Raw genomic sequence first — 124,577 nt, 5'->3', positions numbered from 1 at the left:
AAATCCATGGGGCAATTGGTTTCTCTACATCAGAACTCTATACAATGTCTGTCTTAAAATTGACATTTAGCTGAATATAGTTCACTCAATAATCAGGTGGTGCTAGGAGAAACAAGTTCCAAAGCCTATAGAAAAATGAATCCCAATCTGGACTTTAGAAGATATCATGTGATTCTGGACCAAGTGAAATTTGCACAGTTCCTTAACTTTTTATGTAGATTTTACCTATATATACACTGGAAAATGAGTTCCAGAAAATAATGTGACATGCTATGTAAAGGCACATACTATATACATAAGCATAGGCATCCTATGGGATGACCACTATCAAGAATTTATTGCACAAAATCTTGACAATTTCTCATAATATAGGCTTACCTGAGTTTCAATAAAGTGTTGATAACAAAGCCCATTATTGATATGAGATTATAATACATAAGATCCCATATAGAATTGGTTGAAAAGAAGTAGTGTGAAGTAATAGCAAAAACTCAAACTCAAAAACTTTTGGTTCCAAACTTTCCACACCTAATGTAAAATAAAATAAAATAGAAAACTAATAAAAAACAGGGATGTTTTATATTTGTATATGTTTACCTCAAGCCTGGGGTTGGGCAAAATCTGTGTTTTACCTTTCACTCTGCAATAAAATTGGGATGTCTCAGCTTAACACCAACACATGAATCTGCCCAGAGGACCACAGGGACCTACACAGGACGGTGCTCCTCCATAAAGCACTACAGGACTTTCTTTACTGGAATGGTTTGTGTAAATAAGGGAGTGATAAACACAATGTACATAAAATATTTGTAAGATAAAAATATTTTAAATAAATAAATAAATAAGCATGATAAAATATGACTCCGGGTCTTCATGGGTAAGGGGAAAATACATGACGGGGGTCCAGCATGAACTGTAATATACCATTAAAGGGGTTCTTCACATTGGCAAATTGGCCTACTTGACCTGGCTGGGGCCCCCAGGGAACAGCAGTTAATCTGTGGGGAAACCTGGAAGGAAGTGTTCAAGTTTGCTGCAGTGCCACTCCAGGTAAAAGTCAATGTGTTGTCTGTGTAATGGAGAAGAACACTAGGGCCCCATAGAATGGCAATGGATGGTGTATTTTACACCAGTACAGTCTGGAGGATGTTCATAGCTGTAATATGCCTGTGTACAATAGGTCTGATAGACAGAACATACAGCACTGCTGTTCTGAGCTCAGTAACCATAACTATTCCCATATACAAACCACAATCCCTGTTGGACCCATAAACAATGGGTCCAACAGGGATTAAAGTCAAGGGGTAGAAAAATCAGCAGCAGAAAGTCTGCAGCAAAATATGCAACAAAATGGGCAATAACCTAAATCAGCTGTCTACAGATAGGCCATTTTCTGTTTTGGAGGGGATTCTGCAGTGGGTGACAATTCATAGTCCTCTTTCAAGACTCTTATGGATTGGATTTTTATGGATCGGACACTCAATGCACAATGCACTTAATTGAGGATTTCTCCCCTGCTAAGCACTATCTAGAGACAGAATTCCCCTTCCAACAGGCAGTGGGCAGCAATTTGCAGAAAACGAAAACATCTAGTGGCCAAAACCTTTTGGGTTTGCTCACATGGGAGCGCATACGCAGCGTATTTGACGCCGCAGATGCGCTGCTGGCACACACACGGCTAAAGCAAAGAGAGTTCCCTGCTGCCATAGCTCTGTGTGTCGGTTCATGACTGCGGATTTCCTGCCACCAGTCACGAGCGGATACTTGGTCTGTATCAGGTTTAGATATGTGGGATGTGTGACAGTATGAGCATGTGTTCCCAGAAGAGCACACACATATGGGCAGCGAGCCCGATGGAACGAAAGTAAGCCATCTGTAATGTAACTTTCGACCTTTTTCCCAATGATAGCAGCGATGTCTACACTAAACAGGTATAAATGTTATTTATATGTGTTACATTCTGACAAAGGGGGTGAGGTGTAAGACCCTTCGAAACGCGTTGATGTGCTAGTGGTTGACTAATAAAAGATCTCTACTATCCTATGTTGATATCATGGACAATGGCTTTGGATCACATACCTATCCCTGTGATCTAGAGGGATTGTGAAGTGAAGCAGGAAGAGGGTTAATGTGGGTATTTATCTACACTCCCCCCACCAGTGGAGTTACTAAACCCTGAGACCCTGAGTTTCCAGCTTTTTACTAAGCGCTCTCCTAGCAACTGTGATGTCTGGCTCTTGCAGATAGGTGCGCTTGCAGTATAGAGGCAAGGAAACAGTACTTTTCAAATCAAAGGTCAGTGTTTTATTCACACTTTGATATCAGCAAAAACAGTCTTAGTTGCAGTTCAAAGAAAAAGTAACAAAGTCCACCTGCGTTCTTTAGGTGTTAGTTCACATCTGAGTCCATGCCATACGGCAATAGGTAAGTCTTTTCCAGGCCTCCAGGCAGGCTGCTCCCCAGCTTCCAAACTTGGAGCAAACGAAGGGAAGATTCCACCTCACCACTCTGGCAGAGTGAGCTCCAACATGCAATCCCTCGCAGCTGGTGAAGCAAGCTGCCTTTAAGGCTAACAAAAGGGGGCCTGGATTGTGGGGTATGGCCCCCACTCAACACTTGACCATTCCCAGTAAGAGCGGTCCCTGGTTAGCTTTGCAGCTATACTATAGCTGCAGTGTCAGTCTGCACCATGCAGCACGGACACTGGAAAAATTACCGGCTCTCACTTCACCAATGCCAGGAACCTCTGTGACACATATTGACCGTCTACTATTATCCCCTTCACCTTCTCACACAACCCATTGGTTGTATTTTGCCCCATTTTTTCCCTTATACATAATTATGAAAGCAAAATATGTTCTTCATTTGCTCAATCGTCCAGTTATGACGCTCACATTTCCATTATAGTAATTTGTAGAAGTGGACAGGGGTCAGCATGGGCACTCTGACCAGCAATATATTTTTCAGCAATTTGTGCTCAAGTAGGGGATTGGATCAGAAGGGTTAACCTTCACTATACACATCCATATACAAATACGTAGAGATACACTCGCACCAATAAAATCTAAGCTCCCATAACTTGTTAACAGTTAACAGGTTGTCCTTTTCTGGACAAATTTTCCCTGGACTTTTTCTTGTCCTTTCCTGGACCACCAATCACTGGCGTACACAAGGACATGACTACTTTTTAAAAACAAATGAGCATGGTGTAAAAGGGAAAAGTCACACAATTTTGTGCAAACAAGGACTTTTGCACAAATGCGTGACTTTTCCACAACTAAAAAAAAAAAAAAAAAAAAAAAAGCGCAGAAACTCCATAAATCGCCCTGTGTGTTTGTGAACATCTAGCAGTATTAAGTGTAGGTGCTTCAGTGTTGTTGAAGTGTGTGTTGCTTTAGGGTTGATTTTTCCAGTTTGTCTTTTTGTTTTGCATTGAATTTCGTGGCATTAAGGGAAATTTGTTAATGGAGACTGAGATTAAAAACGTGTAAAAAAAACTTTTTCTAGAGCTCTGCTTGGGGTGGTGTAGATTTGCAAATTTTTGGACCATTTGCATTATATTTTTGTGAATTTTTTATTTCTGACTACTGCGTGCACATCCAGTGAAAAACATCTACCAAGTCAATGTACCAAAAATCACCTAAGATATAAAGATGTAAATAATTCACAAAATATTTGCGCAAAAAAATATACACCAAAATGAAGTAAAAAAATAATAATAATTCCCCATGTATGTGTGTGTATATATGTATAATGATATGGTGACTAGCAGTGGGTGCATATATAGTGTCACTTTAACAGTCCTGTAGTTACTGTGTGTGGTACATTAGGTTTGAGGTTATGTATATATGGTGTTAAACTAACAGTATATATGATCAGCGAATAAATTGGTGTGGCACACTAGCTTTAGGGTCTGTGTATATTGTGGTGTTACAGTATACTAGAAGAAGACACTGCGGGGGAGATTTATTGAAATCTGTGTAGAGGAAAAATGGTGCCGTTGCCCATAGCAACCAGATTGCATCTTTCATTTTTTTTAAAGGCCGCTAAAAATGAAAGAAGCAATCTGATTGGTTGCTAGGGGCAACTGCACCACCTTTCCTATACACAGGTTTTGATAAAGGGCTTTTGTGTACCCAAGCAGTAGCTGCTTTATACACAGTGTTATGGTGCATATACTGTAACATAAGAAGATAGTAGTGTTGTACACAATCTGCTGTATATATGTGGTGTGATGGCACTCTAGCTTTTGTATATACAGTCATTTTGTGGTATACTACAGTAGCTGCTCTGTATACAGTAGTACTGTGGTTACCTAGCTGCTGGTTATACAGAAGTGTGTATATAGTGGTATTGTGGTCACTGGCAGCTGTATATAGAGTGGTGTGTATATAGTACAATTGTAATGCACTAGATAATGTATATAGCTGTGCGGTATTTCTGTATATACAATGGTGTGCATATAGTAGTGCTATGCTACACAAGGTGCTGTATTTACAGTTGTGTATATAGCAGTGTTGTGTTGCACTAGCTGCTGTATACAGTGTTGATGTCTTTTATAGTGGCGTGTATATATAGAGTTGTGGTACATTAGCTTCTGTATGCGTGCGTATAGAGCAGTGCCGTGTTGCACAAGCTGCTGTAGTAAACTAGCTGCTATATCTACAGTTGTGTGTATATAGTGGTGCATCAGTTTCTGTATATTCACTTGTCTGTATACAGTGGTGCACTAGCTGTTGTATATGCAGTGGTTTGTGTATTTAATAGTACAGTAGTTGCTGTATATACAATTGTTTGTATATAGTGGTGCAGAAAAAAAAAAGTATTTAGTCAGCCATAAAAATATGAGAGAGGCCTGTAATATTCACCATAGGTATACCTCAACTATGAGAGACAGAATGAGGAAAAAAATCCATAAAGTCACATTATCTGATTTTTAAAGAATTTATAAATAAGTATTTGGTCACCTACAAACAAGCAAGATTTCTGGCTCTCACAGACCTGTAACTTCTTCTTTAAGAGTCTCCTCTGTCCTCCACCAGTTACCTGTATTAATGGCATCTGTTTGAAGTTGTGGACAGGTGTCTTTTATACTGATAAGTTCAAACAGTCACAATCCAAACTCCATTATGGCCAAGACCAAAGAGCTGCTGAAGGACACCAGAAACAAAATTGTAGACCTGCACCAGGCTGGGAAGACTAAATATGCAATAGGCAAGCAGTTTGGTGTGAAAAAATCAACTGTGGGAGCAATTATTAGAAAATAGAAGACATACAAGACAGTTAATCTCCCTCGATCTGGGGCTCCACGCAAGATCTCACCCCGTGGTGTCAAAATGATTACAAGAACGGTGAGCAAAAATCCCAGAACCACACGGGAGGGACCTAGTAAATGATCTGCAGAGAGCTGGGACCAAAGTAACAAAGGCTACCATCAGTAACACACTACGCTGCCAGAGACTCAAATCATGCAGTGCCAGATGTGTCCCCCTGCTTAACCCAGTACATGTCCGGGCCTGTCTGAAGTTTGCTAGAGAGCATTTGGATGATCCAGAAGAGGAATGGGAGAATGTCATATGGTCAGAAGAAACCAAAGTAGAACTTTTTGGTAAAAACTCAACTCGTGTTTGGAGGAGAAAAAATGCTGAGTTTCATTCAAAGAACACCATACCTACTATGAAGCATGGTGGTGGAAACATCATGCTTTGGAGCTGTTTTTCTGCTAAGGGACCAGGACGACTGATCCGTGTAAAGGAAAGAATTAACGGGGCCATGTATCGTGAGATTTTTATGAAAACCTCCTTCTATCAGCAAGGGCATTGAACATGAAATGGGGCTGGGTCTTTCAGCATGACAATGATCCCAAACACACCGCCCGGGCAACATAGGAGTGGCTTTGTAAGAAGCATTTCAAGGTCCTGGAGTGGCCTAGCCTGTCTCCAAATCTCAACCCTATAGAAAACCTTTGGAGGGAGTTGAAAGTCCGTGTTGCCTAGCGACAGCCCCAAAACATCACTGCTCTAGAGGAGATCTGAATGGAGGAATGGGCCAAAATACCAGCAACAGTGTGTGAAAACCTTGTGAAGACTTACAGAAAATGTTTGACCTCTGTCATTGCCAACAAAGGGTATATAACAAAGTATTGAGACAAACTTTTGTTATTAACCAAATACTTATTTTCCACCATAATTTGCCAACAAATTCATAAAAAATCAGACAATGCGAATTTATGGATTTTTTCCCTCATTATTGGGGGCATTTATCATTGTCTTTAGAGCTGTTTTTGTGTGTAGATTTGTCTCTATTTAGGCGCAGCTTTGCGCCTCAAGCTATTTTTTGCGCCTTTTCGATTTACACTTTTTTTTTTTTTTTAAAGAGTGTACAGGCCAGATGTTAAGGGTTAGTCTTATGCAGTGGTAATGAATTTATCAACTGCAACTGTCGCAAAAAAGTCGCAAAACCCCCCAACAAGGCCTCTGAGTGCCGTCCATCTCTGCAGCCCTTATCCCCGGTCAGCCCCGGTTGGAGGAGCATCGAGTCACTTATCGAGCGGTGAGTGCGGATATATTTTGGTACTGTATATACAGTTGTGTGTATATAGTGGTGCATTAGTTGCTGTATATACAGTTGTGTGTATATAGCGGTGCAGTAGTTGCTGAATATAGTGGTACAGTGGTTGCTGTATATGTATATATATATATATATATATATACAGTTGTGTGTGTATATAGTGGTGCAGAAGTTGTTATACAGTTATGTGTATATAGCACAGAGTGGTGCAGTAGATGCTGTATATACAGTTGTGTGTATATAGTGGTGCAGTAGTTGCTGTATATACAGTTGTGTGTATATAGTGGTGCAGTAGTTGCTGTATATACAGTTGTGTGTATATAGCAGTGCAGTAGTTGCAGTATATACAGCTGTGTGTATATAGCGGTGCAGTTGTTGCTGTATATACAGTTGTGTGTATATAGCAGTTCAGTAGTTGCTGTATATAGTTGTGTGTATATAGTGGTGCAGTAGTTGCTGTATATACAGTTGTGTGTATATAGCGGTGCAGTAGTTGCTGTATATACAGTTGAGTGTATATAGTGGTGCTGTAGTTGCTGTATATACAGTTGTGTGTATATAGCAGTTCAGTAGTTGCTGTATATACAGTTGTGTGTATATAGTGGTGCAGTAGTTGCTGTATATACAGTTGTGTATATAGCGGTGCAGTATTTGCTGTATATACAGTTGTGTGTATATAGCGGTGCAGTAGTTGCTGCATATACAGTTGTGTGTATATAGTGGTGCTGTAGTTGCTGTATATACAGTTTGTGTATATAGTGGTGCAGAATTTGTTACATATATACAGTTTTGTGTATATTGCGGTGCAGTGGCTGCTGTATATACAGTTGTGTGTGTATATATAGCAGTGCAGTGGTTGCTGTATATACAGTTGTGTGCATAGAGCGGTGCGGTAGTTGCTTTATATACAGTTGTGTGTGTATAACGGTGCGGTAGTTGCTGTATATACAGTTGAGTGTATATATTGGTGCAGTGGTTGCTGTATATACAGTTGTGTGTATATAGTGGTGCAGGAGTTGTTACAATTATATATACAGTTGTGTGTATATAACGTTGCATTGGTTGCTGTATATACAGTTGTGTGTATATAGTGGTGCGGTAGTTGCTGTATATACAGTTGTGTGTATAGCGGTGCAGTAGATGCTGTATATACAGTTGTGTGTATATAGCGGTGCAGTGGTTGCTGTATATACAGTTGTGTGTATATAGCGGTGCAGTAGATGCTGTATATACAGTTGTGTGTATACAGCGGTGCAGTAGATGCTGTATATACAGTTGTGTGTATATAGCGGTGCAGTAGATGCTGTATATACAGTTGTGTGTATATAGCGGTGCAGTAGTTGCTGTATATACAGTTGTGTGTATATAGTGGTGCAGTGGTTGCTGCATATACAGTTGTGTGTATATAGTGGTGCGGTAGTTGCTGTATATACAGTTGTGTGTATATAGCGGTGCAGTGGTTGCTGTATATACAGTTGTGTGTATATAGCGGTGCAGTGGTTGTTACATATATATACACAGTTGTGTGTATATAGCGGTGCAGTGGTTGCTGTATATACAGTTGTGTGTATATAGTGGTGCAGTAGTTGCTGTATATACAGTTGTGTGTATATAGTGGTGCGGTAGTTGCTGTATATACAGTTGTGTGTATATAGCGGTGCAGTGGTTGCTGTATATACAGTTGTGTGTGTATATAGTGGTGCGGTAGTTGCTGTATAAACAGTTGTGTGTATATAGCGGTGCAGTGGTTGCTGTATGTACAGTTGTGTGTTTGTATAGCGGTGCAGTAGTTGCTGTATATACAGTTGTGTATATAGTGGTGCGGTAGTTGCTGTATATACAGTTGTGTGTATATAGTGGTGCGGTAGTTGCTGTATATACAGTTGTGTGTATATAGCGGTGCAGTATTTGTTGTATATACAGTTGTGTGTATACAGTGGTGCAGTAGTTGCTGTATATACAGTTGTGTATAAAGCGGTGCAGTAGTTGCTGTATATACAGTTGTGTGTATATAGTGGTGCAGTAGTTGCTGTATATACAGTTGTGTGTATATAGTGGTGCGGTAGTTGCTGTATATACAGTTGTGTGTATATAGTGGTGCAGTGGTTGCTGTATATACAGTTGTGTGTGTATATAGTGGTGCGGTAGTTGCTGTATAAACAGTTGTGTGTATATAGCAGTGCAGTGGTTGCTGTATGTACAGTTGTGTGTGTATAGCGGTGCAGTAGTTGCTGTATATACAGTTGTGTGTATATAGCGGTGCAGTAGTTGCTGTATATACAGTTGTGTGTATATAGTGGTGCAGTAGTTGCTGTATATACAGTTGTGTGTATATAGTGGTGCGGTAGTTGCTGTATATACAGTTGTGTGTATATAGTGGTGCGGTAGTTGCTGTATATACAGTTGTGTGTATATAGTGGTGCAGTGGTTGCTGTATATACAGTTGTGTGTGTATATAGTGGTGCGGTAGTTGCTGTATAAACAGTTGTGTGTATATAGCAGTGCAGTGGTTGCTGTATGTACAGTTGTGTGTGTATAGCGGTGCAGTAGTTGCTGTATATACAGTTGTGTGTATATAGCGGTGCAGTAGTTGCTGTATATACAGTTGTGTGTATATAGTGGTGCAGTAGTTGCTGTATATACAGTTGTGTGTATATAGTGGTGCGGTAGTTGCTGTATATACAGTTGTGTGTATATAGTGGTGCGGTAGTTGCTGTATATACAGTTGTGTGTATATAGTGGTGCAGTGGTTGCTGTATATACAGTTGTGTGTGTATATAGTGGTGCGGTAGTTGCTGTATAAACAGTTGTGTGTATATAGCAGTGCAGTGGTTGCTGTAACAGTTGTGTGTATATAGCAGTGCAGTGGTTGCTGTATGTACAGTTGTGTGTGTATAGCGGTGCAGTAGTTGCTGTATATACAGTTGTGTGTATATAGTGGTGCAGTAGTTGCTGTATATACAGTTGTGTGTATATAGTGGTGCGGTAGTTGCTGTATATACAGTTGTGTGTATATAGTGGTGCAGTGGTTGCTGTATATACAGTTGTGTGTGTATATAGTGGTGCGGTAGTTGCTGTATAAACAGTTGTGTGTATATAGTGGTGCGGTAGTTGCTGTATATACAGTTGTGTGTATATAGTGGTGCAGTGGTTGCTGTATATACAGTTGTGTGTGTATATAGTGGTGCGGTAGTTGCTGTATAAACAGTTGTGTGTATATAGCAGTGCAGTGGTTGCTGTATGTACAGTTGTGTGTGTATAGCGGTGCAGTAGTTGCTGTATATACAGTTGTGTGTATATAGTGGTGCAGTAGTTGCTGTATATACAGTTGTGTGTATATAGTGGTGCAGTAGTTGCTGTATATACAGTTGTGTATATAGCGGTGCAGTGGTTGCTGTATATACAGTTGTGTGTGTATACAGTGGTGCAGTAGTTGTTACATATATATACAGTTGCGTGTATATAGCGGTATAGCAGTACATTCGGAGTTGTGTCTAGCTGCACTGTGCAGCTGGAGCTATATCCATCCTGCCAGCTTTAGGGAGGTGTCTGGGAGCCCCAGGATGCGGCATTATGGGGCAGGCTCCTCGGAGAGCTGTGATCATTCATGTGCTGAGAACTCATTAGGGATAAATCAAAGCAGTAACAGCAGGAAGCAGAAACATTACACCCACCATTCAGCCCCGGCGCCCCCACTCCTTATAAGATGCTGAATATTCTACCTCCTCCCAGATGATGAGGAGAAGGATGGATTCACACAGCCAAGACGCCACCGCTCACTGCCCCTCATCTGCTTAGGAAAAGTACCTTCAGGTTAACACTCTGCCTCCCAGCTTCCTACAACACAACGCTGCTTATTTGCTCCAGAAAAAAAAGGAATTAGCTGCAGCCCTTCATTTACAAAACCCAAATTACAGATTATCCTGGAGGAAGCGGACAATCCATCACAGAAAAGGGGTCTCAGGGGGGGTGGGGGGGGAGAGATAAGGAGGTTAAGATGGGGGGTGGGTGCAGAGGGTTAGGATTTGCAAATAAAAGTTCACGAAGCAGAAAATAAAAAGCAAATCATACAGATGTGCCAATTTTCAGGATCATTGCTCCGTCCGCCCTCTCTCTGTGGTAAAGGGTGGGCCCTCAGGGACCCTTCATCCTAGAAGAGGGAATATCCCACCCTACTTGTCAATGACAGACCTCCATAATGCTGCCACTCTACAATCAGGACGTTTATACAGGAACAATCCTAAATTATGGGGCAAGTCCCTGCACCATAATATAAAATTTCGTAACAGGTAATACCCCATGCCCCCCCCCCCCCCCCCCCCCCCCCTCCAGCCTCAGTAAGAGGGCAATATGCTACCTTATATAAATAAATCCGCATATATGGCCAATTGTTCCAAAGCTACACTGGCCCCCTGGACTCCTTTACATAGAAAAATCTATTTCAGACACAGTCACCTCCTGAAGAGCTCTGTAACCCGCTTCACTGCCCAAAAACAAAGACGTCTGTTGTCGCTCTTCAATATGTTCCCTTATAGTTACCTAGTACAGAGCTGGGAAGGACGTCTTTCATCTGGGAAGTTATAAAGGTCATTAGGTGCTGCTGTATGGAAGTGAGCTGCAATACCAGACACAGACAAAAGGACAAGAGTGGCGCTGTTTCTGGCAAATAAAAGACAATACTTTTTACATGACTCTGCAACACAAGAGCTAGGATAATGGATTTAATGCAGGCAGCAGTCTAAAAAGGCATATACACACATTATATAAGTCATAACATAAGACATGAAGGAAAGAAGAAACTAAAGGAGTAATGGACGGATACAGAGAGAGAGAGGACCCTGCCTGTAAGCTGCTGCATATACAAGTGAAGGGAGCGTAGTCAGCAGGTGACGGTAGAAGATGTTCATATGGTGGTGCAGTGGTAGTAGGGTTACTGTAGGCCAGTGGTCTTCAACCTGCAGACCTCCAGATGTTGCAAAACTACAACTCCCAGAGTTGGGAGTTGTAGTTTTGCAACATCTGGAGGTCCACAGGTTGGAGACCACTGCTGTTGGCTTTCGAAAAGAGATGAACAGTATGGACTTACGAAAACGAAACACAAAGCGTACCTTCACTTTAAATAATTTGTTACATTAACCATTACCATCACAGTGGTAACAAGGGGGGAGATTTATCAAAACCTGTGCAAAGGAAAAGTTGCCTAGTTGCCCATAGCAACCAATCAGATCGCTTCTTTCATTTTCCACAGGCCCTTTTGAAAATGAAAGAAGCGATCTGATTGGTTGCTATGGGCAACTGGGCAACTTTTACTCTGCACAGGTTTTGATAAATCTCCCCCAAGGTGATTAAAGGGTTATTACAGGATTTTTTTTAATTTGACTGTGCTACAGGGGCTGTAAAGTTAGTATAGTTCATAATATAGTGTCTGTACCTGTGTTTCATGGTGGTCTAGCAATAATTATTTTATTTTTGGCTCAATGTTTATTTTTAACAGCATACCAAATGAGTGTCGTCTCAGGTATTCCCAGGTTGCAGTGCGGCCTGAGACATTACATCACTAGTCAGGTGTTTAGAGGGAGCCTGTCTGCTTCAATGTGTGGAGCGACCGCTGGGTGGGAGATCATTCTACAGTGAATTGTAGGTTTGCAACAGCTGGAGGCACCCTGGTTAAAAAAAAAACAAAACACTGGTCTATTGCATTGAAGGGAGCACAGGTGGCTGATGTGTGGGAAGAAAAGTAAGCACACTTGCAAACAAGGAATTATGGGATATGTAGTTTGTGGGAGGGAAGTCCAACAAGAAATAACCAGTTCACAAAAAGATAGCCACAGCATTATGGCTGACTCAGAACATAGCTGATTCTTCCTAAGCATGTCCATTACTGTCTTGCAGGTAAGTACTAAAACCACCTTATGGTGGATAACCCCCTTTAAGCTCCCAAGAGTCCCCTGCATGGTGCACAGCTACGTTCTATTATTTCCATTTCAGGGGGCTGAAAGCTGGTCTGTTTCCCAGTAGTACACATACCGTTACTTCCAATCTTAGTTGCCTGGCCAATCACAGTCCACCATCTACTCCATACGGATTTACTTGAAATGGACAGAAATGAAAAATCAGCTGCAGAAACCATTATTCTTTTTCAACCAGAGCTTTGATCCTTTTTGAGGACAGCCCTTACTTATCTTTGCAAATACTATATAGTCTCTCTAGGGGTGTATTCAAATGCAACAGATTTGTTGGTGACATTTTTGCAATCGAAAATCAGTTCCTTTCACTTTAAAGCGCTTAAACTAAGACAAACTGTGTTCAATGCAAAATAAAAAAAGGAGCACTTGACTATCCCATAACTCCGTGCAGGGGAAAACTGGAAACATGAAGAACAGTTTGATCCCACAGCGGACAAGTGCTCCTCCACATGACACCGCAGCTCTTCTCTGTGCTTTTCAACTGCTTAAGAGCCGGAGGAAAAAGTCAGATCTACGTCACAGCAACAAGGTATTGTGCAAGGAGCACATTCCCGCTATCTTCTCAGGATATGACATCTTAACACAATCACTTCCCTTAAATCATCTTGGTGGTATAAACTTCTGTGTTTGTCACTTGCAAAATCTAACATGTTTCTTTCTCAATAAAAGAAGAAACTAAATGGTCAGGAAAAACCTCAAAATATCTGAACACTACCATCATTAATTTATTCAAATCATAAAACATAATGATAATTAAAATACTAATACATCTATATATATATATATGTATTAAAGCCCAATGGGCTGTATTTGTGGGAGGGGCTGGACACTACATAAACCCCGGGCTCCTGTACCTCGGGGCGGGTGCGGCGTTATTGCAGTTTCCCTTGTGTGGCTGCAAGTGAGCTCACTCGTCGCGTCACTTCCGGTTTCGGTTTCCTGTTTCCGGTTTCGGTTTCCTGCTCCGGCGTTCGGCTGCGGAGTGTCACGTCAGGTGTTTGGCGGCGCGTGGAGGGTAAGTGCCGGCTGGCCGGCATATTGGAGTTACTTTTACGGGCCTTCATTAGGTATGCACCGGGAGCCGTATCCCGCCCCACTACAAGTTTTCCCCGCTTCGTTCTCGGGGCCGTCCGTCCATAACGTGCGGGGTATTCCTGAGATCAGGGATTATTTCATTAAGACAGTTATAGGTAGATATTGTGTTATGTTCGGGTGGTGGTTAGTCATTTTGGTCACCGCATAACCGCGAGTCATTTGTACGTCCCATTGCAGGTGGGTCTATTGAAGGTTTCTCTTTTATTTTTGTGGGGGGGGGGGGGGGCACTACTGCCATGTGAGATGGTGTTGGCTCCCGCAGCCAGGCACTCATACTTAGAATATATCATGTCACTTCATAGTCAGCTTTTAAGACAGTTTACATGGGCTAACACAGGGGTTAATATACTATAGAACATCCACCAGGTCGGTTTTTCCAGATCTGCGTTGGATTTGGCAGATATAGTTAGTACACTGTTGTAGGGGTCTCTGGAGGTTTATAGATTACTTAAAATGGGGACAGCGTTTATTTTGCATCATATCTGTCACATTTCTGCAGAGTTAGGCGTGATTTTCTGTTGATTATTTAGTTTGTGTGTGTACATATAGATTCGGTGGGTCCTGGATTCAGGTGATTCATTGAGGGGTTCCTCCTGGTTGGTTCAGCTACAAGTTACCTCGGGTAGGTCACATGGTTTTAGGTTATTTTTGATTCTGTCGGGCGTACGTTTTGTTGTTGCTGACACGTCTTCAGAACAAACAATAGAATATATAAAAAAAAAAAAAAAAAAAAAAAAAAAGGGGGGGGGATATGGATAGATATATATATATATATATATATATATGTGTATATGCTCGTATGGGTAAATAAGCTGTGGGGATACATAAGTGTGCGTATGGGTATGGGTCAGGCAGGGATATATGTGTATGGTCTGGGTATAGGCACGTGGGTGTGCACATGTTTTCTTTACATATATGTGTGTGTATGTGTAGGTATCTGTGTGTATATATGCAGGCGGGTATATGCAGGTATGCACATATGTGTGTATGTATGTATATGCTTATGTTTATGTGTATAGTAGAGCACATTGTATGTGTATGGGATGTCTAGTTTTACGTAAAAATTGGTTATATCTTGACGATGACCCGGCACGTTGTTGGGTCTGGCAGAAATCTCGTTTCGGTAGTCATGCTTATACACCAGCAGTTATCCTAAGTAACTGCCACGAATGGTATGTCAGTCCTAACTACGCACGTCACGTAGTTATATAGTCAATTTCTCGGTACCCTGTTGCCTGACTCGTTCCTTCAGCTCGAGGGTTGTTATTACTTGTTTGTTGTTTCTGACTCTTCTTCAGAGCTACCTCATTGCGGCAGGTTCTGGTTGGCTTTCTGACACGTTTTCAGATCGATTTGCAATATCTTTATTTACGTTGTACTTAGTGTACGCATATTTCCATTTACGGTCAGGTTTTTCTCCTTCAGTAATTACAGGTCCAGTATCAGTGGTGGTTACTCGATTACATCAGCAGCACCTAGGTGGGTAAAAAAAAAAAAAAAAAAAAGTGAGAGAAGTCCATGACACATGCTGGTTTGGGTTTAATTGTTATATTTTATTTTCCACCGGCACCCGTTTGGCCCGGACAGGTACCTACTCAAGCATGTCTCATGGGTCAGACATCGAGGAGTCCTTGTCCGTCTTGGATACCCCATCCAGGGTGTCTGAGGGGGGCGACGCTCCTTCGTATCGCACATGGACCATCCCAAAACTGATGGAGGAACTTAAGAAGCGTGGGGTTCCTTTTCCGGCTTCCGCACGAAAAGCCGAATTATATAAGATACTGATGGCTGACCCATTGCCAGGGACCAGTCTGCAGCAGGATCCCATTACAGCTTCCCTGGGACAGTTGCATGCCTTAATGGCGACTATGGTGGACTCCCTATCAACTGTGCAGGCTAGGTTGGACAGTCTCGAGAGCAACAATGCCCAGAGGCCTGCAGCAGGTGTCCTGGTGCCTGCCGTTGTCCCAGTTCCAGCTGCTAACAGTATGCAGGTGGCAGTGCCGGTACCAGGGTGCAGTACGGATTCAGGTAGGGGGTTGGTACCTCCTAGGGTGGCACCAGCGTATTTTGTTCCTTCCAATGTGCGTAAGGACATTTTGGAGGGAAGGGACGTAAATTTGGCGTCTTTGCTCATTGCCACCCAGGACATGATAGATACTAGAACCATTGCCTGCGGGGAGTTGTCTGTGGTGCTGAGGAGCAAAGACGCCAGGTTGAATAGGAAATTATCTTTTCCTGAATTCATTGTGGCATTTAGCATGTTCAGGGATGTAGTCTGCTCGGCAAAACCTCTTAGGAGGGAGGAATTGGATATTTACCTATTTAATATGGCAGACCTATGTAATAAATATGGAGGGACCTACTTTTACGATTATCATAAGTCGTTTTCAGCAAAAGCAGCAGCGGCATTTGCGCAACATGGTTACTCTTATGACTGGTCCAAACTGGACACGGAGCTGTTTTGCCGGCATTTTGCGGGGCTTAGGGCCCCGTCATGCGCGTTATGTCAATCTATATCACATGCCACGGCATGGTGCAATTTAGCGCAGGAGGAGGCGTCAGCAAGTAAACCAGGTACCTCATATGCTGGTAACAGGGCCACAGAATCGGTTGATAAATTGGGCAGACCAGTTAGGTTTTTGGGTAAAAACCAAATTTGTAATAATTATAATTTAGCTACATGCAATTACAATCAGTGTAGACTGTTACATGTTTGTCTTAAGTGTTTTCGGGCTCACCCCCGTTCACTGTGCTCAATAAAAGGTGGTTCATCATATTTAGGTGTCATACAGATGCATGTCTTGAAGGGGTATCTTGAATTTCATCCCAACTTAGAATGGGTAAATTGGCTTTTGGATGGTTTCAGCAGCGGTTTCCATACAGGACTAGTAGCTCTTCCACAATCCACATATGAATGTAATAATTTATTATCAGCGGCCAATGACCCTATGTCAGTATCAGAGTTGCTGGATAGGGAAGTGGATAAAGGTTACATGATTGGTCCTTTTTCAGTACCTCCATTTCAAGATTGGCGGGTCAGCCCCATTGGTATTGTCTCAGGGAAGTTCAGTAACAAAAAACGATTGATTTTCGATCTGTCAGCACCGCACGGCTCTGTCATACCCAGTATTAATTCTTTGATCCCCTCAGATGAGTTCGCTATGAAATATTCTTCCGTTGACCAAGCAATCCAGATGTTGCTAACGTTGGGTACAGGTGCATGGTTGTCCAAGGTAGACATAATGGATGCTTTTAAGCTGTTGCCAGTAAAAAAGGATCTTTGGCAGTGGTATGGGGTGAAGTGGCAACAACTGTATTATTTTGCGGTAAAACTTACATTTGGTTCCAAATCCAGTCCATGGCTTTTTGATCAGTTAGCTTGTGCTTTGCAGTGGATTTTACAACACGCTGTTGGCTGTAGCAACGTTATTCATTATCTTGATGATTTTCTGTTGTTAGAGCCCCCTCAGCAAGTTCCGTGGCAGTTGGGAAAGACACTTGAGGTTTTTAGTCAGATAGGAATTCCAGTTTCCCCCGCTAAGGTGGAAGGTCCGACCAAGGTTCTGACTTTCCTAGGGATAATTTTAGATTCTAACAAAATGGAGGCCCGATTGCCTGCAGATAAACTATCACGTATCCGAGACATGGTTAATAAGTTCGTCAGGTCCCGGGTCACGAACAAAGCAGAGTTGCAGAGTCTTTTAGGGATGTTGGCTTTCGCCATGAGGGTAATTCCCCAGGGCAGGTCCTTCATTTCTAGGTTGTTAGATTTGGTGGCCGCTGCTCCGCTCCAGGACAGCATAGTGCACCTGGGTCATCCAGCTATGTCGGATCTGCTCATGTGGCAGCAGTTTCTAGCAAACTGGAAGGGGGTGTCTCTCTTTGTGCCTGTTGTTGGTTCCGATTCTCCCCGCATATTCACAGACGCCTCATCCAGCGTGGGCTTTGCTGCTATATGGGGTTCTCGATGGATAGCTAGCGGCTGGCCGGGGCAGGTTTATGTTATTCCTGGTTTCACGGACAGCTCCGCTACCTTTGAAATCGTTCCCATAGTGGCGGCAGCGCAGGCTTGGGGGGAGTACTGGTGCAATAGGTCGGTGATTTTTGTTTGTGACAACTCGGCCACTGTGGACATCGTCAATAAAGGGAGATCTAAGTCAGCAGAAGTAATGAGGTTTTTAAGACGTTTAGTTTGGATCGCGTTACAATTTAATTTCCATTTCTCGGCTGTACATATTGAAGGTAGTAGGAACATAGCAGCTGATGCGTTATCTAGGCTAAAATTTGATGTTTTCTTTCAGGTTATGCCGGGGGCAGATACGCGAGGGTGGCCAGTACCACAATTTCAACTTCTCAGCATGGATTAGGTCTTTACAAACAACTGGCTCGGAAGCTAATGATGAGTTCGTTGGCTCCTAGCACTGCTCGAGCATATAATCTTGCGTGGGACAGGTATACCAAATTTATAGCAGAGTTTTCTAATCCTGAAGAAGATTATGTTTCAAATTTAGTTTGTTTCATTTCATTTTGTCATTTTACCAAGAAGTTCTCATTCAATACTATCAAATTATATTTGGCGGGTATTCAGCACTTCCTGGCCATGGAATATCCAAGCAGGCCTTCACTTTTTTCGGTACATGCGATAAAGTCGGTGTTGCGCGGTATTCGCAGCACCCCAACTGTCAGGGCAGGGGCTAGGTGGCCCATTTCAGGTGAAATATTCCGTAACTTATCGGATTTGTTGGATACAGCACCTTTGGGGGTTGCACGCAGCATTTTGATTAAATCAGCCATGTACTTAATTTTTTATGGTTTTCTCAGGCCTGGAGAAGTGACAGCTAGTTCAGTCAAGGGCAGGCCAGTTTTAAGGCAACAGTTATCGCGAGTTGGAGATAGATATGTTTTATCTCTGCTAAGTACCAAGACATCCAAATCGGAGGTTTTGATTACTTATTTTTTCTCGGGTAACAAGTGGTGCCCAGTAAGGGTCTTGGATCAATTCATGAATATCACACGCGGAGTGGGTCCCGAGGTGCCTTTACTGGCAGTAGATGGTTTGCCGTTGTCAACTAGTCTTTTCACTAGTTCTATTCGCTCTCTACTCACCATGCTAGGCCTAGACCCGCAGAAATTTTCTGGCCATTCCTTCAGGATAGGTGCAGCATCGGCCGCGTCAAAGCACAAGGTGCCCGCTCATGTAATAAAGAGGTTGGGTAGATGGAAGTCGGCTTGTTACGCTCGATACATTCCAAACCCCGAGAAAGAAATGTCAGATGTATTTAAGGTGTTAGTTTTGTGAATTAATAAAGGTTATATATATTTACCTATTCTGGCTTGTCTTTTGCCCTCTATAGGCGGGCCCTCATCTCATGCGGTTATGGCACACCTCAGACCGCTGTTAGTATAAGGTTAGGTAAGTTCATATCCATTATGGGAAGCCTTGACCACAAGTATTAAAGCCCAATGGGCTGTATTTGTGGGAGGGGCTGGACACTACATAAACCCCGGGCTCCTGTACCTCGGGGCGGGTGCGGCGTTATTCCCACCCAACCCTCCCTCATTTATCATATTTTCACAACAGGGCATGCCCTCTATAGGCGGGCCCTCATCTCATGCGGTTATGGCACACCTCAGACCGCTGTTAGTATAAGGTTAGGTAAGTTCATATCCATTATGGGAAGCCTTGACCACAAATATATATATATATATATATATATATATATATAAAACTCAACGTGTGTATGTGTGTATGTGTGTGTATGTTCCAGCATCACGTCCAAACGGCTAAAGATATTAACATGAAACTTGGCACACGTTACTTATATGTCAACAACAAACACAGGATAGGTGATTTAACCCTTACTCACCCCCCATTTGCCAGGGGCGGGGTTTTGGGAAATATATGTTACTGCATTACTTCCAGAAGGCTGGAGATATTTCGATAATACTTGGTCACATGTTACTTATATGTCCACTTAAAATATAGGATAGTTAATTTAACCCTTAAAGCGTACCTGTCATAGTGCAAAAAAAAAAAAAATTAACATGTTACTCAGTACCTAATCCTGATCATGTACATATTATTTTTATGTATCTAGGACCTATATATCGCTTACAAATAGCCTCTATATGTAGCTCACTTGCTTTTTGTTCTTTCCTTCTGGAGGGGGCGTGTCCATCTCTCTCCCTCACTGTGATGACTCATCTGCTCTGAGTCTGGGAGCAGCCTGGCAGTCTGCAAATCACTGCACAGTAATTTTTATTCATACATGTTCTATCTGTTGCTAGTAAATCTGGATGCTAATCAACATAGCTGTCACTATGTGTGTCATTCAGCTTTCCCAGACTCCTGAATGTCTGATCAGCTTCTGTGTTATTAAACAGTCAGAAAGCTTTGGCTTTTCAAGCATGCTGGGAGTTGTAGTTTTGCAAGAGCTGGAGCTGCAGTGTTAGAGCAGTTTTGCCTTTAGCTGTTGCAAAACTACAACTCCCAGCATGCCCACTCATCCTTTGTAGTTTTGCAAGAGCTGAAGGCTGCAGTGGCTGCTATTTTCCTTTTTGATTTTTTAAGTAAAAGTGACATTTTTCTAAATAAATGTATATTTAAAAAAGTAATCTTTTCAGTAGTACTACAAAATATAAAAAGTTTTTCATAATGACAGTGCCTCTTTAACCACCCCCATTTGTGAGGGTCGGGTTTTTTGTTTAAAGTCCAATGCAAATCTATGGGAAATGTATGTTCCAACATAACTTCCGTACGGCTGGAGATATTTCAATAATACCTGGTACACATATTACTTATATGTCAAATAAAAATATATGATAGTTAAATTAACCCTTACCTACACCCTTATATAAAAGATAGGTTTTTGTTTCAAGTCCCATGCAAGTAAATTGGACTTCCAGTACCTTACTCCACAAGCTCCGCTCTGTATCTTCTGGTGAATGTGCCTGTCCGGCTTGCAAGCCACACCCCATCTCACAAAGAAATGCCCATTGTTTAAGCCCCACCCCTTTTATTCTCGACCATTTTTTGTGCATCAGTCTGGCTTGCAAATCATGCCCAGTCCCACAAAGCCACATCCCCTTCTATTTTCAGCTTACAATATCATCACAAATCAGTCCCACCTGAGGATGGGATATGAGGACGGGATATGGGGATGGGATATGGGAACAATATATGAGGATGGGATATGAAGTCAAAAGCTTCTTCCTTTGCTTTGTTGATTTTCCTCCCCAACAAGGATTAGGAAGTAAAAACCGGGTACTCAGCTAGTAATAAATAAATACTAATAAATATTAATAATAATAATAATAATAATAATAATAAAAATATGAGATAGATATACTTATTTATTTAAAAATAAAATATTCCCTATTCTGGTGGAGGACCTGGCTGGTCATGATTGCCCCTTTATTTAAATGGAGAACATAAAATGCCACATTTCCAGTGCATGGGCCACTGCAGGAAAAATGTGGACTAGCGTCAGCTGATCGCCAGAAAGGCCACCATCTTATGGAAGGTCATGTCCATTAGATGTAAGAAGAGAAAGCAATATTATCCAGCAGTAAAAAAGGTCCATGCTCTGGTTCAGTGCCATCCCAAAAATACCAACCCACTGTAAAAGGAGGCTATGCACTTCTACTTTTATGGGTTAGTCTCATGCAGGCAACTTCTTTAAAAATTACAATAGTAACTAATGGTGCCATTATGGATGGAAGAATTGTTGTCTTGCCATATATGCATTACATAGACAGGGGGGAGTGCCCACAAGTGCAAATTATTGCTCTTAGGTAGCAGTCCCTCCGAAATTACATATGAATAGCTTAACCTTTTCGGAACCAAGAAGCAACCATAAGTAGCTAGAACAGGGTTTCCCAACCAAGGTGCCTCCAGCTGTAGCAAAACTACAACTCCCAGCATGCCCGGACAGCCTTTGGCTGTCCGGGCATGCGGGGAGTTGTAGTTTTGCTACAACTGGAGGCACCTTGGTTGGAAAAAGCTAATTTATATATATATATATATATATATATATATATATATATATAAAAGTAATTATTTACAAACATTACACAGAATAACTCACCAGCCTTGTTTAAATAGTTTTATTGGTTTTCCAGTGCAGATGGCATTGAGGCCGTGCCCCACTGCTAACATGAAAACCTCAAAGTTCAGTACCTGACAGGATGGCCGAGGACCAAGCTTTTAGTTCAGGCTCAGAAAAAGGCTTAAATAGAACACGTCATCCGCGGTCCCCAAAAACACAACAAGTACAGAGACTGATAAAGTGACCTTATTGTGCACATATAATATACAGGCAGGTAACATGTTTTCAAAGTGCACCAGGAGTATGGAGGCCAAGAGACAGCAATTTTTAACACAACATTAACCGGACACACAGAAAACATCAAACACAGGGTTAACAGAGACAACAACATATACAGGAATACCATTTACGATGTCCATTTTAGCAAATATTTGCATTTACTGGCAATAATTCTAAAGCATATTTTCTTTGCTTTGTTGCTCTTTTATTCCTCCTGGAAGTGTACAAAACAACAGTTTTCTGTCAATAGGGTGTGTGACCCTGCAGAGTCTGGAAATGCCCATACTGACTTGGCAGTGTCGGACAAGCCCCAGTGTGAAGGTAAATAGTAAGAGCTACTTGTCAATGGATTTGGATGTTTCCAGGAGGAATATCAGAGGGACAGCACCATGTAAAAGCTGCTCTAGAATAAAAAAACAAAATTATTATTTCAAGGGGAATGCATGTTTTTAACCTAGATTCAAGTAGATTTCTGACCTGTACAAAGAAAAGACACACTTCTGAAATGGCCAGCTATGGTGATGTCTCTTCCAAACTGGACTGAACCTATAATACTTAAAATAAACAACTATAACTAAAATGTCATTGCATAGAAATAGTACCGACTAAACTCAATATCCAGCGTGTGCACTGTACGTGTGCGTATTATGTCTGTGTAAGAGGAGAACATGACTGGGCATTGCCTAATGGGTAAATCTAAACCAGTGCTTCCCAATCTGTGTGCTTCCAGCTGTTGCAAAACTACAATTCTCAGCATGCCCGGACAGCAAAAGGCTGTCCGGGCATGCTGGGAATTGTAGTTTTGCAACAGCTGGAGGCACACAGATTGGGAAGCAGTGATCTAATCCATCAGTACCCTTTTATAAAGCAGGTAAAGCCAAGTATATTTATAATTTATAAATGTTGAGCTCCTCCTGTTCTATATTATGATGCCGATACATTAGATAGCATTTTCATGGTGACAGGATCCCTTTAATCCAGTCTTCCAGTCTAGCAAGGGTACCATCTCTTCATGACTAACCCAAATCCCGTTACCGACATGCCCACAACCTCCTTCATACATCCTGGTTGTCACTTCCCTTTTCGTCTCAGTCTTACATTTTCTAGCCATCTATATAGGTTAAAGCTGAGAGTGAGAAAACTGAATGAACGACCTTTTAAAGCAATGATACTCTGCCTGTGGCTCTCCAGCTGTTGCAAAACTACAACCCCCAGCATGTTATGACAACCTGTGGCTGGAAAAGCATGCTGGGACTTGTAGTTCTACAACAGCCAGAATGCCACAAGTTGGAGATCACTGCTTTAAAAGGGTTTATCCCAAGAATTAGTGTTATCCCCTATGCATAGGATAGGGGAGAACTAGCTGATTGGTGGGGGGGGGTCCAGCTGCTGGGACCCCCATAGATCATGAGAACGGTGGACAATTATCTTTTCAGTGAATAGAGCAACAGAACTTCTGAGCAATACTAAGAGATGAACTCCTTCCTAATAATGTTCTAAAGCCCCATAGAGAATTAATAGAGATGGGGCCGAAAATCCATGCTGCCTCCATTCACTCGTGCAACAGTCTCCCTTCTCCCCGCACCAATCAGCTAGTTATCACTTCTACTGTGCAAAGGGATAACACTGAAAGGATTCTTTCTCCCTAGAACTAAAAAGTAACCAGTTTAAACCCATGAATTTTCAATGTCTGTCAACTTATATCAGTTTCTAGGAAAGCTGGGTGAAATCAGCCCAGCCAATAAGTTTTTGTTGCCTCCATTAAGGGGGTGTCTCATCGAAGACCACCCCTTTAGTATGAGAGCGGAATGTATTACAAGGCCATCTAACACAAGAGAGGGCCACATCTTCAAGAGATAGAGACAATGCTTGTGAACAGTTCTTTTTTGTCACCCACCTTTCTCAGAAACAGATATAACTAAAACAGCTGAATGGAATTTTATTACTGGTGATTTTCCGTAAATAGAGGAAACAATCTTCTTCAATCCCATTGATCAATAGGTCTACAGCTCTTGGGCTCAGTGGTGCAACAGTGCCATCTAGAGGCAAAGCCTGTAAGTGAAGCTTAACTCGCTTGAAGGGTCCAGCTCCTTAACATGTCCATATGAGTCTACAGACCTATAAAGAATCTGAAGAGATCATATATGCCTAAAAAAAAAAAGAGGGAAAACCAGGCCAAAATGCCATTCTCTCTATTTATAACCCCCATCCACACACACACACACACACACACAAATAATACCGTCAATACTGGTTAGGAATCCCATAGGGTTCCTTCTTGTCTAAGGAAACTAATTTCCTTAATTTAAGGACAACCGTGTGCAATATCCTCTTGCATTCAATGAAAGATTTTCCTTCCACATTGGATAAGAAGGCAATAAGTGGCCCCTGTTATACTGCACATAGTGAGGTACCATGAAAATTGTGGAAGATTCATTCAGGTTCCAGCATAAGTCCCTCCTGATGGGTTCTACACTCACACTAAGTTTTTATTACGTTTGGGAATAATCCTTCGATATGTCCGGCGCTCCGAGATGTTACGTTTGACCTTCACCGCCATGGGAGAATTCTCTGGGTTCAGAGAGGGGCTGGAATAGGACCGCTTAAGGCCAGAGTTCTCCTGTCCTCCATCAGGTTCTGTAAGACGAGACTCTAAGGTCTCTAGATCTTCACAGCCGTTCTCCATCCGTAATGCTAAAAGCTTCACATAGGTTTCGTACCGTAATTTCTGGTTAGAAAAACAAAAAAAGTCTGTAAATTCTGATGATCCTAAAAGTTCTATGTAACAGCTGAAACTTATTTTTTTCCTATGTTTTTGAACAGTAAGCTTTAAAAGCTTTAAATGTGTTGTCCAGTGAAAAACAACTTAACCCCTTTCCACAGCATAGGGGATAATTGTCTGATCGCAGGGAGTCTGACAACTGGGAGCCCCTACAATTTGCAGAACAGAGAGAGTGCATGCTGCAGACACTGTCATTTCTATGGGAACATCGGAGATGCCCAAGTGCTCCAATAGGAATGGAACATGTGTCATCTGCAGCATGCACTCTCCAAGAGCCCGGGCCCCATATTGGAGATTGCAGGGGATCCCAGCGGTCAACCCCCCCAAATCCGATACACACATGTATTTTAAAATGTCAATAACCCAGTTTAAAAAAATAAAAATAACATCTAGTAACCCTAGTTGAGTTACTAGCCTTATATGAGACTGAAGGGATTTTTGTCCTTATAAAAACACTTCTTAACCCCTTAACAACGCAGGACCTATATTTACGTCCTGCGCCGACTCCCGCGATATGAAGCGTGTTAATACACGCCTGTGATCAGGATGAGAGATCAGTGTGTGCAGTGTTCTAGGTCCCTATGGGACCTATAACAGTGCAAAAAAAATGTAAAAAATAAGTGTTAATAAAGGTCATTTAACCCCTTCCCTAATAAAAGTTTGAATCACCCCCCTTTTCCCATAAAAAAAATAAAACAGTGTAAAAAAAATAAAAATAAACATATGTGGTATCGCCGCGTGCGTAAATGTCCGAACTATAAAAATATATCATTAATTAAACCGCACGGTCAATGGCGTACGCGCAAAAAAATTCCAAAGTCCAAAAAAGCGTATTTTGGTCACTTTTTATACCATTAAAAAATGAATAAAAAGTGATCAAAAAGTCTGATCAAAACAAAAATCATACCGATAAAAACTTCAGATCACAGCGCAAAAAATGAGTCCTCATACCGCCCTGTACGTGGAAAAATAAAAAAGTTATAGGGGTCAGAAGATGACATTTTTAAACGTATAAATTTTCCTGCATGTAGTTATGAGTTTTTCCAGAAGTACGACAAAATCAAACCTATATAAGTAGGGTATCATTTTAACCGTATGGACCTACAGAATAATGATAATGTATCATTTTTACCGAAATATGCACTGCGTAGAAACGGAAGCCCCCAAAAGTTACAAAATGGCGTTTTTTTTTCGATTTTGTCGCACAATGATTTTTTTTTCCGTTTCGCCGTGCATTTTTGGGTAAAATGACTAATGTCACTGCAAAGTAGAATTGGCGATGCAAAAAATAAGCCATAATATGGATTTTTAGGTGGAAAATTGAAAGAGTTATGATTTTTAAAAGGTAAGGAGGAAAAAATGAAAGTTCAAAAACGGAAAAACCCTAAGTCCTTAAGGGGTTAAAGGGGTCCTCCAGCATTCTGAACATTTTGTTCAGAATATTCGGAGCAGGAGACCGTGACGTTATGGCCACGCCCCTTGTGCCGTCACACCACGCACCTCCATTCCTGTCTATAGACATGAAGGGAGGGGTCGTGGCGTGACGTCATGAGGGGGCGTGGCTGTGATCACTTCCGCAGGAACCTGGCGTTTGTTTAGAATTCCGGGTGCTGCGGGAGATCGCGGGGGGTCCCAGCAGCGGGAACCCCGGCGATCAGACATCTTATTCCCTATCCTTTGAATAGGGGATAAGATGTCAAGCAGCGAAGTACCCCTTTTACCCTGTACTCTGGCACCTCAGAGGTGACTTGTCCACATTCTAACCAGATTTCCTATTTTTTCACATCTTTAAAGTCCGCTAAAAGGCTTAAAACAAGATGTGGAGGTTTTAATTTAAAAGAAAAATCTGACAAATTCTGATCTATGTAAAGGCCTAAAAATCCAACCACACCTCAAAGCGCAAGTAGTCTCCACGCAGGTGATATTCCTCCCATTCTCGCGTTTTGCTCTTTGAGTCTGGAAGATTTCGCTGATGCTCTGTCAGGTCATCTGTAAACCTGTCCATCAAGGATTCATGGGCCTGAAGCTGCTCCTCCTGTGGAAGTATCGTACCATGTATTACTATATATCACTACATATTATATCCCACAAATAAATCTCTACTCCGTAATGTCAGAAAGGTTAGCCTGATGAATACTGGATCAAGAAAACATAGCTTTCTATCTGAAGTAACTATGACAGAATACCCATCAGTCCAACATCATAAGTCGCTGTTAATGTATGTATGGTCACCTGCTTATATGTGAAGAGGTAGCTACAGAATGGAATTTTATTAAAGCACCTACCAGATCTTGTTTGCACGGAGCCGAGGGAAGGATGGGTCTGTAAAATCTCCTTTGGGAACCCACAGCAGCTGGAAATGGTGGTGATGAAAACATGGCTGCCACTAAGTTAATACGGGTGATCCACGAGTTCATTTCTTCTGATGTCCTAGAGAAAGCAAAATATGTAAAAATCCATGCATATTATGGGCTACATTTTCATCTTCTCTTCACGTTATAAACCATGTATATTTTATTTAAAGAAGCAATCGGCTTTTGTACAACATATGTCCAAGTGCAGGCAGCCCTATATATGCAGACAAAATGCCTGTTATGATTTGATGTAGGGATTGGGGCAGATATGAATAATGACAAGCTGTGTACGGTGCTATATACAAAAAAAATCATCATCATGTAAAAATGATTACGTAAGAAACAGCCTCTTACACTGCAAATGTCTAAGCATAAGGCACTGACAGAGACACATTGTCTGGAAATTATTTTACAGTTTTATGTGGTTGCTGCAGTGTATGTAAATGAAGATATTGATAATAACTGATACTGGAGCATGAGGAGTAATATCAATAGGTAGACATTACTCACTGAGCCTGGAAGAGAAAAACCCGCCAGTCAGCGGTCTGCAGTCGGAAGACATGGGGTCTCTTGGTGTACTCGCTGGCTCGCTCAGCCAGGGAATGGTGCACGCTGATCACCTCCTCAGGGAACTGGAAGTCCAACCTGTATTCATCCTGCCCAAAACATAGACAACTGAATGTTACACTGAACAATCCATCCAAAAAACAATGCTACCATTTTTCAGTTCATAGTTTCACAGTATAGGTTATAAATGGATAATCGCTAAACAGTCTTTAGTGCACATCACAAGTCTGGAAAATGGGTCTCAGAAAGAGATGAAATTAACCCCATGCATTGCGTTGTCTATGGGCAATGGTTTTGGAACCTCAATGTCCAGGATCTGCTACTAATATGCTGCCAGATCCCACAGAACACTTCAGAGGTCATGAAAAGTCCATGGCTTGATGGGGCTGAATTGTTTTGCTGGCACAAAGGGGATGTACATAATACTAGGCAGGTTGTTTTAATAATATTGCTGTATGTATTATAGTTCAAAAGTATAGTGTATCTATATAATAAGTAAGATTCTATCACACTAATGCTTTAGGGCCTACATTTCCGAACTGACCTAGTACCGGCTGTCTCTGAAATGTCCGCATTCTGCCATGTGAACATAACCTAAAACTAACCAGATACTCCCCGTGTGATCTCATGGGTAAAGTTGCCATACACTTTTTATCAGTTCAACATTCATTTGATGGACAGCTCTCTCCCATTCACCCCACACAACTGTATATTGGCTTTGTCAAGCTTTCATGTGTACTAAATGGAGAGGAGATGTAAGGTGCTAACAGACTTCTCTGGCATAGGCTCATTTCCCTGATAAAAAAGGCGCTAACTAGAACATGTAGTAGGGAGGCCTCCATATACATTGGACAGTTGGCTGGTCGCTCCAACATGAGTCGGTTTGGTGCCGGGAAACCTTAAAAGGAAAACTGTCAGCCTGTCCAATACACTGGGTAATAGTGTGGAGGAACAGGAGTCTACTTACTTAAATATGTCCAGTAGGTCCTGAGATATGTCCTTTAGAAGATCCTCTGCTAAATTCAGTGAATCGCACGCAGGGGGGGGGGGGCTTTACCGGCTTAATTTACATATTAATTGTTTGTGACTCCCCCCTGCGCGCGATTCACTGAATTTAGCAGAGGATCTCCTAGGGGACATATCTCAGGACCTACTGGACATATTTCAGTAAGTGACCCCTCATTGGACTCCTGTTTACCCACATTATAGCCCAATGTATTGGGTTTAGTGTGGGTGAACAGGCTGAGAGTTTTCCTTTAACTTCCTCTCATCTGTTCCCTGCTTCTCGCTAACATACAAACAGTAGACCTCTTGATTTTAGCTACCGTTGTTGTACCCAGGCATCCACCAGTGTATTTTTATTTTATTTTTTTTTATTTTATTTTTTTAGTATATAAAATTAAATCAGAATAGAACAGTTCTCAGAATACTAAACAGTGGATATTGTTTCCTTTGGTAGAGGTCATACCTTTAATAAGAAGAGCAGCATCCCCTTCAGTACAATGTGAAAGGATTTCCATCTTCTTTTTCCCCAAGGGGCTATGATAAAAAGAGAAGTACAAAATGATTCTATGTAAATAATTGGAATATGCACATAAAAGGTATACAACAAACCTATCACCTTCCCCTCGTGAATTTTCTCTGTACTTCAAAAATATATTTAGCACTAAAAATATATTTATTCCTAATACATTGCCTTTGTAATCCACCTTGGGATTTTGGGGCAATACATAGCAAACTATTTCTTTCCACCATAGATTTGGGCACAAATCTGCAGCCACTTTGGCTATTGCCCTGCACAGCACCCGCTGTGCAGAAAACTGGGACTCTGCTCCATTCTAGGGACTGCAAATTAAGCAATGTGGCTCCTTTAAAAATCATTTTAAAGTTTCTCAACACTCAGATCTCTATAGATCAAATGTACAAAACTTGTAATAGCTGGAGGACCCCCTTTTACCTATCGGCAGCACTTTTCTGTGCTCACTGATGTTCACTACTAAGTAACATACACATCTGCAACCAATCCAGCTAATAATCTTTTCTCTAGAGCAGTGGTCTTCAACCTGCGGACCTCCAGATGTTGCAAAACTACAACTCCCAGCATGCCCGGACAGCCAACGGCTGTCCGGGCATGCTGGGAGTTGTAGTTTTGCAACATGTGGAGGTCCACAGGTTGAATACCACTGCTCTAGAGTCTACATGATAGTTGAATACTGCCCTCTGTAGGCAAGAATATGGAACTGAATAGTTGCAAAGTGCAAGTTGACCTAAGGGTGGAGGGGTATTTACTCTACTGAGGCCACAATCACTTGAAAGAAACACCAGAAAACGAGTGTGGACTCTAATATACAACAAGAAAGCTGCAATACAGGAGACTGCCCTATGCTTAAAGAGAATCTGTCAGCCTAATTTGCTGCTAAGAGCTGCAGACACCATTGAATAGCTGTTAGGATATAAAAGCAAACTGTACCTTTTTTAGAAGCTGATAGTGGTTGCCATTTTTATATCTCAGCCAAGTGTCAAGGAGGTGGGGCCCCGCTGCTCAGGTGTCACAACCTTGCAGGCCCCCTCACACCCTCCCTCACCTCCTGGCCCCTCGTTGACTCATGTATAGGGCTCTGTATGTCAGACATGCAGGGGCTGAGAGGTAAGGGGAGTGAGGAGGGGTGTCAGACCGTTTCATATAAGCAGCTTGCCACTGCCTCCTTAACACTTGGAGGAGAAATAAAAAATACTTTTTTCCTTTTTGTTGTCACCATTCCCTCCTGAAAAGCTGTAGTTTGTTTTATAACCTAACCACTATCCAACAGTGTCTGCAGCTCTTATAGCAAATACAGCGGACAGATTCCCTTTATTTTTTATTTTTTTTATATAACTGTTTATTTTATTTTTGCAAGAAAAATAACATAATAAAGTAATAAAGTAACATAGCATATTAACAGTGCATAAGACATATAAAATTGTCACAAAGTCACAGCTGTCATCAATCAAGGTCTGTAGAAGAATATATAAAGCAGTTCAATCAGTATCTTTGATGGGGTATCTTTGATTCCCTTTATTTTATTTTAATTTTTTTTTATATATCGTCTGGTATTGCAGTCTGTGACTAAGGTTAATAGGTATTGCATTATGGAATAATACAGATAAGGGAAGAGGAGCCGACTCACTTTTCTTCCCATCAATATCAGCATGCACTTTACGGAAGAGCATTCCTTGTTTGTATACAGGGGCATCAGGATCAGGGGCGGGAATATCCACAAAAGGATTGCTTTTTTTCCGAACTGACATAAGATTGTCATGCCTTGTAAGGAGAGAATTTGCCGGCTTTTCCTCACTTCTAAACAAACAAACAAAAAACAAAACATGAACAGAAATGTAAGGACTGATACACAAGACACAAAAGGGAACAAAAAAGTAACACTTGGGCTTGGGCTCTGTAGCACTGTAAAAAACAAACAAAAAAAAGAAAAACCACACAAGTCCATATATTTAATAGAGGTATATGATCAATTTAAAGTATACATGTCCCATATAAAAATAACGGGAAAAACTGTTGCACATAAAACTCCGTCAAAAGACAAGGGGGCACTCCCTCCATCTGAAGAGAAAAAATGTTTAGTCTCCAGGGTGACAATCCTTATTTACCATGGATGGAAAATTGAAGAAAAAAAAAAGAAAAAAAAAAAGATTTATATAAAAAAAATCTTTATTTTTTATTAAAGGACATCTGTAGTGCAATATAACTTTTCCCCTATCTGAAGGATAGGGGATAAGCTATAGATCGCGGGGGGTCCAAGCGCTAGGGCCCCCCGGGATCTCCTGGACAGAGCCACGGCAGTATGCAGGAAAGGGGGCGCTCCGTCCCCGCATGACACCGCGGCCGACACCCCCTCCATGTACCCCATAGAGATACATGGAGGGGGCGTGTCTGCTGCGGCTTTCAGGTGGGGACGAAACTGCACCTCTGGCAGACTGCTGCGGCCCCGTCCAGGAGAACCCGGGGGTTCCCAGCGCTCGGACCCCCCGCAATCTATAACTTATCCCCTATCCTTTGGATAGGGGATAAGTTATTTTGCGTTGGAGTACTCCTTTAAGTAGTAATACAAAAAAAACACTCTATACATTTAGTATGGCTGTTACCATATTGACCCACATAATTAAGTAAATATATGTAAACTCTGAAATAAATGACAGCTTTATTATCAAGACCAGCTTTATTGTGACAGATTTTCAGTTTGCTATATGTTGAGGTTTAAAAAAAAAAAAAATAATAATTATATATATAAACTTCTCTTTAGAAAAGGATGTGTCCCATCAGGAAATCCCCTGTCCATAAATCCAGTTAAAGTATATAGACATCATAGAGGGAATCCCCTGCTTTAAGAGCCAGAGTGGGGCCACTAACCAGCAGTATCTATGGCTTTGGCAGACTCAGGTCATCAATTAATTAAATTAAATGTTTATTACTCTGAGTGGTGGCCATGTGACACAGCTCCCCTGCAGTGGTTGCTACCTCCGGAATCCGCTGACTAAAGTTTAAAGAAGCACTCCATTTACTTGTTTTTGTATGCTCGGCACTAAGGTGCCAAGCCTACTCACGTTGACAAGTCCATCTTTCAAGGTGCTGTGTTCGATACCATTCCCATCCCGGTGACTGCTCACAAGACTTTAAACCTGACTTTCTGTAATCTACAGCTTTTTTGCTGTACAACAGAAGTCACTGCTGCCTATGTATCCCAATGAGACGCTAATCCAGCATCTCATAGACATACATAGGCGGCAGTGACTTGCAGTGTACAGAAGGAAAGCTGTAGATTAGGAACAGGTCACAAGGTTCATTTGAACAGGAAAATATCTGCATTCTAAAAGATGGACTTGCCGACGTGAGGTATTTAAAAACCCTGAGAGTTTATTTAAAAGATAATCTATCAGTAGGTTAGGGCAGGGGTCCTCAAACTACAGCCCGCGGGCCACATGCGGCCCGCCGAGGACATTTATCTGGCCCGCGGCTGCCTGGGACATCCCTTTGTCCCGAAAGATGTTTTCGGGACACAGGGATGCGCTCTCTGAGACCCCGCGTTTACTTTAAAAACGCAGGGGCCGCCGGGAAGGTGGCGCACGCAGGGACGTCACTGACGCCGTGCGTGCGCCCATAGCAACGGAGCGCGGGGCAGCGATGAGGACATGCGCTGGCCAGCTAGGTAAGTGTTACCAGCAGCACATCAGCTTCGGTGCTCTGACCACCGCTCTTTCGGTACCGGCACTTACTGCTATGTCCGGACCGGAGGAGCGGTGGTCGGAGCTCTGAAGTGGGGCAGAACACAGGTATACAGCCTCCAGCCATACACTGTATGGCTGGAGGCTGAATGTCTGTGGGGGGAACATACTGCACCTAATGTGGTGGAACACTGCACCTAATGTGGGGAGCTATACTGCACCTAATTTGGGGGATCTATACTGCACCTAATGTGGGGTGCTATACTGCACCTAATGTGGGGAGATCTATACTGCACCTAATGTGGGGGAACTGTACTGCACCTAATGTGGGAGATCTACACTGCACCTAATGTGGGAGATCTACACTGCACCTAATGTGGGGTGCTATACTGCACCTAATGTGGGGAGATCTGTACTGCACCTAATGTGGGGAGATCTGTACTGCACCTAATGTGGGGGAACTGTACTGCACCTAATGTGGGGGAACTGTACTGCACCTAATGTGGGGGAACTGTACTGCACCTAATGTGGGGGAACTATACTGCACCTAATGTGGGGGAACTATACTGCACCTAATGTGGGGGAACTATACTGCACCTAATGTGGGGGAACTGTACTGCACCTAATGTGGGGGAACTGTACTGCACCTAATGTGGGGGAACTGTACTGCCAACCCTAATGTGGGGGAACTGTACTGCCAACCCTAATGTGGGGGAACTGTACTGCCAACCCTTATGTGGGGGAACTGTACTGCCAACCCTTATGTGGGGGAACTGTACTGCCAACCCTTATGTGGGGGAACTGTACTGCCAACCCTTATGTGGGGGAACTGTACTGCCAACCCTTATGTGTGGGAACGACAACCTAATGTGGGGGGATCTATACTGCCAACCTAATGTGGGGGTAACTGTGCTGCGTACTTAAAGTGGTAGTCCACTAATAAGATATATAAGTGTGCATAGGAATTTGTTCATGTTTTGTTATCTATAGTCCGGCCCTCCAACGGTCTGAGGGAACGCGAACTGGCCCCCCGTTTAAAAAGTTTGAGGACCCCTGGGTTAGGGCATCCTAACCTGCTGGTATGGGTTAATAGAGGACATTACTACAGTGAAGATTAAGTTACCTGCAATATAGCTCTTTGCTGTGCCATTGCTTTGTAAGATCCGCTTTCTTAATATGAAAATTAGGCCATTTGGAGCACTGGGGGCATTCCTTTACCCCTAGGTGCCCTGATACGGCCTCCAGACACACTAACAAGGCCCCCTTCTTCAATATTGAGCCCATCTGCAGTGGCATTGTTGGAGAAGTAGTTGGGCAGCCTTACTGGTGCCCCTAGGGGTAAAGGTATGTACCAAACAACTTAATTTGCATATTTATAAATTAGATCTAACAGAGAAATGGTGCACTAGGGAGCCATATTGAAGGGGTAATCTGGTGAAAAAAAAAATGTTGTAATCAACTGGTGCTAGAAAACTAAACAAATTATTTATATATAACAATCTTAATCCTTCCAGTACTTATTAGCTTCTGTATGCTGCAGAGGAAGTTGTGTAATTATTTCCAGTCTGAACACAGTGCTCTCTGCTGACACCTCTGTCCATGTCAGGAACTGTCCAGAGAAGGAGAGGTTTGCTATTGGGATTTGCTCCTGCTCTGGAAAGTTCCTGACATGGACAGAGGTGGCAGCAGAGAGCACTGTGGTCAGACTGGAAAGACCTACACAACTTCCTCTGTAGTATACAGCAGTTGATAAGTAGTGGAAAGATTAACATTTTTAAATAGAAGTAATTTACAAATCTGACACCAGTTGATTTAAAAAATACTAGTTTTCCCCCGGAGTACCCCTTTAAAGGTAAGATTATACCTCACTATATTGTCCGTTATTAGCATATACCAGCAGGTAAGGATGCTCTAACCTGCTGAAAGATACTCTCTAAGGCTGCGTTCACATCACGATTTCTCCATCCGACTTGAGTACACAATTTTTATAAAATCGTATGAAATTTTATATAAAGTCGGATCCATTGACCTCCATTAAAAAATCGGGTACATTACACACATTCAATTTCACACGACTTTTGTTCGGGTCTGAAATCGGGTTTGACCACGATTTCAGACCTGAACAAAAATCGTGTGAAATTGGATGCGGATCAAATGTAATGGATCCGATTTTTTAATGAAGGTCAATGGATTCAACTTTATATACAATTTCATACGATTTTAAGTTATAAAATCGTTTACTCAAGTCGGATGGAGAAATCGTGATGTGAACGCAGCCTAGGGTTATGTGCTCATGGGCAAAAACCTTGTCAGTGTGCAGCGCTGCTCTGTGGCCCTCTCTGAGCTGCAGCCAACACAGCTGCCCCTGTCCTAGAGCTCCCATCGAATTTTGATGGAACTTCAGAGTAGAAATGTCTCCCACTGAAGTCAATTGTTCTACTCTAAAGTGAAAGTCTAAGACTAGAGATGAGCGAACTTACAGTAAATTCGATTCATCACGAACTTCTCGGCTCGGCAGTTGATGACTTATCCTGCATAAATTAGTTCAGCCTACAGGTGCTCTGGTGGGCTGGAAAAGGTGGATACAGTCCTAGGAAAGAGTCTCCTAGGACTGTATCCACCTTTTCCAGCCCACCGGAAAGCTAAACTAATTTATGCAGGAAAAGTCATCAATTGCCGAGCCGAGAAGTTTGTGACGAATCGAATTTACTGTAAGTTCGCTCATCTCTATCTAAGACGTCTAAGCCCTTCTGTATCCACAATTTTGAAAGCAGAGCCCGTTTTGTGTTCCTTAGTGTAGCGAATGGCTAAGAAATATACAGGCAGGAAGCAATGGTTGATTCTTGAAGGTCTACTTACACGGCCCATTCCAACTTCTCTGTACGGATTGACATGTACAAGCTCTGAAAAAAAAAATATTTAAAATTAACTCATATATAAATCATATATAAATGTTGTGCTATTTGCATGTCACATGTAGTTACATCACTATCAAAAGTGATTAATGATGTATATAAAAAAAAAAAAATTTAAAAAAGAAAAATAAAGAAAGAAAAACAGCAAACATGAATGTATGTATCTAGAAATAGCCACCAATTGAAATTGTAGGCTATGTTTGCGGTGATGCAAGTCACTCTTGCTTTAGGCAACTAACTAAAAATAATATACAGAAGTCCTGGGTTTACGTAATGTTCGCTAGTTGGTGACCACATTTCCAGCCAGTAAAATTAGCTAATGAGTTATAGTCTAGGGCAGTGTTTCCCAACCAGGGTGCCTCCAGGTGTTGCAAAACTACAACTCCCAGCATGCCCGGACAGCCAAAGGCTGTCCGGGCATGCTGGGAGTTGTAGTTTTGCAACACCTGGAGGCACCCTGGTTGGGAAACACTGGCCTAGGGAATGCTTCAGCATTGAATCTATGACTCCTCTCCTATATACAGAATTTATGTAGTCCTGTATTTGGCATTACATTTTTTTAAATCAACTGGTGCCAGAAAGTTAAACAGATTTGTAAATGACTTCTATTAAAAAATCTTAATCCTTCCAGTACTTATTAGCTGCTGAATACTACAGAGGAAATTATTTTCTTTTTGGAACACAGAGCTCTCTGCTGAATCATGAGCACAGTGCTCTCTGCTGACATCTCTGTCCATTTTAGGAACTGTCCAGAGCAGCATATGTTTGCTATGGGGATTTCCTTTTACTCTGGACAGTTCCTAAAATGGACAGAGATGTCAGCAGAGAGCACTGTGCTCATGATTCAGCAGAGAGCTCTGTGTTCCAAAAAGAAAAGAATTTCCTCTGTAGTATTCAGCAGCTAATAAGTACTGGAAGGAGTAAGATTTTTTAATATAAGTAATTTACAAATCTGTTTAACTTTCTGGCACCAGTTGATAAAAAAAAAAAAATAAAGTTTTCCACCGGAGTACCCCTTTAATTCCCAAATTTATCACTTTATGACAAAAACAAAGGGTCTGTTTACATGTGCAGGATCTGCTGCATATTTCATGCTGTTTTTGCTGACTCACTGAAGTCAACAGTAGCAAAACCCTCTGCAGAATATCTGCAGCAAATGAGCTGTGGAAAATCTGTACGAAATCCGCCTGTGTGATCAGACCCTAAGGGCTGGTTCATGCGAGCAGATTTATTTTCAAACTCGCAGCGGATCTCCCGCTGCGAGTTTAATAAGGGGTGGGGTCCCCGTGCACTACCCACAGCTAAATTTTTGCCAGCGGAATGCCCTCTATTGAAAATCCGCTGTAAACCTCATTGAAATCAATAGGGTCTGCGGTGGATTTTCAACAGCAGAGATTCTACTGGCAAAAATCTGCTATGGGTAGCGCATTGAAACTCCGCCCCTTTCCAAACTCGCAGCGGGAGATCCGCTGCGAGTTTGAAAATAAATCCACTTGTGTGAACGCGCCCTTAAACAGGAAAAAAAATGGAAGTAAAAAAAAAACAAAAAAACCCTGTGGCTTCTCTGCCTGCACGTTATCACTTACCCACACAATAGCATGCCTCCCATTTGTACATTACAGATACAGGCCTATATTGTTCATGTTGGCGTTTTTTATGTTTGATTCCTTTTTGGAGGCAAGAATAAAGTAATCTCAAGTGATATTGTAAAAAAATACTAGACCTTAAATGAAAAATAAATACACCCGAAAACAAAGTCAACAGTATCAAGCTGAACATGAACGTAGATGGTGGACTCAAGAGAATGTTCATCTTTATCATAAAAGGGATATTTCCTTCTTAGACATTTATGGCACATAGATGGGGGGTTACAATGCTCCTACTTAAAAAACAGGGGTCCCATGTGGCCACCTCTTCATTTATTCTCCATCTGGATGTGGCAGGTGGGGGCTGTGTCCCTTAGGCTGGCCTGGGTTAGCGATACCTGTTCTGGGGGTGCCAGACCCACATCTAGATATCAGTGCCATACCCAGTAGATGTCTAAGGCGGAAACAACCCTCTAAGTTTCTTAATTTACAGACAACGACACATAAAGAGATAATGGTTCTTACCTTCAGAAGTTCACGAGGAAAATTGGTTCCATCATTCATACCATCAAGGTTATTAATAAACTCTTGTAATGTCATGCTCTTCCCAATATTCTACAGAAAGAAAGTTTAAAACCACAGTTAGTTTAAAGCTGGTTTCTGGTCATTTATCTGCCCAAGTACCAAGCAGGGTAGAAGATGGGATGGTGTCTGCGGGGTCTAAATAGAAGAAAATTTGGAGTGCAAAGTTGTAAGCAAGAATGTGCACCATGTAAAAGTGCACGTAAATAGTTACTTGCTATAATGCTACAGAGGTTGTCCCACTAATACTTAGATGCAGAAGTGTCACTAATGCACAGTGCAGAACCATTTATTGTCTATGGGACTGCAGGAAATAGCTGTATTGAATGCTGTATTCAGCCATCTCCAGCAGTCCCAAAGATTGACTGCTATACAATTCAGATGGAAGACTTGTGACCCTTGTTCTGGAGATTGTTGGGGGTCCCCTAGTGATTATACGCTTATCTCCAATCGTGTTAATAAAGAATAGGTGTTCTTGGTGGGATTACCCCTTTAACTATACCAAAAGGAGGAGGTTTGATATAGAGAAGGTGAATGTAAAAATAAATGTACAATATATTTTTCCTGGGCCCAAATAAGCTAAAAAAAATCAATACGTTGGGGTCAAAGTGCGTAGGTGTCAGAGTTTAGGTAGGGAAGACAGAATCAAGCGGCAACTCTCCAGTTGATGCAAACAGAAATTCTTTATTCTCGGTTCATCAGACAAACATGTCTAAAATCAGGAGGAGGCAGAGGCTCAAAAACTCCAAGCAGTAAATACAGGTAACGTCGTTTCACACAACTCGTGTGCTTCTACACAGGTCTGCAGAAGCACACGAGTTGTGTGAAACGACGTTACCTGTATTCACTGCTTGGAGTTTTTGAGCCTCTGCCTCCTCCTGATTATAGACATGTTTGTCTGATGAACCGAGAATAAAGAATTTCCGTTTGCATCAAGCGGAGAGTTGCCGCTTGATTCTGTCTTCCCTACCTTTTCTACGGATTCTATCCACTTACAAGCTGAGCGCCGCCGGGAGACCTGCAGCTGTTGCCAGGATTGCACGCTTCGAGCCAGGGGGCTAAGGTAGTGCCGATTTTCTTTTTTCTACGGTGTCAGGGTTTATACATTATTGCTCATTTCAACATCAGGCGTTTATATGGTTACAAAAAAAGTAAGCTTGACTGTTTAGGTAATCCCAGTCAGCTCTTTCTTCAGCCTTCGCTGTATCACCATAGCCCTAATATCTTTACAAAGTGTGGAACTTCTGACCGCTCTTAGAGAGAAACTCAATTGCTGGCAATGCAGTAAACGGTGGATTCTGCCTGTTAAAGCGGTGGCCAGCCAGGAATTTCCTCTGCAGTGCTAGGGGAGCTGTGATACCACATAGCAGTCAGTAAAACAGCCATGAATGCAACACAGGGACAGCTCAAGTCTGCCAGAGTGGTCCTCCATACTGGCACAATGAGAGAAAACCCCCTTGATGATGTCCACATGTCCTATTAGGGTATATGGACAGGGGTTGTCTTGAATGGACAACTGCTTTAAAAAGGGGTTTTGTCATCATGAACACTTATCCCCTATTCACATGACTCCCAAAGCTCCTATTTGAAATCAGAGGAGATACACAGCGCCGAAGACAGCTGAGCACTATATTCAGCCATGTTCAGCACTCACACAGACAATGAATTAACCCCTTAAGGACTCAGGGTTTTTCCATTTTTGCACTTTCGTTTTTTTCTCCTTACCTTTTAAAAATCATAACCCTTTAAATTTTCCACCTAAAAATCCATATTATGGCTTATTTTTTGCGTCGCCAATTCTACTTTGCAGTGACATTAGTCATTTTACCCAAAAATGCACAGCGAAACGGAAAAAAAAATCATTTTGTAACTTTTGGGGGCTTCCGCTTCTACGCAGTGCATATTTGGGTAAAAATGACACCTTATCATTATTCTGTAGGTCCATACGGTTAAAATGATACCCTACTTATATAGGTTTGATTTTGTCGCACTTCTGGAAAAAATCATAACTACATGCAGGAAAATGTATATGTTTAAAAATGTCATCTTCTGACCCCTATAACTTTTTTATTTTTCCACGTACAGGGCGGTATGAGGACTCATTTTTTGCGCCGTGATCTGAAGTTTTTATCGGTATGATTTTTGTTTTGATCGGACTTTTTGATCACTTTTTATTCATTTTTTAATGGTATAAAAAGTGACCAAAATACGCTTTTTTGGACTATGGAATTTTTTTGCGCGTACGCCATTGACTGTGCGGTTTAATTAATGATATATTTTTATAGTTCAGACATTTACGCACGCGACGATACCACATATGTTTATTTTATTTATTTTTTTAACACTGTTTTATTTTTTTTATGGGAAAAGGGGGGTGATTCAAACTTATTAGGGAAGGGGTTAAATTACCTTTATTAACACTTTTTTTAAACTTTTTTTTTTGCAGTGTTATAGGTCCCATAGGGACCTATAACACTAATACCGCACATGGCCGTGATCGGCGATGTGTGGTATTAGCCGCGGGTCCCGGCCGTTGATGAGCGCCGGGACCGATGCGATATGATGCGGGATCGCGGCGCGATCCCGCTTCATATCGCGGGAGCTGGCGCAGGACGAAAATATACGTCCTGCGTCGTTAAGGGGTTAAAGGGTACCTCTCATCAAAAAAACTTTTGATATATTATAGATTAATGTATGCAGAATAACTTTACAATTGCATGCTATTAAAAAATATGCTTCTTTCTATTTAATTTTCCACTTTGAAGAAATGACCACTAGGGGTCTCCCTACCAGTCCTGGCAGCAAGCATTTCAGACTCATGCTGGAGTCCTAAACACTACGAGCTGCCAGTCTGCTTTGTTCAGAAAGGAGAACACTCAGAGCTGCCAGCCTGCTTTGTTCACAGCCTGTTTGGCTGTGAACAAAGCAGGCTGGCAGCTCTGAGTGTTTAGGACTCCAGCATGAGTCAGAAATGCTTGCTGACGGGACTGATCAGGAAAAATACAATAGAAAGAAGCATATTTTTCATTAACATGCTATTGGAAAGTTATTCAACATTCATTAATCTAAAATATATCAAATGTTTATTTGATGAGAGGTACCCTTTAAGTGATAGTCCAGTATGTGCATTGCCTTTCTATTCAGAAGGGAGCTCTGGGAGTCCAATTCTCAAGATCATGATCCCCAGCAATCATACACTTATCCTTTATCCTGTAATCAGGGGTAAGTGTTCATGATGGCACAAGATATATCTCTTTCCACAATAACATTAATAACAGCGAATGTTACCTGTCCATGTAGATCTGAGTTCAGCAGCATGAGGGCACAGGTCATAGTATGAACAGCATCTAAATAGAACAAGGATTTGGTGAGCTTGTTTCTGGTATGACCTGAACAAAGTAGAGAGTATCAAGAATAATCCAGAGCTCTCTCACCTGCGGATCGGAAATCCTTGGGGTTGCAATTGTGAAAACGTTTGGAGAAATGGAAGAGGACCCGCTCTCGTTCCTGTGTTTCCCCAGTTAGTACCAGTTCTTGCAACAGAGACCTGATAATAAAAATAATAAAAAATATAATATATGGGACCCTGAGGTCTATCACATGAGATACAGCTATGGTAATACACCCACTAGGTGGATGTCTGCCCCCATTGTATATATGATAGCCAATGTAATGTGCTTTTGGATAAGAGAGTATTTCATTTTATCCCCTTACTATAATATTAATGGCATATCCTTAGGATAGACAAGCAATACCAGATCAGTCAGGGTCTGAACCAAGGCACCACCTCCATATGTCTACAGGAGATACCACCACTATATTTCTGTAAGAGAGCCGTTCAGCTATCTTCGGCTCTCCCATAGACATATATGGAGGGGGTGTGGCGGCCCCTACTTCGGGCGGGGGTCCTGACACACCACTCTGGTGGTGAGTCGAGGTTCTGTACAAGAGGAGGGCTGTGTTTTTTTTTTTTTTTGTACTGTACATTTTGTAGTGGCTGTACCTGGTAAGTCCAATTCACTTGAGCGGGACTGAAGCGCAGAGAGCTGCAGTACCAGGCACAGGGGGGGGGGGGGGGGGGGGGGGGGTGGAACAACATATTGGGATCCATTGGTTTTTAGCTTGCTTGCTGGTGATTGATTATACACTAGTTTACCCTATTTTTCTATATCACTATACACACATATTATTTTCATTTTTTTGCAGTGGAATGCCCTGGCGGCAACGGACTGTGGAGCACATAATCTATCTAGCAGACATCTGTACTTGTTGTTTATTGTTTTCTCCCTCACTTATACAGGTCAGGGAACGGCACCGTGGTTGAGGCCACCCTGTTAAAGGGGTACGGCCACGCCCCCTCAATGCAAGTCTACAGGAGGTGGTGTGAAGCGCGTCATGCCCCCTCCCATAGACTTGCATTGAGGGGGCGTGGCTGTGATGTCAAGAGGGGCAAGACCGACCCTGGCAGCGTGAAAACAGCATTCAAAACATTTACTTCCGAACCCTGGCCAGTGGAGGACCCCTTTAAGGAGGTGGGTCCCTCAAAAGGCAGGGACAGAGGGATGGGGTTCTAGATTTAGAGTGCACTAAACTACGCCCTATCTGACTCTGTTCTCCATCTCCTATAACCATTAGTTAGTATGGTGTACATCCATATTACTACGAGATCTATCATACTTACGCTCTTTTACATATTGATCTACCCTGTCATCTGTATTGCTGTTGCTCCATGGTCCGTGTTCCCTGGGGACATCCATTGTGTATTTTTTGTGGAGGGGTTTGTTCACGGTTGTGTTTTTTCCCTAATTTGTTCTATTCAGTTGTTTTTATTATAAGATGATTAAAGGTTATGTTTTATAATGTTATCGCTATTTAACTAGAGGTTCCTATTTTGGTGATACCCTTTTGACTACCTCTGGGCACTATGTAAAAGGAGGTAGACTCTCCTGATTGTTGACAGGTCTTTTGTTGGTGATACATAGTATCAGGCACAGCCACAGCAGACAACCGACAATCTGAAACTGATGGCGTATTTTATGGCTAATCTATTGATATTAAAGGCCTGAAAACCCTTTAACAATAAAAATTAATGAATTAATTAATTGCATAATAAATATCAAAGCCATCTCACCTGAGAGCCACATCCAGGCTTTTCCCTGTGAAATCGAAAAGTGCAAGGTATTCTTCGGCCACCAAGGCACTAAAGTCATTACTAAACAGAAAAAAGAAAACATTTTCTTTATTGAATGCGTTACTGTGCTATAAAACTTACTCTATTCTTCTTTACTACTTTTTCACATAGGCCTAACAAGATGTGTGAGGCTGCAGTAAAAGGATAATTCATCATTGCTTCAACAAACACCTCCTGCTTTGGACAGTTCCTGACATGGACAGAGGTGGCAGCAGAGGGCACTGTGTCTAACTGGAAAGACTACATGACTTCCTCCATACAGCAGCTGATATTGGACACTTTCCTGCCTGGTGAATGTACAGTACAATCAGTGGCCATGTACTATATTCGCTAGCCTGGCACTGCCCACCCGGCCTGGTGCATGTACAGAACTGTGAGCAGCAATGCATGTGCGCATCGCCACTCACTATAGTAATGTACAGTACTTACAGGAGTAGTGATTCTGGCAACAGAAAGGAATCCTGTATTTTTTCATGAAAACACAATGGCCCTCATTTACTATTGCAAACCCAACATGTTTTGTCGGGTTGTGCGCCAGATTCTGTTGCATTGCGCCAGAAATTCTGTTGCATTGCGCCAGAAATTCTGTCTGCGCCAGAAAGTGCGCCAGAATTGAAAAACCCCGACTAGCTCTCCATTTTGCTAAGAAAACTGGGAAAAGGGGGCGTGGCATGCAAAAATGGGCGTGTTCTCGACATTTTCACAAAAACCCAACATATTTACTAAGGTTTCCACATAAAATGTGGTGGATTTGAGCTGAGGAAAACCCTACAGATCAGAGCATATGTAAAAAAGCAAAATGTAGGGAAAGTGGAAAATGTAGGGAAACCTTAGTAAATACCATGGAAAATAAATTGTAGGGAATTAAAACCCACAAAGAAACCTACACAACACTCTTAGTAAATGAGGGCCACTATGCTGATAGCTTAGCAAGCCACGTTAAAAAACAACATCATGCCAATACAGTAGGCAGCTGCTCCCTCTGTATACAGCCACGAAAAAACGGATGCCTACGACTCATCCAATACATTAGCATCTATCACCCATAGCGTCCTAATGAAAAAAGATTGTGTACTACTTTTTTACTGGATACCATAGTAGTCCACTGATGTATCCCAGAGAGATGGAGGCCATAAGGACACTCTTTTCTCCTCTATTGGGCAAACCTACTCCGACAGACATGGAAAGCAGGTACATCAGGTGCTTTATTAGGGGACACACTAAACATACATCACAAATAAGATGTGCTTGTAATAATATGCACACTGGACTCTGGGAACCCTTGTCATCTGTGCAGAATACTGAAGGCCCATTCAGTTCACAGGGTGCCGTGCCATGCTTACTGTACCATGCAATGCCAAACTTTCGCACAAGTATGGGATGTTCAAGAATGATGCAACATTACTAGTGAGAGAACATTATTTTATTACAGAATTATGAACATCTCAGTCATTGGTCCTCAAACTGTGGCCCTCCAGATGTTGCAAAACTACAACTCCCAGCATGCACGGACAGCCAACGGCTGTCCGGGGATGCTGGGAGTTGTAGTTTTGCAACATCTGGAGGGCCACAGTTTGGGCACCACTAATCTAAGGACGCAGGGTATTTGCGTTTTTGCATTTTAATTTTTTCCCTCATCACCTTCTAAAAATCATAACGCTTTCAATTTTGCGCCACCAATTCAATTTTTTGCGCCACCAATTCTACTTTGCAGGGACATTAGTCATTTTACAAAAAAATCCACGGCAAAACAGAAAAAAAATTCATTGTGCGACAAAATTTAAGAAAAAATGTCCTTTTGTAAATTTTGGGGGCTTCCGTTTCTACGCAGTGCATTTTTCGGTAAAAATGACACCTTCTCTTTATTCTGTAGGTCCATACGGTTAAAATGATACCCTACTTATATAGGTTTGATTTTGTCGGACTTCTCTAAAAAATCATAACTACATGCAGGAAAATTTATACGTTTAAAATTGTCATCTTCTGACCCCTATAACTTTTTTATTTTTCCGCGTGCGGGTCGGTATGAGGGCTCTTTTTTTGTGCCGTGATCTGAAGTTTTTATCGGTATCATTTTTATATTGATCAGACTTTTTGATCGCTTTTTATTAATTTTTCCATGATATAAAGAGTGACCAAAAATACGCTATTTTGGACTTTGGAATTTTTTTGCGCGTACGCCATTGACCATGCGATTTAATTAACAATATATTTTTATAGTTCGGACATTTCAGCACGGGGCGATACCACTTTTGTTTATTTTTATTTACACAGTTTTTTTTTATGGGAAAAGGGGGGTGATTCAAACTTTTATTAGGGAAGGGGTTAAATGACCTTTGTTCACTTTTTTTGCAGTGTTATAGCTCCCATAGGGACCTATAACACTGCACACACTGATCTTTTTCCCTGATCCCTGCAAAGCCATAGCTTTGCATGGATCAGAGTTATAGGGGCTCGATTGCTAAAGCCTGTAGCTCAGGCTTGGAGCAATCAAACGCCGATCGGACGTGACAGAGCCAGGTAAGGAGACCTCCACTCGTGTCCTAACTGATTGGGACATCGCGATTTTATCGCGATGTCCCGATCAGCCCGACTGAGCTGCCGGGAAGTGTTTACTTTTATTTTTAGACACGGCGATCAACTTTGATCGCTGCGTCTAAAGGGTTAATAGCGCGTGGCACAACAATCGGTGCCGCACGCTATTAGCCCAGTGTCCCGGCTATCGTTAGCAGCCGGGACCGACCCGGTGTGATGCGGGGTCACGGTGTGACCCCGTTTTAAACACTGGGACCGAGCGTGGGGCGTACAGGTACGCCCTTAGTCCTGAAGGAGTTAAAGCAGTGCTTTCCAAACAGTGTGTCTCCAGCTGTTGCAAAACTACAACCAAAGCCAAAGGCTGTCCGGGCATGCTGGGAGTTGTAATTTTGCAACAGCTGGAGACACACAGTTTGGAAAACACTGAGTTAAATGGTTTCATACTTCACTTGTAACATAATGAAGCAACTCTGGTGTTCACGGACTTACTTTTTCTGAAGGTAGGGAGCAACCTGAGATCTTTCAAAACCATCCAGCTTGAACAATTTCAATGCCAAAGATCGGGCGGCCTCCACATCCTGAGTCCGGACTATGGCTTCCACATAAGTCGCCTCCTCTGAACTGCAAAGCAAAGACAAATCAGTGTTAAAATGGAAGTAATGAGAGACCATACAGGAACCATATTAGAGGTATCTTATATATGTAGGTTAAAAACGACGGCTCCGTTTGGACTAAACCATCGATAAGATCTTATTTTCCACCATTACATCCTTTCGTGGATTCCTAATTTGCCCCTGTATCTGCAATTCCTTCCCTTATGTACATTGTACTTTTGTTTTGTACCTACCTTTTTCATCCAGAGTTTATTCTTCTTGTGAATAAAATGTGTAAGTTTTATATTATGTTTGTTATAATTGTATTAATGAACATTTATTAGGGCACACACATATTTAGCAAAATGGAAAAGTAGAAAGAAAAAAATAAATAAAACACACAACATCAAAAATTCTTAAAAAATATGTGTAACATTGAAGATAACAAATTTCCTTAAACCATTACTAAGGGACATCATCCAGCCCTGAAATATGTTGGTTTCTTGTGTCCTGTATTTTGTTATTGTGGAAGCTGAATAAAGCCTTGTCCACAGGATATGATCTCATTCACAACTGGATCTTCTTGTTGTACTAAATGGGGAGATTTACTAATGTCGGACCCTGATTGAGCTTCTGTCACTAGATCACAAGCAATTCTTGACAGAAATGATAAAACCCCAAGGAGTATGAATGGGGCAGAGTATTGCTGCTCCATTCACTTGGGTAACACTCTGCCTTCATTGTAGTTATCAGGGGGATTACCCCTTTAAAAAGTTAGTACTAGGCAAGCTGGATTTTAATGTGCCAAACCTGTTCTCAGGGCAGAAAAGTTGCCGGCATCTTCATACAAAACATATGAACAGGTTCTGAATGGAGAAGGGGGGAAAGCTGCTTCGGCTGACATCAATCTGAAGTGTATGATCAGCTTTCATTATGTCTTACTTACCCAGAAGTCTCCAGATCCGTAAATACATCATCTGATGGCTCTAAGACAGTCTCCGGAGCACCCTGCGCAGGTTCACTGTCCAGTTCTTCTTTTATTCCCTGTACTGGTAATCTACTGCCCACATGTTCCTTGCCTTGACAGCCCTGGCACAGCAGATGTGCATCTTCTTCCTTGTGGCTTTCTATAGACAAGTCCCTGTCAGGACATTGAAGGAGCACAATATCCTCACCAGTCTCTTTTGATTCTTGTGAAGTAAACGTATTGTCCATAAAAGTCTTAGAAGGTAGTGGTGGAGGGGAAGGTGAAGGCTTCGGCTCGGATTTCTCATCTTCTATTAACAATTTGGTCCAGAAACTAGAATCAGAAAATAGTAAACCTTGTTCTTCCACAGCGGTCTTCTGGCTGGGAGCTGCGATTAGAGAAAGGGAGGTTATCCATGTTTGTAATGGGCATTTATTATAAAGAGGTATTACAGGGGTTTTCCGACACCAAGGCCCCAAAATCAGCTGCTTCCCAGAAACATTGTGCTCACATATACAGACAACAGAGCTGAAAGCAGACAGTGCCATACATTGTGTAGTGGCCGTACTGGGTTACTGCAGCTCTACTCTTATTCACTTACTCTGGTGGAAAACTTTACTTTTATTATTATTTTTTTAAATCAACTGGTCCCAGAAAGTTAAACAGATTTGTAATTTGCTTCTATTAAAAAATCTTAATCCTTCCAGTACTGATTAGCTGCTGAATACTACAAAGGAAATTATTTTCTTTTTGGAACACAGTGCTCTCTGCTGACATCATGACCACAGTGCTCTCTGCCGACACCTCTGTCCATTTTAAGAACTGTCCAGAGTAGGAGAAAATCCCCATAGCAAACATATGCTGCTCTGGACAGTTACTAAAATAGACAGAGATGTCAGCAGAGAGCCCTGTGAGCCCTGTGTTCCAAAATTAAAAGTAGTTCCTCTGTAGTATTCAGCAGCTAATTAGTACTGGAAGGATTAAGATTGTTTAATAGAAGTAATTTACAAATCTGTTTAACTTTCTGGGTCTCAATTGATTTAAAAAAAAAAAAAAAAATGATATATATATATCTTTTTTTTTTTTTCCCCACTGGAGTACCACTTTAAAGAAGAAGTATCATGGACAAAAACCTATTCCCTATCCGCACGGGCGGACATACTGCTCAGACCCCCGGCTCTCCTCCACAGCAGCGCGTCACGACCCTCGCCCGATGCGGTGCCCGCCACGCCCCCTCTATATAGCTCTATGGGAGAGCCAAAGATTGCTGAACGACTCTCCCATAGAGCTATGTGTAGGGGGCATGGTGGCCCCCGCTTCGGACAGAGGTCATGATGCGCCACTGTTGAGGTGAGCCTGGGCTCCATACAGGAGAATGCGGGGAGCCCCAGCACTTGGACAAGTTTTTGTCCATGATACTTCACCTTTAAGGGTACGATCACAGCAGACCCCACTAAAGTCAATGTAATCTGCTGCAGATTTTCCACTGTTGAAATTCTGCTGCAGCTCAAACTTGCAGCAGGAAACTCGCAGTAGATCCTAAAGGGGTAGTCCAGCGTTTAATCACAGAGGGTCCAACCTTTTCTGCTGTGGTCTCCAGAAAGTGGTCCAGAGATACCAGAGCCTCAAAACAGCTACAATTGCTGAATCGTCCTGATACTATAGTGGTGAACGGACAATGTCCACATAGCTCTAGCTGCGGGACCTAAGTACATGAATGAACATAGCTAGTGTCAGTGAGTCACACTCATTATAAGAGGTCTATGGTATATAGTAAATATACAGTTTATGAGCCTCAGTACTCTACCATGAATGTGCGGTATTTATACGGCAGGTTATAATATGCCAATACATTCCTAACACACGCCCTACAACACGACGTATGAGTAATAGACTACATGTGTAAGGGCTGTGGAATTTATTTGATTCTATTGGACAGCGTTTCCCCAACTAGTGTGCCTCCAGCTGTTGCAAAACCACAACTCCCAGCATGCCCGGACAGCCAAAGGCTGTCCAGGCATGCTGGGAGTTGTAGTTTTGCAACAGCTGGAGGCACCCTGATTGGGAAACCCTGATCCAGGAAGTCTAGGTCTGACTGCCCACTATCATATTTCTATTTTAGCATCATATCTATATTAAGCCTGATAATTAAAGATGGGAAGTAAAGACTTCAGGGGAAACTCCACCGTGACCAAGAATTTGCAATATCCCACACATCACATATACAGATGTTGTGTAAGACTTTATGTAAATGGTCGTACATGACAAAGGAAAAGTGCATTGTGGGAATTTAGCAACCGTATATAACAATTACAAAGACAGAAAGAAGATCCTACAGAGAAAGGGTCTAATCCGCTGTCGGTTTCTAAAGTTCTGGCTCCAGAAAGTTAAACAGATTTGTAAATTACTTCTATTAAAAAAAATCTTAATCCTTCCAATAATTATCAGATGCTGAAGTACAGTTGTTATTTTCTGTCTGGCAACAGTGCTCTCTGCTGACATCTCTGTTTGTCTCGGGAACTGCACAGAAGAGAAGAGGTTTACTATGGGGATTTGCTTCTACTCTGGACAGTTCCCGAGACAGGTGTCATCAGAGAGCACTTAGACTGAAAAGAACAACTCAACTTCAGCAGCTCATAAGCACTGAAAGGATTACGTTTTTTTATAGAAATAATTTACAAATCTGTTTAACTTTCTGGAGCCAGTTGAGATATATATATATATATATATATATATATATATATATATAAAGTTTTTTCCTGGATAACCCCTTTAAGTATATTAAATGTCAATTTTATGCCTCAAAAAACAATGATTTTACACCAGTTTTTTTTTTTGCAAAGAACAGTTTGCAAGCACTTTATTTTGTTCTTTGTTTATATTTGGTAAAAATAAGTGCATGGTACTTGCTTTGGTCCATTTTGCATCTTTTTTTATTATTGTTTTTTTTTTTTTAAACTTAAACGCTTCAAAAACATGAAAATTGCAAACACCTGATATCCATAAAACCACCCCAAAAAATGGTCAGAAAGGGAATGTTCACATGTACTGTGAATCTGATGCTCTGTGACCTGTGCAGAGGCCATTCTACAGAGGAGGGGGAGGCTGAGCTGCTATTGTTTTTTCTACCGTATCCCCTTTCACTAGAAAGCAGCCTCCTCTTTGTCATCACAGACAGAACAGGAGGCTTCAGCTTAGATTTAGGCAGAGTAGTAAGAATGGAAACTGTAAGATTTCAGCAAGAACTATTTTGTAATATAGGGCATAAAATGGAAAACAAGCAGAAATTTATGTTTACATAAAAACTTTAAAAAAAGGGAAAACATTTTATGACACATTCCATTTAAAAAGCTATTTCAGCAGGTTCTCATAGCATTCAATTACACATGTAGCATTGCCAGGTAACCAAAAAAAAGTGCCAAGGCCCCCGGTCTCAGGATGGCACCTGGAACTACACCCAATAAAGATGAGGGTGGATCATAGACCAGAATGCATTTGTCTGTTTCCTTAGTAAAGCCAAAAAGGGCCACAGTGATCAGGAATCCATCGCAAATATCTTCCATTATAGCAGTCAGCCCAGATACAGGGCATTAAATGCCACCTCACCAATATTATATCTTATCTAATACTACAACTCTGTGCAAATATAATAAGTAAAATAAGTATAGTAATAGGTTAATGTGGCGTTTCCCAACTAGGGTGCCTCCAGCTGTTGCAAAACTACGATTCCCAGCATGCCCGGACAGCCTTTGGCTGTCCGGGCATGCTGGGAGTCGTAGTTTTGCAACAGCTGGAGGCACCCTAGTTGGGAAACGCAGGGTTAATGATAGGCCTATGATGTTTTGTATAACGTGTTGTACTGACAACATGTACGCAGCACACTTATTCAGCGGAAAGGAAATTCACACTTACTGGTTTCAGTCGCACCTGCTGTGGAGACGAACGCTGTCATAGTCTGTGTTTCTTCTGTGCTTCTTAAGACATCCTAAAAAGGTAGAGACTCTATTAGAATATTAGAAAATATAACTACCCTCACAATCTCTGTAGAGGACTGCAATAGAGAGACAATACCGGTGCCCCTTATAGCGAGGTCTGCACACACTCGTGGTTTCTGCCGGAGCGATGTCAGTACCGCGAGACGAGACCCACAACGAAAGCAGGGACCATGTGACTAACGTTCTCTTTTCTGCATAGCTATGACTGGTATTAATCGAGAAAGAGCATGTCAAATAAGAACTCATTGCATCATACATGAGGAGTAACGCTATCCCACAGATTGGGTACCTGGAATTGGAGTCGGAGTCGGCAAACAATGCACCGACTCTGACTCCTACTAAATTTAGATTGGAATTAAGTTTAAATGTCCCAATTAACAAAAAGTTATAATTAAATGAGTACTCCAGAACAAAATCTTTTTAGACCATGATAAACCTCTGCTGAAGTTATATAAGTTTGTCATTTACCTCCATTACGATATCTGCAGTAATACCAGACTTCTCCGAAACCGGAAGTTCAGCCACTGATTCTCCTTGATGAATTTCGTACCCCCTGCATTCGCTCTGCTGCGGCCATCATGGTAACGAAACGTCACCCTTTCTAAGATCCTCCCTGCTGTCTGCTGGCCGCCCCAGCCTCCTGTGGGTCACTCCCACACTTTGCATATTCATATGACCTTCGTTTGCACAGCCCCGATTTGCTGGGCTGTGCAAACTCCTCTGTATGCCGCCAGCCTATCAACCGTGTTCGTCCGCGCCTGCTCACTGATCTCATGATGTGTTAATATTAGCCAATCATCTCCCCGTTAGTTACGTTGCCGTAACTAACAGGGAGATTCACAAAGGAATTTAGGGGCGGCTTTAGTGGCATGGGCTGCAGTGAGGGGTGTGTTTATTGAAATGAATGGGGAGGGGAGAGACTTGGGTAGGGGAGGGGGGATGAGGAGGGAGGCACGGAGGGACAGGAAACAGAAGCAAGGGAGCTTGGGGGATGACTATTTTTACGTCATCCTCCAGGGCTCCATAACCTGGAAGTGCGGGAAATTTGCGGCGATGTGGCAGAGGAACGGCTGAACCAATTTCAGAAAGGAAGACATGCGCATAAAGGTAAAGCAGAGAGGAATGTTATGGTCTTAAAAAAAAGGTGCATTATAGAGCTCTACTTCTCTACTGTGAGAATAAAGATCGATGCATGCAGTGCCTCACGTAACCGCAAAACAAACAAATCTTGAAATCTTGTTAGCGGCTATTTATGTCAACCCAATGAGCCGCCTTTTGTTGAACAGTGAACAGACTGCTACTGGGAAAAAGGCCCTCTATGATGTAGCAGTTTGCATGAAGGGATTACGACCTGAAATACCTCCACAGGAGGATGAAGTTCTTTTAAGCAATAATGGTAACTCAGGATCATCTTCTTCAAACAAAGAATTAGACTTTGATTCCTTCTTAGACAAAATGGAAATTGCTAAAGGAAAGCGACGTCGCATAAGCGCTACAGAACCAGTAAATGTCCAAATAAAAAAAGGAGTTTTATAAAGCACTAAAAGAAGTTGAAAAGTATGATCGCTCACGACGACCAATCCACTTTCCAGGAAACTGTTCATCTAGGAATGCTCGGACCTGACACCCATAATGTGGTGGTCACCATCTTGCTGGAAAAACTCAGGGAACGTGCCAGCTTCAGTGCATAAAGAGGGAAACACATCATCATGTAGGCCACTGGATATGCGAAATTGCTACATGATGATGTGTTTCCCTCTTTATGCACTGAAGCTGGCACGTTCCCTGAGTTTTTCCAGCAAGATGGTGCAGCACCACATTATGGGTGTCAGGTCCAAGCATTCCTAGATGAACAGTTTCCTGGAAAGTGGATTGGTCGTCGTGCGCCAGTTGAATGGCCCCCAAGGTCTCCCGATCTGACCCCCTTAGACTTTTATCTTTGGGGTCATCTGAAGGCAATTGTCTATGCTGTAAAGATACGGGATGTGCAGCACCTGAAACTACGGATACTGGAAGCCTGTGCTAGCATTTCTCCTGCGGTGTTGCTATCAGTGTGTGAAGAGTGGGAGAAGAGGGTTGCATTGACAATCCAACACAATGGGCAGCACATTGAACACATTTTATAAGTGGTCACAAACTTGTAAATAACTCATGAAAGAATAAAGTTACATTAAAACCAAACACATCATTGTTTTCCTTGTGAAATTCCCAATAAGTTTGATGTGTCACATGACCCTCTTACTATTGAAAAAATGAAATTTGGATTCAAAATGGCCACCATGGTCACCCCCATCTTGAAAAGTTTTCCCCTCACATATACTAATGTGCCACAAACAGGAAGTTAATATCACCAACCATTCCTATTTTATTATGGTGTATCCATATAAATGTCACACCCTGTACATTGAATTGATTTGCATTTGCTAAGCCTATAACTACATTTCAAGATTAATATAAACATTTCTAGGTTTTACAGATTTTGTTTTTGGTTCATATAGAGAAGCTTTGTTTTTGTTCTAAAACAACCAAATAATGTGGTTTGTATTTTTGAACTGGTAAAGTTCCTGTTCCTAAAGGTACTATCCAGGCACTTGATTAATTGAATTGTTTTCATGGTGTTTGTCTTTTGCTTAAACTGTTCAATACAGTAGACTGTTGGCTTCCCAGCCAGTAGTCCTGTGGTAATGTCATATATGTTGCCTTTCTTTCCTTCAAGGAATGTATAAAATACATTCGCATATTAATACGGAGGAGTCGGCGTCGGGGAGTCGGAAGTACAAAAACGGCGGAGTCGGAGTATTTATCTACAGACTCCACAGCCCTGCATCCAGCACGACAGAGTGACTTGCTATGTGGATTTATTCAAGATACAGGATATAACATCAGTCACAGTCACGCTGGAAAGATGAATGATCTGACACGTTTTGGCTGTAGAGCCCCTTAATCATACATTAAGTGGTATTCAATGATTAAAGATCTACAGCCAAAGCGCGTCAGCTTTTCAATGCGTCTGTGACCGTAAAAACAAATCCAAATTGCAAGTAGGTCCATTGTGTTGGATGTCTTGTCTTTTCTTCATTTGACTACAGCACTGTAGAGGTGACTTGGAGGAATACAGCTAAACTATCTGCCTAGCTTCTACGCAACAACTCTGAAACATTAATGTTGTGATTAAACCGTGAAAGAGATCTGACTGACATCACTGTAAATCAGCAGACGTGGTCAGAATTGATTCAGTTCTGTTTGGGCTTCAGAAAAACCTGAATTGTTTTCATCTTGGCGGACTGCTGACATTTCACAGCTTAGTGCTGTCGAAAGTAGAAGACTGTGGCAAACATGGACAGACAGAATTACAGCACTTAACGGCTCCTACCTGCACTGAATCCATTCATTTCAATAAATCAAAAGTAGTTAATTTATTCGGAAACCAAAATTTCAAGTAGGAAAAAAAAAAACATCAGCATTTCTTCCTTTTACAACATGCATTTTTATTTGTTAAAGGGGTACTCCTGTGGAAAACTTATTTTTTATTTTTTTTTAAATCAACTGGTGCCAGAAAGTTAAACAGATTTATAAATTACTTCTATAAAAAAATCTTAATCCTTCCAGTACTTATTAGCTGCTGAATACTACAGAGGAAATTCTTTTCTTTTTGGAACACAGAGCTCTTTACTGACATCACGAGCACAGTCTCTGTCCACTGTGTCCACATCTCTGTCCATTTTAAGAACTGTCCAGAGTAGGAGAAAATCTCCATAGCAAACATATGCTACTCTGGACAGTTCCTAAAATGGACAGAGATGTCAGCAGAGAGCACTGTGTTCCAAGAAGAAAATAATTTCCTCTGTAGTATTCAGCAGCTAATAAGTACTGTAAGGATTAAGATTTTTTAATAGAAGTAATTTACAAATCTTTTTAACTTTTTGGCACCAGTTGATTTAAAAAAAAAAAAAAAAAAAATTCCACCAAAGTACCCCTTTAACCTCTTCAGGACATGGGGCGTATGCATACGCCCTGCATCCCGAGTCCTTAAGGACGTAGGGCGTATGCATACACCCGTGGGAATTCTGGTCCCTGCCGCTAGACGGTTGGGGACCGGGATGCCTGCTGAAATCCTTCAGCAGGCATCCCGGCACATCACCAAGGGGGGTCCTGAGACCCCCCCCCCCCCCCAATGTCGGCGATCGCAAAAAATCGCATGTCAATGCAGACATGCGATTTTCTGCTATTCCAGGCTGATCGGGTCTCTGGTGACCCAATCACCCAGAAAATAGGGATTGGAGCTGTCAGTGACAGCCTCGATCATTCTGACGGATAGGAGCGAGATCGCAGGATCTCCTCCTATGCCCTGCCATTGGTCAGAATTGAATTCTGACCAATGGCAGCGCACAACAGTGGGTTGCCATGGAAACCCCCCGCTCTGCCCACCCCTGGATGTCGGGCAGAACGGGGGAGGAGATGGAGGCCGGTACCTGGAGGAGAAGATGCGCGGGGACTGCCGATCATCGCTGGAGACAGCGGAGATCACGGCGCAGGTAGGGAAGCAACGGGGGGTCAGGGGGGCATAGGAAGGGGGCAGTAAAGCGATCTTTACTGCTAAATTCCTAGTGGTTGCCAAACTACAGTTTGGTGACCACTGTTACAGTGGCGCCCAAACGGTAGCCCTCCAGATGTTGCCAAACTACAACTCTCAGCATGCCTAGACTGCCCAGGCATGCTGGGAGTTGTATTTCGGTAACATCTGTCCCTTCAGATTTTGCAATTTTCATGAAAATTTTGAAAATTGCTGCTCTACTTTGAAGCCCTCTAATTTTTTCAAAAAGTAAAAATATGTCCATTTTATGATGCCAACATAAAGTACACATATTGTATTTGTGAATCAATATAACATTTATTTGGAATATCCATTTTCCTTACAAGCAGAGAGCTTCAAAGCTAAAAAAATGCAAAATTTTCATGAAATTTGGGGATTTTTCACCAAGAAAGGATGCAAGTAACGCCGAAAATTTACATTTACATTAACATAAAGTAGAATATGTCACGAAAAAACAATCTCAGAATCAGAATATTCGTTAAAAGCATCCCAGAGTTATTAATGCTTAAAGTGACAGTGTTAAGAATTGCGAAAAAGGGCTAAGTCCTTAAAGGTGAAAAAGGGCTGCGTCCTTAAGAGGTTAATGGTGCATGCGGAGGGGCTGGGTAAACAATGTTTTCTGTATTTAGTAAATGCCATTTACAGGGGGAGATTTATCAAAACCTGCGTAGAGGAAAAGTTGCTGCATTGCCCATAGCAACCAATCAGATCGCTTCTTTCATTTTTAAAAAGGCCTCTGAAAAGTGAAAGAAGCAATCTGATTGGTTGCTATGGGCAACTGGACAACTTTTCCTCTGGACAGGTTTTGATAAATCTCCCCCTATAGTGTTATAAGCAGAGCAAGACCTTGTATATCAGGACAATATGAAGTCAGATGTGTTGCTCTACCATCACTCTATATCAGTGTTTCCCAACCAGGGTGCCTCCAGCTGTTGCAAAACTACAACTCCCAGCATGCCCGGACAGCCAACATGCTGGGAGTTGTTGTTTTGCAACAGCTGGAGGCACCCTGGTTGGGAAACACTGCTGTATATAAATATCACCTACCTTCTGAGCACTGTGGAGACTGTCAGCGACTTGCCATTTCTTGGTCCTTGGGTTGGCAGACAACGCCCTCTTCTCCTCCCACTCATCCTCATATATCTGGAGCTCCTCCAGGGACTCTTCCCATGTTATCTGATGCCACGCATCTGTTCTCGTACCTGATACTTTAATATCCCAAACGTTCTGTGCCAACAGCAGCTGCCTTCCATGAGCCTCTGCCCTGTCACAAGTGCTAGGTTTATTTTCACAGCTGCCCACGGGAATACATTGCTGTGTACTCTGAGACACAGGAAAGGCATGTGTTGAGTCCTTGAACAAAGGATTATCACAGAATAAGCTCTCGTCCTCCACCTCTACTTCGGAGCAAGAAGCATCATCGCTTTCTTGGTCCTCTTCCAAAGTTGGAAGTTCCTCGGCCTCTACAGCATCGACCTCAATGTGAGGTTTAGATAGCAGTATTCTGCTGCTAGGGGCGGATTTTCCAGAATTGTCTATCTCGTCTTGAAGATCCATCATGCATAGTTGTGCCTGCAATATGCTGGCCAAAAAGACGTCCTGAGCTGAGCTGCTCTTGGGCAAGGAGTTGACTTGGGCCGTCGTTTCGGTGAGTTTATGTATCGTGGATACCTGAGAATCAAGCTGGACTCCCTCACAGGGTTCCAAATAGGTCTCAGCGTTAGTACCTTCGATGAAACCAAAGTCTTTGGTGCCATCTTGATCTGTGTGAGCATGTTTGTTCAGCATGGACCTCCCGCTAGTCTCTGAGTTATGGTTCAACATGGGACTTGGATTGGCGTCAGCTCCGTATGTCAAAGCCTTGTGTTCCTGACAAACTTTAGGAAAGTTACCAGTTGCTATGTCAGGTCGAACATAATATATAGGTAGGAGGTCATCATCCACCGAAAGCTGCTGCTTTTCCATTTCACCCTGTACATTTGTATTTGGGGGGTTCCAGTTTGGCAAACAAAATATGGGTTCCTAGAATCGGGGGACTAGGTGAATTCACAGTAACCACGGCACCTGGGAGGGACAGTCTTCAGCATTAACATCTGCCCTGGAAGACACAAAAATAAAAACAGTGAGAAAAGGTTAATGGTTAATCCAGGATAGCAAAACTCTTACAGCCTCCAGGAGCTGAACTATACGATGGCCACACGCAGAGCAGGACGACAACTGCTTACGGGCAATGGAATGGATATCAGCAGTGGTAGATGTCCGAGATAAAGCCAAAACATCGAAAAAACTGAACTAAAAGAAGACGACTCGGGGCTAAAAGCTATTCTCTTGTTTCGCTCGTAAAAGGAGGGAAAAAACTCTTTAGAAATGTCCACAGCTTCTGAAGGATTTGCATAATGTGCCAGCGGCAGTCGAGAAGTGAGGAAATACAGTAACATAAGAGGATCACATTTCTGTCTATAATATAACCAATAAACATAATACATTGTTCCCATGTAGCATAAGGAATGCAATAGTCTCCAATCTGTAGAAATGCACCTAATACAAACACTTTACGAACAACGCTGTTATACATCGGACAAGAAAAAGCCATATCGGAAAATGAAAAGAAAAAGAGCACTACTGGGAATATGGATAACTGGAGGGAAAAAGAAAGTGTCTGACATCACAAATGACTCTGAGGCAATGAGCAAACAAACAAAAAAAAAACAAAAAAACAACGACTTTGTAGCCAAGTTAAATGGGCACTGTCAGATCCAAAAACTTTTTATATGTTTAACATCTTGGCAAAATTAACCTTTGTAATATACTTTTTACGAACAGGTTATCTCCTTTTTATAGAAATCTGGGCTTATAAAAAATACCACTAGGGGTCCCCATACATCCAGAACATAATCCTATTATTTTATATGCTTAGCTGCTGAAGAAAGGTCCTAAGGGGCACCTGAAACGCGTCCAGCCGTATACCAGCCACATACATCTATAATCCAAGTGCCACAATATCAAGTTCTTGCCAGATACAGCGTTACCTAACACCCACTGCTGTCTGTCAATCTATCCAAGACAGTACGTGCAATCCTCAACCACGAGGACGCCGCAGGCTTCCTCCTACCATCTGCGGGAAAACCTCTGCAGTACCCACAGACTGAGCCCACTGCTGCCGCTGCTTACCTGAGACGGCAGAGTATCCAGCAGCGCTCCCTCTGCCCATGGAATCGGGACTCGCTCGTGTGACCGAGCGCAACTAACAGAAGTTACCAACTCTGTATACCTGCACATAAACTATCTATACTACTAAAGTTTACCATTGTCACTGCATACCTTTGAGACAGGCTGTGTCTCTAGCAGCGGGCTCTCTGCATTGAGAGCCAGGATCGTGTATAACCTCAAAGACAATCGATACTATTGTGACAAACTAACTCTACAAAGTTACATAATTCAATCGCTGCATCTAATATCTCTCTCAAATGAGAGAATACATGGGACACTCTATTCAATTGGATATAAAACATTTGTGAATATCGTGACTTGAGGGAGACTATCCCATATTCTACAACCACTACCTCACTGCTTCTTATTGATATGTGGACACTTTTTTAAAGTATTATCATATTTTTTAGCCCTATTTTTTATTCAGATTTTAATTATATATGTATATATGCTATGTTATTGATTTTATTATAATAACCATTTATTAATTGTTATAATTGTTATAATTGTGTTCCTGTGGACCCACAAGGGCCATGTGAGTCACAGAACACAAGTTTATGAATATTTTATAATATATACATTTATCTAATAAATCCAATTGTATTCCAATATTCATGACTGAGCCCCAATTTCTGTATTGTATACTGCACTTTTTTAACACCGTGGGTATAGGTGTTTGGGTAGCTAGAGTCTCGGGTTGCCAGGTAAACAGGAACCTCTCCACCATTTTTCTATTCAGAACATAATCCTGTTCGGCTGCAGTGTTATCTTTGTCCAAGCTAAAGCACAGGCTGAGACAAAGTCTAGGAAGTGAGGGTGGGACTAGCACTCCTCTGTGATCACTCCTGCTCTATCAGACTGCAGCATGAAAACAGAGAGGATGGGGTTACAGAGCAGCCTGCAGTGATTGGATGAAAAGACCCAGCACAGTAGACTCAGGAAGGAAGTGAGGTGAGTGAGGAAATGCCCCACCCAAAGCACAGAATGACAAACCAAGTGAGCAACAGATAGAAGTATTTGTGAGATAAATATAGATGCTAGACACAAAGATACCAAGTACAGGCTTTGGTACTGAGTAACATATTCCCTTTTTTGTGGGATATGACAGGTACTCTTATAAAAATCTTAAAAAACATAATGGACACCCTATCCACAGGAGATAAAGGGGACTTTATCACTGGTTTTACCCTTTCATGGTGGTAAAAAGTCACACATTGGGTGATTTATGCAAAAATGTTCTAACTTTTTTTATTTAGGGAGTTGTGCTGGGAGTTGTAGTTTTGCAACACCAGTTTGGAAACAACTAATTTAAACTTTTTCAAGAAAACTATTTGAATGCAAAACTAAACTACAACCCCCAGCATGACCAGACAGCCACAGTTTGAACAGGTTATATACAGTACATATTGGCCTCAATGCTAATAAAGAGTTGCCCCTTGCATCTAATGGGATCCCTTCTTTCAAATACCCACCTGCAGTAGAGAAGTGCCAGCTGGCACGTGGATGCTAAGGACAGCTGCCCCTGCTGTATCTAAATAGCGCCTTTTATTTACAGCCAATGCTGTGACCTCTGGAAGTTTCAGTAAATGTGTAACAGGAAACCTTCAAGTTCAATGTACAAGCCGTGCTATAAAACACATTACATAACACAGTCACCGGTAACAGATAGAACCCTCTTCCCAGGAAACATCCCGACAATGCCGGGTGTACTTACTGCACCCCTCACCTACTGACACAGATGACGGGACATGTGAGGGCTGACCGACTGCAGTGTGGATGTACAGCGGGGACACTTTCATTTAATGAAATTTCATGCCTTAAAGGGGTTATCCAGGAAAAAACTATTTTTTATAAATCAACTGGCTCCAGAAAGTTAAACAGATTTGTAAATTACTTCTATTCAAAAATCTTAATCCTTTCAATACTTATAAGCTGATGAAGTGGACTTGTTCTTTTCTGTCTAAGTGCTCTCTGATGACACGTGTCTTGGGAGCCACCCAGTTTAGAAGCAAATCCCCATAGCAAACCTCTTCTACTCTGTGCAGTTCCCGAGACAAGCAGAGATGTCAGCAGAGAGCACTGCTGCCAGTCAGAAAACAACAACTCAACTTCAGCAGCTGATAATTATTGAAAGGATTAAAGGAGTATTCCAGGCAAAACCTTTATATATAATATATTATATTATATATATATATATATATATATATATATATATATATATATGTTTTGCCTTTATATATATATATATATATATATATATATATATATATATATATATATATATATATATATATCTCACAACTGGCTCCGGAAAACTAAACAGATTTGTAAATTACATCTATTAAAAAATCTTAATCCTTCCAATAGTTATTAGCTTCTGAAGTTTTCTGTCTAACTGCTCAATGATGATGTCACGTCCCGGGATCTGTGCATGATGGGAGAATATCCCCATAGGAACTGCACAGCTCCCGGGACGTGAGTCATCAGAGAGCAGTTAGACAGAAAACAACAACTCAACTTCAGAAGCTAATAACTATTGGAAGGATTACGATTTTTTAATCGAAGTAATTTACAAATCTGTTTAACTTTCCGGAGCCAGTTGAAATATAAAAAAAAAAGTTTTGGCCTGGAATACCCCTTTCATTCCAAAAACTGTGGGGGGGACATGGAAGTATCATGTCTCGGGTGAAGTAATGCACAGTCTATAAAGACACGTGACATGAGCTAAACAACAACTTTAAGGGGTACCCCGCCCCCCCCCAAAAGGGGTTGGCCCTAAATAGAAATTCCTCCTAATTGTATTAAAATTCCCAAAGCTTTATTTCATTCATTAAAATAATCTGCTATAAGGACAAAGAAATGTGTGCGTGTGTGCTGTTTAAAAACACAGCCGTTGCTCAGTAAGGTCACTGTGAGAGTCCTGTAGAGTAGAGATGAGCGAATTTACAGTAAATTCGATTCATCACGAACTTCTCGGCTCGGCAGTTGATGACTTTTCCTGCATAAATTAGTTCAGTTTTCAGGTGCTCCGGTGGGCTGGAAAAGGTGGATACAGTACTAGGAAAGAGTCTCCTAGGACTCTATCCACCTTTCCCAGCCCACCGGAGCACCTGAAAGCTGAATTTATGCAGGATAAGTCATCCACTGCCGAGCCGAGAAGTTTGTGACGAATCGAATTTACTGTAAATTCGCTCATCTCTACTGTAGAGTACTGAGTAGTTCTATAGTAATATGCTATTAGCTGTGGACATTCACTTATATTGCTACTGTCTTATATGGCTGCTTGTTTAAAAGGTGATGCTAGCCATCCGCCCCCCGCCAGGGGGGCGGATGGCTAGCATCACCTTTTAAACAAGCAGCCATATAAGCCAGTAGCAATATAAGTGAATGTCCACAGCTAATAGCATATTACTATAGAACTACTCAGTACTCTACAGGACTCTCACAGTGACCTTACTGAGCAACGGCTGTGTTTTTAAACAGCACACACGCATTTCTTTGTCCTTATAGCAGATTATTTTAATGAATGTATTAAAATTCCCAAAGCTTTATTTCAATTAGGGGGGATTTCTATTTTTAGGGCCAACCCCTTTTGGGGGGGGCGGGTACCCCTAAAAGATGTTGTTTGGATTAATGCCCTGGAATCCTCAGGGGTATTTGCTGTTTAAAACGTGACATGAGCTGGCACTGTATTCCCGCATACCGCCCTCCCTCAACTGGATATTCTAAAATATATCAAAAGTGAAATCTCTTCACGCCTATTACAGGCCTATCTGGCAGTCTACAATGCACAACACTGTGAACTACACTTAGATATCCACCAATCAATTGTTCCACTCATATGTTTGTAATAGTAACACAAAAAAATAAAAATTAAAAAAATAAGTTTTCCCCTTTGTCGATGGACTGTATTGCAGTTTAGTCTAAGATGCAATACCAAGTACAGCCAGGTTTACGGATCACACGGATAATAATAAATGCCCCTTATATCATAAGTGTTACCTCATAATTGCTAGTTTTACACACACACTTGCACTTTTTCATGCAATTTTTGGGGGACAAAAAGACGCAGAAGCAAGAGGTTGACTGAAGGCCAGTTTGTTGGATTTTCTTTTATTTTGCAGGTCTATTCACACATACAGTATCCTTGAAAATGCAGATTTTTTGCTGCAAGGTTCACTGTAAACTAAATGACTGAACAGAGCTTCAAACCTGCAGCTTCGATATTGGATACTGTACGTGTGTATAGACCCTAAAGGGGCACGCTCTTCTCATGAAGTTACCTCCTATACACAGATGATCAGTGCAAGTCTTACTGTTGGGACCCCCCCCACAGATCCAAAAAATGGGGACAAAATTTGCCCCTGGAATGGTGTGCAGGGCCAGCGGTCCATTTATTCTCTAAGGGTCTATTCACACGTACAGTATTCTGTGAAGATTTGATGCGCAGGATTTCAAGCTGTGTTCAGTCATTCAGTTTACATTGAAATCTGTGCAGAATACTGTACATGTGAATAGACCCTAAAGGGCTATTGACCATTAAACTGAACTAGAGGTTGGGGGGAACCCACCAATCAACTGGGCATAGGGAATAACTTCATGGGATTGGAATTCTACTTTAAGTTCACTGTATGCTCAAAATAAAAAGATATAGTCCACCGTCCACAGAAGTGCTTGCTAAGAAAGTTTATCAAGGGTCTATTCACACTTGCAGTGTCCTGCGCATATTTATATTTAGGGGCACACATGCCATATTTTGTCTCTGCATATTTTCCTACCCATTGTAGTCAAAAGTTAACAAAACCAGCTGCAGTGATATACGGCACATGTGACCCTACCCTTAATGTGCAGGATTTGAAACTGCAGATTTGATGCTCAGGCTACTGTACGTATGAATACACCCTAAGGGGGTTAAGCAGGAATAGAAAAACAGAGCTGTTTTTCTCCCAAAAACTGCACCACACCAGTGTGAGATTGCAGCTCAGTTCCATTTAAGTAAATTGAGCCAAGTTGTAATACCACACACAACCTGAAGACAGGTGTGGTGCTGTTTTTGGAAGAAATCAGCTCTGTTTATTTTTGATTCCTAGATAACAACAACCTAGGAACAGAAAAACTTCTTCACACATTTCATGCTATATGATAGCTCTTAGCCATAAGAATGTCATAAGTATGCCCAGGTATGCTGTTTTTGTGGTGTTTTCCCTTAGACCTCTCTGTAGAATGTGAAAAATGCCAGAATAAAATGTATGTAAGAAAAACAAGGGAAAAAAAGGGGATTTTGGCTGGGATCACACTGAGGAATCTCCAGCTGGAAATATTCTGGCTGGAGAGTGTGAGGGCGGAGCGCAGCTAAGATGGCACTGACATTGCCATCCCAATAGAAGGCAATGTATTCCGCGGGGATTCCAAGGAAAGAATGGGCAAGATCTTTCTTTCGGCAGTGGAAATGCAGCAGCAGCTCCGCTATTGAAATTCTGTATTGTGCACCTTACAGCGAAATCACATTGACAGCAATGGGAATCCACAATAAATCTGAAGTGTGTTTTCATATACCATATGCCAATGAGGATTTTCTGCTTGCAAATTTGCATGAATGCATCCTAAGGCCTCGTTCACAATGCCGTTGGACTCCATTTTTCGGATTTCCGTCGGCAATCTGGCCAGAAGGAGAGGAGGTTTAGTGGAGAGAAAAAAAAAAATAGTGCAAGCACTATATTTTTTCTCTCCACTAAATTCCTGTAAAATTACCGCATCACCGATGGACCCCGTGCAAGTAAATTGGGTCCATCGGGACGCGATAGTATGCGTTTGCATCGGACCCTTAACGGGTCGGATGTGAACACCAATTTAAACGAGGCCTTAGAAGTACTTTTGTTCTTAGACTCTTCTAGGCCAAACAGATGAGTGATCAGATCTGTCAGCTCGTATGACATACATACATGACGTGCGGTGGATTTCCCTCTGCTGTAACATGTTGCTCCGGCTCCCGCCCTGCATGTCTGTTGCACTTGCTAAACTGGAAAAGAGTAGTGTGAGGTACAGCTCCGATTCTAAGACCTACAGACCTGGGGCTACATGTGTGGGGAGTTCAAGGACTTGTCATGGCAGACATATTATTTTATATGCACTGCTGATGTGCGAGTTATAAGCACTTATTTAGTGCTGGAGGGACCTAGTAACAGAATAATGACACCAAGACAGCCTTAGCGTTGCAAGGAAAATATAACAACAACATGGCTACATTCAGTTAGACCAGAGTGCCTCCAGTTGTTGCAAAACTACAAATCCCGGCAGGCCCTTTGGCTGTCCGGGATGGCTGGGAGTTGTAGTTTTGCAATAACTGGAGGCCCACTGGTTGGGAAACATTGAGTTACACCTATCTACACATGCAGATCTCTTAGGCTAGGTTCAGACAACGGAATCTCCGGGCTGAAAATTTCCGCCCGGAGATTCCAAGTGCGGCACTAGGACCACGCGGACACTGCAGTCTCCAATAGACTGCAATGTGTTCCGCAAGTATTTCCGCCTGAAGATAGAGCAACGCCATTCTTCAGGCGGAAATTTCCAAGCTGATTTTCCGTTCACAGATTCCGCTTCACAAATTCCGAAGTGTGAATTTGTGAACGGAATCCCATTCACTATACAGTACATTTTAGCAAGCGGAACTTCCGCCTGCAATTTCAAGGCGGAAATGAAGGCGGAAATTCCGTAGTCTGAACCTAGCCTTAAAGAAGGTGTTGGGTACCTGTGGCTTTCCAGCTCTTGTAAATCTGCAACTCCCAGCATGCTGGGAGAGTCACAAGTTGAAGACCACTTACTTACGAGGGGTACTCCAGTTTTGGATAGGAAGTGTCTGATCATATGGGATCCCAGTGGTTGGACTTCCCGCGATCTCCTGCATGGCTCCCCACCGATCAGACACATCCTTTATCCTTTGAATAGGGGATACATTTTCCTAAACTGGACTATTCCTTTAAAGGACTATCCAGCGCCACACCTCTCTACAGGTAACATGTGGTATTGCAGCTCAGCCTCATTCAATACAGAATAGCTGCAGTTAAAAGAGAATCCAGATAGATGTACATAAAGCTACTTTTCATATTGCTTACCAGGACATACTGCCTGTAAGACTCCATACACCAAATAGCTCTCCTCAATGGGAAAAAGTACTCCCCTAAGCATAAACAAAGTTGTGGCTTGAAAGCAAGGTGATGCTTATAGGGTGTAAGATCTACATAGGACAGACCCATAATGTAGTCTAGACTTTTGTACATATACACATATGACAATACAACGCTTTCCTACCCAGTCTGCTCCTACCAGATGAACAGGAAAACCTCAGCTCAGCTTGTGCGATATATATATATGTACAATGCAAATCCCCACACCACTGACTTACCACAATGTACAGATGTGCAAGATGGGTAGCTGCTGCCCAGTATGTCACCATTCACATATCGCAGCTGACTGTCATTCAGTGCAAGAGTATGCTGCAACTGGAAGGGGGGTAGACACAAAACGTCAAAACTTCCTCTAATACTATAAGGCCATGTTCACGCAGATCTGCTTTTTTTTCTTCCTATGTAGGTGTCCGTTCACTACTGCAGCATTGCTGTGTGGCCAATAACTTTCCTCCCATATATGAAACACTGTTCCATGATCTGCCATTGAAAGTTTACCAGTATCTTAGCTATCTTGTTTGCTGTGTGCGAGACCAACCCCCTGCCCTACTCTCCTATACACCATTCCAACCCCTGACCTGCTTTCTTATATACCTGACCAAACCCCTGCCCTACTATACACCAGTCCAACCCCTGCCCTGCTTTCCTATACACCAGTCCAACCCCTGCTCTCCCACATACCAGTCCAACCCCTGCTCTCCCACATACCAGTCCAACCCCTGCTCTCCAACATACCAGTCCAACCCATGCCCTGCTTTCCTATATACCAGTCCAACCCCTGCCCTGCTTTCCTATATACCAGTCCAACCCCTGCCCTGCTCTCCAACATACCTGTCCAACCCCTGCTTTCCTATACACCAGTCAAACCCTTGCACTGCTCTCCAATACACCAGTCCAACCCCTGCCCTGCTTTCCATACACCAGTCCTACCCCTGCACTGCTCTTCAATACACCAGTCTAACCCCTGCCCTGCTTTCCTATACACCAGTCCAACCCCTGCACTGCTCTCCAATACACCAGTCCAGGCCCTGCCCTGCTCTCCCACATATCAGTTCAACCCCTGCTCTCCCACATACCAGTCCAACCCCTGCCCTGCTTTTCTATACACCAGTACATCCACTGCCCTGCTTTCCTATAAACCAGTCCAGCCCCAGCCCTGCTCTCCAACATACCAGTCCAACCCCGGCCCTGCTTTCCTATACACCAGTCCATCCCCTGCCCTGCTCTCCAACATACCAGTCCAACAATATGAAAAGAAAATTTAGTTCAACTCACCACCCAATACAGACACTGGATAACACGGCTGAAGACGACAGGAGCACGGACAATGCGGGCCGTATCCCGCACAGAGAAGATAGGATTAAAACGTAGCTTTTATGGTGTCATTAAAACATGAACAAAAAGGGAAAAAATATAACAAGTGCGTTAAAAACACGCCGACACGTTTCAAACTTCAAACGAGTTCTTACTCATGGCCAAGAACTTGGAAACGCGTCGGCGGTGTTTTTAATGCACTTATGTTTTTTTCCTTTTTTGTTCATGTATTAATGACACAGTAAAAGTTACATTTTAATTTTTTGTGAGCTGGACCCCACCTTCTTGTTCATACCAGTCCAACCCCTGCCCTGTTTTCCTATCTACCAGTCCAACCCATCCCCTGCTCTCTCACATACCAGTCCAACCCCTGCCCTGCTCTCCCACATACCAGTCCAAACCCTTCTCTGCTCTCTCACATACCAGTCCAATCCGTGCCCTGCTTTCCCACATACCAGTCCAACCCCAGTCCTGCTAAATTTAGTACAAACATGAATGAAGGCATCACTTACCAACTACTGGGCTTAAGTTTTATCACTATGGCAGAGATTAGCCCTCTGTATACCAGCAACAATCAAGTCCACCGAGCGGAGGAGCGGCTGTCTAAACTCTGACTTCTATCCTCCTATATCGAGCATTACCACACGAATGACAGAATGGGGTCTTGTCCTGAGGTCTCATGGGTTACATCTGTGCTGTCCTGAAAGGAGTTCTAGTATCTGGCTGGAGGAGCTGTGTCCTTTACAGGAGACAGCAAAAGGCTTCCTAGTTAAGAGTTTCTAGAGTAAAGAGGATCTGACTGTGTAAAAACATGTGATCTGTCAGCGTCAGCTATGAAGCGAGCGTTAGCCTGACAGGAAATCAGCTCACCTCCAGAGGAAGCGCATCACCACTCAGCGCACATGATCCTGCCAGGTACAGGAAACCTATGCAGTATGCCATCTGTGACTTCATGTTTCCACATCCACTGTAGTACTGCAAGTCACAATATTGAAGCCTCAGTGATTCATACTGCCCAGTACAGGGCTGGCCGAGCACCCAATGTCCACTTCACATTTCTAAAGAGGAAATCAGTGCAAGCAAAGAGCAGTTCAACAAAAGGATGCTCAGTCCCAAAAGAGTCACACCTAAGGGGCTGGCTGCTATGCAAATAAGGCTACATGCCATCTAGTTTCAGACACCCCAGTGATCTGAGAAGGAACCAGCAGTAAGTGGTCCATTCCCCAGCAGCACCACCGCAGAAGGAATAAAGTATATAATACAAGGACAAGTCCACGAGAACAGGATCTGCTTGTATAGTGCCACTCTCTGCTCTGACTCAAAGAGGTGTCCCAAGCAGGGCTCTACTCTATGACGTCCATATGCCTTAATAGGTCACATGGATGGAGGTACTTTTCATGAGGCAATGCCCTTCGGCCTTTTGGCTAAGATCAAGTGTCATATCTGTTCTTATCAGGCAGTTCACTGGTAGGAATGGATGGCTGCATGGAGGAGCAGGGGTACCTGGGCATTACGGGCTGGTGCCACAGAACCAGCTTAACAGCTGCTCTGATGTGCTTTGTTTCCTCCAGGTCTGGCCATGAGGTTGGGGGGTGTAGAGCCGAGGTACATTTGTGCCTTGGGGAGTGGTGACCCTGAGGTGCCTAAACTCACTGGATGGACTCCCTACTGAGTGGAAGCACTGCACCATTAACTCTTCACCTTTGGCACTCAACCTTGGTATCCCGGTCTTCTGGCTAGGATCAGGGACATTTTAATAGATCCGGCTGGGTGACCGGGCAGTATATCTGCACTCATCCACTTTTTTTTTTTTTTTTGTCACTGTGCCACTTTTACGTGTTTGTTTTGTACACAGGATTTGTCAGGATGCGGTAGCCCTTCTGGGTGTCCCTCCTGGCGGTCTAGGGGAGGTGTGTGTGGCCATTAGGTTCCTCATCTCACTGCAACCCCTGGGCATCTTTGCTTCGGTCGACATGCCATCAGTATACGGTTCCTTGGCCGATACCTTGGTTAACGCCTAGGTTGAAGCCAGGTGTATTTGTGGCCCCTTAGTAGCTTCAGCGAAAAGGGGCATCGAACCTGGATCCTTGCAGGACCTTTTGGCCTGGAGGTGAAGGGTAGGTTTGTTGGAGGACCTCTCTCCTGTTGGAGAAGGGGTTAGCGATAGACCTTTCATCCTTTGTGCATGTTTTTTTTAGTGTGACACATTTTCACTTTTTCTTAAACTTTGGGCGATAGAGAGCACTTGCCTCGGCTCTTTAAAAAAAATAAATTAAAAAAAATACCCTTCACTTGATGTGACCTGTTCCCTCCAGGTCTCGCCATAAGGCTGGGACTGTCTAGAGCCAAGGTACTTTAGTGCCTCGGGGAGTGGTGACCCAGAGGTGCCAAAACTCACTGGGAGTATTGGCTCACAGATTGGAAGCACGGGCACCATGAACTCCTCACCTTGTGGCACTCAACTCGATTCCCGGCCTTCTGGTTAGGATCAGAGAATGGCAGAGGATGTCCAAGAAGTATATTTGCACACATTCACTTATTTATTTATTTTTGTCACTGTGTCACTTGTCTTGTGTGTCCACAGGATTGTTAGGATACTGTAGCCCTTCTGGGTGTCCCTCCTGGCGGTCTAGGGGAGGTTTGTGTGGCCATCAAGTTCCGCACCTCCCTGCAAAAACCCTGGGTACTCCTACATTGGCAGGATATAGTTAACAGCTCTGCAGGCAGATACCTTGGCTAATGCTAAGGGGGATGCCGGGAGCATTTGTGGTAGGGCTGGGCGGTATACTGGTTCACACCGAACTTTTTGTGCTGCACGATATGAATTTTTCCCCATACCGCAATTTTTCCCCATACCTCGGGAATGAATGAATTATCAGCCCAGCGCTGCGCTGTCCCCACATCGGGGAACTAATCATATGTGACCCGCGAGCGCTGTTCTGCCCCCCCCCATTAATTATCAGCCCAGCGCTGCGCTGTCCCCATCAGGGTAAATACTCACATATCACCCGCAAGCGCTGCCCTCCTCGTCCTCCTGTTTGTTGTGGCCGCTGGCGCTGACACTGTATACTGTACGCTGTATCCCTATGCCCCGGCTGCAAAAGATAAACAAAATAAACTTTAACTCACCTTCCCCGTCGGTCCAGACAAGCTTCCTGGTGACGGGAACGTCGGCCAGCCGTAAGCCTATCACTGGCCGCAGCGATGTTCTGCCTCGGCCGGCGATAGGTTGAGCCCACTGTAATGTAAGAAGTCGGCTTCTTACATTACAGTGGGCTCAACCTATCACTGGCTGAGGCGGAACATCGCTGCGACCGGTGATAGGCTGACGGCTCTCCGACGTTCCCGTCCCCAGTAAGAGCGTGAGGCAGACGTAGGAAAGAGCGTTAAAGTTTATTTTGTTTATCTTTTGCAGCCCGGGCATAGGGATACAGCGTACAGCATAGAGTGTCAGCACCGGCAGCCCGCAACAAACAGGAGGACTAGGAGGGCAGCGATTGCGGGTGATATGTGAGTATTTACCACGCAGGGGACCACGCAGCGCTGGGCTGATAATAAATTTTGGGGGGGGGGGGGGAAATACCGTTATATACCGTGGAACCGCCATAAGTTACAAAAATACCGCGATACACATATTTGGTCAAACCGCCCAGCCCTAATTTGTGGTCCCTTAGTAGCTTCCGTGAAAAGGGACATCACAGGTACCTTTTGGTCCGGAGGGGAAGGGTAAGGGTTGTTGGGGTGCCTCCTGTCGGAGAAGGGCTTGCGATAGACCGCATCTTTTGTGCACATTTTTTAGTGTAACACGTTTTGCACTTTTTCTTGCACTTGGGTGATTTGTGAGCATGTTCCTTGGCTCTTAAAAAAAAAAAAAAAAAAAAAAAAAAAAGCCCTTCACCTGACCTGCTAGCTTTTACTATCTGGAGTAATTCAGGAAATAGTGAAGGGCAATTCTATTTCTCGGCAGGTGCTTCCCTGTGATGTCAGAATAATACAAGAGAGATAACCCATGTTGGGTGGAAACAGAAGGGTCAATATAGTATAGAGCACAAGAACAGCCGGTGAGACAGTTATAAAGAGCAACTCAAGCTCTATATTACAACCAGTGTTAGTTTAAAGGGAACCTGTCAGCTGTATTTACTGCTAGAAGCTGCAGACACTGCTGGATAGTTGTTAAAGGGGTACTCCGGTGGAAAAAATGTATTTATTTATTTATTTTTTATCAACTGGTGCCAGAAAGTTAAACAGATTTGTAAATTACTTCTATTAAAAAATCTTAATCCTTCCAGTACTTATTAGCTGCTGAATACTACAGAGGAAATTATTTTCTTTTTGGAACACAGAGCTCTCTGCTGACATCATGACCACAGTGCTCTCTGCTGAAATCTCTGTCCATTTTAAGAACTGTCCAGAGTAGGAGAAAATCCCCATAACAAACATATGCTGCTCTGGACAGTTCCTAAAATGGTCAGAGATGTCAGCAGAGAGCACTGTGCTCATGATGTCAGCAGAGAGCACTGTGTTCCAAAAAGAAAATAATTTCCTCTGTAGTATTCAGCAGCTAATAAGTACTGGAAGGATTAAGATTTTTTTAATAGAAGTCATTTACAAATCTGTTTAACTTTCTGGCACCAGTTGATTTAAAAAAAAAAAAAAAAAAGTTTTCCACCGGAGTACCCCTTAAAAGGTTTATAAGTAAACTGTACCCATTCTGGAGCCGACGGTGGCTGTCACATAAAATCGTCTTTTTACTTTACAGTCAGAGGTCAAGGATGCCGAGCCGAGCTGCTTAAATGTCACTACCTGGTACGCCGCTTCTCCCAACTTGCCCTCACCTCTCAGTCCCTCCTTGATTTGTATATTAATCAACAAGGAGCTGGGAGGTGAGGGCAAGGATGAGGGCCATGCTGTGGCACTTAAGCAGCTCTGATCTGCCTCCTTGACACTTGGCTGAGAAAGTGATTTTATAAGTATGGCAACCACAATCCACTCCGGAAAAGGTAATGTTTTACTCCCGGACATCTATCCAATGGTGTCTTCAGCAAATACATCTGACAGATTCCCTTTAACCTGCCCATACACATTAGATGAATGTTTTCTGAGCCGGCTGATTTTGGCTCTAATGTGTATGGAGATGTCCTAAAAGCAGATATCAGGGAAAAGAAGGATCAGCCAATGCGGAATTTTAACATGCTAATCCAGTATGTCTGCGGCTTATTACCCCTCTTTCCATTCATAACACATGCATGCTTGGCCGATCCAGGTGTGTATTGTGTATGGTGGGGAGCAGGGTGTAGCAGCCGTCAGCTGAATGAGCATCCAAAGTGTATGTGCGCACTGAATTAAAAGTGTACTCTGCATTAAATTCTGCATAGATTCTGCCTGGTATCAGACTCTTACAGTACAGTAAAAGAATCACCAAAGTAAAAAAAATCAGCAAACAGAATCAGCCATAGTAATGTCAGCGCATATCTATGATGCCGATCTGAATTCTGCCGGAAAGATTTACATATAAATTCTTAGGGCTCGTTCATACGGGTGGTATCAATTGCGAAATCACAACGCGTTTCCTGCTGTGAGTTTGAATGGGGACCGGCTCTTTGTGGCAGATTTTCAGCAGTAGAATTTCTGTTGCAGAAAATCTTGAGCAGAGACACTTTGTAATCTCACAATTAAATCCTCCAGTGTGAATGAGCCCCAAAGGCAGAATCTGCCAAGGAAACATCTCCATGAAGAAGTGGATGGGATTTTGTATTTCTGTTCTAAATCTCCCGACATTCTGCTCAAATTTCTTCCTCATTACAGTGCGTAGCATAAAAGGGATTCGTAAACAGAATTTCCATGTCATTTTCCCCTGTGTGCACAAGGCTTTTGAAGTATGTCATCCTGTACATATTGATTCACAGCAATTCCTTAATGTAATCCTATTACCTAAATCCCACTCAGGGAACGTGGCCGCACGGCTACATGCTATTGATCAGCTGTAATTGTTTCAACATTTTAGTCAGCTAAAAAACTGCGGAACTACTGTAATTCAAGAGCACCCACCAGCCCCACCTACCTGTCTCTTTTCTTGCGCTGCAATACAATGGTAGTGTGAACATAATATGTAGCTGCACTTTTAAGGAACTCCATAATACAAACTAAATAGTGGCGTACAATATACAATAAAACCAAAGCCCAAAATAACAATATACATGTAACTAGACATGACCACTGCATTCCCATGTTGCAACTTTTTGCTTTTATGGCAGCGTCCTGTACATGTCAATTTAAGAAGAAAAAGAAGGGGATAAATACATGTATCAAGCTGCAAGCAAGTCTCGTCCTGTGCTGCAGACGCGTGGCGGTCATAGCAGACATCTGACAGCACGGTTGCAAAACTTCTTTAGAAAAGGTTATTTTATTTGTCAGCTAACCCGAGGACAGAAATCAGATGACTTGGGGCGATAGCGCAGACACAATTCCTGGTAACTTTAGATCTGTCAATCCCTGGGAGTGTATAGTGCACATAACAAATCTTCTTCCTAAGTCTCTCTATAAAAGCAGGGCTACCCACCCTTTCATAAACTTCGGACCCTGATACGCCTAAAAGAGCTTATGAATGTCACTGACTTATCCTCTCACCTCAGAAGTATCTTCTCTATTGTTCCAGGATCTGTCTCCCTTTCCTTAGATGCTTGAGATGTCCACAAGATGCAAAGCAAGGAAGCAGCGAAGGGGCTGGAGCAGCGGAGACACAGGTGCAGCGCCGCTGCCGGGCGGTGAGAGCTCCCAGCAGTCTTGTGGGCAGGAAGCTAGCAGACAGCCTGCTGTTCTTGGCAAGCTCACGGCCTGGCTGAGCACAATGTTCAGGGTGAAAGGGGAAGTGCCATTTCTTTCTATTGGATTTCAAAAGGATAACAAGGGGCCTGTGTAGGCAGCACAAGGTAGAAGTGCATAGTTGCAAGTCAGCAGCCAGAAGAAAAGCTTAACAGAAGACTATGATTTCCTCCCAGAATGTATACTTAATGCAGTGTTTCCAAACCAGGGTGCCTCCTGCTGTTGCAAAATAACTCCAGTGCATAGTTTTGCAATAGCTGGAGGCCCCATGGTGGGAAAAACACTGACCTTATGTGTCTAATTCCATTGCACCGACTTATGCTATGTTCACGTGTCATCATTTTGGGGTGGAATTCCACACGGAGATTCCGCAGCAGCTGAGACCCATTGATTTCAATGGGATTCTGCTGCGCTGATCACAAAGCAGAATATCCGACCCAGAAACATCTGGCGTGGAAATTCAAATACTTATGTCCGCAAAAAGGATAGACCTGTCTATTCGTTCTGCCGACAACGCACGGAATGCATTGCCGTCTGCTGTCAGGAGCAATGTCCACATGGAGATTTTCTGTGCAGACAATGCCATGTAAACATAGCCTTATAAATCTACACTGTAAGTTCAGGCTGAAAAGCACAGTCATTTATCTACAGGATGAGCAATGATTGCCCTGTGGAGGTCCAACCTCTGGGACCTGTACCAATCATGGCAATCGGGGTCCAGCTTCCCTGTGTTCTGACGCTCTATTCAGCTGTAAGGATGAAGATATCTAAAGGCTATATTACACTACATCCTTCAAGTCTATAGAGCTAAATAGAGCGTCAGCTGTTTCATTCAACCAGAGGGGCACGGGAACCCCATTATTGTAATTGGCAGAGGTGTAAGCAGTCAGATACCCACCTATGCATATCTGGGGATTATCGCTTGTGGAAAAATCCCTTTAATAAATCCATGACACATACAGCAGATCCACCCTCCTAATTTATAATCTAGGGTAGAATAGTGTCGCAGACTATGCTATACTGCATGGAAGGGACAACAGAAAGCAACATACCTTAAAGGGGTATTCCAGGATTTATTTTTTGTGTGACTTTGCTACAGCGGCTGTAAAGTTAGTGTAGTTCATAATACAGTGTCTGTACCTGTGTGTGATGGTTTTCTCACAATTCTTATGTGATTTTCACCCTAATATTTATTTTAAACAGCATATAAAATAACTGTTGTGACCTGACTCACAAGTCATCTGATGACAGGGAGCCTGTCTGCTTCAATGGGTGGAGGGATCACTTGGTGGGAGAGAGAGATCAATCTGCAACTAATGCATCAGCTGTAGGCACCCTGATTGAAAACCACAGGTCTTTAGAATGGATGCAGCTCATTTATGTTTCAATGGGTGGGGCTGATCTATGGGAGGGAGGAAAATGGAGTTATGGGATTTGTAGGCAAAAACAAAAACTCAAACAGGAAATACCAGTTCACAAAAAGCTAACAGTATTATGATAATCTCACAACAGATAAGGGCAGATCCTTCCTAAGCACGTCCATTACTGTCTGGCAGATATGTACTAAAATCACCTTATGGTGGATAACCCCTTTAACTCATCCAATGCTGATCCTGTTTTGTAATCACAGCTGCATTAACCAACCGTTCTGCTAGCTTCAGATCTGAAATCTCCCAGGATACTGGCAGATTAAAGCCTGCACAGAACCTGCTATGGTGACACAATGAGGTCTTTACAGCGGGCACTGGATGGTAAACTGATGTGCAGAGATCTAAGTGCCCCCTTGCACATAAGGAGCTCTGCAACGCTGGTAGGAACTTTTCTATGAACAATAGGTAAGCTGTCTTTCAAGTAATGTTATGAAGTTACAAAGCTGCATACAGAAGTTACAAAGTTAGTTAGATGTGCTTGAATATACAGTGGTCCCTCAAGTTACAATATTAATCGGTTCCAAGACGACAATTGTATGTGAAACCAGAACTCTATGTAAACCTGGTAATTGGTTCTAAAGCCACCAAAATGTCATCCAAAAATAGGAAAAAGTAAGGATTAAAGAAAAATAAGTAGATCACTAATAGAGATAAAGCAAATCCTTACATATAAAAGTATGAAAGATCTGCTGGGAGCTGTAAATCACTGTCTGTGTAGAGGACAGGACAGAGGATGGATCGCACAGGCTGTAGTGTGTCAGCTCATGAGATTATACTGTGCTGCAGTACAAATGTATTGCAGCATAGTATAACCTGTAAATAGTGTAAAAAATAAAATAAAAAGTTCTTCAATAAAAGTATGAAGTGTAAAAAATAAATAAATAAAATGCTCCTTTCCCAATAAAAGCCCTGTATTATCACCAAAAAAGATCAAAAACACAAATCACATACATAATAGGTATTTCCACTATGCAATGATGTGCACTATAAAACTATAATGTAAATTATCCCACACGGTGAACGCCGTAAAAAACAAGCCATAAAAAAAAGCGCAAAATTCGCCAATTTTGGTACAAATAGCGGAATAAAAAAAGATCAAAAAGGTAGCACATAGCACAAAAATTATACAAATAAAAAGTACAGCTTATCCCGCAAAAAAATAGCCACTTTTCAATGGCATCGGATGAAAAATAAAAAAATGAATGGCAGAAAAATAATTTTGCTCAGAAAAGGAAAAAGAACATAGAAAGCTATATAAAATGGTTATCGCCATAATCGTACTGACCCACAGAATAAATATAACATCACTTTTACCGCACAGTGTATGCTATAAAAATGTTTTTTTTTAAACGCCAGAACTTTTCAATTTTTTCACAATATTTTTACGTTTTTCACAAAAAATGCTGCATGTGTCAACAAAAATGCACCACTTAAATAAAGTACAATATGTAATGAAAAAAACAATATCAGAATCGCTCTGCTCAGAAAAAGAGTTCTGAAGTTATTACCATTTAAAGACATACATGTCAAATTAAAAAAAAAGAGCCTGGTCATTGAGGTAAAAAATTGGTCCGTCCTTAAGGGGTTAAAATTGAACTTTTTGGCCATAATGAGCAAAGGTACGTTTGGAGAAGAAGGGGAACAGAATTTAATGAAAAGAACCTCTGTCCAACTGTTAAGCATGGGGGTGGATCAATCATGCTTTGGGGTTGTATTGCAGCCAGTGGCACAGGGAACATCTCAGGAGTAGAAGGAAAAATGGATTCAATAAAATTTCAGCAAATTTTGGATGCTAACTTGATGCAATCTGTGAAAAAGCAGAAGTTAAAGAGAGGATGGCTTCTACAAATGGATAATGATCCTAAACACACCTCAAAATCCACGGGGGATTACATCAAGAGGCGTAAACTGAAGGTTTTGCCATGGCCTTCACAATCTCCTGACCTCAACACAATTGAAAATCTATGGATAGACCTTAAAAGAGCAGTGCGTGACAGACAGCTCAGAAATCTCAAAGAACTGGAAGACTTTTGCAAGGAAGAATGGGCAAAGATACCTCAAACAAGAATTGAAAGACTCTTGGCTGGCTACAAAAAGCGTTTACAAGCTGTGATACTTGCCAAAGGGGGCAGCACAAGATATTAACTCTGCAGGGTGCCCAAACTTTTGCAGGTGCCATTTTTTTTGTTTTCTGTTATTTTGAAAGTGTAAATGATGGAAATAAAATCTAACTTTTGATGACATATTATAAGAATGTCTAATCTGTAATTTGATGCCTTTTGGAGATTTTTCCATCTTTATGCACATTAATACAAATTTTTACCTAGGGTGCCCAAACTTTTGATCCCCACTGTAGACACACTGTCCCAAAAAAATAACATGGAGCCGCAGTTACCTGGTGTCCAAAGGAGCAGCTTACTGTGGCACAAGTAAAGCGTAGTACAGAACATGTAATACCTCCCTGTACTGTAGGGGGTGCTACCAGACAGCCAGTCAGTCAGTGCATACACTTCAGTAATACAAAGGTTTTACCAGTGAATGCCCATTCTGATTGGCCATGGCCGGAGGAAGCACGATCACCGTGCGAAACGGAGCTTGGTCACCATCCTGTGTCCCCCCACTACCCTCTTCCCATGTAACATATTTGTGAGTAAGAAATAAAAGAAGATTTCATTCAGCTGGTCGCAGTGAGTTGCCGATTTTTTCCTGCTCTTTTGAAACGACTCCTGAAAATAAACATGGGGGAGTTGACCAGTCACATATAAACATGTCTGTTTAAGTAACTAACGATTCAGGAGTTTGTTTACTCTGTGTTCTGCATCATGCCTTTCCTCAGTTATTCCTCCTGGCAATGTGTGAATAAATTGACAACTGGGTGTTGCCATCCCCCTTCTCAATATGGGGTGTCCTGACACTGTCCATTGGCGGCAGATGCTTTAAACTGATTCATACGTTTCTTTTGGAGTAACAAAGGAAAGACACAAAAAAAAAAAACGATGCATCATAACAGCAATTACCGTACATAGGGAAGAATTTACAAAAATAGACTTGTCAGAAGAGCCGAGAGATTAATTGACTATCCAGATCCTTCCCTCCTAATCTACATAATACCCTTAGACTGACTCGCTATAGGGGTCACCTTGAGGGCTAACCAGCATGAATGGGAAATGATCACCACCGATCAATAAAACGTCCACTGCTGCAAAACATCCCACAGAACAGGTAAAATAGAAAAGACTTAAAGGGGGAAGAACTGTGCTCACCAAATAAGTCTTCACAATAAGGCATTTATGGCTGATGAATGAATTCATCTCATAGAAGTCTGACCCCCGAACACATGGAGACTATAGATGCATAGGAGATCTGCATTACATCCAGCAGCTGGGGCCGAGCTCTATACAGTTGCTCCTTTGTATAAGCACAAGACAGGATCCACACTATTGTGGAAGTCATTATAGTGGGATGGTGGCCAGAAAATCCCATATAATGCTGGGGTTGGAGCGCAGCAACTTCCGGTACTAATGGAACATGCTAGTGCCTGGATCTGCAGCAGGCGAAATGCTGGAGGCACACAGCACATGTACTAGGGCAACAGCCTTCACATTACACCAGTGTTTCCCAACCAGGGTGCCTCCAGCTGTTGCAAATTTATAACTCCCAGCATGCCCAAACTACAACTCCCAGTTTTGCAACAGCTGGAGGCACCTTGGTTGGGAAACACTGCATTACACACACACAACATACATACACACACACCCCGATCAGCCTAAATAGCTCTGAACTTTTTTCTCTGGGATATTATAAAAATTGCAATTCTGTGGTTTGGTATTTTTTTACATTTAGGTCATTTATAGTATGGGATACATAATGTTATATTTTAATAGTTCGTACAATTATACACGCAGTGATACTAAATATATTTCTTTTTTTTATGTTTACATGTTTTTATATAGGAAAAGGAGGTGATTTGAACTTTTTACATGGAAGGGGTTAATGTGTGTCTTTTAAACTTTTTTGTTTTGTTTTTTCTTTTACACTTTATTAGACTTTTAGGAGGAATCATTAGATTCCTCATGCAGATCAATAGAGTTCTATTAAACCCCATTGATCCGTGTGCTCTGTGATCCATTGATAGAGCCTGGTCCAGCCAGGCTCTATCAATGACAGAGCCACAGGACAGCAGGAAGCAGAGGTAAGCCCTCCGGCTACCTCTATAGTGGTCCCCCCCCTCCGCGATCATGCTTCGGGGGGGTGATGGGCGATTCACCCCCCTAGCCCACCAGAGAGAATACACATGTCCCTTTAGACGCCGCAGACTGCTGAGCGCTGCCACGCTTGTCAGGTCCGGACTTGCTTGCCCGAAGCAGGGCTAAGGGCCAGAAAAATTCACCTGCCCGGAACTGCATGTTCCTGGCGTCGGGCAAAAGGAATTCCACATCCCTGACGCCACAGGACCTCTAAGACTATGTTCACACAATGGAATTTCCATGCGGAACAGAGTCCCATTGATTTCAATGGGATTCTGCTGCACTGTGCATATGGTGGAATTTCCACCACAGTGCCGCTGAAATCCCGATTCCGTAGTCTGCAAAAAGACTAGACATGTCTATTGTTTCTGTGGAGACAGCGCATTTCCGAGTGGTCCTTGTGCTGGCATGTTTGTTCTGCTGGTGCTCCGCTTTCGAGAAATTTTCCGTGCAGACATTCGCCAGTCCCAAGTTATTTGGCACCAAGATGTTAGCCTATGTTCTTACTGTCTGTTTAACGTGAGCTTCACAACAAGTCCTGATACATGCGTTAAACCGATCTCTAGACCAAACTGAGGCCAAGTGATTCATTTTGGCCTGTTCAAGTTGTAGGTGTTGGGGTGGATGCATCACAGGGCAGCTGGCCGCAACAGTGTCCCATCCTGGTCTTCTTCTTGGTGCCGGGGCTCAATACATCACATTGCTGCCAGCCAATTACTGGGTGAGGCACCACACCACTGTGGCCAGAGATTCGCTAAGCTGCACTGTAATGCATCGACACCCGACACCAGGAAGAGGATCACAGGTGGGACTGGGGGAGTGTGGGAGGTAAGTAAAGATTTTTTTTTTTTTTTTTTTTTACGACTGGGCATCTTTATAAAAAAAAACAAAAAAAAAAACACCCTTCTGCTGGAGTGCCGACAGCCGGTGTTCAACTGCACTAAACTGGTGGTCCCACCGTTCTGGAGCTATACAGTGTATTAGCCAGCATGGGTAATATGATAAGCACAATGGTGATGGGAGGTGGAAAATCCACCATCCCAGTCTCCTTCCCCTCTGCTCCGATATGATGCCAGTCCACCTCATGACTACCCCAACGAGAATCCCTTCGCCCATGTGAACATGAGGTGCGTGAGCTTATGAAAACAGAGGGGATGGAGGCCGGGATGCTGGGTTTGCGGGTTCCCGTCTCAATTGTGCAAAGGCGGCGATTAACATATTAGCAACATTTAGTGCAGACTGTGTCACATGACTGATACTCGCAGTGCTTGACAGACCCCATTGACTGGGACTTATACTGGGAAGCGAGTTTAGTGTCTGATGCAAAGGGAGTAAATCCAACATTACCAATCTATTAAGGAATTGTTGGTTAAGCAGTTTCCTAGTAGGTAACACCCTACAGATTAGTGAAGTCACTTCTACCACTCATAATACATCATTGTATTCACTGAATATAAAGGAGAAATCTACTAGCCCCAATGATTTGATGTTATACGAATGCAGATTTTATGACATTTCTGTAAGGCTACAGGCGTTTATAGACCGGTATAGATGGAATTAAGAGTATTGTGGTGAAAGTCACACAACCCCCACCCCTGACACGTGTTTCCTGTCACACTAGCGTGTAGAAAGTTTCCTGTTTGTGCCTGACACTACTACGTATATCAGGAAAGAAAGATCACTACGAGTGCCTGATATCTATCTATATAAAGCATGGCTGGCGTCTCTCAGGATAACATCAGGATATTATGGAAATTGAAGCCCTAAATAGCACAGAAATAGAGCCAAAAGCTCCATGTAACAGTGTTTCCCAACCAGGGTGCCTCCAGCTGTTGCAAAACTACAACTCCCAGCATGCCCGGACAGCCAACGGCTGTCCGGGCATGCTGGGAGTTGTAGTTTTGCAACAGCTGGAGGCACCCTGGTTGGGAAAACTGCTGTATACAGTGCAGTGAATGAGGGGGCTCAGGCTGGACCTTAATGTGCCATGTCAACTTTTAGATCTAGCAATGGTTGTAGAGCCCCAACCAGTATGATCTTCATCACATTAGTGTTTCTAACTGGAATACCCCTTTAATGGAAAATTCTGGTAACATTTTTTTTATTTATCCAATATGCTCAGGCTGTGGAAATAGAAATATTAAACTTTGACTTACCTTCCGAAGCTTCCTCGGTGCTACTGGAATCCCTTGGTTGTCCTCCGACCCCGGTCTTCTTCTGGCTTTTGGTGCTTGACACGTCCCATTGCACTTAGCTTATCGCTGCTGGCCGCAGCGGTGTCCCGCCTTGGCCGGTGACGGGTCGAGCGCCAGTGTGATGTTGCCGGTCCCGGTGTTGTAACTGCCTTGACCTACATCACCGGGGGAGCTGCGGAAGGTAAGTGATTACCGTATTTATCGACGTATAACACGCACTTTTTAGGCTAAAATTTTTAGCCTAAAGTCTGTGTGCGTGTTATACGCCGATACACCCCCAGGAAAGGCAGGGGGAGAGAGGCCGTCGCTGCCCGCTTCTCTCCTCCTGCCTTCCCTGGGGTCTAGAGCGCTGCTGTCGGCCCTTCTCACCCCCTGGCTATCGGCGCCGCTGCCCGTTCTGTCCCCCTGACTATCGGTGCTGGCGCCGATAGCCAGGGGGAGAGAAGCGGCGCCGACAGCCAGGGGGAGAGAAGGGGCAGCGGCACCCATTGCCGGTGCCGCTGCCCCGTTGCCTCCCCCCATCCCCGGTGGCATAATTACCTGAGTCGGGTCTGCGCTGCTGCAGGCCTCCGGCGTGCGTCCCCGGCGTCGTTGCTATGCGCTGAACGGCACGGCGCATGACATCAATGCGCCGCGCCGTGCATAGCAACGACGCAGGGGAAGCACGCCGGCCTCTCTCCCCCTGCCTTTCCTGGGGGTATATCGGGGCACACACGCACCCTCATTTTACCATGGATATTTGGGTAAAAAACTTTTATTACCCAAATATCCTTGGTAAAATGAGGGTGCGTGTTATAGGCCGGTGCGTGGTATACCCCGATAAATACGGTATTTTTATTCCAGCGTCCCAGGCATTTTGGAGAAATAAAAATTTGCTGCGGAGTTCTCCTTTACTAAAGCGTGTCCTTCATTCAGGACATTGAGCCAGGGAAGGGAATGGCCACGATGAGCACCTCCCCATCCCAGCTTATGGCTGGGAGTGACAACAGCATGATACCTTTGGATCAGATTGAAAATTAAAAAAGTGACCTATTGAAAATGATCCATTGTTAATGAAGATTAAGATTTTATATTAATCATATTTTTTTTTCAATCTTTTTTTTTTATTTTATTTTTTTTATTTTCCACTTTTTTTTTTTTACTATCTATTATTATTATTTTTAAATAATCTTTAAATTGCAGTTTCTGGTCACTAGGCTTAAAGATGTACTCTCGTGGAATTATTATTTTTATTATTTTTTTTTTTAAATCAACTGGTGCCAGAAAGTTAAACTGATTTGTAAATTACTTCTATTAAAAAAATCTTAATCCTTCCAGTACTTTTTAGGGGCTGTATACTATAGAAGAAATGCTTTTCTTTTTGGATTTCTCTTCTGTCATGACCACAGTGCTCTCTGCTGACCTCTGCTGTCCATTTTAGGAACTGCCCAGAGCAGGAGAAAATCTCCATAGCAAACATATGCTGCTCTGGACAGTTCCTAAAATGGACAGCAGAGATCAGCAGAGAGCACTGTGGTCGTGACAGAAGAGAAATCCAAAAAGAAAAGCATTTCCTCTGTAGTATACAGCCCCTAAAAAGTACTGGAAGGATTAAGATTTATTAATAGAAGTAATTTACAAATCTGCTTAACTTTCTGGCACCAGTTGATTTAAGGGAAAAAAAAGTTTTCCACAGGAGTACCCCTTTAAAACTAAGCAGAGTTCCTATTCTGTACAGATCATTTCCCAACAGTCTCCTCCTTATCATCACAGACAGGAGGACAGTGAAGGGAGACACCAGTGTATAGATAACAGAGGTACACACAACAGCTGTTGCTCACAGATCAGCCTCCCACTCCCTCTTTAATGACCTCAGCAATAGTCCCCTGAGTACGCGCGAACCTCTTTCCTATTTATATCAATATACTGTTGCCTATGTCCATGGTGCTGCCCGTAAAGCAGCTTTTTCTAAACAGTGTGTCTCCAGCTGTTGCAAAAACCTTTGGCTGTCCGGGCATGTTGGGAGCTGTAGTTTTGCTACAGCTGGAGGCACACTGTTTGTAAACCACTGCAGTAAAGCATCTCTCTAAACACTGTTAAAAATGGCTGCCTCCCCTATTATACAAAATTAAATTAAATAAAAAATTATAAAAAAAAATCAGAGAAAAAGAAATAAATTAGAAAATAAATACATGTTTCAGTTTCTGGATCCAATACAATCCCTTTAAGAAGGCTATTCAGACAGAAAGGAAGTGTCCAAATGCGCACTACTAACATGCATACACATATTACCGCCATACTGTGCCCATATAGCCATCATTTTTAGCAGCCATAACATTGGCCTGTGTAGCGCCCATAAGAACAGGCACACTACCCTCTAGATCAGTGCTTTCCAAACAGTGTTCCTCCAGCTGTTGCAAAACTACAACTCCCAGCATGCCCGGACAGCCGAAGGCTGTCCGGGCATGCTGGAAGTTGTAGTTTTGCAACAGCTGGAGGCACACTTGTTGGGAAAACCTTCTCTAGATGCTATGTGTAGTAGATTATTCCAGGCTTCTCGTGCTGCCTTCATCTCTAATAACATAGATGGAGGCAGAGCATAAAGCCGCTGTGTACTGACTGTGTAGTAGGGTGGAGGCCACTTAATATTTAAGCCACCCTACAAAGCGCGTATATTCATTACACAGTGTATACAGGATATCTGGTTGACATGGGTGTTATTTGACATGTCATTGACACCTAATAATAGTGCTGTACTCACAGGGACACTAGTATAGAGGCAATGCATACAGCACAATACATCATATAGACACTCCACCCTGATCTGCCCATCTGACTAGAAATGTCTTTCGGGGGATTTTCTCTGATCTCTTTGATCAATGGGATCAAACAGGAAAGGATGTTAAAGGGGTTATCCAGTAAAAAAAACGTAGATATATTTTATATTATATATATATATATATATATATATATATATATATCTCAACTGGCTCCAGAAAGTTAAACAGATTTGTAAATTACTTCAATAAAAAAATCTTAATCCTTTCAGTACTTACGAGCTTCTGAAGTTAAGGTTGTTCTTTTCTGTCTAAGTGCTCTCTAATGACACGTGTCTCGGGAACCGCCCGGTTTAGAAGAGGTTTGCTATGGGGATTTGCTTCTAAACTGGGCGGTTCCCGAGACAGGTGTCATCAGAGAGCACTAAGACAGAAAAGGACAACCTTAACTTCAGAAGCTCATAAGTACTGAAAGGATTAAGATTTTTTAATAGAAGTAATTTACAAATCTGTTCAACTTTCTGGAGACAGTTGATATATTAAATTTTTTTTTTTCCTGGATAACCCCTTTAATGCTACAATGACAATTTACCAATAAAAAACAAAACGCCTCCTTCTGAAATAATAAGGGCACTTCCACATATGTCCGGTGGTCCGATTAAGGCCCCTTTCACACTACAGGTATCATCCTTCTTTTTTACTGCTGTTATTTTACAATAACGGATGAAAAACAACCGGATGCAATAACTGGTAATAACGAATGATAACTTGATGACCATCATCCGTTATTTCTTATGTTTTGTTTCTTAAAAAACCTGATGTTGTTCATCCATTATCATCCATTATTACCAGTTACATCAGTTTTTTTTATTTTTTATCAGGTTTTTAAAAGAGGTACTCCGGTGGAAAACCTTTTAATCAACTGGTGCCAGAAAGTTAAACAGATTTGTAAATTACTTCTATTAAAAAATCTTAATCCTTCCAGTACTTATTAGCCACTGAATAATACAGAAGAAATTGTTTTCTTTTTGGAACACAGCGCTCTCTGCTGACATCATGACCACAGTGCTCTCTGCTGACGTCTCTGTCCATTTTAAGAACTGTCCAGAGTAGGAGAAAATCCCCATAGCAAACATATGCTGCTATGGACAGTTCCTAAAATGGACAGAGGTGTCAGCAGAGAGCACTGTGCTCGTGATGTAAGCAGAGAGCTCTGTGTTCCAAAAAGTAAAGAATTTCCTCTGTAGTATTCAGCAGCTAATAAGTACTGGAAGGATTAAGATTTTTTTAATAGAAGTAATTTACAAATCTGTTTAACTTTCTGCCACCAGTTGATTTAAAATAAATAAATAAAAAAGTTTTCCACCGGAGTACCCCTTTAACCCTTTTTGTTGTAAAAAAAAATGGATGCTAAAAAACCTGACAATAACTGATAACGGATGTTTTTTTTTTGAACATCCGGTTCCCATAGACTTCAATGTTAAATTTTAACGTCCGGTTTTTCACCATTTTTTTTTTTGCCGGACCATAAATTAGTGCATGCGCCGTCTTTATGCTGGCAAAAAATAATAATAAAAACGGACACGACTAATGCAAAAGGATGTTCGAAAAATTCCATTGACATGAATGGGATTTTTTGATGGCCGTTTTCAGGACTTTTTGACGGGAGTAATAACGGAGGTTTTTTTTTTACAGGATTATACCTGTAGTGTGAAAGGGGCCTAAGGCTTCTGTGACGGACGTCAGGGAACACGTGGAGAATAGTTGGGGGTGAAAAAAAACCCCATCATGTGACGTCTTTTTCTCCCACTTCTCCTGTAAAAAAACCAACCCATAATAGTAAATGGGACCTGCTGGGACCCGTTGTGCCCTGTCCGGATAACGGACGTTAAAGGCACAAAAAAAAAAAATGGCCTAATTGACCTTTTCAGACGGGGCACAATGGCAGTGTGAAAGGGGCCTAAAAAGTAGAAAAGTGGTAGAGGGAAACTAATGCGTGCACCCAATCCCATTGCTATCGGTAGGACAGTTCACAGCACACAGCGTGTCAGAGGGGATGCAGGACAGCAGAACACCTCTTGCAGGGCACTTCTTTTTGGCGCTGAAAACCGTCCAGCAACGTAACCCATACAAGTCTATCAAGCGCAGGAGGGAAGTGATCTTTAACCTGTGGTTCTACAGATTTTGCAAAACTACAACTCCCAGCATGTACTGACAGCCTAAGGCCATGTTCACACGTCTGATTCCATGCGGAATGTCTGCCTTGATATCAAAGCTGGACGTTCTGCACATTTGAACGATCTGGCGGGTGCTAGGACCGCACGAAAATCAATGGCACACTGCTGCAGCGAAATGTCTGTGCAGAATTCTTTTGCAGAAAATTCAGGCCTAAGGCTGAAGATAAAAACTGCTTACAACTGATGATAACAGGAAAATGATGGTTTATCAGTAGAAAAGGGTAAAAAAAAACCTTATAACTAATGAACTTTTGACATCATTTGTGGTAAGTTTGTTTGTGGGAGGGGGAACAGCCAGATACAACTGATGAATGTGAACACAACCTAATGTGTAATACTATGATCGTCATCCATCTGCAGCTTTCTACAGCAGTTTTTCCCAACCAGGGTGCCCTCAGCTGTTGCAACACTACAACTCCCAGCATGCCGAACACATGGAGACTATAGATGCATAGGAGATCTGCATTACATACAGCAGCTGGGGCCGAGCTCTATACAGTTGCTCCTTTGTATAAGCACAAGACAGGATCCACACTATTGTGGAAGTCATTATAGTGGGATGGTGGCCAGAAAATCCCATATAATGCTGGGGTCAGAGCGCAGCAACTTCCGGTACTAATGGAACATGCTAGTGCCTGGATCTGCAGCAGGCGAAATGATGTGTACTAGGGCAACAGCCTTCACATTACACCAGTGTTTCCCAACTAGGGTGCCTCCAGCTGTTGCAAAACTACAACTCCCTGCATGCCCGGACAGCCTTTGGCTGTCCGGGCATGCTGGGAGTTGTAGTTTTGCAACAGCTGAAGGCACACTGGTTGGGAAACACTGGTCTACAGGGTGGCCACACTCTTCCCTGTTGACCAGAACCCATTGATCAGGAATGGAATAATTCAATAGTTTGTACAAATATGTTTATTTATTTTTTCCACCCTATAGAAAAGAGCGAGGAGGACAACAGTGACGGGAGGTGCAGCAAGAGGGAGGATAACGGCTGTGACAGGAGGCTTAGCAGGAGGAGAGATGAAACCGTGACAGTAGGATGACGGCGGTGACTGGAGATAGGGTAGCAGTAGGGAAGGAGACAGGAGGTGCAGCAAGAGGGAGGGTGACAGGAGGCACAACGGCCCTAATCTAAAATATATTACTACAACACGTTCACAAATCCCTATTCCAGTGTTTCCCAACCAGGGTGCCTCCAGCTGTGGCCAAACTACAACTCCCAGCACGCCTGGACAGCCGTTGGCTGTCCGGGCATGCTGGGAGTTGTAGTTTTGCCACAGCTGGAGGCACCCTGATTGGGAAACACTGCCCTATTCATATATTCCAGAAGCAAACGAGCTTACGATATTACCCTCTGGGCCCCCACAACTCCTGGGTCCACGTTCAACTGCAAAACCAATGGCTCCACCTTGTCATGTCTTGGTTGGTGTTCAGAGTGATCTTATAGATTAGTAGAGGGATTACCCCCATCATTGGCGTGTGGAGACAAGAGGCCACCATCATCCTGGTGAGGGATTGTATAACAGCGATTTGTTTGCCATTGTTTGGATTCCAGAAGCTGCATGTCACCGAGCCTGACATTGTGCTTATAGCTCTCTATAGATTCCTGCTCCGTGTTATATGACTAGACACATTCCCGTCATGTGCACCATATGGGCCCACTGCAGTGTTCCCCAAACAGCAGGACTCCAACTGTTGCAAAACTACAACTCCCAACATATCCGGATAACATATAGCTTTGCAACAGCTCTGACACGGACAGAGGTGGCAGTAGAGAGCACTGTGGTCAGACTAAAAAAAACAACACAACTTCCCGTGGAGCATAGAGCAGCTGATAAGTACTGGAATGATTCACATTTTTAAATAGAAGTAATTTACAAATCTGTTTAACTTTCCAGCACCAGTTGATTTAAAAACCTTTTCCCCCCTCTAGGGTAACCCTTTAAGGCATAAAAGACTTTATAAAAGGAGGACCCTCATATACTCCCCTCTATACACCAGAATGGACCTGATCTGCCCTGGGTGACTTTTCTATTACCAGGTCGGCATGTTATATTACAGGAGCACTACATGAACGACATGACTGCCCACCCCATAGGGAATAACATCTGATCACCAGACCCACAGCGATCGGATGACTGCCAACCAGCTGTCATAACAATGAGACACACTCTCTAAATCAGTGATCTGCCAATCTGGGGTTCTGTAGCTGTCACAAAACTATAACTCCCATCATTCCTGATAACCTTTAGATGGGGCACTGACCCTGTGGCTGCTGTGTGTTTACATGAATCTCTTCTTTATGGACATAATACTTTGATTTAGTGCAACGTTTCCCAACCAGGGTGCCCCCAGCTGTTGCAAAACTACAACTCCCAGCATGTCCGGACAGCTGAAGGCTGTCCAGGCATGCAGGGAATTGTAGTTCTGCAACAGCTGGAGGCACCCTGGTTGAGAAATACTGGTTTTGTGTAATGTTCCCCAACCTGTGGCTCCAAGCTAGTGCAAAACTGCACCTCACATCATAATGGGAGTTGTAGTCCTGCAATCAAGAGGTTGGGGAGCCCTAGTTTAATGTATTGAGAAGCTGTGTGTATGTATGAGCGGGGCTGCCCCAAGACATTGTGCTGCCTGGGTCCAAGAGTGAAATGCTGTGCTCCCCCAATCCCCCCCCCAAAAAAAAAAATGTACTAAGCCATAAAATTGCACTGCAACTCACACCTATCTGAAGTACTAGGTAGGCAGCAATTTCCCCACATTAGGTAGCATAGATTCCCTACATTGGGTAGTATAGTTTTCCCACATAAAATAGCAGTATCTCCACATTAGGTAGCATAGTTCCCCCTACCCCGACACACTTACCTGGCCTGCACAGCGCTTCTCCTCTCCGGTGGCGGCCTGATGAGTGACGTCACATGACTCCCTCCTGCGCGGGTCTGCGGAGGGACGTCACTTGCTTGATGTCCCTCGTCAGACCCAGGTTGGCCGGCCGCAGACTGGCTCTATAAAGTGCTCACTGCGCTATTATAGTAACATAGTTCATAAGGTTGAAAAAAAGACCAGAGTCCAAGTTCAACCTATATCTCTAATGAGTCCCTACTGAGTTGATCCAGAGGAAGGCAAAAAACCCTCATACTAGAGGTGAAAATTCCTTCCAGACTCAGAATATGGCATCAGAATAAATCCCTGGATCAACGTTCTGTCCCTATAAATCTAGCATACATAACTTGTTATTATTCTACAAAAATGCATCCAGACCCCTTTTGAACTCTTTTACCGAGTTCCCCATGACCACCTCCTCCGGGAGAGAATTCCACAGTCTCACTGCTCTTACAGTAAAGAACCCCCATCTGTGTAGGTGTAGAAACCTTCTTTCCTCTAAACGTAGAGGATGCCCCTGCATTGCGGCCACTTTAGAATATTGTGCAGCGGCGGCGCAGCAGCGGGGCCGGCCTTACCCTGAACCTAGGAGGCACAAAAAAAATAAATGGGGCAGCAAAGTGCCGCCCCTCAATAGTGCTGCCTGGAACCAATGGTCCCACCGGGTCCCATGGTAGGGCCGGCCCTACCACATATATCCTCCAAAGTGCCAGCCACAGATATTCCTCTGAATCCCTGCCACAGATATTTCTCACAGTGACAGTCACAAATATCCTTCAGAGTGCCAGCCACACATCTCCCTCACAGTGCCAGCCACACATCTCCCTCACAGTGCCAGCCACACATCTCCCTCACAGTGCCAGCCACACATCTCCCTCACAGTGCCAGCCACACATCTCCCTCACAGTGCCAGCCACACATCTCCCTCACAGTGCCAGCCACACATCTCCCTCACAGTGCCAGCCACAGATCTCCCTCACAGTGCCAGCCACACATCTCCCTCACAGTGCCAGCCACACATCTCCCTCACAGTGCCAGCCACACATCTCCCTCACAGTGCCAGCCACAGATCTCCCTCACAGTGCCAGCCACACATCTCCCTCACAGTGCCAGCCACAGATCTCCCTCACAGTGCCAGCCACACGATCTCCCTCACAGTGCCAGCCACACATCTCCCTCACAGTGCCAGCCACACATCTCCCTCACAGTGCCAGCCACAGATCTCCCTCACAGTGCCAGCCACACATCTCCCTCACAGTGCCAGCCACAGATCTCCCTCACAGTGCCAGCCACAGATATCCTCGTGGATCAGCTGATCAGTGCAGCAGTGGTACCTGAAATAAACAGCTTTATATAAAGCTCCCTCCAGTTATGGCTGTGCCACACAGCCTGGTGTCTGGAGGGTCAGACATTGGGACGCATCATCCCACAAACATATTCTGCCATTGGAGAGTATATACATTCCAGTGTACACTACAGTGTTTCCAAACCCGGGTGCCTCCAGCTGTTGCAAAACCACAAATCCCTGCATTGCTGGGAGTTGTAGTTTTGCAACAGCTGGAGACCCCCTGGTTGCGAAACTCTGGTATACTAGTGGAGTTATTAATTTAATCTTTACTATAACTACAATAAAGAAGTTGTTAAAAATATGTTTTATCACCTATGTGAATGTAACGTGAGACTTATTTGCTTATATTTTTTGTTATATTTGATATATTTTTGATTTTCTTGAAAATGGAATAAAAATTACTTGAATGGGGAAAGTATAAACGAGCGAAAGTATTTGCTCCACAAAAAAAAGTTTACATAACCTCAAATATTTTATATTTACAACAATTAATATAAAACTATGGGAGAGATTTATCAAAACATGTGTAGAGAGTGGTACATATGGCAGGGGGATGGGGGGGGGGGGATCAATTGAAATGAGACAAGGAAATCAACTAAAATAGCACAGGAGGATCAGGGGGACACAGTGGCCCTATGTCATTGCCATTTTAATCCCCTTTTGCCATTTCAAGCCCCCCTCCAATCCCCCCCATGCCATTTCAATTGCCCATCTCTGATCTGATCTCTAGGGGATAAGATGTCTAGGGGTGGAGAACCCCTTTAAGTTTACTATATTTTTATTTGACATAAGTAACATGTGACTAAGTTTCATATAAATATTTTCAGCCATTTGAAGTTATGCTGGAACATAGACACATAAACACATATGTACACACTCATGCATTAGGGGAGATTTATCACAACCTGTGTAGAGGAAGAGTGGTGCAGTTGCCCATGGCAACCAATCAGATCGCTTCTTTATTTTTTCAGAGGCCTTTTAAAAAAGGAAAGAAGTGATCTGACTGGTTGCTATGGGCAACTGCACCACTCTTCCTCTACATGGGAAGTGATGAATCTCCCCCATTGAGTTATATATATCTCACAGCCACACGTACATGGTTGTCGGCCTGTTTGGCTTAGATACGGTATAAGTAACTGGTATTTTTCTACACAACATGAAATCTTCTGTAGTTCTGTATTAATATAGCAATTGGATTAAAAAAGCCCATCCTATAATGTCATCATGTATAATGTGTATAATGTAGATACTAAGCCCAGTGCAGATACACATGATACTAAGGATGATAATATCTGTGTGTGCTGTGGCCACGCCCACTGATGTCACACATGTGATGTCATAACTCTATAGAATCTTGGGGCTACCAAAAACGGCTGCAGCCCTGACTTTGTTGAGGGAGTTGTATCACAGCAGTGATGGCGAGTAGTGGAAAGCGTATAGCAAAGCGGAAGTATGACCAGGTGACCCAGAACACCACCAGACCGGCTCTTCTATTCCAGCCGACACCGGCCAAAAGATCTGCACCCGCTTTGGCTCCTAGATCAACCCCGGCTTCAACATCACAGCCGGAGGACATGGAGGTGGAGGGGAGACAATTCCCTGAGGATATCGAAATGTCTGATCCTGAGCCAAAGAGGGTGAAATTCGCATATGATGCCGATGGATCTTGTGTAATGGCCGATATGACCTGGATATGGAAGAGGAGAAGATAATATTCTATTTCTCCAGGAACATCAATAACATCTATTGGGGGACTCTCTAGAGGTAAGAACTTTACTTCAATGATCTCCTCTTCTCATACTCTTCTACTATTGCTCAAATACTAAATATGTCTTTATTTCTCTGCTTTCTATGTAGTTCCCCAATAACATCTATAACATCTGAGACTCTCCTGAAGACTCATCTGGTGAGGAGACCTCAGTGTAGTAGATTAGCAGCAGCCGGCACATCGGATACAGCGCTTTCCAGCCTCTCCATAGAGAAGACATCTCTGTGATCCAATCTGACAACATTTGAAGATACAGCGCCCTCCAGCCTCTCCACAGAGATGACATCACTGTTCTACAACCTCAGAAAATCTTACATTTTCAGATATTTGTTTAATAATAAACAATTTTTTTTTTTACCATATCGTTCACACGGCCATTTACTTCCGTCCCATTTTTCTCCCCTAAACGGACCACACTACTAACGGATGCAAACTGAGGCAAACGGATGACATTCTGTGGCATCCTTTTGCATCAGTTTTTCATCCCTTGGTATGAAAAGTCAGCCACCTACAGACTCCTGCAGCCAGGACTACTACTACTCCCATCATGGAAAAGACTTGTTTCCATGATGGGAGTAGTAATTCCCTGGCTGCGCGAGTCTGCGGGTGGCTACATTAGTGCTTGTACTACTACCCCCATAATGGAACTTAGTCTGTTCCATGATGGGGGTTGTAGTAGAGGCGCTGAGGGATTGATCGCACCTGGTCTCACTTCTGACACCCGATACGATCAGAAGTTATTAAGCAGGGGAGTGGGCGGCAAGCTCGCTCCTCTGAGATGTATCGTGTGTTTTTACTTTCATTTGAATGGCCAGTACTGAGGAGCCATTCAGGGCTCTCCACTGGGTGTTTAAAATTAACATTGTGAGTAACAGGGGGCCATATCTATCTTAAAAGCGCTGTGGGGGCAAGATATATAGAGCTGCAGGGGGGGGCGGGGGAGGCAGGGCAGACATATAGCCTATATATCTAGCCCCCTAGTGCATTTATAATATGCCCCCAGCAGCGCATCAATATAATATATACATATATATATATATATATATATATATATATATATATATATTCCCCGCAGCGCATATATCTATACATATAGCCAGCCAGCCCGGTGATGCTGATACAATACTTTTCATACATAGCTCTGCTGGGATATATGTATATAGATGCGCTGGGGGGGGGGGGGGGGAAGACATATAGTGTTATCTGGCCCCCACAGTGCATCTATATACATATGCCACTGCAGCGCTATGGATGAAAAGTACTGTATCAGCATCATTGGGCTGGTCGATGCTGCTGCTAGAATGCTTTTCACATATAGCGCTGCGGAGGGTACATTATACATGCGCTGGCGGGGTCATCTTTATTAATGCACTGCAGGGGGCATATTATAAATGCACTAGGGGGGCTAGATATATAGGCTATATGTCTGCCCCCCCACTGCAGTGCTATATATCTTACCCCCCAACAGCGCTTTTAATATAGTTCATTCTCAAATCCCCCGCTGGGAGCCCTGAATGGCTCCTCAGTACCGGCCATTCAGGGCTCCCCGGTAAAAACGAAAGTAAAATGAAAGTAAAAACACACTGATACATCGCAGGGTTGCGGACCATGCCGCCAGCTCCCCTGCTTAATAACTTCTGATCGCATCGGGTGTCAGAAGTGAGACCCGATGCAATAAATCCCTCAGCCCCTGTACTACAATCCCTATCAAGGAACACTCTGTTCCATGATGGGGGTTGTAGTACAAGCACTAATGTAGTCTCCCCAGCCACCCGCAGGGAACTACTACTCCCATCATGGAAACAAGTCTGCTCCAATGATGGGAGAAGTAGAAGTCCCACAACACTGCAGGAGTCTGCTGATTTCACCTCTTCTGAGCATGCTCAGAAGAAATAACGGTTAGTATAAACCGGGGCAAACGGATGACATTAAAAAAGGTTCATCCGTTTGCCATAGACTTCAATGTTAAAAATATGATGTCCGTTTTTTACGGATTGTAAAAAAATCCCATTGACATGAATGGTATTTTTTTTTTTTTAAACCGTTTTTTTATCCGTTTACAGCCTGCAAAACCAGAACCAAAACGGGGATAAAAAAATGGGGACAGACGGCTGTGTGAACGCACCCTTAATGTGTTTTATTGCATTATTACTAAGGCTAAGTTTCCACTTGTTTTTTTTTCTGGCAGTTTTTGGAATACGGCCACTGCAATTTTTGATCCAAAGCCAGAAATGTATTCAAAAGGAATAGGACATATAAAGGATGGACTTCTACTTCTCCCTTATGGATCCACTTCTGACTCTGGCTCAAAAACTGCAGTGGCAGATATCCAAAAACTGGCAGAAAAAAAACAAGTGGAAACTTAGCCTAAGTCTAATACTCAGGGGACAATATATAATGGCATGACATAGAAAAGTGACATACATTTAGTTGCACAAGGCTTGTTTAAGTGAAAATTTGCAACCTACACACTTTTTGTGCTAACCCGCCCACTCACCTTGCCAGCTGAGCTGTGATTGGTGGAGACATCTGCCAGCTGAGCTGTGATTGGTGGAGATGTCTGCCAGCTGAGCAGTGATTGGTGGAGATGTCTGCCAGCTGAGCAGTGATTGGTGGTAGTGCTGGGCGGTATGGCCTAAAATTAATATCACAGTATTTTTTATTATCGCGGTATCACTGTATTACCGCCTGTCCCCCATCCCCGCCACCCCACCCCCACCCCACGAGCGGGGTCCCTGTGCCCACTAGCGGTGTCACAAGAATGCCGAGCGCGGCTCTGTTCCCCGTCGTCCCAGATTTAAAAGCCTCTCGCGCAGCTAACGTAGTACTGCGCATGCGCAGTACTACGCAAATAGCTTAGGGCTAACGCTAGGCTCCTAGCGCTGCCTAAGTTAGCCCTACGCTATTTGCGTAGTGCTGCGCCTGCGCAGTACCATGTTAGCCACGCGCGAGGCTTTTAAATCTGTTCCCGTACCCTAAGAGCTGACAGGGACGGGGAACAGAGCCGCGCTCGGCATTCTTGTGACACCGCTAGTGGGCACAGGAACCCCGCTAGCGGTGACGGTAGCGCTCGCGGGGGGCACATTTGACACCGCTAGTGGGTACAGGGACCCGGCTAGAGGTGATGGTAGCGATTGCGCTCGCGGGGGGCACATTTGACACCGCTAGTGGGCACAGGGACCCCGCTAGCGGTGATGGTAGCGATTCCGCTTGCGGGAGGCATTCTTGTGACACCGCTAGTGGGCACATGGATCCCGCTAGCGGTGGGGATTGATCGTGCTCGCAGGGACACTGGCTGACAGGCGCAGCGGGGGGGGGGGGACACAGTAAATGGATTAGCTTCTGTGGACCGATTCCGCTCTCGGAATTGGGCCAGAGAAGCCCACTGGGACAAGTGAGGGCGCAGCGCTGGGCTCTACAATTCATCCGGAGGGTGGGGGAGGGGCCCGACCGGTATAGCGATATGGGCAAAAATCCATACCGTGGGAGAAAAAAAAAAAAACGGTATCCGGTTCATACCGGTATACCGCCCAGCACTAATTGGTGGAGACTTCTCCCTCACACACAGGCCCATCATCTGCCTGCACAGAGCTCAGCACAGTATGGAGACATTCATCAAAATCTGTCCAGAGGAAAAGTTGCTGAGTTGCCTCTTCAAAAAAAAAATGAAAGAAGCAATCTGATTGGTTGCTATGGGCAACTCAGCAACTTTTCCTATGGACAGGTTTTGATAAATCTCCCCAATAGTGAGGGAGGAGATTAACCCACACAGTGTCTGATAAGGAGGGGGAGGGGGGGGATGGCAGAGCAGCAGACTAAGGAGAACATTAAGGAGGAGGATTGTTCAATGACAGTACTACAAGTCCCATTGTTGTCTGTCTGTTCAGCCTGTGCCTCCTCCAACCTTGAGCCTTGGGGGGGGGGGGCACAGACAGAGCACACTGGGAGTTGTAGTACTTGCATTTTGCAGTTCCCCTATGACTCTGCAGCTTCTGTAGAAATATGAGGCTCAGCCTTGGGATCAGTTGAATCGAATTCAATAGGCAGCAAAATCTGCAGCAGAAAATACACAGTGTGAACTGTCCCTTAGGCTGCGTTCACATGAGCAGATTTGTTTTCAGACTCGTACCGTGCTCTCCACAGAAGACCTTATTGACCCCATTCAAACTCACAGCGGGAAACACAGTATAAGTTTGAGAACAAATCTGCCCATGTGAAGACATAGTTTGCTGGATATTTAGCTGATTTGCTGCCCTTTAATTTCAATGAGGAGGAAAATCAGCAGCAAAACAGACTGTATAATATGCATGTGTAAACGTACCATATGCAGAATGATAGCTTGTATGGTGGTATTCACATTGTTCATTCATGGTATGGCGGTGTTATCTAGTCTTGGTATGGTGGTATCGCTCCGTTCTAGTATGGCGGTGTTATCCAGTCTTGATATGGTGGAATCGCTCAGTTATGGTATGGCGGTGTTATCCAGTCTTGGAATAGTGGTATCGCTCCGTTCTGGTATGGCGGGGTTATCCAGTCTTGGTATGGTGGTATTGCTCTATTCTGGTATGGCAGTGTTATCCAGTCTTGGAATGGTGGTATTGCTCCGTTCTGGTATGGCGGTGTTATCCAGTCTTGGTATGGTTGAATCTCTTAAGTTATGGTATGGCGGTGTTATCCAGTCTTGGTATGGTGGTATTGCTCCGTTCTGGTATGGCGGTGTTATCCAGTCTTGGTATGGTTGAATCTCTTAAGTTATGGTATGGCGGTGTTATCCAGTCTTGGTATTGTGGTATCGCTCCATTCTGGTATGGTGGTGTTATCCAGTCTTCGTATAGTGGTATTGCTCTATTCTGGTATGGCGGTGTTATCCAGTCTTGATATGGTGGTATTGCTCAGTTTTGGTATGGCTGTGATATCCAGTCTTGGTATGGTGGTATCGCTCTGTTCTGGTATGGCGGTGTTATTCAGTCTTGGTATGGCGGTGTTATCCAGTCTTGATATGGTGGTATTGCTTAGTTATGGTATGGCGGTGTTATCCAGTCTTGGTATGGTGGTCTCGCTCTGTTCTGGTATGGCTGTGTTATCCAGTCTTGGTATGGTGGTATTGCTTAGTTATGGTATGGCGGTGTTATTCCAGTCTTGGTATGTGGTATCTTTCACTTCTGGTATGGCGGTGTTATCCAGCCCAAGACATTGTGCTGCCTGGGTCCAACAGTGAACTGCTGCCGCCCTCACCCAAAAAATAATTAAATAAATAAAACTACCCATTGAAGGGCTGGTGTTGCATCTGTCACACACACACACACACACACACACACCTCTCATACATACACACACATCATTATATATATGTGTATATAGGGCCATGCAAGGAATTTTGGACAGGTAAGGAATTATATTGGTGCTCCCTCTCTCAACTCAAATATGAGGCAACAGTCTTAGGCTAGTTTTCCCACTTGTCTTTTTTGGGGGGGCAAAAATGTCAATAAAAACGCCCATTCTGCCGCATGGCGTTTTTTTTGTGAAAAAACGCTGCAGACAGATTTTAGCTACAAGTCAATAGGGAACTGCAAAATGCCATATCCACTTTTTTTTTTTTTTTTTTTTTTTTTTTAAATCCTTTGGGCGTTTTTCTGCTATTTTGGGCTTCTTGGTGGTTTTTTAACCCTTTGGGGATGGAGCCCATTATAACCCTAAGGACGGGAGCATTTTTTTGCAAATCTTACCACTATCACTTTAAGCATTAATAACTCTGGGATGTTAGTGGTAAATTTACGTTGATACTTGCATCATTTCTTTGTGAAAAATTCCAAAATTTCAGGAAGAATTTGAAAATGTTGCATTTTTCTAACTTTGAAGCTCTCTGCTTGTAAGGAAAAGGGACATGTCAAATAAATTACCGTATTTATCGGGGTATACCACGCACCGGCCTATAACACGCACCCTCATTTTACCAAGGATATTTGGGTAAAAAAAGTTTTTTACCCAAATATCCATTGTAAAATGAGGGTACGTGTGTGCGCGTGTATACCCCGATACACCCGCAGGAAAGGCAGGGGGAGAGAGGCCGTCGCTGCCCGCTTCTCTCCCCCTGCCTTTCCTGGGGTCTAGAGCGCTGCTGCCGGCCCTTCTCACTCCCTGACTATCGGCGCCGCTGCCCGTTCTCTCCCCCTGACTATCGGTGCCTGCGCCCCATTGCTGGCGCCGATAGCCAGGGGGAGAGAAGGGGCAGCGGCACGCATTGCCGGCGCTGCTGCCCCGTTGCCTCCCCCCATCCCCGGTGGCATAATTACCTGGGTCGGGTCCGCGCTGCTGCAGGCCTCCGGCGCGCGTCCCCTGCGTCGCTGCTATGCACGGCGCGGCGCACTGACGTCATGCGCCGTGCAGCGCATAGCAACGACACCGGGGACGCACGCCGGAGGCCTGCAGGGGGAGAGAAGGGCCGGCAGCAGCGCTCTAGACCCCAGGAAAGGCAGGGGGAGAGAAGCAGGACGCGACGGCCTCTCTCCCCCTGCCTTTCCTGGGGGTGTATCGGCGTATAACACGCACATAGACTTTAGGCTAAAAATTTTAGCCTAAAAAGTGCGTGTTATACGCCGATAAATACGGTATATATTGATTCACATATACAATATGTCTATTTTATGTTTGCATCATAAAGTTGACATCTTTTTACTTTTTGAAGACATTAGAGGGCTTCGGAGTATAGCAGCAATTTTTCAGTTTTTCCCGAAAATTTCAAAATCCGAATTTTTCAGGGACCAGTTAAGTTTAGAAGTGAATTTGAGGATGTTTATGTTGGAAATCCCCTATAATGGACCCCATTATGAGAACTGCACCCCTCAAAGTATTCAAAATGACATTAAGAATGCATGTGTAAGTGCATTCTGCTGTATTTTTATTGTAGATTTCAACTCTTCTGCACTGGGTGCAACCCACAGCGAAAATACATCCACATGAGCGAAACTACAGTAAGGATCTTCCCAAGGCCACATTTCTACACAATTTATTTATGGCTTTTTTTTGTTAACCTAAAATAAAAAGGAATAAAAAAAAAGGCCCCAAAAACTGTCAGTGCTTTTTCACACACATAAAAGAAGCCAAGAGAAAAATAAAAACAGCAAAAAACACCTTGCGTTTTTCCTGTGGCTTTTTTTTCCCCCTCTTACAGAAGTCTACAGGAGATTAAAAACAAACGGTAAGTTTCACACACAAAAAATAAAAAACACATGTCAGTCTCTGCATGCTGGGCTTTTGGAAAACTGCCACAGAGAAAACAAAACACCAAAGACGAGTAAAAGAAAGTCAAAGAAATAGACACCAAGTGGGTTTGGTGTTTGAATAATTCTCAATTGGCTTTTAGTTAACATCGGCTAGGGATTGGCTGAAGGGGCAGTATGACACACGGGGCCATCACGTTACTCTGGCCCAAGCTTCACAATTTCTTACATGAAATTTCTAGCAGCCGGGGACTAGAGCGGGAACATTGGAGGTAAGTAAAGGTTATTTTTTTTAAATCATGTTCAATGGGCAAAGTTGTTAGAAAAAAAAAAAATGCTGGATAGCCCCTTTAACCCATCCAGTACTTATCATCTGCTGTATGACCCAGAGGAAGTTGTTTAGTTCTTTCCAGTCTGACCACAGTGCTCTCTGCTGACACCTCTGTCCGTGTGAGGAATTGTCCAGAGTAGGAGCAAATCCCCATAGCAAACCTCTTCTGCTGAGTCAGCAGAGGTGTCAGCAGAGAGCACTGTGGTCAGACTGAAAAGAACTACACAACTTCCCGTGGAGCATAGAGCAGCTGATAAGTACTGGAATGATTAACATTTTTAAATAGAAGTAATTTACAAATCTGTTTAACTTTCTGGCACCAGTTGATTTAAAAACCTTTTCCCCCCTCTAGGGTACCCCTTTAAGGCATATAGACTTTATAAAAGGAGGACCCTCATATACTCCCCTCTATACACCAGAATGGACCTGATCTGCCCTGGGTGACTTTTCTATTACCAGGTCGGCATGTTATATTACAGGAGCACTACATGAACGACATGACTGCCCACCCCATAGGGAATAACATCTGATCACCAGACCCACAGCGATCGGATGACTGCCAACCAGCTGTCATAACAATGAGACACACTCTCTAAATCAGTGATCTGCCAATCTGGGGTTCTGTAGCTGTCACAAAACTACAACTCCCATCATTCCTGATAACCTTTAGATGGGGCACTGACCCTGTGGCTGCTGTGTGTTTACATGAATCTCTTCTTTATGGACATAATACTTTGATTTAGTGCAACGTTTCCCAACCAGGGTGCCCCCAGCTGTTGCAAAACTACAACTCCCAGCATGTCCGGACAGCTGAAGGCTGTCCAGGCATGCAGGGAATTGTAGTTCTGCAACAGCTGGAGGCACCCTGGTTGAGAAATACTGGTTTTGTGTAATGTTCCCCAACCTGTGGCTCCAAGCTAGTGCAAAACTGCACCTCACATCATGATGGGAGTTGTAGTCCTGCAATCACAGGTTGGGAAGCCCTGGCTTAGTGTATTGAGAAGCTGTGTGTATGTATGAGCGGGGCTGCCCCAAGACATTGTGCTGCCTGGGTCCAAGAGTGAAATGCTGTGCTCTTCCGATCCCGATTCCCCCCCCCCCCCCCCCAAAAAAAAAAAAAAAAAAAAATGTACTAAGCCATAAAATTGCACTGCAACTCACACTAATCTGCAGCACTAGGTAGGCAGCAATTTCCCCACATTAGGTAGGATAGATTCCCTACATTGGGTAGAATAGTTTTCCCACATAAAATAGCAGTACCTCCACATTAGGTAGCATAGTTCCCCCTACCCCGACACACTTACCTGGCCTGCACAGCGCTTCTCCTCTCCGGTGGCGGCCTGATGAGTGACGTCACATGACTCCCTCCTGCGCGGGTCTGCGGAGGGACGTCACTTGCTTGATGTCCCTCGTCAGACCCAGGTTGGCCGGCCGCAGACTGGCTCTATAAAGTGCTCACTGCGCTATTATAGTAACATAGTTCATAAGGTTGAAAAAAGACCAGAGTCCAAGTTTAACCTATATCCCTAATGAGTCCCTACTGAGTTGATCCAGAGGAAGGCAAAAAACCCTCATACTAGAGGTGAAAATTCCTTCCAGACTCAGAATATGGCATCAGAATAAATCCCTGGATCAATGTTCTGTCCCTATAAATCTAGCATACATAACTTGTTATTATTCTCCAAAAATGCATCCAGACCCCTTTTGAACTCTTTTACAGAGTTCCCCATGACCACCTCCTCCGGGAGAGAATTCCACAGTCTCACTGCTCTTACAGTAAAGAACCCCCATCTGTGCAGGTGTAGAAACCTTCTTTCCTCTAAACGGAGAGGATGCCCCTGCATTGCGGCCACTTTAGAATATTGTGCAGCGGCGGCGCAGCAGCAGGGCCGGCCTTACCCTGAACCTAGGAGGCACAAAAAAAATAAATGGGGCAGCAAAGTGCCGCCCCTCAATAGTGCTGCCTGGAACCAATGGTCCCACCGGGTCCCATGGTAGGGCCGGCCCTACCACATAAATCCTCCAAAGTGCCAGCCACAGATATTCCTCTTAATCACTGCCACAGATCTCCCTCACAGTGCCAGCCACAGATCTCCCTCACAGTGCCAGCACCACATCTCCCTCACAGTGCCAGCACCACATCTCCCTCACAGTGCCAGCACCACATCTCCCTCACAGTGCCAGCACCACATCTCCCTCACAGTGCCAGCACCACATCTCCCTCACAGTGCCAGCACCACATCTCCCTCACAGTGCCAGCACCACATCTCCCTCACAGTGCCAGCACCACATCTCCCTCACAGTGCCAGCACCACATCTCCCTCACAGTGCCAGCCACACGATCTCCCTCACAGTGCCAGCCACACGATCTCCCTCACAGTGCCAGCCACACGATCTCCCTCACAGTGCCAGCCACACGATCTCCCTCACAGTGCCAGCCACACGATCTCCCTCACAGTGCCAGCCACACGATCTCCCTCACAGTGCCAGCCACACGATCTCCCTCACAGTGCCAGCCACACGATCTCCCTCACAGTGCCAGCCACACGATCTCCCTCACAGTGCCAGCCACACGATCTCCCTCACAGTGCCAGCCACACGATCTCCCTCACAGTGCCAGCCACACGATCTCCCTCACAGTGCCAGCCACACGATCTCCCTCACAGTGCCAGCCACACGATCTCCCTCACAGTGCCAGCCACACGATCTCCCTCACAGTGCCAGCCACACGATCTCCCTCACAGTGCCAGCCACACGATCTCCCTCACAGTGCCAGCCACACGATCTCCCTCACAGTGCCAGCCACACGATCTCCCTCACAGTGCCAGCCACACGATCTCCCTCACAGTGCCAGCCACACGATCTCCCTCACAGTGCCAGCCACACGATCTCCCTCACAGTGCCAGCCACACGATCTCCCTCACAGTGCCAGCCACACGATCTCCCTCACAGTGCCAGCCACACGATCTCCCTCACAGTGCCAGCCACACGATCTCCCTCACAGTGCCAGCCACACGATCTCCCTCACAGTGCCAGCCACACGATCTCCCTCACAGTGCCAGCCACACGATCTCCCTCACAGTGCCAGCCACACGATCTCCCTCACAGTGCCAGCCACACGATCTCCCTCACAGTGCCAGCCACACGATCTCCCTCACAGTGCCAGCCACACGATCTCCCTCACAGTGCCAGCCACACGATCTCCCTCACAGTGCCAGCCACACGATCTCCCTCACAGTGCCAGCCACACGATCTCCCTCACAGTGCCAGCCACACGATCTCCCTCACAGTGCCAGCCACACGATCTCCCTCACAGTGCCAGCCACACGATCTCCCTCACAGTGCCAGCCACACGATCTCCCTCACAGTGCCAGCCACACGATCTCCCTCACAGTGCCAGCCACACGATCTCCCTCACAGTGCCAGCCACACGATCTCCCTCACAGTGCCAGCCACACGATCTCCCTCACAGTGCCAGCCACACGATCTCCCTCACAGTGCCAGCCACACGATCTCCCTCACAGTGCCAGCCACACGATCTCCCTCACAGTGCCAGCCACACGATCTCCCTCACAGTGCCAGCCACACGATCTCCCTCACAGTGCCAGCCACACGATCTCCCTCACAGTGCCAGCCACACGATCTCCCTCACAGTGCCAGCCACACGATCTCCCTCACAGTGCCAGCCACACGATCTCCCTCACAGTGCCAGCCACACGATCTCCCTCACAGTGCCAGCCACACGATCTCCCTCACAGTGCCAGCCACAGATATCCTCGTGGATCAGCTGATCGGCGCAGCAGTGGTACCTGAAATAAACAGCTTTATATAAAGCTCCCTCCAGTTATGGCTGTGCCACACAGCCTGGTGTCTGGAGGGTCAGACATTGGGACGCATCATCCCACAAACATATTCTGCCATTGGAGAGTATATACATTCCAGTGTACACTACAGTGTTTCCAAACCCGGGTGCCTCCAGCTGTTGTAAGACCACAAATCCCTGCATTGCTGGGAGTTGTAGTTTTGCAACAGCTGGAGCCACCCTGGTTAGGAAACTCTGGTATACTAGTGGAGTTATTAATTTAATCTTTACTATAACTACAATAAAGAAGTTGTTAAAAATATGTTTTATCACCTATGTGAATGTAACATGAGACTTATTTGCTTATATTTTTTTGTTATATTTGATATATTTTTGTTTTTGATTTTCTTGAAAATGGAATAAAAATTACTTGAATGGGGAAAGTATGAACGAGTGAAAGTATTTGCTCCACAAAAAAAAGTTTACACAACCTCAAATATTTTATATTTACAACAATTAATATAAAACTATGGGGGAGATTTATCAAAACCTGTGTAGAGAGAGTGGTACATATGGCAGGGGGATGGGGGGATCAACTAAAATAGCACAGGACGAGCAACAGGACGGGGGACAAAATGTAATTTTAATCCTCCCCTTTGAACCCCCCCCCCCATGACATTTTAATACCCTTTTGCCATTTCAATTGCCCCCCTCTGATCCCCACCGTGCCCTTTCAATTGCCCCCCTCTGATCCCCCCCTCCGATCCCCCCATGCCATTTCAATTGCCCATCTCTGATCTGATCTCTAGGGGATAAGATGTCTAGGGGTGGAGAACCCCTTTAAGTCTACTATATTTTTATTTGGCCTAAGTAACATGTGATCAAGTTTCATAAAAATATTTCAGCCATTTGAAGTTATGCTGGAACATAGACACATAAACACATATGTACACACTCATGCATTAGGGGAGATTTATCACAACCTGTGTAGAGGAAGAGTGGTGCAGTTGCCCATGGCAACCAATCAGATTACTAGGAAAGAAGTGATCTGACTGGTTGCTATGGGCAACTGCACCACTCTTCCTCTACATGGGAAGTGATGAATCTCCCCCATTGAGTTATATATATCTCACAGCCACACGTACATGGTTGTCGGCCTGTTTGGCTTAGATACGGTATAAGTAACTGGTATTTTTCTACACAACATGAAATCTTCTGTAGTTCTGTATTAATATAGCAATTGGATTAAAAAAGCCCATCCTATAATGTCACCATGTATAATGTGTATAATGTAGATACTAAGCCCAGTGCAGATACACATGATACTAAGGATGATAATATCTGTGTGTGCTGTGGCCACGCCCACTGATGTCACACATGTGACGTCATAACTCTATAGAATCTTGGGGCTAACAAAAACGGCTGCCGCCCTGACTTTGTTGAGGGAGTTGTATCACAGCAGTGATGGCGAGTAGTGGAAAGCGTATAGCAAAGCGGAAGTATGACCAGGTGACCCAGAACACCACCAGACCGGCTCTTCTATTCCAGCCGACACCGGCCAAAAGATCTGCACCCGCTTTGGCTCCTAGATCAACCCCGGCTTCAACATCACAGCCGGAGGACATGGAGGTGGAGGGGAGACAATTCCCTGAGGATATTGAAATGTCTGATCCTGAGCCAAAGAGGGTGAAATTCGCATACGATGCCGATGGATCTTGTGTAATGGCCGATATGACCTGGATATGGAAGAGGAGAAGATAATATTCTATTTCTCCAGGAACATCAATAACATCTATTGGGGGACTCTCTAGAGGTAAGAACTTTACTTCAATGATCTCCTCTTCTCATACTCTTCTACTATTGCTCAAATACTAAATATGTCTTTATTTTTCTGCTTTCTATGTAGTTCCCCAATAACATCTATAACATCTGAGACTCTCCTGAAGACTCATCTGGTGAGGAGACCTCAGTGTAGTAGATTAGCAGCAGCCGGCACATCGGATACAGCGCTTTCCAGCCTCTCCATAGAGAAGACATCTCTGTGATCCAATCTGACAACATTTGAAGATACAGCGCCCTCCAGCCTCTCCACAGAGATGACATCACTGTTCTACAACCTCAGAAAATCTTACATTTTCAGATATTTGTTTAATAATAAACAATTTTTTTTTTATCATATCGTTCACACGGCCATTTACTTCCGTCCCGTTTTTCTCCCCTAAACGGACCACACTACTAACGGATGCAAACTGAGGCAAACGGATGACATTCTGTGGCATCCTTTTGCATCAGTTTTTCATCCCTTGGTATGAAAAGTCAGCCATCTACAGACTCCTGCAGCCAGGACTACTACTACTCCCATCATGGAAAAGACTTGTTTCCATGATGGGAGTAGTAATTCCCTGGCTGCGGGAGTCTGCGGGTGGCTGGGGAGACTACATTAGTGCTTGTACTAATACCCCCATCATGGAACTTAGTCTGTTCCATGATGGGGGTTGTAGTACAGGCGCTGAGGGATTGATCGCACCTGGTCTCACTTCTGACACCCGATACGATCAGAAGTTATTAAGCAGGGGAGTGGGCGGCAAGCTCGCTCCTCTGCGATGTATCGTGTGTTTTTACTTTCATTTGAATGGCCAGTACTGAGGAGCCATTCAGGGCTCTCCACTGGGTGTTTAAAATGAACATTGTGAGTAGCAGGGGGCCATATCTATCTTAAAAGCGCTGTGGGGGCAAGATATATAGAGCTGCAGGGGAGGGGCAGACATATAGCCTATATATCTAGCCCCCCAGTGCATTTATAATGTGCCCCCTGCAGCGCATATATCTATATCTATAGATATAGCCGGCCAGCCCGATGATGCAGATACAATACTTTTCATACATAGCGCTGCTGGGATATATGTATATAGATGCGCTGGACATATAGCGTTATCTGGCCCCCACAGCGCATCTATATACATATGCCACTGCAGCGCTATGTATGAAAAGTACTGTATCAGCATCATTGGGCAGGTCGATGCTGCTGCTAGAATGCTTTTCACATATAGCGCTGCGGTGGCATATTATACATGTGCTGGCGGGGGTATATAATGCGCTGGCGGGGTCATCTTTATTAATGCACTGCAGGGGGCATATTAAAAATGCGCTGGGGGGCTAGATATATAGGCTATATGTCTGCCCCCCCCCACTGCAGTGCTATATATCTTGCCCCCCCACAGCGCTTTTAATATAGATATGCCCCCCCCCCCCCCCCCCCCGCTACTCACCATGTTCATTTTCAAATCCCCCGCTGGGAGCCCTGAATGGCTCCTCAGTACCGGCCATTCAGGGCTCCCCGGTAAAAACGAAAGTAAAATGAAAGTAAAAACACACTGATACATCGCAGGGTTGCGGACCATGCCGCCCGCTCCCCTGCTTAATAACTTCTGATCGCATCGGGTGTCAGAAGAGAGACCCGATGCAATAAATCCCTCAGCCCCTGTACTACAATCCCTATCAAGGAACACTCTGTTCCATGATGGGGGTTGTAGTACAAGCACTAATGTAATCTCCCCAGCCACCCGCAGACAGGGAACTACTACTCCCATCATGGAAACAAGTCTGTTCCATGATGGGAGTAGTAGTAGTCCCACAACACTGCAGGAGTCTGCTGATTTCACCTCTTCTAAGCATGCTCAGAAGAAATAACGGTTAGTATAAACCGGGGCAAACGGATGACATAAAAAAAGGTTCATCCGTTTGCCATAGACTTCAATGTTAAAAATATGATGTCCGTTTTTTCACGGAAGAAAAAATACTGCATGTGCCGTTTTTTCTGCTGTAAAAAAAAGTTAATGAGTGCAGATGGTTGCAAACGGATGCAAACGGATTGTAAAAAAATCCCATTGACATGAATGGGATTTTTTTTTAAACCGTTTTTTAATCCGTTTACAGCCTGCAAAAACGGAACCAAAACGGGGATAAAAAAATGGGGACAGACGGCTGTGTGAACGCACCCTTAATGTGTTTTATTGCATGATTACTAAGGCTAAGTTTCCACATGGTTTTTTTTCTGGCAGTTTTTGGAATACGGCCACTGCAATTTTTGATCCAAAGCCAGAAATGTGTTCAAAAGGAATAGGACATATAAAGGAAGGACTTACACTTCTCCTCCCTTATGGATCCACTTCTGACTCTGGCTCAAAAACTGCAGTGGCAGATATCCAAAAACTGGCAGAAAAAAAACAAGTGGAAACTTAGCTTAAGTCTAATACTCAGGGGACAATATATAATGGCATGACATAGAAAAGTGACATACATTTATTTGCACAAGGCTTGTTTAAGTGAAAATTTGCAACCTACACACTTTTTGTGCTAACCCGCCCACTCACCTTGCCAGCTGAGCTGTGATTGGTGGAGACGTTTGCCAGCTGAGCAGTGATTGGTGGTAGTGCTGGGCGGTATGGCCTAAAATTAATATCACAGTATTTTTTTTTTTTTATTATCGCGGTATCACTGTATTACCGCCTGTCCCCCAACCCCGCCACCCCCCTCCCCACCCCACGAGCGGGGTCCCTGTGCCCACTAGCGGTGTCAAATGTGCCCCCCGCGAGCGCGATCGCTACAATCCCCGCTAGCGGGTTCCCTGTGCCCACTAGCAGTGTCACAAGAATGCCGAGCGCGGCTCTGTTCCCCGTCCCTGTCAGCTCTCAGGGTACAGGAACAGATTTAAAAGCCTCGTGCGCAGCTAACGTAGTACTGCGCATGCGCAGTACTACACATATAGCGTAGGACTAACTCTAGGCTCCTAGCGCTGCCTATATTAGCCCTACGCTATTTGTGTAGTGCCCCGCCTGCGCAGTACCACGTTAGCCGCGCGCGAGGCTTTTAAATCTGTTCCCATACCCTGAGAGCTGACAGGTACGGGGAACAGAGCCGCGCTCGGCATTCTTGTGACACCGCTAGTGGGCACAGGGACCCCGCTTGCAGTGATGGTAGTGCTCGCGGGGGGCACATTTGACACCGCTAGTGGGCACAGGGACCCCGCTAGCGGTGATGGTAGCGATCGCACTCGCAGGGGGCACATTTGACACCGCTAGTGGGTACAGGGACCCCGCTTGCGGTGATGGTAGCGATTCCGCTTGCGGGAGGCATTCTTGTGACACCGCTAGTGGGCACATGGATCCCGCTAGTGGTGGGGATTGATCTTGCTCGCGGTGACACTGGCTGACAGGCGCAGCGGGGGGGGGGGGGGGGGGGGGGACACAGTAAATGGATTAGCTTCTGTGGACCGATTCCGCTCTCGAAATCGTGCCAGAGAAGCCCACCGGGACAAGTGAGGGCGCCGCGCTGGGGTCTACAATTCTTCCGGAGGGTGGGGCCCGACCTGTATAGCTGTATGGGCAAAAATCCATACCGTGGGAGAAAAAAAAAAAACGCTATTCGGTTCATATCGGTATACCGCCCAGCACCAATTGGTGGAGACTTCTCCCTCACACACAGGCCAATCATCTGTCTGCACAGAGCTCAGCACAGTATGGAGACATTTATCAAAACCTGTTCAGAGGAAAAGTTGCTGAGTTGCCCATAGCAACCAATCAGATTGCTTCTTCAGAGGCCTCTTCAAAAAAAATTAAAGAAGCAATCTGATTGGTTGCTATGGGCAACTCAGCAACTTTTCCTCTGGATGGGTTTTGATAAATCTCCCCAATAGTGAGGGAGGAGATTAACCCACACAGTGTCTGATAAGGAGGGGGAGGGGGGGGATGGCAGAGCAGCAGACTAAGGAGAACATTAAGGAGGAGGATTGTTCAATGACAGTACTACAAGTCCGATTGTTGTCTGTCTGTTCAGCCTGTGCCTCCTCCAACCTTGAGCCTTGGGGGGGGGGGGGGGGGGCACAGACAGAACACACTGGGAGTTGTAGTACTTGCATTTTGCAGTTCCCCTATGACTCTGCAGCTTCTGTAGAAATATGAGGCTCAGCCTTGGGATCAGTTGAATCGAATTCAATAGGCAGCAAAATCTGCAGCAGAAAATACACAGTGTGAACTGTCCCTTAGGCTGCGTTCACATGAGCAGATTTGTTTTCAGACTCGTACCGTGCTCTCCACAGGAAACACGGTATAAGTTTGAAAACAAATCCGCCCATGTGAAGACATAGTTTGCTGGATCGTTTGCTGGATAGTTTGCTGGATAGTTTGCTGGATAGTTTGCTGGATATTTAGCTGATTTGCTGCCCTTTCATTTCAATGAACAGGAAAATCAGCAGCAAAACAGACTGTAAAATATGCATGTGTAAACGTACCATATGCAGAATGATAGCTTGTATGGTGGTATTGTTCATTCATGGTATGGCGGTATTATCCAGTCTTGGTATAGGGGTATCGCTCTATTCTGGTATTGTGGTGTTATCCAGTCTTGGTATGGTGGTATTGTTCAGTCATGGTATGGCGGTGTTATCCAGTCTTGGTATAGGGGTATCGCTCTATTCTGGTATTGTGGTGTTATCCAGTCTTGGAATGGGGGTATTGCTCCGATCTAGTATGGTGGGCTTATCCAGTCTTGGTATGGTGGTATTGCTCTATTCTGGTATGGCGGTGTAATCCAGTCTTGGTATGTGGTATTGCTTAGTTATGGTATGGCGGTGTAATCCAGTCTTGGTATGGTGGTATTGCTTAGTTATGGTATGGCGGTGTTATCCAGTCTTGGTATGTGGTATCTTTTACTTCTGGTATGGCGGTGTTATCCAGTCTTGGTATGCAGGGCCAGACCAAGACATTGTGCTGCCTGGGTCCAACAGTAAAATGCTGACGCCCTCACCCAAAAAAATAAATAAAAGTACCCATTGTAGGGCTGGCGCTGCATCTGTCACACACACACACACACACACACAATCTCTCATACATGCACACACATCATTTTATATATGTGTATATAGGGCCATGCAAGGATTTTTGCCTTTGTCTGTGTGAACATGCTGGGAGTTGTAGTTTTGCAGCTTTTAGAAGGCCACAGTGAAGATCGCTTACTGCGATCTTCACTGCAGCCTCCTCCACGCCGCACTTTCCGGCCGCACTCCTCCTGCTGTCGCCGATGCCGCCTTTGCCGGTCCGGGTAAGCGGGCCCATGCTCCTCACCTCACCGCGGTGATCGCAAATACGGAGGGTGTACAGGTACGCCCTCCATCCTTAAGTATCAGGGCGCAATGGCGTATCCATACGCCCTCCGTCCCTAACAGGTTCAAAACGACCTCTTGTTTAGACTTTGCCGTTTTTTCCCGGAAAATCTTGGTGTTTTCCTCCCGTAGAAGTCTATGGGAGTGAAAAAAACGCCATGTGTGTGTTAACTTTTTGCCGGCGGTTTCTATTCTTCTTTGGACTTTAGCGATCCAAAAAAGTGATGGAGATACCTTTTTAAATAAAATTTTGTAGGGTACCATTCAAAAAAATAAAAAATCTTTTTTATAACCAAATTTTCATAAATTTTTAAATGTAGGTATAAAGATAATTATTTTTTAAAATTAATTTTGTTAAACTTTTTATTAGTAATATAAATAATATGTTTAATAAAGTGTGTGTGTGTGTGTGTTTTTTAACCTCTTTTCACTTTTAATTTTTTTATATTTTTTAATTAGTACTACTACTCCCAGCATGGAACAGACTGTTCCATGATGGGAGTAGTAGTACCAGTACTAATAGACAGATCGTCCAGGTGTTACTTCTGATCCTTCTATATAATGTATAGATGTGGGCGGCACAGCGGCTTCTCCGCAATCCTGCACTATGTTCTGTGATGTGAAGTTATTCACATCACTGATTCATATTTCCCGCAGAGAGCTGTGATTGGCCACATGGTTCCAGCCAATCACAACTCTCTGTGGGAAATGTGAATAGGTGTATATACTACAGTGCAGAGGGGCCGTGCCATCCGCATCTATACATTATACAGGACGATCACAGCGGGTGTCAGTAGTGACATCTGCTGTGATCTGTCCTTAGCTGCAGGTACTACTGCTCCCAACATGGAGCACAATCTGCTCCATGCTGGGAGTTGTAGTACCTGCATTAATACAGATCGAAACGCTCCGATCTGTCTATTAGTACAGGTACTACAACTCCCTGCATGGAGCAGAGTGTGCTCCATGTTGGGAGCAGTAGTACCTGCTGTAAGGGACAGATCGCAGCAAGTGTCACTCCAGACACCTGCTGCGATCGTCCTGATATGAATTTCAGGGCTACAGAGACGGGAGAACAGCTGATGCTGAGCAGTAGATATACGTCGTATATCTACTGCCCAGCAAAAACTTACAGTGAGCCTGCAATGTGTATACAGTATATACATTGCTGGCTCACTTAACCCCTTGCTGAGCTGTGCGCTATGCACCAGCCCAGCAAGGAAAGAGTTAACTTACACTGCTGGACAATGTAGGTTAACCCTTTGGGCGGTATACTGAATATACAGCTATCTATAGATATCTGTATAGAGAAGATAAGATCCCCTTACCTTCCTTGCTCCCTGTCGGGTCTATGTAGCTCCGCCCCTTAGTGATGACATAATTGCGTGCAGAGCTACAGACGGGAGGCAGAGAGGTAAGTATGAGGCTCTATTCACATTGTACGTTTTGTATAAAGTGAACAGACCCTTCTGTCAGTGTCTTCCCAGACAGGGAGGCTCTAGCTGTTGCTAAACTACAACTCCCAGAATGCCCAGACAGCCAAAGGCTGTCTGGGCATTAGGGATCGACCGATATCGTTTTTTTTAGGGCCGATACCGATAATCGGTGGAGGTTAGGGCCGATAGCCGATAACTTATACCGATATTCCGGTATAAGTTAGCGGCTATTTATCCCCCCCGCGACACCGCTGCAGATCATTAATTTAAAGCGGGCGCTTTAAATCAATGCACTGCAGTCGCTTTTGCGGTGCCATAGGCCGCCGCTGCCGCCACCCGCTTCTCTCCCCTTGCTTTGGGAGTTCGCGGTGCGGTGCGGGGCATTATCGGCTTATCGGCAAGGTAATTGCCGATACCGATAATGTCCAAAATCATGATTATCGGCCGATAATATCGGCCATACCGATAATCGGTCGATCCCTACTGGGCATGCTAGGAGTTGTAGTTTTGCAACAATCGGAGCCTCTCTGTTTGGGAAGACATTGCATTTTGGGCGCTCTCCCCAGCGGAGCGTGCAAAAAAATGTCCAAACCCATTTTTTGTGTTTCTTTTTTCTTCTCGATTCAGACCTGTGTATGCAGAGGATTGCGGCAGATTCAGGGGATTACGGCGATGAACTAGATTTATTTTCTTTTAATAGAATGGTTAACGAGGGCTGTGGGGGGGAGTGTTTTTTTTTAAAATAAAAAATGTTTCCAATGTGTCGGTTTTCTTTTAAATTGAATTTTCAGGCTTAGTAGTGGAAGCTGTCTTATTGATGGAATCCATTACTAAGCCGGGGCTTAGCGTTAGCCCCAAAAACAGCCAGCGCTAACCCCCAATTATTACCCCGGTACCCACCGCCACAGGGGTGTCGGGAAGAGCCGGCACCAACAGACCCGAAGCGTCAAAAAATGGTGCTCTTTGGGCCTAGGTGGTAACAGGCTGGAGTTATTTAGGCTGGGGAGAGCCAGTAACAATCGTCCTCGCCCACCCTGGTAACGTCAGGCTGTTGCAGCTTGGTTGGTATCTGGCATAGAATAAAAATACAGGGAATCCTATGCTTCCCCCCCAAAAAAAAAAAAAAAATGTTTTAATTAAATAATTAATAATAATTAAAAAAAAAAAAACGCATAGGGTTCCCTATATTTTCATTCTCAGCCAGATACCAACCAAGCAGCAACAGCTTGACGTTACCAGGGTGGGTGAGGACCATTGTTACTGGCTCTCCCCAGCCTAAATATTGCCAGCCTGTTACCGCCTAGGCCCAGGAGCGCCATTTTTTTGGGCCTGTTGGTACCGGCTCTTCCCGTCACACCTATGGCGGTGGGTACGGGGGTAATAATTGGGGGGGGTTTAGCTCTAGCCGTTTTTGGGGCTAACACTAAGCCCCGGCTTAGTAACGCATTCCATCAATAAGACGGCTTCCACTACTAAGGCTAAAAATTTTATTAAAAAAAAAGAAAAATTATTTTATTTTAAAAAACGTTCCCCCACAGCTCTTGTTAGCCATTTTATTAAAAGAAAAAAAAATCTAGTTAATTGTCGTCATCCACCAAATACGCCGCATACACGGAACTGAAAGAAGAAAAAGAAACACAAAAAATGGGTTAGGACATTTTTTGCTCTCTCCGCTGGGGAGAGCGCCCATAATGCAATGTCTTCTTAAACAGAGAGCCTCCAATTGTTGCAAAACTGCAACTCCCAGCATGCCCAGACAGCCTTTGGCTGTCTGGGCATGCTGGGAGTTGTAGTTTAGCAACAGCTGGAGTCTCCCTGTCTGGGAAGACACTGGCAGAAGGTTCTGTTCACATTATACAAAACTTAAAATGTGAACAGAGCCTTATACCCTTAGAAAGCCTGGCTCTCGTCTGCTGCTCTGCCCCCTAATGACATCACCACTAGGGGGCAGAGCTACACGGACCCAGCAGGGACAGGGAGCGAGGGAGGTAAGGGGATCTCATGTTCTGTATACACTATATACAGCTATCTATAGATAGCTGTATATTCTGTATACCGCCCAACAGGGCTATAGGAGCAGAGAGTCCTGTCAGTCTGGTGACAGGATTCCCGGCTCCTGTATAGTATACACGTGTACACTATGCCCCCCTGTATACTATACGGCTGGGGGAGGTGAGTAGTAATGCTGTACATCACTCCTCATCTCCTTACACTCTGTGGACCGGGCGCTCAGCATCCGACCCCCAGAGTGGTACCTGAAGGCAGTGAGAAAACTGCCACAGGGTACAAAACTGGCTATTTCCACACACCAGGGAAAACGCCAGAAAAAACGCCAGAAAAACTGCCAAAACGCAGGAAAAAGTTGTGGCATTTTTAGGTGTACAAAAACCTAGCCTTACACTTAGCAAAGTTCTGTGCACGAGTCTTGTTCACCAGAAGATCGCTCATGCACAGAACTGAGCATAGTACAGTCGCCTGGGTCTCCACACGCTGAGCTGAAGATCGTGCAGGATTTGTGCTTTAATTAAAAAACTAACTGCAGCCTGATGTGTGTACGACAGTGGAATACAACCTTTTTTGCCTGAGTACCCCTTGATAGCCCCTTCCCAAAAAACATTGTACCCCCATATTAGAGACATTTCGTAATGATTATAGTACAGTGGTCCCTCAACATACGATGGTAATTCGTTCCAAACGACCCATCGTTTGTCGAATCCATCGTATGTTGAGGGATCCGTGCAATGTAAAGTATAGGAAGTTATACTCACCTGTCCCCGCCGCTCTGGACCGCGTCCTCACCGCTCCCGATGCTGTTCCAGGGGCTCCCGATGCTGTCCCTCTGCTCCGGCGTCTTCTTTGGGATCCTCCGGCTTCTTCCGCATCTTCTCCGGTGTCCGGGCCTCGCTTTCTGGTTGATGGCCGGGACGGCGTGTGCAGCGATGTAATAACGACGCCGGAAAGCGAGGCCCGGACCCCGGAGAAGATGCAGGATCACGAAGTGGACCCAGAGCAGCGGGGATAGGTAAGTGAACCTGTCGGGGATGCTTAAACTGCTATCCGACAGCAGCTTAAGCATTTTGCGCTGCCGCATAGCAGTTAATGCGATGGCCCCGACATATAAAAGCATTGTATGTCTATGTTGACATCGATTTGATCATATGTCGGGGCCATCGCATGTCGGGGGGTTACTGTATAATTCATATGCTTTACTTTCCTCTATAACAGACCCCCTGTTCCTCTCCCTATCTCCCCAGCCCCCCCAATTTACAGATGGCGTCTTCTCTAACCGGAGTTGTTTTCTTTTCTTCTCTATCTGGCCTAGACCGCCTCCACCTCTCCCATACAAGACTTCTCCACAAAACCAGCCTAACAAACATTTTAGGCTCCTTTCTGCAGTACAATACCCACCTATTTACAAACTCCCCATGTTTATTGTCACACACAGTAATAGTACCCGCTTTGCATCCCCATAAAGTGGTTAGGCCCCCACTGTACCCCCAAATATAGCTGTAGGCCCCCAAACTGCCCCCATATATATGTAGTAGGCCCCCATTCTGTCCCACTTTGGTGCTCTTTTGTTCCTCTGGTCTGGGGACCTATTGTTATGGCTCATAGCAGTAGGTCCCCGGTCTGCAGGGGCAGTGGAGCAACAAAGCTGATGGTAGTTACTGCCCACAGCAGCCCAGTGCCCGCGCTTCCCCTTTGCTGTCCTCCTGCTCCGTTCCTCGGTGGAGAGACGTCAGCCGACCATTATTTTCAAAGTAATCAGTGGCTGCCATTACTGATTTGTTTTCAAGTACCCCTGGAGAACTGCTAAGTACCCCTGGGGGTACTTGTACCCCAGGTTGAGAACCACTGGTGTAAGATAACCTAGCACTCCAGAATCTTAGGATGTGGGTGTGTTCACACTGTGCAATTTTGTTACAATTTGAACATGTGTTTTCTGTATTAGTTGGTGAACTCCTATATATTTGAAATAGTTCACCAATCAAAACAAAAACACAGCCTAAGGGTCTGTTCACAGGGGTGGATTACCTGAGGAATTTAAGACGTTTACTTGCTGCGGATTTTGCTACCATTGACTACAATGGATCAGCAGAAAATCCCCAGTAGAGGCAGATTTGCAGATTTTCCTTTAGACCCTTTGAAGTCAATGGTAGCAAAAAAATCAGTTGCGGATTTTCCGCAGCAAATAAACTGCTGAAATTCCGCAGGTAATCCGCCCATGTGAACAGACCCTAAAAGGTACATTCATAGTTTGCTGTGTATTTTGCTGAAGATTTTCTGCAGCTTATTTTGCGACCACTAGCAAAATGAGCTGCAGAAGATCTGCAGAAAAAACAGCATGCTGCACTATACACCAGTGATGCTGAACCACAGCAAACCACTTGATGCAATTTGGGCTGCATACTCAAAAACTAGACACACTCATCCTCAAAGGCACAAACTAACTACACACAAATATTATAAGATGTGATACAATAGTTAGTGGTCTTCAACCCGCGGACCTCCAGATGTTGCAAAACTACAACTCCCAGCATGTCCGGACAGCCGTTGGCTGTCCGGGCATGCTGGGAGTTGTAGTTTGGCAACATCTGGAGGTCCGCAGGTTGAAGACCACTGCAATAGTAGATTGTAATCTCCTGCAGCCGTGCACAGGCAGCATATATATATATATATATATATATATATATATATATATATATATATATATAGACAGTATATATAAAACAGGTGTATCAGGCAATGACTACAAGTCCCAGCACGCCCCCAGGACTTACCTGTGCAGACATGTGAGGAGAGCCTCCTGTGTGTTCTGGGCAGTGAAGGTTGCCGGGTCACTCCTGTCACCTCCGGAGGGGGCGCTGTGTTATCTGTGTTATGTAATGGTCCCGGGGTCAGGCCCTCCTTAGTACACGGAGGACACTGGCTGAGCGCTTCTTCCTTGTTGTACAGATTGAGTAATGTGCATTACCGGAAATAACGTGCTGAGCGGCGGCGGCGGCGGCTCACATTACAGGGGGCTGAGTACAGGAGCAATGACGGAGCCGCAGAGGTCACCACGGGACAGCGGGGGAGGAGGAGGGGGCGCCACCTCTCACCTCACCCGGACACTATCTAGTGTTACCCAGAACAACCAATCACAGTGCAGCTTTCATTTTACCAAAGCAGCGTTCAAAATGAAAGCTGTGCGCTGATTGGTTGCTATGGGTAACCCGGACAAGTCTTACCTATAGCAGTGGTCTTCAACCTGGGGCTCACTGGCTGTTGGGAAACTTCAACTCCCAGGACATGCTGAGACTTGTAGTTTTGCAGCAGCTTTTGAGTCACATGTTGGGGAACAGTGCCCTATAGCCTTCAACATCTGGAGATCAGCATGGTGCCAGCCTGTACCCCTGTAGACGTCTGCCATATGCATATGCCCTATAACAGCGCACCATACACAAATATCCCCAGAAGCACCATCAGAGTACTTGCCACAGATCATGTGTACCATATACCTATTTATAATCAGTGTACCATATACCTATGTCCTATAAGTGTACCATATACCTATTTATAATCAGTGTACCATATACCTATTTATAATCAGTGTACCATATACCTATATCCTATAAGTGTACCATATACCTATTTATAATCAGTGTACCATATACCTATAAGTGTACCATATACCTATTTATAATCAGTGTACCATATACCTATTTATAATCAGTGTACCATATACCTATGTCCTATAAGTGTACCATATACCTATTTATAATCAGTGTACCATATACCTATTTATAATAAGTGTACCATATACCTATTTATAATCAGTGTACCATATACCTATGTCCTATAAGTGTACCATATACCTATTTATAATCAGTGTACCATATACCTATTTATAATCAGTGTACCATATACCTATTTATAATAAGTGTACCATATACCTATGTCCTATAAGTGTACCATATACCTATTTATAATCAGTGTACCATATACCTATGTCCTATAAGTGTACCATATACCTATGTCCTATAAGTGTACCATATACCTATGTCCTCTAAGTGTACCATATACCTATTTATAATAAGTGTACCATATACCTATGTCCTATAAGTGTACCATATACCTATTTATAATCAGTGTACCATATACCTATTTATAATCAGTGTACCATATACCTATGTCCTATAAGTGTACCATATACCTATTTATAATCAGTGTACCATATACCTATGTCCTATAAGTGTACCATATACCTATGTCCTATAAGTGTACCATATACCTATTTATAATAAGTGTACCATATACCTATGTCCTATAAGTGTACCATATACCTATTTATAATCAGTGTACCATATACCTATTTATAATCAGTGTACCATATACCTATTTATAATCAGTGTACCATATACCTATGTCCTATAAGTGTACCATATACCTATTTATAATCAGTGTACCATATACCTATGTCCTATAAGTGTACCATATACCTATTTATAATCAGTGTACCATATACCTATGTCCTATAAGTGTACCATATACCTATGTCCTATAAGTGTACCATATACCTATTTATAATCAGTGTACCATATACCTATGTCCTATAAGTGTACCATATACCTATTTATAATAAGTGTACCATATACCTATGTCCTATAAGTGTACCATATACCTATGTCCTATAAGTGTACCATATACCTATTTATAATAAGTGTACCATATACCTATGTCCTATAAGTGTACCATATACCTATGTCCTATAAGTGTACCATATACCTATTTATAATCAGTGTACCATATACCTATGTCCTATAAGTGTACCATATACCTATTTATAATCAGTGTACCATATACCTATGTCCTATAAGTGTACCATATACCTATGTCCTATAAGTGTACCATATACCTATTTATAATCAGTGTATCATATACCTATGTCCTATAAGTGTACCATATACCTATGTCCTATAAGTGTACCATATACCTATTTATAATCAGTGTACCATATACCTATGTCCTATAAGTGTACCATATACCTATTTATAATAAGTGTACCATATACCTATGTCCTATAAGTGTACCATATACCTATTTATAATAAGTGTACCATATACCTATTTATAATCAGTGTACTATATACCTATATCCTATAAGTGTACTATATACCTATTTATAATAAGTGTACCATATACCTAATACCTATGTCCTATATGTGTACCATATACCTATTTATAATCAGTGTACCATATACCTATGTCCTATAAGTGTACCATATACCTATTTATAATCAGAGTACCATATACCTATATCCTATAAGTGTACCATATACCTATTTATAATAAGTGTACCATATACCTATGTCCTATAAGTGTACCATATACCTATGTCCTAATCAGTGTACCATATACCTATATCCTATAAGTGTACCATATACCTATGTCCTATAAGTGTACCATATACCTATTTATAATAAGTGTACCATATACCTATATCCCATAAGTGTACCATATACCTATGTCCTATAAGTGTACCATATACCTATGTCCTCTAAGTGTACCATATACCTATATCCTATAAGTGTACCATATACCTATGTCCTATAAGTGTACCATATACCTATGTCCTATAAGTGTACCATATACCTATATCCTATAAGTGTACCATATACCTATGTCCTATAAGTGTACCATATACCTATATCCTATAAGTGTACCATATACCTATGTCCTATAAGTGTACCATATACCTATTTATAATCAGTGTACCATATACCTATGTCCTATAAGTGTACCATATACCTATTTATAATCAGTGTACCATATACCTATGTCCTATAAGTGTACCATATACCTATTTATAATCAGTGTACCATATACCTATTTATAATAAGTGTACCATATACCTATGTCCTATAAGTGTACCATATACCTATTTATAATAAGTGTACCATATACCTATTTATAATAAGTGTACCATATACCTATGTCCTAGAAGTGTACCATATACCTATTTATAATAAGTGTACCATATACCTATTTATAATCAGTGTACCATATACCTATTTATAATAAGTGTACTATATACCTATATCCTATAAGTGTACTATATACCTATTTATAATAAGTGTACCATATACCTAATACCTATGTCCTATATGTGTACCATATACCTATTTATAATCAGTGTACCATATACCTATGTCCTATAAGTGTACCATATACCTATTTATAATCAGTGTACCATATACCTATATCCTATAAGTGTACCATATACCTATTTATAATAAGTGTACCATATACCTATGTCCTATAAGTGTACCATATACCTATTTATAATCAGTGTACCATATACCTATATCCTATAAGTGTACCATATACCTATGTCCTATAAGTGTACCATATACCTATTTATAATAAGTGTACCATATACCTATTTATAATAAGTGTACCATATACCTATATCCTATAAGTGTACCATATACCTATGTCCTATAAGTGTACCATATACCTATGTCCTCTAAGTGTACCATATACCTATATCCTATAAGTGTACCATATACCTATGTCCTATAAGTGTACCATATACCTATGTCCTATAAGTGTACCATATACCTATATCCTATAAGTGTACCATATACCTATGTCCTATAAGTGTACCATATACCTATATCCTATAAGTGTACCATATACCTATGTCCTATAAGTGTACCATATACCTATTTATAATCAGTGTACCATATACCTATGTCCTATAAGTGTACCATATACCTATTTATAATCAGTGTACCATATACCTATGTCCTATAAGTGTACCATATACCTATTTATAATCAGTGTACCATATACCTATTTATAATAAGTGTACCATATACCTATGTCCTATAAGTGTACCATATACCTATTTATAATAAGTGTACCATATACCTATTTATAATCAGTGTACCATATACCTATGTCCTAGAAGTGTACCATATACCTATATCCTATAAGTGTACCATATACCTATTTATAATAAGTGTACCATATACCTATGTCCTAGAAGTGTACCATATACCTATTTATAATAAGTGTACCATATACCTATTTATAATAAGTGTACCATATACCTATATCCTATAAGTGTACCATATACCTATCTATAATAAGTGTACCATATACCTATGTCCTAGAAGTGTACCATATACCTATTTATAATAAGTGTACCATATACCTATTTATAATAAGTGTACCATATACCTATATCCTATAAGTGTACCATATACCTATGTCCTATAAGTGTACCATATACCTATGTCCTAGAAGTGTACCATATACCTATTTATAATAAGTGTACCATATACCTATTTATAATCAGTGTACCATATACCTATTTATAATCAGTGTACCATATACCTATGTCCTATAAGTGTACCATATACCTATTTATAATCAGTGTACCATATACCTATGTCCTATAAGTGTACCATATACCTATTTATAATCAGTGTACCATATACCTATTTATAATAAGTGTACCATATACCTATGTCCTATAAGTGTACCATATACCTATTTATAATAAGTGTACCATATACCTATTTATAATCAGTGTACCATATACCTATGTCCTAGAAGTGTACCATATACCTATATCCTATAAGTGTACCATATACCTATTTATAATAAGTGTACCATATACCTATGTCCTAGAAGTGTACCATATACCTATTTATAATAAGTGTACCATATACCTATTTATAATAAGTGTACCATATACCTATATCCTATAAGTGTACCATATACCTATTTATAATAAGTGTACCATATACCTATGTCCTAGAAGTGTACCATATACCTATTTATAATAAGTGTACCATATACCTATTTATAATCAGTGTACCATATACCTATTTATAATAAGTGTACCATATACCTATGTCCTATAAGTGTACCATATACCTATTTATAATAAGTGTACCATATACCTATTTATAATAAGTGTACTATATACCTATGTCCTATAAGTGTACCATATACCTATTTATAATAAGTGTACTATATACCTATGTCCTATAAGTGTACCATATACCTATTTATAATCAGTGTACCATATACCTATATCCTATAAGTGTACCATATACCTATATCCTATAAGTGTACCATATACCTATGTCCTATAAGTGTACTATATACCTATATCCTATAAGTGTACCATATACCTATTTATAATCAGTGTACCATATACCTATGTCCTATAAGTGTACCATATACCTATTTATAATCAGTGTACCATATACCTATGTCCTATAAGTGTACCATATACCTATTTATAATAAGTGTACCATATACCTATGTCCTATAAGTGTACCATATACCTATTTATAATAAGTGTACCATATACCCATTTATAATCAGTGTACCATATACCTATTTATAATCAGTGTACCATATACCTATTTATAATCAGTGTACTATATACCTATATCCTATAAGTGTACTATATACCTATTTATAATAAGTGTACCATATACCTAATACCTATGTCCTATATGTGTACCATATACCTATTTATAATCAGTGTACCATATACCTATGTCCTATAAGTGTACCATATACCTATTTATAATCAGTGTACCATATACCTATATCCTATAAGTGTACCATATACCTATTTATAATAAGTGTACCATATACCTATGTCCTATAAGTGTACCATATACCTATTTATAATCAGTGTACCATATACCTATATCCTATAAGTGTACCATATACCTATGTCCTATAAGTGTACCATATACCTATTTATAAGTGTGCCATATACCTATTTATAATAAGTGTACCATATACCTATATCCTATAAGTGTACCATATACCTATGTCCTAGAAGTGTACCATATACCTATGTCCTCTAAGTGTACCATATACCTATATCCTATAAGTGTACCATATACCTATGTCCTATAAGTGTACCATATACCTATGTCCTATAAGTGTACCATATACCTATATCCTATAAGTGTACCATATACCTATGTCCTATAAGTGTACCATATACCTATATCCTATAAGTGTACCATATACCTATGTCCTATAAGTGTACCATATACCTATTTATAATCAGTGTACCATATACCTATGTCCTATAAGTGTACCATATACCTATTTATAATCAGTGTACCATATACCTATGTCCTATAAGTGTACCATATACCTATTTATAATCAGTGTACCATATACCTATTTATAATAAGTGTACCATATACCTATGTCCTATAAGTGTACCATATACCTATTTATAATAAGTGTACCATATACCTATTTATAATCAGTGTACCATATACCTATGTCCTAGAAGTGTACCATATACCTATATCCTATAAGTGTACCATATACCTATTTATAAGTGTACCATATACCTATGTCCTAGAA

At 43.1% G+C, this 124,577-nt stretch overlaps 1 protein-coding gene across 5 annotated transcripts; it reads right to left on the bottom strand.

The window, feature by feature from the left end:
- Nucleotides 1-22,752: 22,752 nt before the first annotated feature.
- On the bottom strand, nt 22,753-118,310 carry LOC130368055 (PH and SEC7 domain-containing protein 4-like). 5 transcript variants are annotated; one of them, XM_056571280.1, is made up of 16 exons: nt 117,960-118,310; nt 56,887-57,937; nt 51,163-51,235; nt 47,230-47,638; nt 46,180-46,311; nt 43,096-43,176; nt 41,399-41,511; nt 41,253-41,311; nt 37,908-37,997; nt 35,741-35,784; nt 30,832-31,001; nt 29,133-29,203; nt 27,608-27,753; nt 27,029-27,173; nt 26,635-26,778; nt 22,753-24,689 (listed from the first exon to the last, which is right to left on the bottom strand). In XM_056571280.1, exons 2-16 carry the CDS (start codon nt 57,802-57,804, stop codon nt 24,438-24,440), a joined length of 2,847 nt encoding a protein of 948 aa, XP_056427255.1. In that variant the 5' UTR covers nt 57,805-57,937; nt 117,960-118,310; the 3' UTR covers nt 22,753-24,437. The 5 variants fall into 5 exon arrangements, with proteins under 5 accessions (XP_056427255.1, XP_056427256.1, XP_056427258.1 ...); XM_056571281.1 differs by lacking the exon at nt 117,960-118,310 and adding an exon at nt 74,175-74,343; XM_056571283.1 differs by lacking the exon at nt 117,960-118,310 and adding an exon at nt 68,418-68,440.
- Nucleotides 118,311-124,577: the final 6,267 nt, after the last annotated feature.

This window comes from Hyla sarda, chromosome 4 (genome assembly GCF_029499605.1).
Source record: "Hyla sarda isolate aHylSar1 chromosome 4, aHylSar1.hap1, whole genome shotgun sequence".
In the NCBI taxonomy this organism is placed as follows: Eukaryota; Metazoa; Chordata; class Amphibia; order Anura; family Hylidae; genus Hyla; species Hyla sarda.
This window is presented reverse-complemented; position numbering and strand designations above follow the sequence as displayed.

What these genes read in the sequence shown, in the direction of transcription:
- LOC130368055 (XM_056571280.1), bottom strand. Translation starts at nt 57,804, where the DNA reads ATGGAAAAGCAGCAGCTTTCGGTGGATGATGACCTCCTACCTATATAT. An exon ending in ACGGATCTGGAGACTTCTGG is followed by an intron (nt 46,312 to 47,229) that starts GTAAGTAAGACA and finishes TTTGCTTTGCAG; the next exon opens with TTCAGAGGAGGCGACTTATG. An exon ending in CAAGGATTTCCGATCCGCAG is followed by an intron (nt 41,312 to 41,398) that starts GTGAGAGAGCTC and finishes TGTTCTATTTAG; the next exon opens with ATGCTGTTCATACTATGACC.